The following is a 139,900-nucleotide window of genomic DNA, read 5'->3' on the forward strand; positions in this document are numbered from 1 at the left end:
GTATTGGTCATAAGTCTTTCGATCTTCGGGTCTCGTGCTCCGAGGACTTCAACCCACACTCCTGGCATGCTCCCTGACACGTTTTCCGGAGGTATAGGTCAGGAAGCGAGCTCGTTGGAGGGAGAACTGTGGTGCGACCCAAAACGGTCCAAAAGATGGCCGAAGCTTCCAACGAGTGGCGAACGCTCGTCCGGTGTCAGAAACCACTGGAAATGCACTTGCAGCGAAGGAAACGGGCTGAGCTCGAGGACTTCCGGTGCTCGTCCCAAGAAAACGCGAGCGGGAATGCCCCGGACTCAGTTTTCTCGTCCTGGGGTAAAAAGCGGTCCCCCGACGGTTTCTTCCCTTTGCTCCGTATTGGTCATAAGTCTTTCGATCTTCGGGTCTCGTGCTCCGAGGACTTCAACCCACACTCCTGGCATGCTCCCTGACACGTTTTCCGGAGGTATAGGTCGGGAAGCGAGCTCGTTGGAGGGAGAACTGTGGTGCGACCCAAAACGGTCCAAAAGATGGCCGAAGCTTCCAACGAGTGGCGAACGCTCGTCCGGTGTCAGAAACCACTGGAAATGCACTTGCAGCGAAGTAAACGGGCTGAGCTCGAGGACTTCCGGTGCTCGTCCCAAGAAAACGCGAGCGGGAATGCCCCGGACTCAGTTTCCTCGTCCTGGGGTAAAAAGCGGTCCCCCGACGGTTTCTTCCCTTTGCTCCGTATTGGTCATAAGTCTTTCGATCTTCGGGTCTCGTGCTCCGAGGACTTCAACCCACACTCCTGGCATGCTCCCTGACACGTTTTCCGGAGGTATAGGTCGGGAAGCGAGCTCGTTGGAGGGAGAACTGTGGTGCGACCCAAAACGGTCCAAAAGATGGCCGAAGCTTCCAACGAGTGGCGAACGCTCGTCCGGTGTCAGAAACCACTGGAAATGCACTTGCAGCGAAGGAAACGGGCTGAGCTCGAGGACTTCCGGTGCTCGTCCCAAGAAAACGCGAGCGGGAATGCCCCGGACTCAGTTTTCTCGTCCTGGGGTAAAAAGCGGTCCCCCGACGGTTTCTTCCCTTTGCTCCGTATTGGTCATAAGTCTTTCGATCATCGGGTCTCGTGCTCCGAGGACTTCAACCCACACTCCTGGCATGCTCCCTGACACGTTTTCCGGAGGTATAGGTCGGGAAGCGACCTCGTTGGAGGGAGAACTGTGGTGCGACCCAAAACGGTCCAAAAGATGGCCGAAGCTTCCAACGAGTGGCGAACGCTCGTCCGGTGTCAGAAACCACTGGAAATGCACTTGCAGCGAAGGAAACGGGCTGAGATCGAGGACTTCCGGTGCTCGTCCCAAGAAAACGCGAGCGGGAATGCCACGGACTCAGTTTCCTCGTCCTGGGGTAAAAAGCGGTCCCCCGACGGTTTCTTCCCTTTGCTCCGTATTGGTCATAAGTCTTTCGATCTTCGGGTCTCGTGCTCCGAGGACTTCAACCCACACTCCTGGCATGCTCCCTGACACGTTTTCCGGAGGTATAGGTCGGGAAGCGAGCTCGTTGGAGGGAGAACTGTGGTGCGACCCAAAACGGTCCAAAAGATGGCCGAAGCTTCCAACGAGTGGCGAACGCTCGTCCGGTGTCAGAAACCACTGGAAATGCACTTGCAGCGAAGGAAACGGGCTGAGCTCGAGGACTTCCGGTGCTCGTCCCTTAGAAAACGCGAGCGGGAATGCCCCGGACTCAGTTTTCTCGTCCTGGGGTAAAAAGCGGTCCCCCGACGGTTTCTTCCCTTTGCTCCGTATTGGTCATAAGTCTTTCGATTTTCGGGTCTCGTGCTCCGAGGACTTCAACCCACACTCCTGGCATGCTCCCTGACACGTTTTCCGGAGGTATAGGTCGGGAAGCGAGCTCGTTGGAGGGAGAACTGTGGTGCGACCCAAAACGGTCCAAAAGATGGCCGAAGCTTCCAACGAGTGGCGAACGCTCGTCCGGTTTCAGAAACCACTGGAAATGCACTTGCAGCGAAGGAAACGGGCTGAGCTCGAGGACTTCCGGTGCTCGTCCCAAGAAAACGCGAGCGGGAATGCCCCGGACTCAGTTTTCTCGTCCTGGGGTAAAAAGCGGTCCCCCGACGGTTTCTTCCCTTTGCTCCGTATTGGTCATAAGTCTTTCGATCTTCGGGTCTCGTGCTCCGAGGACTTCAACCCACACTCCTGGCATGCTCCCTGACACGTTTTCCGGAGGTATAGGTCGGGAAGCGAGCTCGTTGGAGGGAGAACTGTGGTGCGACCCAAAACGGTCCAAAAGATGGCCGAAGCTTCCAACGAGTGGCGAACGCTCGTCCGGTGTCAGAAACCACTGGAAATGCACTTGCAGCGAAGGAAACGGGCTGAGCTCGAGGACTTCCGGTGCTCGTCCCAAGAAAACGCGAGCGGGAATGCCCCGGACTCAGTTTTCTCGTCCTGGGGTAAAAAGCGGTCCCCCGACGGTTTCTTCCCTTTGCTCCGTATTGGTCATAAGTCTTTCGATCTTCGGGTCTCGTGCTCCGAGGACTTCAACCCACACTCCTGGCATGCTCCCTGACACGTTTTCCGGAGGTATAGGTCGGGAAGCGAGCTCGTTGGAGGGAGAACTGTGGTGCGACCCAAAACGGTCCAAAAGATGGCCGAAGCTTCCAACGAGTGGCGAACGCTCGTCCGGTGTCAGAAACCACTGGAAATGCATTTGCAGCGAAGGAAACGGGCTGAGCTCGAGGACTTCCGGTGCTCGTCCCAAGAAAACGCGAGCGGGAATGCCCCGGACTCAGTTTTCTCGTCCTGGGGTAAAAAGCGGTCCCCCGACGGTTTCTTCCCTTTGCTTTGTATTGGTCATAAGTCTTTCGATCTTCGGGTCTCGTGCTCCGAGGACTTCAACCCACACTCCTGGCATGCTCCCTGACACGTTTTCCGGAGGTATAGGTCAGGAAGCGAGCTCGTTGGAGGGAGAACTGTGGTGCGACCCAAAACGGTCCAAAAGATGGCCGAAGCTTCCAACGAGTGGCGAACGCTCGTCCGGTGTCAGAAACCACTGGAAATGCACTTGCAGCGAAGGAAACGGGCTGAGCTCGAGGACTTCCGGTGCTCGTCCCAAGAAAACGCGAGCGGGAATGCCCCGGACTCAGTTTTCTCGTCCTGGGGTAAAAAGCGGTCCCCCGACGGTTTCTTCCCTTTGCTCCGTATTGGTCATAAGTCTTTCGATCTTCGGGTCTCGTGCTCCGAGGACTTCAACCCACACTCCTGGCATGCTCCCTGACACGTTTTCCGGAGGTATAGGTCGGGAAGCGAGCTCGTTGGAGGGAGAACTGTGGTGCGACCCAAAACGGTCCAAAAGATGGCCGAAGCTTCCAACGAGTGGCGAACGCTCGTCCGGTGTCAGAAACCACTGGAAATGCACTTGCAGCGAAGTAAACGGGCTGAGCTCGAGGACTTCCGGTGCTCGTCCCAAGAAAACGCGAGCGGGAATGCCCCGGACTCAGTTTCCTCGTCCTGGGGTAAAAAGCGGTCCCCCGACGGTTTCTTCCCTTTGCTCCGTATTGGTCATAAGTCTTTCGATCTTCGGGTCTCGTGCTCCGAGGACTTCAACCCACACTCCTGGCATGCTCCCTGACACGTTTTCCGGAGGTATAGGTCGGGAAGCGAGCTCGTTGGAGGGAGAACTGTGGTGCGACCCAAAACGGTCCAAAAGATGGCCGAAGCTTCCAACGAGTGGCGAACGCTCGTCCGGTGTCAGAAACCACTGGAAATGCACTTGCAGCGAAGGAAACGGGCTGAGCTCGAGGACTTCCGGTGCTCGTCCCAAGAAAACGCGAGCGGGAATGCCCCGGACTCAGTTTTCTCGTCCTGGGGTAAAAAGCGGTCCCCCGACGGTTTCTTCCCTTTGCTCCGTATTGGTCATAAGTCTTTCGATCATCGGGTCTCGTGCTCCGAGGACTTCAACCCACACTCCTGGCATGCTCCCTGACACGTTTTCCGGAGGTATAGGTCGGGAAGCGACCTCGTTGGAGGGAGAACTGTGGTGCGACCCAAAACGGTCCAAAAGATGGCCGAAGCTTCCAACGAGTGGCGAACGCTCGTCCGGTGTCAGAAACCACTGGAAATGCACTTGCAGCGAAGGAAACGGGCTGAGATCGAGGACTTCCGGTGCTCGTCCCAAGAAAACGCGAGCGGGAATGCCACGGACTCAGTTTCCTCGTCCTGGGGTAAAAAGCGGTCCCCCGACGGTTTCTTCCCTTTGCTCCGTATTGGTCATAAGTCTTTCGATCTTCGGGTCTCGTGCTCCGAGGACTTCAACCCACACTCCTGGCATGCTCCCTGACACGTTTTCCGGAGGTATAGGTCGGGAAGCGAGCTCGTTGGAGGGAGAACTGTGGTGCGACCCAAAACGGTCCAAAAGATGGCCGAAGCTTCCAACGAGTGGCGAACGCTCGTCCGGTGTCAGAAACCACTGGAAATGCACTTGCAGCGAAGGAAACGGGCTGAGCTCGAGGACTTCCGGTGCTCGTCCCTTAGAAAACGCGAGCGGGAATGCCCCGGACTCAGTTTTCTCGTCCTGGGGTAAAAAGCGGTCCCCCGACGGTTTCTTCCCTTTGCTCCGTATTGGTCATAAGTCTTTCGATTTTCGGGTCTCGTGCTCCGAGGACTTCAACCCACACTCCTGGCATGCTCCCTGACACGTTTTCCGGAGGTATAGGTCGGGAAGCGAGCTCGTTGGAGGGAGAACTGTGGTGCGACCCAAAACGGTCCAAAAGATGGCCGAAGCTTCCAACGAGTGGCGAACGCTCGTCCGGTTTCAGAAACCACTGGAAATGCACTTGCAGCGAAGGAAACGGGCTGAGCTCGAGGACTTCCGGTGCTCGTCCCAAGAAAACGCGAGCGGGAATGCCCCGGACTCAGTTTTCTCGTCCTGGGGTAAAAAGCGGTCCCCCGACGGTTTCTTCCCTTTGCTCCGTATTGGTCATAAGTCTTTCGATCTTCGGGTCTCGTGCTCCGAGGACTTCAACCCACACTCCTGGCATGCTCCCTGACACGTTTTCCGGAGGTATAGGTCGGGAAGCGAGCTCGTTGGAGGGAGAACTGTGGTGCGACCCAAAACGGTCCAAAAGATGGCCGAAGCTTCCAACGAGTGGCGAACGCTCGTCCGGTGTCAGAAACCACTGGAAATGCACTTGCAGCGAAGGAAACGGGCTGAGCTCGAGGACTTCCGGTGCTCGTCCCAAGAAAACGCGAGCGGGAATGCCCCGGACTCAGTTTTCTCGTCCTGGGGTAAAAAGCGGTCCCCCGACGGTTTCTTCCCTTTGCTCCGTATTGGTCATAAGTCTTTCGATCTTCGGGTCTCGTGCTCCGAGGACTTCAACCCACACTCCTGGCATGCTCCCTGACACGTTTTCCGGAGGTATAGGTCGGGAAGCGAGCTCGTTGGAGGGAGAACTGTGGTGCGACCCAAAACGGTCCAAAAGATGGCCGAAGCTTCCAACGAGTGGCGAACGCTCGTCCGGTGTCAGAAACCACTGGAAATGCATTTGCAGCGAAGGAAACGGGCTGAGCTCGAGGACTTCCGGTGCTCGTCCCAAGAAAACGCGAGCGGGAATGCCCCGGACTCAGTTTTCTCGTCCTGGGGTAAAAAGCGGTCCCCCGACGGTTTCTTCCCTTTGCTCCGTATTGGTCATAAGTCTTTCGATCTTCGGGTCTCGTGCTCCGAGGACTTCAACCCACACTCCTGGCATGCTCCCTGACACGTTTTCCGGAGGTATAGGTCGGGAAGCGAGCTCGTTGGAGGGAGAACTGTGGTGCGACCCAAAACGGTCCAAAAGATGGCCGAAGCTTCCAACGAGTGGCGAACGCTCGTCCGGTGTCAGAAACCACTGGAAATGCACTTGCAGCGAAGGAAACGGGCTGAGCTCGAGGACTTCCGGTGCTCGTCCCAAGAAAACGCGAGCGGGAATGCCCCGGACTCAGTTTTCTCGTCCTGGGGTAAAAAGCGGTCCCCCGACGGTTTCTTCCCTTTGCTCCGTATTGGTCATAAGTCTTTCGATCTTCGGGTCTCGTGCTCCGAGGACTTCAACCCACACTCCTGGCATGCTCCCTGACACGTTTTCCGGAGGTATAGGTCGGGAAGCGAGCTCGTTGGAGGGAGAACTGTGGTGCGACCCAAAACGGTCCAAAAGATGGCCGAAGCTTCCAACGAGTGGCGAACGCTCGTCCGGTGTCAGAAACCACTGGAAATGCACTTGCAGCGAAGGAAACGGGCTGAGCTCGAGGACTTCCGGTGCTCGTCCCAAGAAAACGCGAGCGGGAATGCCCCGGACTCAGTTTTCTCGTCCTGGGGTAAAAAGCGGTCCCCCGACGGTTTCTTCCCTTTGCTCCGTATTGGTCATAAGTCTTTCGATCTTCGGGTCTCGTGCTCCGAGGACTTCAACCCACACTCCTGGCATGCTCCCTGACACGTTTTCCGGAGGTATAGGTCGGGAAGCGAGCTCGTTGGAGGGAGAACTGTGGTGCGACCCAAAACGGTCAAAAAGATGGCCGAAGCTTCCAACGAGTGGCGAACGCTCGTCCGGTGTCAGAAACCACTGGAAATGCACTTGCAGCGAAGGAAACGGGCTGAGCTCGAGGACTTCCGGTGCTCGTCCCAAGAAAACGCGAGCGGGAATGCCCCGGACTCAGTTTTCTCGTCCTGGGGTAAAAAGCGGTCCCCCGACGGTTTCTTCCCTTTGCTCCGTATTGGTCATAAGTCTTTCGATCATCGGGTCTCGTGCTCCGAGGACTTCAACCCACACTCCTGGCATGCTCCCTGACACGTTTTCCGGAGGTATAGGTCGGGAAGCGAGCTCGTTGGAGGGAGAACTGTGGTGCGACCCAAAACGGTCCAAAAGATGGCCGAAGCTTCCAACGAGTGGCGAACGCTCGTCCGGTGTCAGAAACCACTGGAAATGCACTTGCAGCGAAGGAAACGGGCTGAGCTCGAGGACTTCCGGTGCTCGTCCCAAGAAAACGCGAGCGGGAATGCCCCGGACTCAGTTTTCTCGTCCTGGGGTAAAAAGCGGTCCCCCGACGGTTTCTTCCCTTTGCTCCGTATTGGTCATAAGTCTTTCGATCTTCGGGTCTCGTGCTCCGAGGACTTCAACCCACACTCCTGGCATGCTCCCTGACACGTTTTCCGGAGGTATAGGTCGGGAAGCGAGCTCGTTGGAGGGAGAACTGTGGTGCGACCCAAAACGGTCCAAAAGATGGCCGAAGCTTCCAACGAGTGGCGAACGCTCGTCCGGTGTCAGAAACCACTGGAAATGCACTTGCAGCGAAGGAAACGGGCTGAGCTCGAGGACTTCCGGTGCTCGTCCCAAGAAAACGCGAGCGGGAATGCCCCGGACTCAGTTTTCTCGTCCTGGGGTAAAAAGCGGTCCCCTGACGGTTTCTTCCCTTTGCTCCGTATTGGTCATAAGTCTTTTGATCTTCGGGTCTCGTGCTCCGAGGACTTCAACCCACACTCCTGGCATGCTCCCTGACACGTTTTCCGGAGGTATAGGTCGGGAAGCGAGCTCGTTGGAGGGAGAACTGTGGTGCGACCCAAAACGGTCCAAACGATGGCCGAAGCTTCCAACGAGTGGCGAACGCTCGTCCGGTGTCAGAAACCACTGGAAATGCACTTGCAGCGAAGGAAACGGGCTGAGCTCGAGGACTTCCGGTGCTCGTCCCAAGAAAACGCGAGCGGGAATGCCCCGGACTCAGTTTTCTCGTCCTGGGGTAAAAAGCGGTCCCCCGACGGTTTCTTCCCTTTGCTCCGTATTGGTCATAAGTCTTTCGATCTTCGGGTCTCGTGCTCCGAGGACTTCAACCCACACTCCTGGCATGCTCCCTGACACGTTTTCCGGAGGTATAGGTCGGGAAGCGAGCTCGTTGGAGGGAGAACTGTGGTGCGACCCAAAACGGTCCAAAAGATGGCTGAAGCTTCCAACGAGTGGCGAACGCTCGTCCGGTGTCAGAAACCACTGGAAATGCACTTGCAGCGAAGGAAACGGGCTGAGCTCGAGGACTTCCGGTGCTCGTCCCAAGAAAACGCGAGCGGGAATGCCCCGGACTCAGTTTTCTCGTCCTGGGGTAAAAAGCGGTCCCCCGACGGTTTCTTCCCTTTGCTCCGTATTGGTCATAAGTCTTTCGATCTTCGGGTCTCGTGCTCCGAGGACTTCAACCCACACTCCTGGCATGCTCCCTGACACGTTTTCCGGAGGTATAGGTCGGGAAGCGAGCTCGTTGGAGGGAGAACTGTGGTGCGACCCAAAACGGTCCAAAAGATGGCCGAAGCTTCCAACGAGTGGCGAACGCTCGTCCGGTGTCAGAAACCACTGGAAATGCACTTGCAGCGAAGGAAACGGGCTGAGCTCGAGGACTTCCGGTGCTCGTTCCAAGAAAACGCGAGCGGGAATGCCCCGGACTCAGTTTTCTCGTCCTGGGGTAAAAAGCGGTCCCCCGACGGTTTCTTCCCTTTGCTCCGTATTGGTCATAAGTCTTTCGATCTTCGGGTCTCGTGCTCCGAGGACTTCAACCCACACTCCTGGCATGCTCCCTGACACGTTTTCCGGAGGTATAGGTCGGGAAGCGAGCTCGTTGGAGGGAGAACTGTGGTGCGACCCAAAACGGTCCAAAAGATGGCCGAAGCTTCCAACGAGTGGCGAACGCTCGTCCGGTGTCAGAAACCACTGGAAATGCACTTGCAGCGAAGGAAACGGGCTGAGCTCGAGCACTTTCGGTGCTTGTCCCAAGAAAACGCGAGCGGGAATGCCCCGGACTCAGTTTTCTCGTCCTGGGGTAAAAAGCGGTCCCCCGACGGTTTCTTCCCTTTGCTCCGTATTGGTCATAAGTCTTTCGATCTTCGGGTCTCGTGCTCCGAGGACTTCAACCCACACTCCTGGCATGCTCCCTGACACGTTTTCCGGAGGTATAGGTCGGGAAGCGAGCTCGTTGGAGGGAGAACTGTGGTGCGACCCAAAACGGTCCAAAAGATGGCCGAAGCTTCCAACGAGTGGCGAACGCTCGTCCGGTGTCAGAAACCACTGGAAATGCACTTGCAGCGAAGGAAACGGGCTGAGCTCGAGGACTTCCGGTGCTCGTCCCAAGAAAACGCGAGCGGGAATGCCCCGGACTCAGTTTTCTCGTCCTGGGGTAAAAAGCGGTCCCCCGACGGTTTCTTCCCTTTGCTCCGTATTGGTCATAAGTCTTTCGATCATCGGGTCTTGGCTCCGAGGACTTCAACCCACACTCCTGGCATGCTCCCTGACACGTTTTCCGGAGGTATAGGTCGGGAAGCGAGCTCGTTGGAGGGAGAACTGTGGTGCGACCCAAAACGGTCCAAAAGATGGCCGAAGCTTCCAACGAGTGGCGAACGCTCGTCCGGTGTCAGAAACCACTGGAAATGCACTTGCAGCGAAGGAAACGGGCTGAGCTCGAGGACTTCCGGTGCTCGTCCCAAGAAAACGCGAGCGGGAATGCCCCGGACTCAGTTTTCTCGTCCTGGGGTAAAAAGCGGTCCCCCGACGGTTTCTTCCCTTTGCTCCGTATTGGTCATAAGTCTTTCGATCTTCGGGTCTCGTGCTCCGAGGACTTCAACCCACACTCCTGGCATGCTCCCTGACACGTTTTCCGGAGGTATAGGTCGGGAAGCGAGCTCGTTGGAGGGAGAACTGTGGTGCGACCCAAAACGGTCCAAAAGATGGCCGAAGCTTCCAACGAGTGGCGAACGCTCGTCCGGTGTCAGAAACCACTGGAAATGCACTTGCAGCGAAGGAAACGGGCTGAGCTCGAGGACTTCCGGTGCTCGTCCCAAGAAAACGCGAGCGGGAATGCCCCGGACTCAGTTTTCTCGTCCTGGGGTAAAAAGCGGTCCCCTGACGGTTTCTTCCCTTTGCTCCGTATTGGTCATAAGTCTTTTGATCTTCGGGTCTCGTGCTCCGAGGACTTCAACCCACACTCCTGGCATGCTCCCTGACACGTTTTCCGGAGGTATAGGTCGGGAAGCGAGCTCGTTGGAGGGAGAACTGTGGTGCGACCCAAAACGGTCCAAACGATGGCCGAAGCTTCCAACGAGTGGCGAACGCTCGTCCGGTGTCAGAAACCACTGGAAATGCACTTGCAGCGAAGGAAACGGGCTGAGCTCGAGGACTTCCGGTGCTCGTCCCAAGAAAACGCGAGCGGGAATGCCCCGGACTCAGTTTTCTCGTCCTGGGGTAAAAAGCGGTCCCCCGACGGTTTCTTCCCTTTGCTCCGTATTGGTCATAAGTCTTTCGATCTTCGGGTCTCGTGCTCCGAGGACTTCAACCCACACTCCTGGCATGCTCCCTGACACGTTTTCCGGAGGTATAGGTCGGGAAGCGAGCTCGTTGGAGGGAGAACTGTGGTGCGACCCAAAACGGTCCAAAAGATGGCTGAAGCTTCCAACGAGTGGCGAACGCTCGTCCGGTGTCAGAAACCACTGGAAATGCACTTGCAGCGAAGGAAACGGGCTGAGCTCGAGGACTTCCGGTGCTCGTCCCAAGAAAACGCGAGCGGGAATGCCCCGGACTCAGTTTTCTCGTCCTGGGGTAAAAAGCGGTCCCCCGACGGTTTCTTCCCTTTGCTCCGTATTGGTCATAAGTCTTTCGATCTTCGGGTCTCGTGCTCCGAGGACTTCAACCCACACTCCTGGCATGCTCCCTGACACGTTTTCCGGAGGTATAGGTCGGGAAGCGAGCTCGTTGGAGGGAGAACTGTGGTGCGACCCAAAACGGTCCAAAAGATGGCCGAAGCTTCCAACGAGTGGCGAACGCTCGTCCGGTGTCAGAAACCACTGGAAATGCACTTGCAGCGAAGGAAACGGGCTGAGCTCGAGGACTTCCGGTGCTCGTCCCAAGAAAACGCGAGCGGGAATGCCCCGGACTCAGTTTTCTCGTCCTGGGGTAAAAAGCGGTCCCCCGACGGTTTCTTCCCTTTGCTCCGTATTGGTCATAAGTCTTTCGATCTTCGGGTCTCGTGCTCCGAGGACTTCAACCCACACTCCTGGCATGCTCCCTGACACGTTTTCCGGAGGTATAGGTCGGGAAGCGAGCTCGTTGGAGGGAGAACTGTGGTGCGACCCAAAACGGTCCAAAAGATGGCCGAAGCTTCCAACGAGTGGCGAACGCTCGTCCGGTGTCAGAAACCACTGGAAATGCACTTGCAGCGAAGGAAACGGGCTGAGCTCGAGGACTTCCGGTGCTCGTCCCAAGAAAACGCGAGCGGGAATGCCCCGGACTCAGTTTTCTCGTCCTGGGGTAAAAAGCGGTCCCCCGACGGTTTCTTCCCTTTGCTCCGTATTGGTCATAAGTCTTTCGATCATCGGGTCTCGTGCTCCGAGGACTTCAACCCACACTCCTGGCATGCTCCCTGACACGTTTTCCGGAGGTATAGGTCGGGAAGCGAGCTCGTTGGAGGGAGAACTGTGGTGCGACCCAAAACGGTCCAAAAGATGGCCGAAGCTTCCAACGAGTGGCGAACGCTCGTCCGGTGTCAGAAACCACTGGAAATGCACTTGCAGCGAAGGAAACAGGCTGAGCTCGAGGACTTCCGGTGCTCGTCCCAAGAAAACGCGAGCGGGAATGCCCCGGACTCAGTTTTCTCGTCCTGGGGTAAAAAGCGGTCCCCCGACGGTTTCTTCCCTTTGCTCCGTATTGGTCATAAGTCTTTCGATCTTCGGGTCTCGTGCTCCGAGGACTTCAACCCACACTCCTGGCATGCTCCCTGACACGTTTTCCGGAGGTATAGGTCGGGAAGCGAGCTCGTTGGAGGGAGAACTGTGGTGCGACCCAAAACGGTCCAAAAGATGGCCGAAGCTTCCAACGAGTGGCGAACGCTCGTCCGGTGTCAGAAACCACTGGAAATGCACTTGCAGCGAAGGAAACGGGCCGAGCTCGAGGACTTCCGGTGCTCGTCCCAAGAAAACGCGAGCGGGAATGCCCCGGACTCAGTTTTCTCGTCCTGGGGTAAAAAGCGGTCCCCTGACGGTTTCTTCCCTTTGCTCCGTATTGGTCATAAGTCTTTTGATCTTCGGGTCTCGTGCTCCGAGGACTTCAACCCACACTCCTGGCATGCTCCCTGACACGTTTTCCGGAGGTATAGGTCGGGAAGCGAGCTCGTTGGAGGGAGAACTGTGGTGCGACCCAAAACGGTCCAAACGATGGCCGAAGCTTCCAACGAGTGGCGAACGCTCGTCCGGTGTCAGAAACCACTGGAAATGCACTTGCAGCGAAGGAAACGGGCTGAGCTCGAGCACTTCCGGTGCTCGTCCCAAGAAAACGCGAGCGGGAATGCCCCGGACTCAGTTTTCTCGTCCTGGGGTAAAAAGCGGTCCCCCGACGGTTTCTTCCCTTTGCTCCGTATTGGTCATAAGTCTTTCGATCTTCGGGTCTCGTGCTCCGAGGACTTCAACCCACACTCCTGGCATGCTCCCTGACACGTTTTCCGGAGGTATAGGTCGGGAAGCGAGCTCGTTGGAGGGAGAACTGTGGTGCGACCCAAAACGGTCCAAAAGATGGCCGAAGCTTCCAACGAGTGGCGAACGCTCGTCCGGTGTCAGAAACCACTCGAAATGCACTTGCAGCGAAGGAAACGGGCTGAGCTCGAGGACTTCCGGTGCTCGTCCCAAGAAAACGCGAGCGGGAATGCCCCGGACTCAGTTTTCTCGTCCTGGGGTAAAAAGCGGTCCCCTGACGGTTTCTTCCCTTTGCTCCGTATTGGTCATAAGTCTTTGGATCTTCGGGTCTCGTGCTCCGAGGACTTCAACCCACACTCCTGGCATGCTCCCTGACACGTTTTCCGGAGGTATAGGTCGGGAAGCGAGCTCGTTGGAGGGAGAACTGTGGTGCGACCCAAAACGGTCCAAACGATGGCCGAAGCTTCCAACGAGTGGCGAACGCTCGTCCGGTGTCAGAAACCACTGGAAATGCACTTGCAGCGAAGGAAACGGGCTGAGCTCGAGCACTTTCGGTGCTCGTCCCAAGAAAACGCGAGCGGGAATGCCCCGGACTCAGTTTTCTCGTCCTGGGGTAAAAAGCGGTCCCCCGACGGTTTCTTCCCTTTGCTCCGTATTGGTCATAAGTCTTTCGATCTTCGGGTCTCGTTTTCCGAGGACTTCAACCCACACTCCTGGCATGCTCCCTGACACGTTTTCCGGAGGTATAGGTCGGGAAGCGAGCTCGTTGGAGGGAGAACTGTGGTGCGAACCAAAACGGTCCAAAAGATGGCCGAAGCTTCCAACGAGTGGCGAACGCTCGTCCGGTGTCAGAAACCACTGGAAATGCACTTGCAGCGAAGGAAACGGGCTGAGCTCGAGGACTTCCGGTGCTCGTCCCAAGAAAACGCGAGCGGGAATGCCCCGGACTCAGTTTTCTCGTCCTGGGGTAAAAAGCGGTCCCCCGACGGTTTCTTCCCTTTGCTCCGTATTGGTCATAAGTCTTTCGATCTTCGGGTCTCGTGCTCCGAGGACTTCAACCCACACTCCTGGCATGCTCCCTGACACGTTTTCCGGAGGTATAGGTCGGGAAGCGAGCTCGTTGGAGGGAGAACTGTGGTGCGACCCAAAACGGTCCAAAAGATGGCCGAAGCTTCCAACGAGTGGCGAACGCTCGTCCGGTGTCAGAAACCACTGGAAATGCACTTGCAGCGAAGGAAACGGGCTGAGCTCGAGGACTTCCGGTGCTCGTCCCAAGAAAACGCGAGCGGGAATGCCCCGGACTCAGTTTTCTCGTCCTGGGGTAAAAAGCGGTCCCCCGACGGTTTCTTCCCTTTGCTCCGTATTGGTCATAAGTCTTTCGATCTTCGGGTCTCGTGCTCCGAGGACTTCAACCCACACTCCTAGCATGCTCCCTGACACGTTTTCCGGAGGTATAGGTCGGGAAGCGAGCTCGTTGGAGGGAGAACTGTGGTGCGACCCAAAACGGTCCAAAAGATGGCCGAAGCTTCCAACGAGTGGCGAACGCTCGTCCGGTGTCAGAAACCACTGGAAATGCACTTGCAGCGAAGGAAACGGGCTGAGCTCGAGGACTTTCGGTGCTCGTCCCAAGAAAACGCGAGCGGGAATGCCCCGGACTCAGTTTTCTCGTCCTGGGGTAAAAAGCGGTCCCCCGACGGTTTCTTCCCTTTGCTCCGTATTGGTCATAAGTCTTTCGATCTTCGGGTCTCGTTTTCCGAGGACTTCAACCCACACTCCTGGCATGCTCCCTGACACGTTTTCCGGAGGTATAGGTCGGGAAGCGAGCTCGTTGGAGGGAGAACTGTGGTGCGACCCAAAACGGTCCAAAAGATGGCCGAAGCTTCCAACGAGTGGCGAACGCTCGTCCGGTGTCAGAAACCACTGGAAATGCACTTGCAGCGAAGGAAACGGGCTGAGCTCGAGGACTTCCGGTGCTCGTCCCAAGAAAACGCGAGCGGGAATGCCCCGGACTCAGTTTTCTCGTCCTGGGGTAAAAAGCGGTCCCCCGACGGTTTCTTCCCTTTGCTCCGTATTGGTCATAAGTCTTTCGATCTTCGGGTCTCGTGCTCCGAGGACTTCAACCCACACTCCTAGCATGCTCCCTGACACGTTTTCCGGAGGTATAGGTCGGGAAGCGAGCTCGTTGGAGGGAGAACTGTGGTGCGACCCAAAACGGTCCAAAAGATGGCCGAAGCTTCCAACGAGTGGCGAACGCTCGTCCGGTGTCAGAAACCACTGGAAATGCACTTGCAGCGAAGGAAACGGGCTGAGCTCGAGGACTTTCGGTGCTCGTCCCAAGAAAACGCGAGCGGGAATGCCCCGGACTCAGTTTTCTCGTCCTGGGGTAAAAAGCGGTCCCCCGACGGTTTCTTCCCTTTGCTCCGTATTGGTCATAAGTCTTTCGATCTTCGGGTCTCGTTTTCCGAGGACTTCAACCCACACTCCTGGCATGCTCCCTGACACGTTTTCCGGAGGTATAGGTCGGGAAGCGAGCTCGTTGGAGGGAGAACTGTGGTGCGACCCAAAACGGTCCAAAAGATGGCCGAAGCTTCCAACGAGTGGCGAACGCTCGTCCGGTGTCAGAAACCACTGGAAATGCACTTGCAGCGAAGGAAACGGGCTGAGCTCGAGGACTTCCGGTGCTCGTCCCAAGAAAACGCGAGCGGGAATGCCCCGGACTCAGTTTTCTCGTCCTGGGGTAAAAAGCGGTCCCCCGACGGTTTCTTCCCTTTGCTCCGTATTGGTCATAAGTCTTTCGATCTTCGGGTCTCGTGCTCCGAGGACTTCAACCCACACTCCTGGCATGCTCCCTGACATGTTTTCCGGAGGTATAGGTCGGGAAGCGAGCTCGTTGGAGGGAGAACTGTGGTGCGACCCAAAACGGTCCAAAAGATGGCCGAAGCTGCCAACGAGTGGCGAACGCTCGTCCGGTGTCAGAAACCACTGGAAATGCACTTGCAGCGAAGGAAACGGGCTGAGCTCGAGGACTTCCGGTGCTCGTCCCAAGAAAACGCGAGCGGGAATGCCCCGGACTCAGTTTTCTCGTCCTGGGGTAAAAAGCGGTCCCCCGACGGTTTCTTCCCTTTGCTCCGTATTGGTCATAAGTCTTTCGGTCTTCGGGTCTCGTGCTCTGAGGACTTCAACCCACACTCCTGGCATGCTCCCTGACACGTTTTCCGGAGGTATAGGTCGGGAAGCGAGCTCGTTGGAGGGAGAACTGTGGTGCGACCCAAAACGGTCCAAAAGATGGCCGAAGCTTCCAACGAGTGGCGAACGCTCGTCCGGTGTCAGAAACCACTGGAAATGCACTTGCAGCGAAGGAAACGGGCTGAGCTCGAGGACTTCCGGTGCTCGTCCCAAGAAAACGCGAGCGGGAATGCCCTGGACTCAGTTTTCTCGTCCTGGGGTAAAAAGCGGTCCCCCGACGGTTTCTTCCCTTTGCTCCGTATTGGTCATAAGTCTTTCGATCTTCGGGTCTCGTGCTCCGAGGACTTCAACCCACACTCCTGGCATGCTCCCTGACACGTTTTCCGGAGGTATAGGACGGGAAGCGAGCTCGTTGGAGGGAGAACTGTGGTGCGACACAAAACGGTCCAAAAGATGGCCGAAGCTTCCAACGAGTGGCGAACGCTCGTCCGGTGTCAGAAACCACTGGAAATGCACTTGCAGCAAAGGAAACGGGCTGAGCTCGAGGACTTCCGGTGCTCGTCCCAAGAAAACGCGAGCGGGAATGCCCCGGACTCAGTTTTCTCGTCCTGGGGTAAAAAGCGGTCCCCCGACGGTTTCTTCCCTTTGCTCCGTATTGGTCATAAGTCTGTCGATCTTCGGGTCTCGTGCTCCGAGGACTTCAACCCACACTCCTGGCATGCTCCCTGACACGTTTTCCGGAGGTATAGGTCGGGAAGCGAGCTCGTTGGAGGGAGTACTGTGGTGCGACCCAAAACGGTCCAAAAGATGGCCGAAGATTCCAACGAGTGGCGAACGCTCGTCCGGTGTCAGAAACCACTCGAAATGCACTTGCAGCGAAGGAAACGGGCTGAGCTCGAGGACTTCCGGTGCTCGTCCCAAGAAAACGCGAGCGGGAATGCCCCGGACTCAGTTTTCTCGTCCTGGGGTAAAAAGCGGTCCCCTGACGGTTTCTTCCCTTTGCTCCGTATTGGTCATAAGTCTTTTGATCTTCGGGTCTCGTGCTCCGAGGACTTCAACCCACACTCCTGGCATGCTCCCTGACACGTTTTCCGGAGGTATAGGTCGGGAAGCGAGCTCGTTGGAGGGAGAACTGTGGTGCGACCCAAAACGGTCCAAACGATGGCCGAAGCTTCCAACGAGTGGCGAACGCTCGTCCGGTGTCAGAAACCACTGGAAATGCACTTGCAGCGAAGGAAACGGGCTGAGCTCGAGCACTTCCGGTGCTCGTCCCAAGAAAACGCGAGCGGGAATGCCCCGGACTCAGTTTTCTCGTCCTGGGGTAAAAAGCGGTCCCCCGACGGTTTCTTCCCTTTGCTCCGTATTGGTCATAAGTCTTTCGATCTTCGGGTCTCGTGCTCCGAGGACTTCAACCCACACTCCTGGCATGCTCCCTGACACGTTTTCCGGAGGTATAGGTCGGGAAGCGAGCTCGTTGGAGGGAGAACTGTGGTGCGACCCAAAACGGTCCAAAAGATGGCCGAAGCTTCCAACGAGTGGCGAACGCTCGTCCGGTGTCAGAAACCACTCGAAATGCACTTGCAGCGAAGGAAACGGGCTGAGCTCGAGGACTTCCGGTGCTCGTCCCAAGAAAACGCGAGCGGGAATGCCCCGGACTCAGTTTTCTCGTCCTGGGGTAAAAAGCGGTCCCCTGACGGTTTCTTCCCTTTGCTCCGTATTGGTCATAAGTCTTTGGATCTTCGGGTCTCGTGCTCCGAGGACTTCAACCCACACTCCTGGCATGCTCCCTGACACGTTTTCCGGAGGTATAGGTCGGGAAGCGAGCTCGTTGGAGGGAGAACTGTGGTGCGACCCAAAACGGTCCAAACGATGGCCGAAGCTTCCAACGAGTGGCGAACGCTCGTCCGGTGTCAGAAACCACTGGAAATGCACTTGCAGCGAAGGAAACGGGCTGAGCTCGAGCACTTTCGGTGCTCGTCCCAAGAAAACGCGAGCGGGAATGCCCCGGACTCAGTTTTCTCGTCCTGGGGTAAAAAGCGGTCCCCCGACGGTTTCTTCCCTTTGCTCCGTATTGGTCATAAGTCTTTCGATCTTCGGGTCTCGTTTTCCGAGGACTTCAACCCACACTCCTGGCATGCTCCCTGACACGTTTTCCGGAGGTATAGGTCGGGAAGCGAGCTCGTTGGAGGGAGAACTGTGGTGCGAACCAAAACGGTCCAAAAGATGGCCGAAGCTTCCAACGAGTGGCGAACGCTCGTCCGGTGTCAGAAACCACTGGAAATGCACTTGCAGCGAAGGAAACGGGCTGAGCTCGAGGACTTCCGGTGCTCGTCCCAAGAAAACGCGAGCGGGAATGCCCCGGACTCAGTTTTCTCGTCCTGGGGTAAAAAGCGGTCCCCCGACGGTTTCTTCCCTTTGCTCCGTATTGGTCATAAGTCTTTCGATCTTCGGGTCTCGTGCTCCGAGGACTTCAACCCACACTCCTGGCATGCTCCCTGACACGTTTTCCGGAGGTATAGGTCGGGAAGCGAGCTCGTTGGAGGGAGAACTGTGGTGCGACCCAAAACGGTCCAAAAGATGGCCGAAGCTTCCAACGAGTGGCGAACGCTCGTCCGGTGTCAGAAACCACTGGAAATGCACTTGCAGCGAAGGAAACGGGCTGAGCTCGAGGACTTCCGGTGCTCGTCCCAAGAAAACGCGAGCGGGAATGCCCCGGACTCAGTTTTCTCGTCCTGGGGTAAAAAGCGGTCCCCCCGACGGTTTCTTCCCTTTGCTCCGTATTGGTCATAAGTCTTTCGATCTTCGGGTCTCGTGCTCCGAGGACTTCAACCCACACTCCTAGCATGCTCCCTGACACGTTTTCCGGAGGTATAGGTCGGGAAGCGAGCTCGTTGGAGGGAGAACTGTGGTGCGACCCAAAACGGTCCAAAAGATGGCCGAAGCTTCCAACGAGTGGCGAACGCTCGTCCGGTGTCAGAAACCACTGGAAATGCACTTGCAGCGAAGGAAACGGGCTGAGCTCGAGGACTTTCGGTGCTCGTCCCAAGAAAACGCGAGCGGGAATGCCCCGGACTCAGTTTTCTCGTCCTGGGGTAAAAAGCGGTCCCCCGACGGTTTCTTCCCTTTGCTCCGTATTGGTCATAAGTCTTTCGATCTTCGGGTCTCGTTTTCCGAGGACTTCAACCCACACTCCTGGCATGCTCCCTGACACGTTTTCCGGAGGTATAGGTCGGGAAGCGAGCTCGTTGGAGGGAGAACTGTGGTGCGACCCAAAACGGTCCAAAAGATGGCCGAAGCTTCCAACGAGTGGCGAACGCTCGTCCGGTGTCAGAAACCACTGGAAATGCACTTGCAGCGAAGGAAACGGGCTGAGCTCGAGGACTTCCGGTGCTCGTCCCAAGAAAACGCGAGCGGGAATGCCCCGGACTCAGTTTTCTCGTCCTGGGGTAAAAAGCGGTCCCCCGACGGTTTCTTCCCTTTGCTCCGTATTGGTCATAAGTCTTTCGATCTTCGGGTCTCGTGCTCCGAGGACTTCAACCCACACTCCTAGCATGCTCCCTGACACGTTTTCCGGAGGTATAGGTCGGGAAGCGAGCTCGTTGGAGGGAGAACTGTGGTGCGACCCAAAACGGTCCAAAAGATGGCCGAAGCTTCCAACGAGTGGCGAACGCTCGTCCGGTGTCAGAAACCACTGGAAATGCACTTGCAGCGAAGGAAACGGGCTGAGCTCGAGGACTTTCGGTGCTCGTCCCAAGAAAACGCGAGCGGGAATGCCCCGGACTCAGTTTTCTCGTCCTGGGGTAAAAAGCGGTCCCCCGACGGTTTCTTCCCTTTGCTCCGTATTGGTCATAAGTCTTTCGATCTTCGGGTCTCGTTTTCCGAGGACTTCAACCCACACTCCTGGCATGCTCCCTGACACGTTTTCCGGAGGTATAGGTCGGGAAGCGAGCTCGTTGGAGGGAGAACTGTGGTGCGACCCAAAACGGTCCAAAAGATGGCCGAAGCTTCCAACGAGTGGCGAACGCTCGTCCGGTGTCAGAAACCACTGGAAATGCACTTGCAGCGAAGGAAACGGGCTGAGCTCGAGGACTTCCGGTGCTCGTCCCAAGAAAACGCGAGCGGGAATGCCCCGGACTCAGTTTTCTCGTCCTGGGGTAAAAAGCGGTCCCCCGACGGTTTCTTCCCTTTGCTCCGTATTGGTCATAAGTCTTTCGATCTTCGGGTCTCGTGCTCCGAGGACTTCAACCCACACTCCTGGCATGCTCCCTGACATGTTTTCCGGAGGTATAGGTCGGGAAGCGAGCTCGTTGGAGGGAGAACTGTGGTGCGACCCAAAACGGTCCAAAAGATGGCCGAAGCTGCCAACGAGTGGCGAACGCTCGTCCGGTGTCAGAAACCACTGGAAATGCACTTGCAGCGAAGGAAACGGGCTGAGCTCGAGGACTTCCGGTGCTCGTCCCAAGAAAACGCGAGCGGGAATGCCCCGGACTCAGTTTTCTCGTCCTGGGGTAAAAAGCGGTCCCCCGACGGTTTCTTCCCTTTGCTCCGTATTGGTCATAAGTCTTTCGGTCTTCGGGTCTCGTGCTCTGAGGACTTCAACCCACACTCCTGGCATGCTCCCTGACACGTTTTCCGGAGGTATAGGTCGGGAAGCGAGCTCGTTGGAGGGAGAACTGTGGTGCGACCCAAAACGGTCCAAAAGATGGCCGAAGCTTCCAACGAGTGGCGAACGCTCGTCCGGTGTCAGAAACCACTGGAAATGCACTTGCAGCGAAGGAAACGGGCTGAGCTCGAGGACTTCCGGTGCTCGTCCCAAGAAAACGCGAGCGGGAATGCCCTGGACTCAGTTTTCTCGTCCTGGGGTAAAAAGCGGTCCCCCGACGGTTTCTTCCCTTTGCTCCGTATTGGTCATAAGTCTTTCGATCTTCGGGTCTCGTGCTCCGAGGACTTCAACCCACACTCCTGGCATGCTCCCTGACACGTTTTCCGGAGGTATAGGACGGGAAGCGAGCTCGTTGGAGGGAGAACTGTGGTGCGACACAAAACGGTCCAAAAGATGGCCGAAGCTTCCAACGAGTGGCGAACGCTCGTCCGGTGTCAGAAACCACTGGAAATGCACTTGCAGCAAAGGAAACGGGCTGAGCTCGAGGACTTCCGGTGCTCGTCCCAAGAAAACGCGAGCGGGAATGCCCCGGACTCAGTTTTCTCGTCCTGGGGTAAAAAGCGGTCCCCCGACGGTTTCTTCCCTTTGCTCCGTATTGGTCATAAGTCTGTCGATCTTCGGGTCTCGTGCTCCGAGGACTTCAACCCACACTCCTGGCATGCTCCCTGACACGTTTTCCGGAGGTATAGGTCGGGAAGCGAGCTCGTTGGAGGGAGTACTGTGGTGCGACCCAAAACGGTCCAAAAGATGGCCGAAGATTCCAACGAGTGGCGAACGCTCGTCCGGTGTCAGAAACCACTGGAAATGCACTTGCAGCGAAGGAAACGGGCTGAGCTCGAGGACTTCCGGTGCTCGTCCCAAGAAAACGCGAGCGGGAATGCCCCGGACTCAGTTTTCTCGTCCTGGGGTAAAAAGCGGTCCCCCGACGGTTTCTTCCCTTTGCTCCGTATTGGTCATAAGTCTTTCGATCTTCGGGTCTCGTGCTCCGAGGACTTCAACCCACACTCCTGGCATGCTCCCTGACACGTTTTCCGGAGGTATAGGTCGGGAAGCGAGCTCGTTGGAGGGAGAACTGTGGTGCGACCCAAAACGGTCCAAAAGATGGCCGAAGCTTCCAACGAGTGGCGAACGCTCGTCCGGTGTCAGAAACCACTGGAAATGCACTTGCAGCGAAGGAAACGGGCTGAGCTCGAGGACTTCCGGTGCTCGTCCCAAGAAAACGCGAGCGGGAATGCCCCGGACTCAGTTTTCTCGTCCTGGGGTAAAAAGCGGTCCCCCGACGGTTTCTTCCCTTTGCTCCGTATTGGTCATAAGTCTTTCGGTCTTCGGGTCTCGTGCTCCGAGGACTTCAACCCACACTCCTGGCATGCTCCCTGACACGTTTTCCGGAGGTATAGGTCGGGAAGCGAGCTCGTTGGAGGGAGAACTGTGGTGCGACCCAAAACGGTCCAAAAGATGGCCGAAGCTTCCAACGAGTGGCGAACGCTCGTCCGGTGTCAGAAACCACTGGAAATGCACTTGCAGCGAAGGAAACGGGCTGAGCTCGAGGACTTCCGGTGCTCGTCCCAAGAAAACGCGAGCGGGAATGCCCCGGACTCAGTTTTCTCGTCCTGGGGTAAAAAGCGGTCCCTCGACGGTTTCTTCCCTTTGCTCCGTATTGGTCATAAGTCTTTCGATCTTCGGGTCTCGTGCTCCGAGGACTTCAACCCACACTCCTGGCATGCTCCCTGACACGTTTTCCGGAGGTATAGGTCGGGAAGCGAGCTCGTTGGAGGGAGAACTGTGGTGCGACCCAAAACGGTCCAAAAGATGGCCGAAGCTTCCAACGAGTGGCGAACGCTCGTCCGGTGTCAGAAACCACTGGAAATGCACTTGCAGCGAAGGAAACGGGCTGAGCTCGAGGACTTCCGGTGCTCGTCCCAAGAAAACGCGAGCGGGAATGCCCCGGACTCAGTTTTCTCGTCCTGGGGTAAAAAGCGGTCCCCCGACGGTTTCTTCCCTTTGCTCCGTATTGGTCATAAGTCTTTCGATCTTCGGGTCTCGTGCTCCGAGGACTTCAACCCACACTCCTGGCATGCTCCCTGACACGTTTTCCGGAGGTATAGGTCGGGAAGCGAGCTCGTTGGAGGGAGAACTGTGGTGCGACCCAAAACGGTCCAAAAGATGGCCGAAGCTTCCAACGAGTGGCGAACGCTCGTCCGGTGTCAGAAACCACTGGAAATGCACTTGCAGCGAAGGAAACGGGCTGAGCTCGAGGACTTCCGGTGCTCGTCCCAAGAAAACGCGAGCGGGAATGCCCCGGACTCAGTTTTCTCGTCCTGGGGTAAAAAGCGGTCCCCCGACGGTTTCTTCCCTTTGCTCCGTATTGGTCATAAGTCTGTCGATCTTCGGGTCTCGTGCTCCGAGGACTTCAACCCACACTCTTGGCATGCTCCCTGACACGTTTTCCGGAGGTATAGGTCGGGAAGCGAGCTCGTTGGAGGGAGAACTGTGGTGCGACCCAAAACGGTCCAAAAGATGGCCGAAGCTTCCAACGAGTGGCGAACGCTCGTCCGGTGTCAGAAACCACTGGAAATGCACTTGCAGCGAAGGAAACGGGCTGAGCTCGAGGACTTCCGGTGCTCGTCCCAAGAAAACGCGAGCGGGAATGCCCCGGACTCAGTTTTCTCGTCCTGGGGTAAAAAGCGGTCCCCCGACGGTTTCTTCCCTTTGCTCCGTATTGGTCATAAGTCTTTCGATCTTCGGGTCTCGTGCTCCGAGGACTTCAACCCACACTCCTGGCATGCTCCCTGACACGTTTTCCGGAGGTATAGGTCGGGAAGCGAGCTCGTTGGAGGGAGAACTGTGGTGCGACCCAAAACGGTCCAAAAGATGGCCGAAGCTTCCAACGAGTGGCGAACGCTCGTCCGGAGTCAGAAACCACTGGAAATGCACTTGCAGCGAAGGAAACGGGCTGAGCTCGAGGACTTCCGGTGCTCGTCTCAAGAAAACGCGAGCGGGAATGCCCCGGACTCAGTTTTCTCGTCCTGGGGTAAAAAGCGGTCCCCCGACGGTTTCTTCCCTTTGCTCCGTATTGGTCATAAGTCTGTCGATCTTCGGGTCTCGTGCTCCGAGGACTTCAACCCACACTCCTGGCATGCTCCCTGACACGTTTTCCGGAGGTATAGGTCGGGAAGCGAGCTCGTTGGAGGGAGAACTGTGGTGCGACCCAAAACGGTCCAAAAGATGGCCGAAGCTTCCAACGAGTGGCGAACGCTCGTCCGGTGTCAGAAACCACTGGAAATGCACTTGCAGCGAAGGAAACGGGCTGAGCTCGAGGACTTCCGGTGCTCGTCCCAAGAAAACGCGAGCGGGAATGCCCCGGACTCAGTTTTCTCGTCCTGGGGTAAAAAGCGGTCCCCCGACGGTTTCTTCCCTTTGCTCCGTATTGGTCATAAGTCTTTCGATCTTCGGGTCTCGTGCTCCGAGGACTTCAACCCACACTCCTGGCATGCTCCCTGACATGTTTTCCGGAGGTATAGGTCGGGAAGCGAGCTCGTTGGAGGGAGAACTGTGGTGCGACCCAAAACGGTCCAAAAGATGGCCGAAGCTGCCAACGAGTGGCGAACGCTCGTCCGGTGTCAGAAACCACTGGAAATGCACTTGCAGCGAAGGAAACGGGCTGAGCTCGAGGACTTCCGGTGCTCGTCCCAAGAAAACGCGAGCGGGAATGCCCCGGACTCAGTTTTCTCGTCCTGGGGTAAAAAGCGGTCCCCCGACGGTTTCTTCCCTTTGCTCCGTATTGGTCATAAGTCTTTCGATCTTCGAGTCTCGTGCTCCGAGGACTTCAACCCACACTCCTGGCATGCTCCCTGACATGTTTTCCGGAGGTATAGGTCGGGAAGCGAGCTCGTTGGAGGGAGAACTGTGGTGCGACCCAAAACGGTCCAAAAGATGGCCGAAGCTTCCAACGAGTGGCGAACGCTCGTCCGGTGTCAGAAACCACTGGAAATGCACTTGCAGCGAAGGAAACGGGCTGAGCTCGAGGACTTCCGGTGCTCGTCCCAAGAAAACGCGAGCGGGAATGCCCCGGACTCAGTTTTCTCGTCCTGGGGTAAAAAGCGGTCCCCCGACGGTTTCTTCCCTTTGCTCCGTATTGGTCATAAGTCTTTCGATCTTCGAGTCTCGTGCTCCGAGGACTTCAACCCACAGTCCTGGCATGCTCCCTGACATGTTTTCCGGAGGTATAGGTCGGGAAGCGAGCTCGTTGGAGGGAGAACTGTGGTGCGACCCAAAACGGTCCAAAAGATGGCCGAAGCTGCCAACGAGTGGCGAACGCTCGTCCGGTGTCAGAAACCACTGGAAATGCACTTGCAGCGAAGGAAACGGGCTGAGCTCGACGACTTCCGGTGCTCGTCCCAAGAAAACGCGAGCGGGAATGCCCCGGACTCAGTTTTCTCTTCCTGGGGTAAAAAGCGGTCCCCCGACGGTTTCTTCCCTTTGCTCCGTATTGGTCATAAGTCTTTCGATCTTCGGGTCTCGTGCTCCGAGGACTTCAACCCACACTCCTGGCATGCTCCCTGACACGTTTTCCGGAGGTATAGGTCGGGAAGCGAGCTCGTTGGAGGGAGAACTGTGGTGCGACCCAAAACGGTCCAAAAGATGGCCGAAGCTTCCAACGAGTGGCGAACGCTCGTCCGGTGTCAGAAACCACTGGAAATGCACTTGCAGCGAAGGAAACGGGCTGAGCTCGAGGACTTCCGGTGCTCGTCCCAAGAAAACGCGAGCGGGAATGCCCCGGACTCAGTTTTCTCGTCCTGGGGTAAAAAGCGGTCCCCCGACGGTTTCTTCCCTTTGCTCCGTATTGGTCATAAGTCTGTCGATCTTCGGGTCTCGTGCTCCGAGGACTTCAACCCACACTCCTGGCATGCTCCCTGACACGTTTTCCGGAGGTATAGGTCGGGAAGCGAGCTCGTTGGAGGGAGAACTGTGGTGCGACCCAAAACGGTCCAAAAGATGGCCGAAGCTTCCAACGAGTGGCGAACGCTCGTCCGGTGTCAGAAACCACTGGAAATGCACTTGCAGCGAAGGAAACGGGCTGAGCTCGAGGACTTCCGGTGCTCGTCCCAAGAAAACGCGAGCGGGAATGCCCCGGACTCAGTTTTCTCGTCCTGGGGTAAAAAGCGGTCCCCCGACGGTTTCTTCCCTTTGCTCCGTATTGGTCATAAGTCTTTCGATCTTCGGGTCTCGTGCTCCGAGGACTTCAACCCACACTCCTGGCATGCTCCCTGACACGTTTTCCGGAGGTATAGGTCGGGAAGCGAGCTCGTTGGAGGGAGAACTGTGGTGCGACCCAAAACGGTCCAAAAGATGGCCGAAGCTTCCAACGAGTGGCGAACGCTCGTCCGGTGTCAGAAACCACTGGAAATGCACTTGCAGCGAAGGAAACGGGCTGAGCTCGAGGACTTCCGGTGCTCGTCCCAAGAAAACGCGAGCGGGAATGCCCCGGACTCAGTTTTCTCGTCCTGGGGTAAAAAGCGGTCCCCCGACGGTTTCTTCCCTTTGCTCCGTATTGGTCATAAGTCTGTCGATCTTCGGGTCTCGTGCTCCGAGGACTTCAACCCACACTCCTGGCATGCTCCCTGACACGTTTTCCGGAGGTATAGGTCGGGAAGCGAGCTCGTTGGAGGGAGAACTGTGGTGCGACCCAAAACGGTCCAAAAGATGGCCGAAGCTTCCAACGAGTGGCGAACGCTCGTCCGGTGTCAGAAACCACTGGAAATGCACTTGCAGCGAAGGAAACGGGCTGAGCTCGAGGACTTCCGGTGCTCGTCCCAAGAAAACGCGAGCGGGAATGCCCCGGACTCAGTTTTCTCGTCCTGGGGTAAAAAGCGGTCCCCCGACGGTTTCTTCCCTTTGCTCCGTATTGGTCATAAGTCTTTCGATCTTCGGGTCTCGTGCTCCGAGGACTTCAACCCACACTCCTGGCATGCTCCCTGACATGTTTTCCGGAGGTATAGGTCGGGAAGCGAGCTCGTTGGAGGGAGAACTGTGGTGCGACCCAAAACGGTCCAAAAGATGGCCGAAGCTGCCAACGAGTGGCGAACGCTCGTCCGGTGTCAGAAACCACTGGAAATGCACTTGCAGCGAAGGAAACGGGCTGAGCTCGAGGACTTCCGGTGCTCGTCCCAAGAAAACGCGAGCGGGAATGCCCCGGACTCAGTTTTCTCGTCCTGGGGTAAAAAGCGGTCCCCCGACGGTTTCTTCCCTTTGCTCCGTATTGGTCATAAGTCTTTCGATCTTCGAGTCTCGTGCTCCGAGGACTTCAACCCACACTCCTGGCATGCTCCCTGACACGTTTTCCGGAGGTATAGGTCGGGAAGCGAGCTCGTTGGAGGGAGAACTGTGGTGCGACCCAAAACGGTCCAAAAGATGGCCGAAGCTTCCAACGAGTGGCGAACGCTCGTCCGGTGTCAGAAACCACTGGAAATGCACTTGCAGCGAAGGAAACGGGCTGAGCTCGAGGACTTCCGGTGCTCGTCCCAAGAAAACGCGAGCGGGAATGCCCCGGACTCAGTTTTCTCGTCCTGGGGTAAAAAGCGGTCCCCCGACGGTTTCTTCCCTTTGCTCCGTATTGGTCATAAGTCTTTCGATCTTCGGGTCTCGTGCTCCGAGGACTTCAACCCACACTCTTGGCATGCTCCCTGACACGTTTTCCGGAGGTATAGGTCGGGAAGCGAGCTCGTTGGAGGGAGAACTGTGGTGCGACCCAAAACGGTCCAAAAGATGGCCGAAGCTTCCAACGAGTGGCGAACGCTCGTCCGGTGTCAGAAACCACTGGAAATGCACTTGCAGCGAAGGAAACGGGCTGAGCTCGAGGACTTCCGGTGCTCGTCCCAAGAAAACGCGAGCGGGAATGCCCCGGACTCAGTTTTCTCGTCCTGGGGTAAAAAGCGGTCCCCCGACGGTTTCTTCCCTTTGCTCCGTATTGGTCATAAGTCTTTCGATCTTCGGGTCTCGTGCTCCGAGGACTTCAACCCACACTCCTGGCATGCTCCCTGACACGTTTTCCGGAGGTATAGGTCGGGAAGCGAGCTCGTTGGAGGGAGAACTGTGGTGCGACCCAAAACGGTCCAAAAGATGGCCGAAGCTTCCAACGAGTGGCGAACGCTCGTCCGGTGTCAGAAACCACTGGAAATGCACTTGCAGCGAAGGAAACGGGCTGAGCTCGAGGACTTCTGGTGCTCGTCCCAAGAAAACGCGAGCGGGAATGCCCCGGACTCAGTTTTCTCGTCCTGGGGTAAAAATCGGTCCCCCGACGGTTTCTTCCCTTTGCTCCGTATTGGTCATAAGTCTTTCGATCTTCGGGTCTCGTGCTCCGAGGACTTCAACCCACACTCCTGGCATGCTCCCTGACACGTTTTCCGGAGGTATAGGTCGGGAAGCGAGCTCGTTGGAGGGAGAACTGTGGTGCGACCCAAAACGGTCCAAAAGATGGCCGAAGCTTCCAACGAGTGGCGAACGCTCGTCCGGTGTCAGAAACCACTGGAAATGCACTTGCAGCGAAGGAAACGGGCTGAGCTCGAGGACTTCCGGTGCTCGTCCCAAGAAAACGCGAGCGGGAATGCCCCGGACTCAGTTTTCTCGTCCTGGGGTAAAAAGCGGTCCCCCGACGGTTTCTTCCCTTTGCTCCGTATTGGTCATAAGTCTTTCGATCTTCGGGTCTCGTGCTCCGAGGACTTCAACCCACACTCCTGGCATGCTCCCTGACACGTTTTCCGGAGGTATAGGTCGGGAAGCGAGCTCGTTGGAGGGAGAACTGTGGTGCGACCCAAAACGGTCCAAAAGATGGCCGAAGCTTCCAACGAGTGGCGAACGCTCGTCCGGTGTCAGAAACCACTGGAAATGCACTTGCAGCGAAGGAAACGGGCTGAGCTCGAGGACTTCCGGTGCTCGTCCCAAGAAAACGCGAGCGGGAATGCCCCGGACTCAGTTTTCTCGTCCTGGGGTAAAAAGCGGTCCCCCGACGGTTTCTTCCCTTTGCTCCGTATTGGTCATAAGTCTTTCGATCTTCGGGTCTCGTGCTCCGAGGACTTCAACCCACACTCCTGGCATGCTCCCTGACACGTTTTCCGGAGGTATAGGTCGGGAAGCGAGCTCGTTGGAGGGAGAACTGTGGTGCGACCCAAAACGGTCCAAAAGATGGCCGAAGCTTCCAACGAGTGGCGAACGCTCGTCCGGTGTCAGAAACCACTGGAAATGCACTTGCAGCGAAGGAAACGGGCTGAGCTCGAGGACTTCCGGTGCTCGTCCCAACAAAACGCGAGCGGGAATGCCCCGGACTCAGTTTTCTCGTCCTGGGGTAAAAAGCGGTCCCCCGACGGTTTCTTCCCTTTGCTCCGTATTGGTCATAAGTCTTTCGATCTTCGGGTCTCGTGCTCCGAGGACTTCAACCCACACTCCTGGCATGCTCCCTGACACGTTTTCCGGAGGTATAGGTCGGGAAGCGAGCTCGTTGGAGGGAGAACTGTGGTGCGACCCAAAACGGTCCAAAAGATGGCCGAAGCTTCCAACGAGTGGCGAACGCTCGTCCGGTGTCAGAAACCACTGGAAATGCACTTGCAGCGAAGGAAACGGGCTGAGCTCGAGGACTTCCGGTGCTCGTCCCAAGAAAACGCGAGCGGGAATGCCCCGGACTCAGTTTTCTCGTCCTGGGGTAAAAAGCGGTCCCCCGACGGTTTCTTCCCTTTGCTCCGTATTGGTCATAAGTCTTTCGATCTTCGGGTCTCGTGCTCCGAGGACTTCAACCCACACTCCTGGCATGCTCCCTGACACGTTTTCCGGAGGTATAGGTCGGGAAGCGAGCTCGTTGGAGGGAGAACTGTGGTGCGACCCAAAACGGTCCAAAAGATGGCCGAAGCTTCCAACGAGTGGCGAACGCTCGTCCGGTGTCAGAAACCACTGGAAATGCACTTGCAGCGAAGGAAACGGGCTGAGCTCGAGGACTTCCGGTGCTCGTCCCAAGAAAACGCGAGCGGGAATGCCCCGGACTCAGTTTTCTCGTCCTGGGGTAAAAAGCGGTCCCCCGACGGTTTCTTCCCTTTGCTCCGTATTGGTCATAAGTCTTTCGATCTTCGGGTCTCGTGCTCCGAGGACTTCAACCCACACTCCTGGCATGCTCCCTGACACGTTTTCCGGAGGTATAGGTCGGGAAGCGAGCTCGTTGGAGGGAGAACTGTGGTGCGACCCAAAACGGTCCAAAAGATGGCCGAAGCTTCCAACGAGTGGCGAACGCTCGTCCGGTGTCAGAAACCACTGGAAATGCACTTGCAGCGAAGGAAACGGGCTGAGCTCGAGGACTTCCGGTGCTCGTCCCAAGAAAACGCGAGCGGGAATGCCCCGGACTCAGTTTTCTCGTCCTGGGGTAAAAAGCGGTCCCCCGACGGTTTCTTCCCTTTGCTCCGTATTGGTCATAAGTCTTTCGATCTTCGGGTCTCGTGCTCCGAGGACTTCAACCCACACTCCTGGCATGCTCCCTGACACGTTTTCCGGAGGTATAGGTCGGGAAGCGAGCTCGTTGGAGGGAGAACTGTGGTGCGACCCAAAACGGTCCAAAAGATGGCCGAAGCTTCCAACGAGTGGCGAACGCTCGTCCGGTGTCAGAAACCACTGGAAATGCACTTGCAGCGAAGGAAACGGGCTGAGCTCGAGGACTTCCGGTGCTCGTCCCAAGAAAACGCGAGCGGGAATGCCCCGGACTCAGTTTTCTCGTCCTGGGGTAAAAAGCGGTCCCCCGACGGTTTCTTCCCTTTGCTCCGTATTGGTCATAAGTCTTTCGATCTTCGGGTCTCGTGCTCCGAGGACTTCAACCCACACTCCTGGCATGCTCCCTGACACGTTTTCCGGAGGTATAGGTCGGGAAGCGAGCTCGTTGGAGGGAGAACTGTGGTGCGACCCAAAACGGTCCAAAAGATGGCCGAAGCTTCCAACGAGTGGCGAACGCTCGTCCGGTGTCAGAAACCACTGGAAATGCACTTGCAGCGAAGGAAACGGGCTGAGCTCGAGGACTTCCGGTGCTCGTCCCAAGAAAACGCGAGCTGGAATGCCCCGGACTCAGTTTTCTCGTCCTGGGGTAAAAAGCGGTCCCCCGACGGTTTCTTCCCTTTGCTCCGTATTGGTCATAAGTCTTTCGATCTTCGGGTCTCGTGCTCCGAGGACTTCAACCCACACTCCTGGCATGCTCCCTGACACGTTTTCCGGAGGTATAGGTCGGGAAGCGAGCTCGTTGGAGGGAGAACTGTGGTGCGACCCAAAACGGTCCAAAAGATGGCCGAAGCTTCCAACGAGTGGCGAACGCTCGTCCGGTGTCAGAAACCACTGGAAATGCACTTGCAGCGAAGGAAACGGGCTGAGCTCGAGGACTTCCGGTGCTCGTCCCAAGAAAACGCGAGCGGGAATGCCCCGGACTCAGTTTTCTCGTCCTGGGGTAAAAAGCGGTCCCCCGACGGTTTCTTCCCTTTGCTCCGTATTGGTCATAAGTCTTTCGATCTTCGGGTCTCGTGCTCCGAGGACTTCAACCCACACTCCTGGCATGCTCCCTGACACGTTTTCCGGAGGTATAGGTCGGGAAGCGAGCTCGTTGGAGGGAGAACTGTGGTGCGACCCAAAACGGTCCAAAAGATGGCCGAAGCTTCCAACGAGTGGCGAACGCTCGTCCGGTGTCAGAAACCACTGGAAATGCACTTGCAGCGAAGGAAACGGGCTGAGCTCGAGGACTTCCGGTGCTCGTCCCAAGAAAACGCGAGCGGGAATGCCCCGGACTCAGTTTTCTCGTCCTGGGGTAAAAAGCGGTCCCCCGACGGTTTCTTCCCTTTGCTCCGTATTGGTCATAAGTCTTTCGATCTTCGGGTCTCGTGCTCCGAGGACTTCAACCCACACTCCTGGCATGCTCCCTGACACGTTTTCCGGAGGTATAGGTCGGGAAGCGAGCTCGTTGGAGGGAGAACTGTGGTGCGACCCAAAACGGTCCAAAAGATGGCCGAAGCTTCCAACGAGTGGCGAACGCTCGTTCGGTGTCAGAAACCACTGGAAATGCACTTGCAGCGAAGGAAACGGGCTGAGCTCGAGGACTTCCGGTGCTCGTCCCAAGAAAACGCGAGCGGGAATGCCCCGGACTCAGTTTTCTCGTCCTGGGGTAAAAAGCGGTCCCCCGACGGTTTCTTCCCTTTGCTCCGTATTGGTCATAAGTCTTTCGATCTTCGGGTCTCGTGCTCCGAGGACTTCAACCCACACTCCTGGCATGCTCCCTGACACGTTTTCCGGAGGTATAGGTCGGGAAGCGAGCTCGTTGGAGGGAGAACTGTGGTGCGACCCAAAACGGTCCAAAAGATGGCCGAAGCTTCCAACGAGTGGCGAACGCTCGTTCGGTGTCAGAAACCACTGGAAATGCACTTGCAGCGAAGGAAACGGGCTGAGCTCGAGGACTTCCGGTGCTCGTCCCAAGAAAACGCGAGCGGGAATGCCCCGGACTCAGTTTTCTCGTCCTGGGGTAAAAAGCGGTCCCCCGACGGTTTCTTCCCTTTGCTCCGTATTGGTCATAAGTCTTTCGATCTTCGGGTCTCGTGCTCCGAGGACTTCAACCCACACTCCTGGCATGCTCCCTGACACGTTTTCCGGAGGTATAGGTCGGGAAGCGAGCTCGTTGGAGGGAGAACTGTGGTGCGACCCAAAACGGTCCAAAAGATGGCCGAAGCTTCCAACGAGTGGCGAACGCTCGTCCGGTGTCAGAAACCACTGGAAATGCACTTGCAGCGAAGGAAACGGGCTGAGCTCGAGGACTTCCGGTGCTCGTCCCAAGAAAACGCGAGCGGGAATGCCCCGGACTCAGTTTTCTCGTCCTGGGGTAAAAAGCGGTCCCCCGACGGTTTCCTCCCTTTGCTCCGTATTGGTCATAAGTCTGTCGATCTTCGGGTCTCGTGCTCCGAGGACTTCAACCCACACTCCTGGCATGCTCCCTGACACGTTTTCCGGAGGTATAGGTCGGGAAGCGAGCTCGTTGGAGGGAGAACTGTGGTGCGACCCAAAACGGTCCAAAAGATGGCCGAAGCTTCCAACGAGTGGCGAACGCTCGTCCGGTGTCAGAAACCACTGGAAATGCACTTGCAGCGAAGGAAACGGGCTGAGCTCGAGGACTTCCGGTGCTCGTCCCAAGAAAACGCGAGCGGGAATGCCCCGGACTCAGTTTTCTCGTCCTGGGGTAAAAAGCGGTCCCCCGACGGTTTCTTCCCTTTGCTCCGTATTGGTCATAAGTCTTTCGATCTTCGGGTCTCGTGCTCCGAGGACTTCAACCCACACTCCTGGCATGCTCCCTGACACGTTTTCCGGAGGTATAGGTCGGGAAGCGAGCTCGTTGGAGGGAGAACTGTGGTGCGACCCAAAACGGTCCAAAAGATGGCCGAAGCTTCCAACGAGTGGCGAACGCTCGTCCGGTGTCAGAGACCACTGGAAATGCACTTGCAGCGAAGGAAACGGGCTGAGCTCGAGGACTTCCGGTGCTCGTCCCAAGAAAACGCGAGCGGGAATGCCCCGGACTCAGTTTTCTCGTCCTGGGGTAAAAAGCGGTCCCCCGACGGTTTCTTCCCTTTGCTCCGTATTGGTCATAAGTCTTTCGATCTTCGGGTCTCGTGCTCCGAGGACTTCAACCCACACTCCTGGCATGCTCCCTGACACGTTTTTCGGAGGTATAGGTCGGGAAGCGAGCTCGTTGGAGGGAGAACTGTGGTGCGACCCAAAACGGTCCAAAAGATGGCCGAAGCTTCCAACGAGTGGCGAACGCTCGTTCGGTGTCAGAAACCACTGGAAATGCACTTGCAGCGAAGGAAACGGGCTGAGCTCGAGGACTTCCGGTGCTCGTCCCAAGAAAACGCGAGCGGGAATGCCCCGGACTCAGTTTTCTCGTCCTGGGGTAAAAAGCGGTCCCCCGACGGTTTCTTCCCTTTGCTCCGTATTGGTCATAAGTCTTTCGATCTTCGGGTCTCGTGCTCCGAGGACTTCAACCCACACTCCTGGCATGCTCCCTGACACGTTTTCCGGAGGTATAGGTCGGGAAGCGAGCTCGTTGGAGGGAGAACTGTGGTGCGACCCAAAACGGTCCAAAAGATGGCCGAAGCTTCCAACGAGTGGCGAACGCTCGTTCGGTGTCAGAAACCACTGGAAATGCACTTGCAGCGAAGGAAACGGGCTGAGCTCGAGGACTTCCGGTGCTCGTCCCAAGAAAACGCGAGCGGGAATGCCCCGGACTCAGTTTTCTCGTCCTGGGGTAAAAAGCGGTCCCCCGACGGTTTCTTCCCTTTGCTCCGTATTGGTCATAAGTCTTTCGATCTTCGGGTCTCGTGCTCCGAGGACTTCAACCCACACTCCTGGCATGCTCCCTGACACGTTTTCCGGAGGTATAGGTCGGGAAGCGAGCTCGTTGGAGGGAGAACTGTGGTGCGACCCAAAACGGTCCAAAAGATGGCCGAAGCTTCCAACGAGTGGCGAACGCTCGTCCGGTGTCAGAAACCACTGGAAATGCACTTGCAGCGAAGGAAACGGGCTGAGCTCGAGGACTTCCGGTGCTCGTCCCAAGAAAACGCGAGCGGGAATGCCCCGGACTCAGTTTTCTCGTCCTGGGGTAAAAAGCGGTCCCCCGACGGTTTCTTCCCTTTGCTCCGTATTGGTCATAAGTCTTTCGATCTTCGGGTCTCGTGCTCCGAGGACTTCAACCCACACTCCTGGCATGCTCCCTGACACGTTTTCCGGAGGTATAGGTCGGGAAGCGAGCTCGTTGGAGGGAGAACTGTGGTGCGACCCAAAACGGTCCAAAAGATGGCCGAAGCTTCCAACGAGTGGCGAACGCTCGTCCGGTGTCAGAAACCACTGGAAATGCACTTGCAGCGAAGGAAACGGGCTGAGCTCGAGGACTTCCGGTGCTCGTCCCAAGAAAACGCGAGCGGGAATGCCCCGGACTCAGTTTTCTCGTCCTGGGGTAAAAAGCGGTCCCCCGACGGTTTCTTCCCTTTGCTCCGTATTGGTCATAAGTCTTTCGATCTTCGGGTCTCGTGCTCCGAGGACTTCAACCCACACTCCTGGCATGCTCCCTGACACGTTTTCCGGAGGTATAGGTCGGGAAGCGAGCTCGTTGGAGGGAGAACTGTGGTGCGACCCAAAACGGTCCAAAAGATGGCCGAAGCTTCCAACGAGTGGCGAACGCTCGTCCGGTGTCAGAAACCACTGGAAATGCACTTGCAGCGAAGGAAACGGGCTGAGCTCGAGGACTTCCGGTGCTCGTCCCAAGAAAACGCGAGCTGGAATGCCCCGGACTCAGTTTTCTCGTCCTGGGGTAAAAAGCGGTCCCCCGACGGTTTCTTCCCTTTGCTCCGTATTGGTCATAAGTCTTTCGATCTTCGGGTCTCGTGCTCCGAGGACTTCAACCCACACTCCTGGCATGCTCCCTGACACGTTTTCCGGAGGTATAGGTCGGGAAGCGAGCTCGTTGGAGGGAGAACTGTGGTGCGACCCAAAACGGTCCAAAAGATGGCCGAAGCTTCCAACGAGTGGCGAACGCTCGTCCGGTGTCAGAAACCACTGGAAATGCACTTGCAGCGAAGGAAACGGGCTGAGCTCGAGGACTTCCGGTGCTCGTCCCAAGAAAACGCGAGCGGGAATGCCCCGGACTCAGTTTTCTCGTCCTGGGGTAAAAAGCGGTCCCCCGACGGTTTCTTCCCTTTGCTCCGTATTGGTCATAAGTCTTTCGATCTTCGGGTCTCGTGCTCCGAGGACTTCAACCCACACTCCTGGCATGCTCCCTGACACGTTTTCCGGAGGTATAGGTCGGGAAGCGAGCTCGTTGGAGGGAGAACTGTGGTGCGACCCAAAACGGTCCAAAAGATGGCCGAAGCTTCCAACGAGTGGCGAACGCTCGTCCGGTGTCAGAAACCACTGGAAATGCACTTGCAGCGAAGGAAACGGGCTGAGCTCGAGGACTTCCGGTGCTCGTCCCAAGAAAACGCGAGCGGGAATGCCCCGGACTCAGTTTTCTCGTCCTGGGGTAAAAAGCGGTCCCCCGACGGTTTCTTCCCTTTGCTCCGTATTGGTCATAAGTCTTTCGATCTTCGGGTCTCGTGCTCCGAGGACTTCAACCCACACTCCTGGCATGCTCCCTGACACGTTTTCCGGAGGTATAGGTCGGGAAGCGAGCTCGTTGGAGGGAGAACTGTGGTGCGACCCAAAACGGTCCAAAAGATGGCCGAAGCTTCCAACGAGTGGCGAACGCTCGTTCGGTGTCAGAAACCACTGGAAATGCACTTGCAGCGAAGGAAACGGGCTGAGCTCGAGGACTTCCGGTGCTCGTCCCAAGAAAACGCGAGCGGGAATGCCCCGGACTCAGTTTTCTCGTCCTGGGGTAAAAAGCGGTCCCCCGACGGTTTCTTCCCTTTGCTCCGTATTGGTCATAAGTCTTTCGATCTTCGGGTCTCGTGCTCCGAGGACTTCAACCCACACTCCTGGCATGCTCCCTGACACGTTTTCCGGAGGTATAGGTCGGGAAGCGAGCTCGTTGGAGGGAGAACTGTGGTGCGACCCAAAACGGTCCAAAAGATGGCCGAAGCTTCCAACGAGTGGCGAACGCTCGTCCGGTGTCAGAAACCACTGGAAATGCACTTGCAGCGAAGGAAACGGGCTGAGCTCGAGGACTTCCGGTGCTCGTCCCAAGAAAACGCGAGCGGGAATGCCCCGGACTCAGTTTTCTCGTCCTGGGGTAAAAAGCGGTCCCCCGACGGTTTCTTCCCTTTGCTCCGTATTGGTCATAAGTCTTTCGATCTTCGGGTCTCGTGCTCCGAGGACTTCAACCCACACTCCTGGCATGCTCCCTGACACGTTTTCCGGAGGTATAGGTCGGGAAGCGAGCTCGTTGGAGGGAGAACTGTGGTGCGACCCAAAACGGTCCAAAAGATGGCCGAAGCTTCCAACGAGTGGCGAACGCTCGTCCGGTGTCAGAAACCACTGGAAATGCACTTGCAGCGAAGGAAACGGGCTGAGCTCGAGGACTTCCGGTGCTCGTCCCAAGAAAACGCGAGCGGGAATGCCCCGGACTCAGTTTTCTCGTCCTGGGGTAAAAAGCGGTCCCCCGACGGTTTCTTCCCTTTGCTCCGTATTGGTCATAAGTCTTTCGATCTTCGGGTCTCGTGCTCCGAGGACTTCAACCCACACTCCTGGCATGCTCCCTGACACGTTTTCCGGAGGTATAGGTCGGGAAGCGAGCTCGTTGGAGGGAGAACTGTGGTGCGACCCAAAACGGTCCAAAAGATGGCCGAAGCTTCCAACGAGTGGCGAACGCTCGTCCGGTGTCAGAAACCACTGGAAATGCACTTGCAGCGAAGGAAACGGGCTGAGCTCGAGGACTTCCGGTGCTCGTCCCAAGAAAACGCGAGCTGGAATGCCCCGGACTCAGTTTTCTCGTCCTGGGGTAAAAAGCGGTCCCCCGACGGTTTCTTCCCTTTGCTCCGTATTGGTCATAAGTCTTTCGATCTTCGGGTCTCGTGCTCCGAGGACTTCAACCCACACTCCTGGCATGCTCCCTGACACGTTTTCCGGAGGTATAGGTCGGGAAGCGAGCTCGTTGGAGGGAGAACTGTGGTGCGACCCAAAACGGTCCAAAAGATGGCCGAAGCTTCCAACGAGTGGCGAACGCTCGTCCGGTGTCAGAAACCACTGGAAATGCACTTGCAGCGAAGGAAACGGGCTGAGCTCGAGGACTTCCGGTGCTCGTCCCAAGAAAACGCGAGCGGGAATGCCCCGGACTCAGTTTTCTCGTCCTGGGGTAAAAAGCGGTCCCCCGACGGTTTCTTCCCTTTGCTCCGTAATTGTCATAAGTCTTTCGATCTTCGGGTCTCGTGCTCCGAGGACTTCAACCCACACTCCTGGCATGCTCCCTGACACGTTTTCCGGAGGTATAGGTCGGGAAGCGAGCTCGTTGGAGGGAGAACTGTGGTGCGACCTAAAACGGTCCAAAAGATGGCCGAAGCTTCCAACGAGTGGCGAACGCTCGTCCGGTGTCAGAGACCACTGGAAATGCACTTGCAGCGAAGGAAACGGGCTGAGCTCGAGGACTTCCGATGCTCGTCCCAAGAAAACGCGAGCGGGAATGCCCCGGACTCAGTTTTCTCGTCCTGGGGTAAAAAGCGGTCCCCCGACGGTTTCTTCCCTTTGCTCCGTATTGGTCATAAGTCTTTCGATCTTCGGGTCTCGTGCTCCGAGGACTTCAACCCACACTCCTGGCATGCTCCCTGACACGTTTTCCGGAGGTATAGGTCGGGAAGCGAGCTCGTTGGAGGGAGAACTGTGGTGCGACCCAAAACGGTCCAAAAGATGGCCGAAGCTTCCAACGAGTGGCGAACGCTCGTCCGGTGTCAGAGACCACTGGAAATGCACTTGCAGCGAAGGAAACGGGCTGAGCTCGAGGACTTCCGGTGCTCGTCCCAAGAAAACGCGAGCGGGAATGCCCCGGACTCAGTTTTCTCGTCCTGGGGTAAAAAGCGGTCCCCCGACGGTTTCTTCCCTTTGCTCCGTATTGGTCATAAGTCTTTCGATCTTCTTGTCTCGTGCTCCGAGGACTTCAACCCACACTCCTGGCATGCTCCCTGACACGTTTTCCGGAGGTATAGGTCGGGAAGCGAGCTCGTTGGAGGGAGAACTGTGGTGCGACCCAAAACGGTCCAAAAGATGGCCGAAGCTTCCAACGAGTGGCGAACGCTCGTCCGGTGTCAGAAACCACTGGAAATGCACTTGCAGCGAAGGAAACGGGCTGAGCTCGAGGACTTCCGGTGCTCGTCCCAAGAAAACGCGAGCTGGAATGCCCCGGACTCAGTTTTCTCGTCTTGGGGTAAAAAGCGGTCCCCCGACGGTTTCTTCCCTTTGCTCCGTATTGGTCATAAGTCTTTCGATCTTCGGGTCTCGTGCTCCGAGGACTTCAACCCACACTCCTGGCATGCTCCCTGACACGTTTTCCGGAGGTATAGGTCGGGAAGCGAGCTCGTTGGAGGGAGAACTGTGGTGCGACCCAAAACGGTCCAAAAGATGGCCGAAGCTTCCAACGAGTGGCGAACGCTCGTCCGGTGTCAGAAACCACTGGAAATGCACTTGCAGCGAAGGAAACGGGCTGAGCTCGAGGACTTCCGGTGCTCGTCCCAAGAAAACGCGAGCGGGAATGCCCCGGACTCAGTTTTCTCGTCCTGGGGTAAAAAGCGGTCCCCCGACGGTTTCTTCCCTTTGCTCCGTATTGGTCATAAGTCTTTCGATCTTCGGGTCTCGTGCTCCGAGGACTTCAACCCACACTCCTGGCATGCTCCCTGACACGTTTTCCGGAGGTATAGGTCGGGAAGCGAGCTCGTTGGAGGGAGAACTGTGGTGCGACCCAAAACGGTCCAAAAGATGGCCGAAGCTTCCAACGAGTGGCGAACGCTCGTCCGGTGTCAGAAACAACTGGAAATGCACTTGCAGCGAAGGAAACGGGCTGAGCTCGAGGACTTCCGGTGCTCGTCCCAAGAAAACGCGAGCAGGAATGCCCCGGACTCAGTTTTCTCGTCCTGGGGTAAAAAGCGGTCCCCCGACGGTTTCTTCCCTTTGCTCCGTATTGGTCATAAGTCTTTCGATCTTCGGGTCTCGTGCTCCGAGGACTTCAACCCACACTCCTGGCATGCTCCCTGACACGTTTTCCGGAGGTATAGGTCGGGAAGCGAGCTCGTTGGAGGGAGAACTGTGGTGCGACCCAAAACGGTCCAAAAGATGGCCGAAGCTTCCAACGAGTGGCGAACGCTCGTCCGGTGTCAGAGACCACTGGAAATGCACTTGCAGCGAAGGAAACGGGCTGAGCTCGAGGACTTCCGGTGCTCGTCCCAAGAAAACGCGAGCGGGAATGCCCCGGACTCAGTTTTCTCGTCCTGGGGTAAAAAGCGGTCCCCCGACGGTTTCTTCCCTTTGCTCCGTATTGGTCATAAGTCTTTCGATCTTCTTGTCTCGTGCTCCGAGGACTTCAACCCACACTCCTGGCATGCTCCCTGACACGTTTTCCGGAGGTATAGGTCGGGAAGCGAGCTCGTTGGAGGGAGAACTGTGGTGCAACCCAAAACGGTCCAAAAGATGGCCGAAGCTTCCAACGAGTGGCGAACGCTCGTCAGGTGTCAGAAACCACTGGAAATGCACTTGCAGCGAAGGAAACGGGCTGAGCTCGAGGACTTCCGGTGCTCGTCCCAAGAAAACGCGAGCGGGAATTCCCCGGACTCAGTTTTCTCGTCCTGGGGTAAAAAGCGGTCCCCCGACGGTTTCTTCCCTTTGCTCCGTAATTGTCATAAGTCTTTCGATCTTCGGGTCTCGTGCTCCGAGGACTTCAACCCACAGTCCTGGCATGCTCCCTGACACGTTTTCCGGAGGTATAGGTCGGGAAGCGAGCTCGTTGGAGGGAGAACTGTGGTGCGACCCAAAACGGTCCAAAAGATGGCCGAAGCTTCCAACGAGTGGCGAACGCTCGTCCGGTGTCAGAAACCACTGGAAATGCACTTGCAGCGAAGGAAACGGGCTGAGCTCGAGGACTTCCGGTGCTCGTCCCAAGAAAACGCGAGCGGGAATGCCCCGGACTCAGTTTTTTCGTCCTGGGGTAAAAAGCGGTCCCCCGACGGTTTCTTCCCTTTGCTCCGTATTGGTCATAAGTCTTTCGATCTTCGGGTCTCGTGCTCCGAGGACTTCAACCCACACTCCTGGCATGCTCCCTGACACGTTTTCCGGAGGTATAGGTCGGGAAGCGAGCTCGTTGGAGGGAGAACTGTGGTGCGACCCAAAACGGTCCAAAAGATGGCCGAAGCTTCCAACGAGTGGCGAACGCTCGTCCGGTGTCAGAGACCACTGGAAATGCACTTGCAGCGAAGGAAACGGGCTGAGCTCGAGGACTTCCGGTGCTCGTCCCAAGAAAACGCGAGCGGGAATGCCCCGGACTCAGTTTTCTCGTCCTGGGGTAAAAAGCGGTCCCCCGACGGTTTCTTCCCTTTGCTCCGTATTGGTCATAAGTCTTTCGATCTTCGGGTCTCGTGCTCCGAGGACTTCAACCCACACTCCTGGCATGCTCCCTGACACGTTTTCCGGAGGTATAGGTCGGGAAGCGAGCTCGTTGGAGGGAGAACTGTGGTGCGACCCAAAACGGTCCAAAAGATGGCCGAAGCTTCCAACGAGTGGCGAACGCTCGTTCGGTGTCAGAAACCACTGGAAATGCACTTGCAGCGAAGGAAACGGGCTGAGCTCGAGGACTTCCGGTGCTCGTCCCAAGAAAACGCGAGCGGGAATGCCCCGGACTCAGTTTTCTCGTCCTGGGGTAAAAAGCGGTCCCCCGACGGTTTCTTCCCTTTGCTCCGTATTGGTCATAAGTCTTTCGATCTTCGGGTCTCGTGCTCCGAGGACTTCAACCCACACTCCTGGCATGCTCCCTGACACGTTTTCCGGAGGTATAGGTCGGGAAGCGAGCTCGTTGGAGGGAGAACTGTGGTGCGACCCAAAACGGTCCAAAAGATGGCCGAAGCTTCCAACGAGCGGCGAACGCTCGTCCGGTGTCAGAAACCACTGAAAATGCACTTGCAGCGAAGGAAACGGGCTGAGCTCGAGGACTTCCGGTGCTCGTCCCAAGAAAACGCGAGCGGGAATGCCCCGGACTCAGTTTTCTCGTCCTGGGGTAAAAAGCGGTCCCCCGACGGTTTCTTCCCTTTGCTCCGTATTGGTCATAAGTCTTTCGATCTTCGGGTCTCGTGCTCCGAGGACTTCAACCCACACTCCTGGCATGCTCCCTGACACGTTTTCCGGAGGTATAGGTCGGGAAGCGAGCTCGTTGGAGGGAGAACTGTGGTGCGACCCAAAACGGTCCAAAAGATGGCCGAAGCTTCCAACGAGTGGCGAACGCTCGTCCGGTGTCAGAGACCACTGGAAATGCACTTGCAGCGAAGGAAACGGGCTGAGCTCGAGGACTTCCGGTGCTCGTCCCAAGAAAACGCGAGCGGGAATGCCCCGGACTCAGTTTTCTCGTCCTGGGGTAAAAAGCGGTCCCCCGACGGTTTCTTCCCTTTGCTCCGTATTGGTCATAAGTCTTTCGATCTTCGGGTCTCGTGCTCCGAGGACTTCAACCCACACTCCTGGCATGCTCCCTGACACGTTTTCCGGAGGTATAGGTCGGGAAGCGAGCTCGTTGGAGGGAGAACTGTGGTGCGACCCAAAACGGTCCAAAAGATGGCCGAAGCTTCCAACGAGTGGCGAACGCTCGTCCGGTGTCAGAGACCACTGGAAATGCACTTGCAGCGAAGGAAACGGGCTGAGCTCGAGGACTTCCGGTGCTCGTCCCAAGAAAACGCGAGCGGGAATGCCCCGGACTCAGTTTTCTCGTTCTGGGGTAAAAAGCGGTCCCCCGACGGTTTCTTCCCTTTGCTCCGTATTGGTCATAAGTCTTTCGATCTTCGGGTCTCGTGCTCCGAGGACTTCAACCCACACTCCTGGCATGCTCCCTGACACGTTTTCCGGAGGTATAGGTCGGGAAGCGAGCTCGTTGGAGGGAGAACTGTGGTGCGACCCAAAACGGTCCAAAAGATGGCCGAAGCTTCCAACGAGTGGCGAACGCTCGTCCGGTGTCAGAGACCACTGGAAATGCACTTGCAGCGAAGGAAACGGGCTGAGCTCGAGGACTTCCGGTGCTCGTCCCAAGAAAACGCGAGCGGGAATGCCCCGGACTCAGTTTTCTCGTCCTGGGGTAAAAAGCGGTCCCCCGACGGTTTCTTCCCTTTGCTCCGTATTGGTCATAAGTCTTTCGATCTTCGGGTCTCGTGCTCCGAGGACTTCAACCCACACTCCTGGCATGCTCCCTGACACGTTTTCCGGAGGTATAGGTCGGGAAGCGAGCTCGTTGGAGGGAGAACTGTGGTGCGACCCAAAACGGTCCAAAAGATGGCCGAAGCTTCCAACGAGTGGCGAACGCTCGTCCGGTGTCAGAGACCACTGGAAATGCACTTGCAGCGAAGGAAACGGGCTGAGCTCGAGGACTTCCGGTGCTCGTCCCAAGAAAACGCGAGCGGGAATGCCCCGGACTCAGTTTTCTCGTCCTGGGGTAAAAAGCGGTCCCCCGACGGTTTCTTCCCTTTGCTCCGTATTGGTCATAAGTCTTTCGATCTTCGGGTCTCGTGCTCCGAGGACTTCAACCCACACTCCTGGCATGCTCCCTGACACGTTTTCCGGAGGTATAGGTCGGGAAGCGAGCTCGTTGGAGGGAGAACTGTGGTGCGACCCAAAACGGTCCAAAAGATGGCCGAAGCTTCCAACGAGTGGCGAACGCTCGTCCGGTGTCAGAGACCACTGGAAATGCACTTGCAGCGAAGGAAACGGGCTGAGCTCGAGGACTTCCGGTGCTCGTCCCAAGAAAACGCGAGCGGGAATGCCCCGAACTCAGTTTTCTCGTCCTGGGGTAAAAAGCGGTCCCCCGACGGTTTCTTCCCTTTGCTCCGTATTGGTCATAAGTCTTTCGATCTTCGGGTCTCGTGCTCCGAGGACTTCAACCCACACTCCTGGCATGCTCCCTGACACGTTTTCCGGAGGTATAGGTCGGGAAGCGAGCTCGTTGGAGGGAGAACTGTGGTGCGACCTAAAACGGTCCAAAAGATGGCCGAAGCTTCCAACGAGTGGCGAACGCTCGTCCGGTGTCAGAGACCACTGGAAATGCACTTCCAGCGAAGGAAACGGGCTGAGCTCGAGGACTTCCGGTGCTCGTCCCAAGAAAACGCGAGCGGGAATGCCCCGGACTCAGTTTTCTCGTCCTGGGGTAAAAAGCGGTCCCCCGACGGTTTCTTCCCTTTGCTCCGTATTGGTCATAAGTCTTTCGATCTTCGGGTCTCCTGCTCCGAGGACTTCAACCCACACTCCTGGCATGCTCCCTGACACGTTTTCCGGAGGTATAGGTCGGGAAGCGAGCTCGTTGGAGGGAGAACTGTGGTGCGACCCAAAACGGTCCAAAAGATGGCCGAAGCTTCCAACGAGTGGCGAACGCTCGTCCGGTGTCAGAAACCACTGGAAATGCACTTGCAGCGAAGGAAACGGGCTGAGCTCGAGGACTTCCGGTGCTCGTCCCAAGAAAACGCGAGCGGGAATGCCCCGGACTCAGTTTTCTCGTCCTGGGGTAAAAAGCGGTCCCCCGACGGTTTCTTCCCTTTGCTCCGTATTGGTCATAAGTCTTTCGATCTTCGGGTCTCGTGCTCCGAGGACTTCAACCCACACTCCTGGCATGCTCCCTGACACGTTTTCCGGAGGTATAGGTCGGGAAGCGAGCTCGTTGGAGGGAGAACTGTGGTGCGACCCAAAACGGTCCAAAAGATGGCCGAAGCTTCCAACGAGTGGCGAACGCTCGTCCGGTGTCAGAAACCACTGGAAATGCACTTGCAGCGAAGGAAACGGGCTGAGCTCGAGGACTTCCGGTGCTCGTCCCAAGAAAACGCGAGCGGGAATGCCCCGGACTCAGTTTTCTCGTCCTGGGGTAAAAAGCGGTCCCCCGACGGTTTCTTCCCTTTGCTCCGTATTGGTCATAAGTCTTTCGATCTTCGGGTCTCGTGCTCCGAGGACTTCAACCCACACTCCTGGCATGCTCCCTGACACGTTTTCCGGAGGTATAGGTCGGGAAGCGAGCTCGTTGGAGGGAGAACTGTGGTGCGACCCAAAACGGTCCAAAAGATGGCCGAAGCTTCCAACGAGTGGCGAACGCTCGTCCGGTGTCAGAAACCACTGGAAATGCACTTGCAGCGAAGGAAACGGGCTGAGCTCGAGGACTTCCGGTGCTCGTCCCAAGAAAACGCGAGCGGGAATGCCCCGGACTCAGTTTTCTCGTCCTGGGGTAAAAAGCGGTCCCCCGACGGTTTCTTCCCTTTGCTCCGTATTGGTCATAAGTCTTTCGATCTTCGGGTCTCGTGCTCCGAGGACTTCAACCCACACTCCTGGCATGCTCCCTGACACGTTTTCCGGAGGTATAGGTCGGGAAGCGAGCTCGTTGGAGGGAGAACTGTGGTGCGACCCAAAACGGTCCAAAAGATGGCCGAAGCTTCCAACGAGTGGCGAACGCTCGTCCGGTGTCAGAAACCACTGGAAATGCACTTGCAGCGAAGGAAACGGGCTGAGCTCGAGGACTTCCGGTGCTCGTCCCAAGAAAACGCGAGCGGGAATGCCCCGGACTCAGTTTTCTCGTCCTGGGGTAAAAAGCGGTCCCCCGACGGTTTCTTCCCTTTGCTCCGTATTGGTCATAAGTCTTTCGATCTTCGGGTCTCGTGCTCCGAGGACTTCAACCCACACTCCTGGCATGCTCCCTGACACGTTTTCCGGAGGTATAGGTCGGGAAGCGAGCTCGTTGGAGGGAGAACTGTGGTGCGACCCAAAACGGTCCAAAAGATGGCCGAAGCTTCCAACGAGTGGCGAACGCTCGTCCGGTGTCAGAAACCACTGGAAATGCACTTGCAGCGAAGGAAAGGGCTGAGCTCGAGGACTTCCGGTGCTCGTCCCAAGAAAACGCGAGCGGGAATGCCCCGGACTCAGTTTTCTCGTCCTGGGGTAAAAAGCGGTCCCCCGACGGTTTCTTCCCTTTGCTCCGTATTGGTCATAAGTCTTTCGATCTTCGGGTCTCGTGCTCCGAGGACTTCAACCCACACTCCTGGCATGCTCCCTGACACGTTTTCCGGAGGTATAGGTCGGGAAGCGAGCTCGTTGGAGGGTGAACTATGGTGCGACCCAAAACGGTCCAAAAGATGGCCGAAGCTTCCAACGAGTGGCGAACGCTCGTCCGGTGTCAGAAACCACTGGAAATGCACTTGCAGCGAAGGAAACGGGCTGAGCTCGAGGACTTCCGGTGCTCGTCCCAAGAAAACGCGAGCGGGAATGCCCCGGACTCAGTTTTCTCGTCCTGGGGTAAAAAGCGGTCCCCCGACGGTTTCTTCCCTTTGCTCCGTATTGGTCATAAGTCTTTCGATCTTCGGGTCTCGTGCTCCGAGGACTTCAACCCACACTCCTGGCATGCTCCCTGACACGTTTTCCGGAGGTATAGGTCGGGAAGCGAGCTCGTTGGAGGGAGAACTGTGGTGCGACCCAAAACGGTCCAAAAGATGGCCGAAGCTTCCAACGAGTGGCGAACGCTCGTCCGGTGTCAGAAACCACTGGAAATGCACTTGCAGCGAAGGAAACGGGCTGAGCTCGAGGACTTCCGGTGCTCGTCCCAAGAAAACGCGAGCGGGAATGCCCCGGACTCAGTTTTCTCGTCCTGGGGTAAAAAGCGGTCCCCCGACGGTTTCTTCCCTTTGCTCCGTATTGGTCATAAGTCTTTCGATCTTCGGGTCTTGTGCTCCGCGGACTTCAACCCACACTCCTGGCATGCTCCCTGACACGTTTTGCGGAGGTATAGGTCGGGAAGCGAGCTCGTTGGAGGGAGAACTGTGGCGCGACCCAAAACGGTCCAAAAGATGGCCGAAGCTTCCAACGAGTGGCGAACGCTCGTCCGGTGTCAGAAACCACTGGAAATGCACTTGCAGCGAAGGAAACGGGCTGAGCTCGAGGACTTCCGGTGCTCGTCTCGAGAAAACGCGAGCGGGAATGCCCCGGACTCAGTTTTCTCGTCCTGGGGTAAAAAGCGGTCCCCCGACGGTTTCTTCCCTTTGCTCCGTATTGGTCATAAGTCTTTCGATCTTCGGGTCTCGTGCTCCGAGGACTTCAACCCACACTCCTGGCATGCTCCCTGACACGTTTTCCGGAGGTATAGGTCGGGAAGCTAGCTCGTTGGAGGGAGAACTGTGGCGCGACCCAAAACGGTCCAAAAGATGGCCGAAGCTTCCAACGAGTGGCGAACGCTCGTCCGGTGTCAGAAACCACTGGAAATGCACTTGCAGCGAAGGAAACGGGCGGAGCTCGAGGACTTCCGGTGCTCGTCCCAAGAAAACGCGAGCGGGAATGCCCCGGACTCAGTTTTCTCGTCCTGGGGTAAAAAGCGGTCCCCCGACGGTTTCTTCCCTTTGCTCCGTATTGGTCATAAGTCTTTCGATCTTCGGGTCTCGTGCTCCGAGGACTTCAACCCACACTCCTGGCATGCTCCCTGACACGTTTTCCGGAGGTATAGGTCGGGAAGCGAGCTCGTTGGAGGGAGAACTGTGGTGCGACCCAAAACGGTCCAAAAGATGGCCGAAGCTTCCAACGAGTGGCGAACGCTCGTCCGGTGTCAGAAACCACTGGAAATGCACTTGCAGCGAAGGAAACGGGCTGAGCTCGAGGACTTCCGGTGCTCGTCCCAAGAAAACGCGAGCTGGAATGCCCCGGACTCAGTTTTCTCGTCCTGGGGTAAAAAGCGGTCCCCCGACGGCTTCTTCCATTTGCTCCGTATTGGTCATAAGTCTTTCGATCTTCGGGTCTCGTGCTCCGAGGACTTCAACCCACACTCCTGGCATGCTCCCTGACACAATTTCCGGAGGTATAGGTCGGGAAGCGAGCTCGTTGGAGGGAGAACTGTGGTGCGACCCAAAACGGTCCAAAAGATGGCCGAAGCTTCCAACGAGTGGCGAACGCTCGTCCGGTGTCAGAAACCACTGGAAATGCACTTGCAGCGAAGGAAACGGGCTGAGCTCGAGGACTTCTGGTGCACGTCCCAAGAAAACGCGAGCGGGAATGCCCCGGACTCAATTTTCTCGTCCTGGGGTAAAAAGCGGTCCCCCGACGGTTTCTTCCCTTTGCTCCGTATTGGTCATAAGTCTTTCGATCTTCGGGTCTCGTGCTCCGAGGACTTCAACCCACACTCCTGGCATGCTCCCTGACACGTTTTCCGGAGGTATAGGTCGGGAAGCGAGCTCGTTGGAGGGAGAACTGTGGTGCGACCCAAAACGGTCCAAAAGATGGCCGAAGCTTCCAACGAGTGGCGAACGCTCGTCCGGTGTCAGAAACCACTGGAAATGCACTTGCAGCGAAGGAAACGGGCTGAGCTCGAGGACATCCGGTGCTCGTCCCAAGAAAACGCGAGCGGGAATGCCCCGGACTTAGTTTTCTCGTCCTGGGGTAAAAAGCGGTCCCCCGACGGTTTCTTCCCTTTGCTCAGTATTGGTCATAAGTCTTTCGATCTTCGGGTCTCGTGCTCCGAGGACTTCAACCCACACTCCTGGCATGCTCCCTGACACGTTTTCCGGAGGTATAGGTCGGGAAGCGAGCTCGTTGGAGGGAGAACTGTGGTGCGACCCAAAACGGTCCAAAAGATGGCCGAAGCTTCCAACGAGTGGCGAACGCTCGTCCGGTGTCAGAAACCACTGGAAATGCACTTGCAGCGAAGGAAACGGGCTGAGCTCGAGGACTTCCGGTGCTCGTCCCAAGAAAACGCGAGCGGGAATGCCCCGGACTCAGTTTTCTCGTCCTGGGGTAAAAAGCGGTCCCCCGACGGTTTCTTCCCTTTGCTCCGTATTGGTCATAAGTCTTTCGATCTTCGGGTCTCGTGCTCCGAGGACTTCAACCCACACTCCTGGCATGCTCCCTGACACGTTTTCCGGAGGTATAGGTCGGGAAGCTAGCTCGTTGGAGGGAGAACTGTGGCGCGACCCAAAACGGTCCAAAAGATGGCCGAAGCTTCCAACGAGTGGCGAACGCTCGTCCGGTGTCAGAAACCACTGGAAATGCACTTGCAGCGAAGGAAACGGGCGGAGCTCGAGGACTTCCGGTGCTCGTCCCAAGAAAACGCGAGCGGGAATGCCCCGGACTCAGTTTTCTCGTCCTGGGGTAAAAAGCGGTCCCCCGACGGTTTCTTCCCTTTGCCCCGTATTGGTCATAAGTCTTTCGATCTTCGGGTCTCGTGCTCCGAGGACTTCAACCCACACTCCTGGCATGCTCCCTGACACGTTTTCCGGAGGTATAGGTCGGGAAGCGAGCTCGTTGGAGGGAGAACTGTGGTGCGACCCAAAACGGTCCAAAAGATGGCCGAAGCTTCCAACGAGTGGCGAACGCTCGTCCGGTGTCAGAAACCACTGGAAATGCACTTGCAGCGAAGGAAACGGGCTGAGCTCGAGGACTTCCGGTGCTCGTCCCAAGAAAACGCGAGCGGGAATGCCCCGGACTCAGTTTTCTCGTCCTGGGGTAAAAAGCGGTCCCCCGACGGTTTCTTCCCTTTGCCCCGTATTGGTCATAAGTCTTTCGATCTTTGGGTCTCGTGCTCCGAGGACTTCAACCCACACTCCTGGCATGCTCCCTGACACGTTTTCCGGAGGTATAGGTCGGGAAGCGAGCTCGTTGGAGGGAGAACTGTGGTGCGACCCAAAACGGTCCAAAAGATGGCCGAAGCTTCCAACGAGTGGCGAATGCTCGTCCGGTGTCAGAAACCACTGGAAATGCACTTGCAGCGAAGGAAACGGGCTGAGCTCGAGGACTTCCGGTGCTCGTCCCAAGAAAACGCGAGCGGGAATGCCCCGGACTCAGTTTTCTCGTCCTGGGGTAAAAAGCGGTCCCCCGACGGTTTCTTCCCTTTGCCCCGTATTGGTCATAAGTCTTTCGATCTTCGGGTCTCGTGCTCCGAGGACTTCAACCCACACTCCTGGCATGCTCCCTGACACGTTTTCCAGAGGTATAGGTCGGGAAGCGAGCTCGTTGGAGGGAGAACTGTGGTGCGACCCAAAACGGTCCAAAAGATGGCCGAAGCTTCCAACGAGTGGCGAACGCTCGTCCGGTGTCAGAAACCACTGGAAATGCACTTGCAGCGAAGGAAACGGGCTGAGCTCGAGGACTTCCGGTGCTCGTCCCAAGAAAACGCGAGCGGGAATGCCCCGGACTCAGTTTTCTCGTCCTGGGGTAAAAAGCGGTCCCCCGACGGTTTCTTCCCTTTGCTCCGTATTGGTCATAAGTCTTTCGATCTTCGGGTCTCGTGCTCCGAGGACTTCAACCCACACTCCTGGCATGCTCCCTGACACGTTTTCCGGAGGTATAGGTCGGGAAGCGAGCTCGTTGGAGGGAGAACTGTGGTGCGACCCAAAACGGTCCAAAAGATGGCCGAAGCTTCCAACGAGTGGCGAACGCTCGTCCGGTGTCAGAAACCACTGGAAATGCACTTGCAGCGAAGGAAACGGGCTGAGCTCGAGGACTTCTGGTGCTCGTCCCAAGAAAACGCGAGCGGGAATGCCTCGGACTCAGTTTTCTCGTCCTGGGGTAAAAAGCGGTCCCCCGACGGTTTCTTCCCTTTGCCCCGTATTGGTCATAAGTCTTTCGATCTTCGGGTCTCGTGCTCCGAGGACTTCAACCCACACTCCTGGCATGCTCCCTGACACGTTTTCCGGAGGTATAGGTCGGGAAGCGAGCTCGTTGGAGGGAGAACTGTGGTGCGACCCAAAACGGTCCAAAAGATGGCCGAAGCTTCCAACGAGTGGCGAACGCTCGTCCGGTGTCAGAAACCACTGGAAATGCACTTGCAGCGAAGGAAACGGGCTGAGCTCGAGGACTTCCGGTGCTCGTCCCAAGAAAACGCGAGCGGGAATGCCCCGGACTCAGTTTTCTCGTCCTGGGGTAAAAAGCGGTCCCCCGACGGTTTCTTCCCTTTGCTCCGTATTGGTCATAAGTCTTTCGATCTTCGGGTCTCGTGCTCCGAGGACTTCAACCCACACTCCTGGCATGCTCCCTGACACGTTTTCCGGAGGTATAGGTCGGGAAGCGAGCTCGTTGGAGGGAGAACTGTGGTGCGACCCAAAACGGTCCAAAAGATGGCCGAAGCTTCCAACGAGTGGCGAAGGCTCGTCCGGTGTCAGAAACCACTGGAAATGCACTTGCAGCGAAGGAAACGGGCTGAGCTCGAGGACTTCCGGTGCTCGTCCCAAGAAAACGCGAGCGGGAATGCCCCGGACTCAGTTTTCTCGTCCTGGGGTAAAAAGCGGTCCCCCGACGGTTTCTTCCCTTTGCCCCGTATTGGTCATAAGTCTTTCGATCTTCGGGTCTCGTGCTCCGAGGACTTCAATCCACACTCCTGGCATGCTCCCTGACACGTTTTCCGGAGGTATAGGTCGGGAAGCGAGCTCGTTGGAGGGAGAACTGTGGTGCGACCCAAAACGGTCCAAAAGATGGCCGAAGCTTCCAACGAGTGGCGAACGCTCGTCCGGTGTCAGAAACCACTGGAAATGCACTTGCAGCGAAGGAAACGGGCTGAGCTCGAGGACTTCCGGTGCTCGTCCCAAGAAAACGCGAGCGGGAATGCCCCGGACTCAGTTTTCTCGTCCTGGGGTAAAAAGCGGTCCCCCGACGGTTTCTTCCCTTTGCCCCGTATTGGTCATAAGTCTTTCGATCTTCGGGTCTCGTGCTCCGAGGACTTCAACCCAAACTCCTGGCATGCTCCCTGACACGTTTTCCGGAGGTATAGGTCGGGAAGCGAGCTCGTTGGAGGGAGAACTGTGGTGCGACCCAAAACGGTCCAAAAGATGGCCGAAGCTTCCAACGAGTGGCGAACGCTCGTCCGGTGTCAGAAACCACTGGAAATGCACTTGCAGCGAAGGAAACGGGCTGAGCTCGAGGACTTCCGGTGCTCGTCCCAAGAAAACGCGAGCGGGAATGCCCCGGACTCAGTTTTCTCGTCCTGGGGTAAAAAGCGGTCCCCCGACGGTTTCTTCCCTTTGCTCCGTATTGGTCATAAGTCTTTCGATCTTCGGGTCTCGTGCTCCGAGGACTTCAACCCACACTCCTGGCATGCTCCCTGACACGTTTTCCGGAGGTCTAGGTCGGGAAGCGAGCTCGTTGGAGGGAGAACTGTGGTGCGACCCAAAACGGTCCAAAAGATGGCCGAAGCTTCCAACGAGTGGCGAATGCTCGTCCGGTGTCAGAAACCACTGGAAATGCACTTGCAGCGAAGGAAACGGGCTGAGCTCGAGGACTTCCGGTGCTCGTCCCAAGAAAACGCGAGCGGGAATGCCCCGGACTCAGTTTTCTCGTCCTGGGGTAAAAAGCGGTCCCCCGACGGTTTCTTCCCTTTGCCCCGTATTGGTCATAAGTCTTTCGATCTTCGGGTCTCGTGCTCCGAGGACTTCAACCCACACTCCTGGCATGCTCCCTGACACGTTTTCCGGAGGTATAGGTCGGGAAGCGAGCTCGTTGGAGGGAGAACTGTGGTGCGACCCAAAACGGTCCAAAAGATGGCCGAAGCTTCCAACGAGTGGCGAACGCTCGTCCGGTGTCAGAAACCACTGGAAATGCACTTGCAGCGAAGGAAACGGGCTGAGCTCGAGGACTTCCGGTGCTCGTCCCAAGAAAACGCGAGCGGGAATGCCCCGGACTCAGTTTTCTCGTCCTGGGGTAAAAAGCGGTCCCCCGACGGTTTCTTCCCTTTGCCCCGTATTGGTCATAAGTCTTTCGATCTTCGGGTCTCGTGCTCCGAGGACTTCAACCCACACTCCTGGCATGCTCCCTGACACGTTTTCCGGAGGTATAGGTCGGGAAGCGAGCTCGTTGGAGGGAGAACTGTGGTGCGACCCAAAACGGTCCAAAAGATGGCCGAAGCTTCCAACGAGTGGCGAACGCTCGTCCGGTGTCAGAAACCACTGGAAATGCACTTGCAGCGAAGGAAACGGGCTGAGCTCGAGGACTTCCGGTGCTCGTCCCAAGAAAACGCGAGCGGGAATGCCCCGGACTCAGTTTTCTCGTCCTGGGGTAAAAAGCGGTCCCCCGACGGTTTCTTCCCTTTGCTCCGTATTGGTCATAAGTCTTTCGATCTTCGGGTCTCGTGCTCCGAGGACTTCAACCCACACTCCTGGCATGCTCCCTGACACGTTTTCCGGAGGTATAGGTCGGGAAGCGAGCTCGTTGGAGGGAGAACTGTGGTGCGACCCAAAACGGTCCAAAAGATGGCCGAAGCTTCCAACGAGTGGCGAACGCTCGTCCGGTGTCAGAAACCACTGGAAATGCACTTGCAGCGAAGGAAACGGGCTGAGCTCGAGGACTTCCGGTGCTCGTCCCAAGAAAACGCGAGCGGGAATGCCCCGGACTCAGTTTTCTCGTCCTGGGGTAAAAAGCGGTCCCCCGACGGTTTCTTCCCTTTGCTCCGTATTGGTCATAAGTCTTTCGATCTTCGGGTCTCGTGCTCCGAGGACTTCAACCCACACTCCTGGCATGCTCCCTGACACGTTTTCCGGAGGTATAGGTCGGGAAGCGAGCTCGTTGGAGGGAGAACTGTGGTGCGACCCAAAACGGTCCAAAAGATGGCCGAAGCTTCCAACGAGTGGCGAACGCTCGTCCGGTGTCAGAAACCACTGGAAATGCACTTGCAGCGAAGGAAACGGGCTGAGCTCGAGGACTTCCGGTGCTCGTCCCAAGAAAACGCGAGCGGGAATGCCCCGGACTCAGTTTTCTCGTCCTGGGGTAAAAAGCGGTCCCCCGACGGTTTCTTCCCTTTGCTCCGTATTGGTCATAAGTCTTTCGATCTTCGGGTCTTGTGCTCCGCGGACTTCAACCCACACTCCTGGCATGCTCCCTGACACGTTTTGCGGAGGTATAGGTCGGGAAGCGAGCTCGTTGGAGGGAGAACTGTGGCGCGACCCAAAACGGTCCAAAAGATGGCCGAAGCTTCCAACGAGTGGCGAACGCTCGTCCGGTGTCAGAAACCACTGGAAATGCACTTGCAGCGAAGGAAACGGGCTGAGCTCGAGGACTTCCGGTGCTCGTCTCGAGAAAACGCGAGCGGGAATGCCCCGGACTCAGTTTTCTCGTCCTGGGGTAAAAAGCGGTCCCCCGACGGTTTCTTCCCTTTGCTCCGTATTGGTCATAAGTCTTTCGATCTTCGGGTCTCGTGCTCCGAGGACTTCAACCCACACTCCTGGCATGCTCCCTGACACGTTTTCCGGAGGTATAGGTCGGGAAGCTAGCTCGTTGGAGGGAGAACTGTGGCGCGACCCAAAACGGTCCAAAAGATGGCCGAAGCTTCCAACGAGTGGCGAACGCTCGTCCGGTGTCAGAAACCACTGGAAATGCACTTGCAGCGAAGGAAACGGGCGGAGCTCGAGGACTTCCGGTGCTCGTCCCAAGAAAACGCGAGCGGGAATGCCCCGGACTCAGTTTTCTCGTCCTGGGGTAAAAAGCGGTCCCCCGACGGTTTCTTCCCTTTGCTCCGTATTGGTCATAAGTCTTTCGATCTTCGGGTCTCGTGCTCCGAGGACTTCAACCCACACTCCTGGCATGCTCCCTGACACGTTTTCCGGAGGTATAGGTCGGGAAGCGAGCTCGTTGGAGGGAGAACTGTGGTGCGACCCAAAACGGTCCAAAAGATGGCCGAAGCTTCCAACGAGTGGCGAACGCTCGTCCGGTGTCAGAAACCACTGGAAATGCACTTGCAGCGAAGGAAACGGGCTGAGCTCGAGGACTTCCGGTGCTCGTCCCAAGAAAACGCGAGCGGGAATGCCCCGGACTCAGTTTTCTCGTCCTGGGGTAAAAAGCGGTCCCCCGACGGTTTCTTCCCTTTGCTCCGTATTGGTCATAAGTCTTTCGATCTTCGGGTCTCGTGCTCCGAGGACTTCAACCCACACTCCTGGCATGCTCCCTGACACGTTTTTCGGAGGTATAGGTCGGGAAGCGAGCTCGTTAGAGGGAGAACTGTGGTGCGACCCAAAACGGTCCAAAAGATGGCCGAAGCTTCCAACGAGTGGCGAACGCTCGTCCGGTGTCAGAAACCACTGGAAATGCACTTGCAGCGAAGGAAACGGGCTGAGCTCGAGGACTTCCGGTGCTCGTCCCAAGAAAACGCGAGCGGGAATGCCCCGGACTCAGTTTTCTCGTCCTGGGGTAAAAAGCGGTCCCCCGACGGTTTCTTCCCTTTGCCCCGTATTGGTCATAAGTCTTTCGATCTTCGGGTCTCGTGCTCCGAGGACTTCAACCCACACTCCTGGCATGCTCCCTGACACGTTTTCCGGAGGTATAGGTCGGGAAGCGATCTCGTTGGAGGGAGAACTGTGGTGCGACCAATAACGATCCAAAAGATGGCCGAAGCTTCCAACGAGTGGCGAACGCTCGTCCGGTGTCAGAAACCACTGGAAATGCAGTTGCAGCGAAGGAAACGGGCTGAGCTCGAGGACTTCCGGTGCTCGTCCCAAGAAAACGCGAGCGGGAATGCCCCGGACTCAGTATTCTCGTCCTGGGGTAAAAAGCGGTCCCCCGACGGTTTCTTCCCTTTGCTCCGTATTGGTCATAAGTCTTTCGATCTTCGGGTCTCGTGCTCCGAGGACTTCAACCCACACTCCTGGCATGCTCCCTGACACGTTTTCCGGAGGTATAGGTCGGGAAGCGAGCTCGTTGGAGGGAGAACTGTGGTGCGACCCAAAACGGTCCAAAAGATGGCCGAAGCTTCCAACGAGCGGCGAACGCTCGTCCGGTGTCAGAAACCACTGGAAATGCACTTGCAGCGAAGGAAACGGGCTGAGCTCGAGGACTTCCGGTGCTCGTCCCAAGAAAACGCGAGCGGGAATGCCCCGGACTCAGTTTTCTCGTCCTGGGGTAAAAAGCGGTCCCCCGACGGTTTCTTCCCTTTGCCCCGTATTGGTCATAAGTCTTTCGATCTTCGGGTCTCGTGCTCCGAGGACTTCAACCCACACTCCTGGCATGCTCCCTGACACGTTTTCCGGAGGTATAGGTCGGGAAGCGAGCTCGTTGGAGGGAGAACTGTGGTGCGACCCAAAACGGTCCAAAAGATGGCCGAAGCTTCCAACGAGTGGCGAACGCTCGTCCGGTGTCAGAAACCACTGGAAATGCACTTGCAGCGAAGGAAACGGGCTGAGCTCGAGGACTTCCGGTGCTCGTCCCAAGAAAACGCGAGCGGGAATGCCCCGGACTCAGTTTTCTCGTCCTGGGGTAAAAAGCGGTCCCCCGACGGTTTCTTCCCTTTGCTCCGTATTGGTCATAAGTCTTTCGATCTTCGGGTCTCGTGCTCCGAGGACTTCAACCCACACTCCTGGCATGCTCCCTGACACGTTTTCCGGAGGTATAGGTCGGGAAGCGAGCTCGTTGGAGGGAGAACTGTGGTGCGACCCAAAACGGTCCAAAAGATGGCCGAAGCTTCCAACGAGTGGCGAACGCTCGTCCGGTGTCAGAAACCACTGGAAATGCAGTTGCAGCGAAGGAAACGGGCTGAGCTCGAGGACTTCCGGTGCTCGTCCCAAGAAAACGCGAGCGGGAATGCCCCGGACTCAGTATTCTCGTCCTAGGGTAAAAAGCGGTCCCCCGACGGTTTCTTCCCTTTGCTCCGTATTGGTCATAAGTCTTTCGATCTTCGGGTCTCGTGCTCCGAGGACTTCAACCCACACTCCTGGCATGCTCCCTGACACGTTTTCCGGAGGTATAGGTCGGGAAGCGAGCTCGTTGGAGGGAGAACTGTGGTGCGACCCAAAACGGTCCAAAAGATGGCCGAAGCTTCCAACGAGTGGCGAACGCTCGTCCGGTGTCAGAAACCACTGGAAATGCAGTTGCAGCGAAGGAAACGGGCTGAGCTCGAGGACTTCCGGTGCTCGTCCCAAGAAAACGCGAGCGGGAATGCCCCGGACTCAGTTTTCTCGTCCTGGGGTAAAAAGCGGTCCCCCGACGGTTTCTTCCCTTTGCCCCGTATTGGTCATAAGTCTTTCGATCTTCGGGTCTCGTGCTCCGAGGACTTCAACCCACACTCCTGGCATGCTCCCTGACACGTTTTCCGGAGGTATAGGTCGGGAAGCGAGCTCGTTGGAGGGAGAACTGTGGTGCGACCCAAAACGGTCCAAAAGATGGCCGAAGCTTCCAACGAGTGGCGAACGCTCGTCCGGTGTCAGAAACCACTGGAAATGCACTTGCAGCGAAGGAAACGGGCTGAGCTCGAGGACTTCCGGTGCTCGTCCCAAGAAAACGCGAGCGGGAATGCCCCGGACTCAGTTTTCTCGTCCTGGGGTAAAAAGGGGTCCCCCGACGGTTTCTTCCCTTTGCCCCGTATTGGTCATAAGTCTTTCGATCTTCGGGTCTCGTGCTCCGAGGACTTCAACCCACACTCCTGGCATGCTCCCTGACACGTTTTCCAGAGGTATAGGTCGGGAAGCGAGCTCGTTGGAGGGAGAACTGTGGTGCGACCCAAAACGGTCCAAAAGATGGCCGAAGCTTCCAACGAGTGGCGAACGCTCGTCCGGTGTCAGAAACCACTGGAAATGCACTTGCAGCGAAGGAAACGGGCTGAGCTCGAGGACTTCCGGTGCTCGTCCGAAGAAAACGCGAGCGGGAATGCCCCGGACTCAGTTTTCTCGTCCTGGGGTAAAAAGCGGTCCCCCGACGGTTTCTTCCCTTTGCCCCGTATTGGTCATAAGTCTTTCGATCTTCGGGTCTCGTGCTCCGAGGACTTCAACCCACACTTCTGGCATGCTCCCTGACACGTTTTCCGGAGGTATAGGTCGGGAAGCGAGCTCGTTGGAGGGAGAACTGTGGTGCGACCCAAAACGGTCCAAAAGATGGCCGAAGCTTCCAACGAGTGGCGAACGCTCGTCCGGTGTCAGAAACCACTGGAAATGCACTTGCAGCGAAGGAAACGGGCTGAGCTCGAGGACTTCCGGTGCTCGTCCCAAGAAAACGCGAGCGGGAATGCCCCGGACACAGTTTTCTCGTCCTAGAGTAAAAAGCGGATTCCCGACGGTTTCTTCCCTTTGCTCCGTATTGGTCATAAGTCTTTCGATCTTCGGGTCTCGTGCTCCGAGGACTTCAACCCACACTCCTGGCATGCTCCCTGACACGTTTTCCGGAGGTATAGGTCGGGAAGCGAGCTCGTTGGAGGGAGAACTGTGGTGCGACCCAAAACGGTCCAAAAGATGGCCGAAGCTTCCAACGAGTGGCGAACGCTCGTCCGGTGTCAGAAACCACTGGAAATGCACTTGCAGCGAAGGAAACGGGCTGAGCTCGAGGACTTTCGGTGCTCGTCCCAAGAAAACGCGAGCGGGAATGCCCCGGACTCAGTTTTCTCGTCCTGGGGTAAAAAGCGGTCCCCCGACGGTTTCTTCCCTTTGCTCCGTATTGGTCATAAGTCTTTCGATCTTCGGGTCTCGTGCTCCGAGGACTTCAACCCACACTCCTGGCATGCTCCCTGACACGTTTTCCGGAGGTATAGGTCGGGAAGCGAGCTCGTTGGAAGGAGAACTGTGGTGCGACCCAAAACGGTCCAAAAGATGGCCGAAGCTTCCAACGAGTGGCGAACGCTCGTCCGGTGTCAGAAACCACTGAAAATGCACTTGAAGCGAAGGAAACGGGCTGAGCTCGAGGACTTCCGGTGCTCGTCCCGAGAAAACGCGAGCGGGAATGCCCCGGACTCAGTTTTCTCGTCCTGGGGTAAAAAGCGGTCCCCCGACGGTTTCTTCCCTTTGCTCCGTATTGGTCATAAGTCTTTCGATCTTCGGGTCTCGTGCTCCGAGGACTTCAACCCACACTCCTGGCATGCTCCCTGACACGTTTTCCGGAGGTATAGGTCGGGAAGCGAGCTCGTTGGAGGGAGAACTGTGGTGCGACCCAAAACGGTCCAAAAGATGGCCGAAGCTTCCAACGAGTGGCGAACGCTCGTCCGGTGTCAGAAACCACTGGAAATGCACTTGCAGCGAAGGAAACGGGCTGAGCTCGAGGACTTCCGGTGCTCGTCCCAAGAAAACGCGAGCGGGAATGCCCCGGACTCAGTTTTCTCGTCCTGGGGTAAAAAGCGGTCCCCCGACGGTTTCTTCCCTTTGCTCCGTATTGGTCATAAGTCTTTCGATCTTCGGGTCTCGTGCTCCGAGGACTTCAACCCACACTCCTGGCATGCTCCCTGACACGTTTTCCGGAGGTATAGGTCGGGAAGCGAGCTCGTTGGAGGGAGAACTGTGGTGCGACCCAAAACGGTCCAAAAGATGGCCGAAGCTTCCAACGAGTGGCGAACGCTCGTCCGGTGTCAGAAACCACTGGAAATGCACTTGCAGCGAAGGAAACGGGCTGAGCTCGAGGACTTCCGGTGCTCGTCCCAAGAAAACGCGAGCGGGAATGCCCCGGACTCAGTTTTCTCGTCCTGGGGTAAAAAGGGGTCCCCCGACGGTTTCTTCCCTTTGCCCCGTATTGGTCATAAGTCTTTCGATCTTCGGGTCTCGTGCTCCGAGGACTTCAACCCACACTCCTGGCATGCTCCCTGACACGTTTTCCGGAGGTATAGGTCGGGAAGCGAGCTCGTTGGAGGGAGAACTGTGGTGCGACCCAAAACGGTCCAAAAGATGGCCGAAGCTTCCAACGAGTGGCGAACGCTCGTCCGGTGTCAGAAACCACTGGAAATGCACTTGCAGCGAAGGAAACGGGCTGAGCTCGAGGACTTCCGGTGCTCGTCCGAAGAAAACGCGAGCGGGAATGCCCCGGACTCAGTTTTCTCGTCCTGGGGTAAAAAGCGGTCCCCCGACGGTTTCTTCCCTTTGCCCCGTATTGGTCATAAGTCTTTCGATCTTCGGGTCTCGTGCTCCGAGGACTTCAACCCACACTCCTGGCATGCTCCCTGACACGTTTTCCGGAGGTATAGGTCGGGAATCGAGCTCGTTGGAGGGAGAACTGTGGTGCGACCCAAAACGGTCCAAAAGATGGCCGAAGCTTCCAACGAGTGGCGAACGCTCGTCCGGTGTCAGAAACCACTGGAAATGCACTTGCAGCGAAGGAAACGGGCTGAGCTCGAGGACTTCCGGTGCTCGTCCCAAGAAAACGCGAGCGGGAATGCCCCGAACTCAGTTTTCTCGTCCTAGAGTAAAAAGCGGATTCCCGACGGTTTCTTCCCTTTGCTCCGTATTGGTCATAAGTCTTTCGATCTTCGGGTCTCGTGCTCCGAGGACTTCAACCCACACTCCTGGCATGCTCCCTGACACGTTTTCCGGAGGTATAGGTCGGGAAGCGAGCTCGTTGGAGGGAGAACTGTGGTGCGACCCAAAACGGTCCAAAAGATGGCCGAAGCTTCCAACGAGTGGCGAACGCTCGTCCGGTGTCAGAAACCACTGGAAATGCACTTGCAGCGAAGGAAACGGGCTGAGCTCGAGGACTTCCGGTGCTCGTCCCAAGAAAACGCGAGCGGGAATGCCCCGGACTCAGTTTTCTCGTCCTGGGGTAAAAAGCGGTCCCCCGACGGTTTCTTCCCTTTGCTCCGTATTGGTCATAAGTCTTTCGATCTTCGGGTCTCGTGCTCCGAGGACTTCAACCCACACTCCTGGCATGCTCCCTGACACGTTTTCCGGAGGTATAGGTCGGGAAGCGAGCTCGTTGGAGGGAGAACTGTGGTGCGACCCAAAACGGTCCAAAAGATGGCCGAAGCTTCCAACGAGTGGCGAACGCTCGTCCGGTGTCAGAAACCACTGGAAATGCACTTGCAGCGAAGGAAACGGGCTGAGCTCGAGGACTTCCGGTGCTCGTCCCAAGAAAACGCGAGCGGGAATGCCCCGGACTCAGTTTTCTCGTCCTGGGGTAAAAAGCGGTCCCCCGACGGTTTCTTCCCTTTGCTCCGTATTGGTCATAAGTCTTTCGATCTTCGGGTCTCGTGCTCCGAGGACTTCAACCCACACTCCTGGCATGCTCCCTGACACGTTTTCCGGAGGTATAGGTCGGGAAGCGAGCTCGTTGGAAGGAGAACTGTGGTGCGACCCAAAACGGTCCAAAAGATGGCCGAAGCTTCCAACGAGTGGCGAACGCTCGTCCGGTGTCAGAAACCACTGGAAATGCACTTGCAGCGAAGGAAACGGGCTGAGCTCGAGGACTTCCGGTGCTCGTCCCAAGAAAACGCGAGCGGGAATGCCCCGGACTCAGTTTTCTCGTCCTGGGGTAAAAAGCGGTCCCCCGACGGTTTCTTCCCTTTGCTCCGTATTGGTCATAAGTCTTTCGATCTTCGGGTCTCGTGCTCCGAGCACTCAACCCACACTCCTGGCATGCTCCCTGACACGTTTTCCGGAGGTATAGGTCGGGAAGCGAGCTCGTTGGAGGGAGAACTGTGGTGCGACCCAAAACGGTAAAAAAGATGGCCGAAGCTTCCAACGAGTGGCGAACGCTCGTCCGGTGTCAGAAACCACTGGAAATGCACTTGCAGCGAAGGAAACGGGCTGAGCTCGAGGACTTCCGGTGCTCGTCCCAAGAAAACGCGAGCGGGAATGCCCCGGACTCAGTTTTCTCGTCCTGGGGTAAAAAGCGGTCCCCCGACGGTTTCTTCCCTTTGCTCCGTATTGGTCATAAGTCTTTCGATCTTCGGGTCTCGTGCTCCGAGGACTTCAACCCACACTCCTGGCATGCTCCCTGACACGTTTTCCGGAGGTATAGGTCGGGAAGCGAGCTCGTTGGAGGGAGAACTGTGGTGCGACCCAAAACGGTCCAAAAGATGGCCGAAGCTTCCAACGAGTGGCGAACGCTCGTCCGGTGTCAGAAACCACTGGAAATGCACTTGCAGCGAAGGAAACGGGCTGAGCTCGAGGACTTCCGGTGCTCGTCCCAAGAAAACGCGAGCGGGAATGCCCCGGACTCAGTTTTCTCGTCCTGGGGTAAAAAGCGGTCCCCCGACGGTTTCTTCCCTTTGCTCCGTATTGGTCATAAGTCTTTCGATCTTCGGGTCTCGTGCTCCGAGGACTTCAACCCACACTCCGGCATGCTCCCTGACACGTTTTCTGGAGGTATAGGTCGGGAAGCGAGCTCGTTGGAGGGAGAACTGTGGTGCGACCCAAAACGGTCCAAAAGATGGCCGAAGCTTCCAACGAGTGGCGAACGCTCGTCCGGTGTCAGAAACCACTGGAAATGCACTTGCAGCGAAGGAAACGGGCTGAGCTCGAGGACTTCCGGTGCTCGTCCGAAGAAAACGCGAGCGGGAATGCCCCGGACTCAGTTTTCTCGTCCTGGGGTAAAAAGCGGTCCCCCGACGGTTTCTTCCCTTTGCCCCGTATTGGTCATAAGTCTTTCGATCTTCGGGTCTCGTGCTCCGAGGACTTCAACCCACACTCCTGGCATGCTCCCTGACACGTTTTCCGGAGGTATAGGTCGGGAATCGAGCTCGTTGGAGGGAGAACTGTGGTGCGACCCAAAACGGTCCAAAAGATGGCCGAAGCTTCCAACGAGTGGCGAACGCTCGTCCGGTGTCAGAAACCACTGGAAATGCACTTGCAGCGAAGGAAACGGGCTGAGCTCGAGGACTTCCGGTGCTCGTCCCAAGAAAACGCGAGCGGGAATGCCCCGAACTCAGTTTTCTCGTCCTAGAGTAAAAAGCGGATTCCCGACGGTTTCTTCCCTTTGCTCCGTATTGGTCATAAGTCTTTCGATCTTCGGGTCTCGTGCTCCGAGGACTTCAACCCACACTCCTGGCATGCTCCCTGACACGTTTTCCGGAGGTATAGGTCGGGAAGCGAGCTCGTTGGAGGGAGAACTGTGGTGCGACCCAAAACGGTCCAAAAGATGGCCGAAGCTTCCAACGAGTGGCGAACGCTCGTCCGGTGTCAGAAACCACTGGAAATGCACTTGCAGCGAAGGAAACGGGCTGAGCTCGAGGACTTCCGGTGCTCGTCCCAAGAAAACGCGAGCGGGAATGCCCCGGACTCAGTTTTCTCGTCCTGGGGTAAAAAGCGGTCCCCCGACGGTTTCTTCCCTTTGCTCCGTATTGGTCATAAGTCTTTCGATCTTCGGGTCTCGTGCTCCGAGGACTTCAACCCACACTCCTGGCATGCTCCCTGACACGTTTTCCGGAGGTATAGGTCGGGAAGCGAGCTCGTTGGAGGGAGAACTGTGGTGCGACCCAAAACGGTCCAAAAGATGGCCGAAGCTTCCAACGAGTGGCGAACGCTCGTCCGGTGTCAGAAACCACTGGAAATGCACTTGCAGCGAAGGAAACGGGCTGAGCTCGAGGACTTCCGGTGCTCGTCCCAAGAAAACGCGAGCGGGAATGCCCCGGACTCAGTTTTCTCGTCCTGGGGTAAAAAGCGGTCCCCCGACGGTTTCTTCCCTTTGCTCCGTATTGGTCATAAGTCTTTCGATCTTCGGGTCTCGTGCTCCGAGGACTTCAACCCACACTCCTGGCATGCTCCCTGACACGTTTTCCGGAGGTATAGGTCGGGAAGCGAGCTCGTTGGAAGGAGAACTGTGGTGCGACCCAAAACGGTCCAAAAGATGGCCGAAGCTTCCAACGAGTGGCGAACGCTCGTCCGGTGTCAGAAACCACTGGAAATGCACTTGCAGCGAAGGAAACGGGCTGAGCTCGAGGACTTCCGGTGCTCGTCCCAAGAAAACGCGAGCGGGAATGCCCCGGACTCAGTTTTCTCGTCCTGGGGTAAAAAGCGGTCCCCCGACGGTTTCTTCCCTTTGCTCCGTATTGGTCATAAGTCTTTCGATCTTCGGGTCTCGTGCTCCGAGCACTCAACCCACACTCCTGGCATGCTCCCTGACACGTTTTCCGGAGGTATAGGTCGGGAAGCGAGCTCGTTGGAGGGAGAACTGTGGTGCGACCCAAAACGGTAAAAAAGATGGCCGAAGCTTCCAACGAGTGGCGAACGCTCGTCCGGTGTCAGAAACCACTGGAAATGCACTTGCAGCGAAGGAAACGGGCTGAGCTCGAGGACTTCCGGTGCTCGTCCCAAGAAAACGCGAGCGGGAATGCCCCGGACTCAGTTTTCTCGTCCTGGGGTAAAAAGCGGTCCCCCGACGGTTTCTTCCCTTTGCTCCGTATTGGTCATAAGTCTTTCGATCTTCGGGTCTCGTGCTCCGAGGACTTCAACCCACACTCCTGGCATGCTCCCTGACACGTTTTCCGGAGGTATAGGTCGGGAAGCGAGCTCGTTGGAGGGAGAACTGTGGTGCGACCCAAAACGGTCCAAAAGATGGCCGAAGCTTCCAACGAGTGGCGAACGCTCGTCCGGTGTCAGAAACCACTGGAAATGCACTTGCAGCGAAGGAAACGGGCTGAGCTCGAGGACTTCCGGTGCTCGTCCCAAGAAAACGCGAGCGGGAATGCCCCGGACTCAGTTTTCTCGTCCTGGGGTAAAAAGCGGTCCCCCGACGGTTTCTTCCCTTTGCTCCGTATTGGTCATAAGTCTTTCGATCTTCGGGTCTCGTGCTCCGAGGACTTCAACCCACACTCCGGCATGCTCCCTGACACGTTTTCTGGAGGTATAGGTCGGGAAGCGAGCTCGTTGGAGGGAGAACTGTGGTGCGACCCAAAACGGTCCAAAAGATGGCCGAAGCTTCCAACGAGTGGCGAACGCTCGTCCGGTGTCAGAAACCACTGGAAATGCACTTGCAGCGAAGGAAACGGGCTGAGCTCGAGGACTTCTGGTGCTCGTCCCAAGAAAACGCGAGCGGCAATGCCCCGTACTCAGTTTTCTCGTCCTGGGGTAAAAAGCGGTCCCCCGACGGTTTCTTCCCTTTGCTCCGTATTGGTCATAAGTCTTTCGATCTTCGGGTCTCGTGCTCCGAGGACTTCAACCCACACTCCTTGCATGCTCCCTGACACGTTTTCCGGAGGTATAGGTCGGGAAGCGAGCTCGTTGAAGGGATAACTGTGGTGCGACCCAAAACGGTCCAAAAGATGGCCGAAGCTTCCAACGAGTGGCGAACGCTCGTCCGATGTCAGAAACCACTGGAAATGCACTTGGGGCGAAGGAAACGGGCTGAGCTCAAGGACTTCCGGTGCTCGTCCCAAGAAAACGCGAGCGGGAATGCCCCGGACTCAGTTTTCTCGTCCTGGGGTAAAAAGCGGTCCCCCGACGGTTTCTTCCCTTTGCTCCGTATTGGTCATAAGTCTTTCGATCTTCGGGTCTCGTGCTCCGAGGACTTCAACCCACACTCCTGGAATGCTCCCTGACACGTTTTCCGGAGGTATAGGTCGGGAAGCGAGCTCGTTGGAGGGAGAACTGTGGTGCGACCCAAAACGGTCCAAAAGATGGCCGAAGCTTCCAACGAGTGGCGAACGCTCGTCCGGTGTCAGAAACCACTGGAAATGCACTTGCAGCGAAGGAAACGGGCCGAGCTCGAGGACTTCCGGTGCTTGTCCCAAGAAAACGCGAGCGGGAATGCCCCGGACTCAGTTTACTCGTCCTGGGGTAAAAAGCGGTCCCCCGACGGTTTCTTCCCTTTGCTCCGTATTGGTCATAAGTCTTTCGATCTTCGGGTCTCGTGCTCCGAGGACTTCAACCCACACTCCTGGCATGCTCCCTGACACGTTTTCTGGAGGTATAGGTCGGGAAGCGAGCTCGCTGGAGGGATAACTGTGGTGCGACCCAAAACGGTCCAAAAGATGGCCGAAGCTTCCAACGAGTGGCGAACGCTCGTCCGGTGTCAGAAACCACTGGAAATGCACTTGGGGCGAAGGAAACGGGCTGAGCTCGAGGACTTCCGGTGCTCGTCCCAAGAAAACGCGAGCGGGAATGCCCCGGACTCAGTTTACTCGTCCTGGGGTAAAAAGCGGTCCCCCGACGGTTTCTTCCCTTTGCTCCGTATTGGTCATAAGTCTTTCAATCTTCGGGTCTCGTGCTCCGAGGACTTCAACCCACACTCCTGGCATGCTCCCTGATACGTTTTCCGGAGGTATAGGTCGGGAAGCGAGCTCGTTGGAGGGAGAACTGTGGCGCGACCCAAAACGGTCCAAAAGATGGCCGAAGCTTCCAACGAGTGGCGAACGCTCGTCCGGTGTCAGAAACCACTGGAAATGCACTTGCAGCGAAGGAAACGGGCTAAGCTCGAGGACTTCCGGTGCTTGTCCCAAGAAAACGCGAGCGGGAATGCCCCGGACTCAGTTTTCTCGTCCTGGGGTAAAAAGCGGTCCCCCGACGGTTTCTTTCCTTTGCACCGTATTGGTCATAAGTCTTTCGATCTTCGGGTCTCGTGCTCCGAGGACTTCAACCCACACTCCTGGCATGCTCCCTGACACGTTTTCCGGAGGTATAGATCGGGAAGCGAGCTCGTTGGAGGGAGAATTGTGGCGCGACCCAAAACGGTCGAAAAGATGGCCGAAGCTTCCAACGAGTGGCGAACGCTCGTCCGGTGTCAGAAACCACTGGAAATGCACTTGCAGCGAAGGAAACGGGCTGAGCTCGAGGACTTCCGGTGCTCGTCCCAAGAAAACGCGAGCGGGAATGCCCCGGACTCAGTTTTCTCGTCCTGGGGTAAAAAGCGGTCCCCTGACGGTTTCTTCCCTTTGCTCCGTATTGGTCATAAGTGTTTCGATCTTCGGGTCTCGTGCTCCGAGGACTTCAACCCACACTCCTGGCATGCTCTCTGACACGTTTTCCGGAGGTATAGGTCGGGAAGCGAGCTCGTTGGAGGGAGAACTGTGGTGCGACCCAAAACGGTCCAAAAGATGGCCGAAGCTTCCAACGAGTGGCGAACGCTCGTCCGGTGTCAGAAACCACCGGAAATGCACTTGGAGCGAAGGAAACGGGCTGAGCTCGAGGACTTCCGGTGCTCGTCCCAAGAAAACGCGAGAGGGAATTCCCCAGATTCAGTTTTCTCGTCCTGGGGTAAAAAGCGGTCCCTCGACGGTTTCTTCCCTTTGCTCCGTATTGGTCATAAGTCTTTCGATCTTCGGGTCTCGTGCTCGAGGACTTCAACCCACACTCCTGGCATGCTCACTGACACGTTTTCCGGAGGTATAGGTCGGGAAGCGAGCTCGTTGGACGGAGAACTGTGGTGCGACCCTAAACGGTCCAAAAGATGGCCGAAGCTTCCAACGAGTGGCGAACGCTCGTCCGGTGTCAGAAACCACTGGAAATGCACTTGCAGCGAAGGAAACGGGCTGAGCTCGAGGACTTCCGGTGCTCGTCCCAAGAAAACGCGAGCGGGAATGCCCCGAACTCCGTTTTCTCATCCTGGGGTAAAAAGCGGTCCTCGACGGTTTCTTCCCTTTGCTTCGTATTGGTCATAAGTCTTTCGATCTTCGGGTCTCGTGCTCCGAGGACTTCAACCCACACTCCTGGCATGCTCCCTGACACGTTTTCCGGAGGTATAGGTCGGGAAGCGAGCTCGTTGGAGGGAGAACTGTGGTGCGACCCAAAACGGTCCAAAAGATGGCCGAAGCTTCCAACGAGTGGCGAACGCTCGTCCGGTGTCAGAAACCACTGGAAATGCACTTGGAGCGAAGGAAACGGGTTGAGCTCGAGGACTTCCGGTGCTCGTCCCAAGAAAACGCGAGCGGGAATTCCCCGGACTCAGTTTTCTCGTCCTGGGGTAAAAAGCGGTCCCCCGACGGTTTCTTCCCTTTGCTCCGTATTGGTCATAAGTCTTTCGATCTTCGGGTCTCGTGCTCCGAGGAGTTCAACCCACACTCCTGGCATGCTCCCTGACACGTTTTCCGGAGGTATAGGTCGGGAAGCGAGCTCGTTGGAGGGAGAACTGTGGCGCGACCCAAAACGGTCCAAAAGATGGCCGAAGCTTCCAACGAGTGGCGAACGCTCGTCCGGTGTCAGAAACCACTGGAAATGCACTTGCAGCGAAGGAAACGGGCTGAGCTCGAGGACTTCCGGTGCTCGTCCCAAGAAAACGCGAGCGGGAATGCCCCGGACTCAGTTTTCTCGTCCTGGGGTAAAAAGCGGTCCCCCGACGGTTTCTTCCCTTTGCTCCGTATTGGTCATAAGTCTTTCGATCTTCGGGTCTCGTGCTCCGAGGACTTCAACCCACACTCCTGGCATGCTCCCTGAAACGTTTTCCGGAGGTATAGGTCGGAAAGCGAGCTCGTTGGAGGGAGAACTGTGGTGCGACCCAAAACGGTCCAAAAGATGGCCGAAGCTTCCAACGAGTGGCGAACGCTCGTCCGGTGTCAGAAACCACTGGAAATGCACTTGGGGCGAAGGAAACGGGCTGAGCTCGAGGACTTCCGGTGCTCGTCCCAAGAAAACGCGAGCGGGAATGCCCCGGACTCAGTTTTCTCGTCCTGGGGCAAAAAGCGGTCCCCCGACGGTTTCTTCCCTTTGCTCCGTATTGGTCATAAGTCTTTCGATCTTCGGGTCTCGTGCTCCGAGGACTTCAACCCACACTCCTGGCATGCTCCCTGACACGTTTTCCGGAGGTATAGGTGGGGAAGCGAGCTCGTTGGAGGGAGAACTGTGGTGCGACCCAAAACGGTCCAAAAGATGGCCGAAGCTTCCAACGAGTGGCGAACGCTCGTCCGTTGTCAGAAACCACTGGAAATGCACTTGGAGCGAAGGAAACGGGCTGAGCTCGAGGACTTCCGGTGCTCGTCCCAAGAAAACGCGAGCGGGAATGCCCCGGACTCAGTTTTCTCGTCCTGGGGTAAAAAGCGGTCCCCCGACGGTTTCTTCCCTTTGCTCCGTATTGGTCATAAGTCTTTCGATCTTCGGGTCTCGTGCTCCGAGGACTTCAACCCCCACCCCTGGCATGCTCCCTGACACGTTTTCCGGAGGTATAGGTCGGGAAGCGAGCTCGTTGGATGGAGAACTGTGGTGCGACCCAAAACGGTCCAAAAGATGGCCGAAGCTTCCAACGAGTGGCGAACGCTCGTCCGTTGTCAGAAACCACTGGAAATGCACTTGGAGCGAAGGAAACGGGCTGAGCTCGAGGACTTCCGGTGCTCGTCCCAAGAAAACGCGAGCGGGAATGCCCCGGACTCAGTTTTCTCGTCCTGGGGTAAAAAGCGGTCCCCCGACGGTTTCTTCCCTTTGCTCCGTATTGGTCATAAGTCTTTCGATCTTCGGGTCTCGTGCTCCGAGGACTTCAACCCCCACCCCTGGCATGCTCCCTGACACGTTTTCCGGAGGTATAGGTCGGGAAGCGAGCTCGTTGGATGGAGAACTGTGGTGCGACCCAAAACGGTCCAAAAGATGGCCGAAGCTTCCAACGAGTGGCGAACGCTCGTCCGGTGTCAGAAACCACTGGAAATGCACTTGCAGCGAAGGAAACGGGCTGAGCTCGAGGACTTCCGGTGCTCGTCCCAAGAAAACGCGAGCGGGAATGCCGAGGACTCAGTTTTCTCGTCCTGGGGTAAAAAGCGGTCCCCCGACGGTTTCTTCCCTTTGCTCCGTATTGGTCATAAGTCTTTCGATCTTCGGGTCTCGTGCTCCGAGGACTTCAACCCACACTCCTGGCATGCTCCCTGACACGTTTTCCGGAGGTATAGGTCGGGAAGCGAGCTCGTTGGAGGGAGAACTGTGGTGGGACCCAAAACGGTCCGAAAGATGGCCGAAGCTTCCAACGAGTGGCGAACGCTCGTCCGGTGTCAGAAACCACTGGAAATGCACTTGCAGCGAAGGTAACGGGCTGAGCTCGAGGACTTCCGGTGCTCGTCCCAAGAAAACGCGAGCGGGAATGCCCCGGACTCAGTTTTCTCGTCCTGGGGTAAAAAGCGGTCCCCCGACGGTTTCTTCCCTTTGCTCCGTATTGGTCATAAGTCTTTCGATCTTCGGGTCTCGTGCTCCGAGGACTTCAACCCACACTCCTGGCATGGTCCCTGACACGTTTTCCGGAGGTATAGGTCGGGAAGCGAGCTCGTTGGAGGGAGAACTGTGGTGCGACCCAAAACGGTCCAAAAGATGGCCGAAGCTTCCAACGAGTGGCGAACGCTCGTCCGTTGTCAGAAACCACTGGAAATGCACTTGGAGCGAAGGAAACGGGCAGACCTCGAGGACTTCCGGTGCTCGTCCCAAGAAAACGCGAGATTGAATGCCCCGGACTCAGTTTTCTCGTCCTGGGGTAAAAAGCGGTCCCCCGACGGTTTCTTCCCTTTGCTCCGTATTGGTCATAAGTCTTTCGATCTTCGGGTCTCGTGCTCCCAGGACTTCAACCCACACTCCTGGCATGCTCCCTGACACGTTTTCCGGAGGTATAGGTCGGGAAGCGAGCTCGTTGGAGGGAGAACTGTGGCGCGACCCAAAACGGTCCAGAAGATGGCCGAAGCTTCCAACGAGTGGCGAACGCTCGTCCGGTGTCAGAAACCACTGGAAATGCACTTGCAGCGAAGGAAACGGGCTGAGCTCGAGGACTTCCGGTGCTCGTCCCAAGAAAACGCGAGCGGGAATGGCCCGGACTCAGTTTTCTCGTCCTGGGGTAAAAAGCGGTCCCCCGACATTTTCTTCCCTTTGCTCCGTATTGGTCATAAGTCTTTCGATCTTCGGGTCTCGTGCTCCGAGGACTTCAACCCACACTCCCGGCATGCTCCCTCACACGTTTTCCGGAGGTATAGGTCGGGAAGCGAGCTCGTTGGAGGGAGAACTGTGGTGCGACCCAAAACGGTCCAAAAGATGGCCGAAGCTTCCAACGAGTAGCGAACGCTCGTCCGGTGTCAGAAACCACTGGAAATGCACTTGCAGCGAATGAAACGGGCTGAGCTCGAGGATTTCCGGTGCTCGTCCCAAGAAAACGCGAGCGGGAATGCCCCGGACTCAGTTTTCTCGTCCTTGGGTAAAAGGCGGTCCCCCGACGGTTTCTTCCCTTTGCTCCGTATTGGTCATAAGTCTTTCGATCTTCGGGTCTCGTGCTCCGAGGACTTCAACCCACACTCCTGGCATGCTCCCTGACACGTTTTCCGGAGGTATAGGTCGGGAAGCGAGCTCGTTGGAGGGAGAACTGTGGTGCGACCCAAAACGGTCCAAAAGATGGCCGAAGCTTCCAACGAGTGGCGAACGCTCGTCCGGTGTCAGAAACCACTGGAAATGCACTTGCAGCGAAGGAAACGGGCTGAGCTCGAGGACTTCCGGTGCTCGTCCCAAGAAAACGCGAGCGGGAATGCCCCGGACTCAGTTTTCTCGTCCTGGGGTAAAAAGCGGTCCCCCGACGGTTTCTTCCCTTTGCTCCGTATTGGTCAAAAGTCTTTCGATCTTCGGGTCTCGTGCTCCGAGGACTTCAACCCACACTCCTGGCATGCTCCCTGACACGTTTTCCGGAGGTATAGGTCGGGAAGCGAGCTCGTTGGAGGGAGAACTGTGGTGCGATCCAAAACGGTCCAAAAGATGGCCGAAGCTTCCAACGAGTGGCGAACGTTCGTCCGGTGTCAGAAACCACTGGAAATGCACTTGCAGCGAAGGAAACGGGCTGAGCTCGAGGACTTCCGGTGCTCGTCCCAAGAAAACGCGAGCGGGAATGCCCCGAACTCCGTTTTCTCATCCTGGGGTAAAAAGCGGTCCTCGACGGTTTCTTCCCTTTGCTTCGTATTGGTCATAAGTCTTTCGATCTTTGGGTCTCGTGCTCCGAGGACTTCAACCCACACTCCTGGCATGCTCCCTGACACGTTTTCCGGAGGTATAGGTCGGGAAGCGAGCTCGTTGGAGGGAGAACTGTGGTGCGACCCAAAACGGTCCAAAAGATGGCCGAAGCTTCCAACGAGTGGCGAACGCTCGTCCGGTGTCAGAAACCACTGGAAATGCACTTGGAGCGAAGGAAACGGGTTGAGCTCGAGGACTTCCGGTGCTCGTCCCAAGAAAACGCGAGCGGGAATTCCCCGGACTCAGTTTTCTCGTCCTGGGGTAAAAAGCGGTCCCCCGACGGTTTCTTCCCTTTGCTCCGTATTGGTCATAAGTCTTTCGATCTTCGGGTCTCGTGCTCCGAGGAGTTCAACCCACACTCCTGGCATGCTCCCTGACACGTTTTCCGGAGGTATAGGTCGGGAAGCGAGCTCGTTGGAGGGAGAACTGTGGCGCGACCCAAAACGGTCCAAAAGATGGCCGAAGCTTCCAACGAGTGGCGAACGCTCGTCCGGTGTCAGAAACCACTGGAAATGCACTTGCAGCGAAGGAAACGGGCTGAGCTCGAGGACTTCCGGTGCTCGTCCCAAGAAAACGCGAGCGGGAATGCCCCGGACTCAGTTTTCTCGTCCTGGGGTAAAAAGCGGTCCCCCGACGGTTTCTTCCCTTTGCTCCGTATTGGTCATAAGTCTTTCGATCTTCGGGTCTCGTGCTCCGAGGACTTCAACCCACACTCCTGGCATGCTCCCTGAAACGTTTTCCGGAGGTATAGGTCGGAAAGCGAGCTCGTTGGAGGGAGAACTGTGGTGCGACCCAAAACGGTCCAAAAGATGGCCGAAGCTTCCAACGAGTGGCGAACGCTCGTCCGGTGTCAGAAACCACTGGAAATGCACTTGGGGCGAAGGAAACGGGCTGAGCTCGAGGACTTCCGTTGCTCGTCCCAAGAAAACGCGAGCGGGAATGCCCCGGACTCAGTTTTCTCGTCCTGGGGCAAAAAGCGGTCCCCCGACGGTTTCTTCCCTTTGCTCCGTATTGGTCATAAGTCTTTCGATCTTCGGGTCTCGTGCTCCGAGGACTTCAACCCACTCTCCTGGCATGCTCCCTGACACGTTTTCCGGAGGTATAGGTGGGGAAGCGAGCTCGTTGGAGGGAGAACTGTGGTGCGACCCAAAACGGTCCAAAAGATGGCCGAAGCTTCCAACGAGTGGCGAACGCTCGTCCGTTGTCAGAAACCACTGGAAATGCACTTGGAGCGAAGGAAACGGGCTGAGCTCGAGGACTTCCGGTGCTCGTCCCAAGAAAACGCGAGCGGGAATGCCCCGGACTCAGTTTTCTCGTCCTGGGGTAAAAAGCGGTCCCCCGACGGTTTCTTCCCTTTGCTCCGTATTGGTCATAAGTCTTTCGATCTTCGGGTCTCGTGCTCCGAGGACTTCAACCCCCACCCCTGGCATGCTCCCTGACACGTTTTCCGGAGGTATAGGTCGGGAAGCGAGCTCGTTGGATGGAGAACTGTGGTGCGACCCAAAACGGTCCAAAAGATGGCCGAAGCTTCCAACGAGTGGCGAACGCTCGTCCGGTGTCAGAAACCACTGGAAATGCACTTGCAGCGAAGGAAACATGCTGAGCTCGAGGACTTCCGGTGCTCGTCCCAAGAAAACGCGAGCGGGAATGCCGCGGACTCAGTTTTCTCGTCTTGGGGTAAAAAGCGGTCCCCCGACGGTTTCTTCCCTTTGCTCCGTATTGGTCATAAGTCTTTCGATCTTCGGGTCTCGTGCTCCGAGGACTTCAACCCACACTCCTGGCATGCTCCCTGACACGTTTTCCGGAGGTATAGGTCGGGAAGCGAGCTCGTTGGAGGGAGAACTGTGGTGGGACCCAAAACGGTCCGAAAGATGGCCGAAGCTTCCAACGAGTGGCGAACGCTCGTCCGGTGTCAGAAACCACTGGAAATGCACTTGCAGCGAAGGAAACGGGCTGAGCTCGAGGACTTCCGGTGCTCGTCCCAAGAAAACGCGAGCGGGAATGCCCCGGACTCAGTTTTCTCGTCCTGGGGTAAAAAGCGGTCCCCCGACGGTTTCTTCCCTTTGCTCCGTATTGGTCATAAGTCTTTCGATCTTCGGGTCTCGTGCTCCGAGGACTTCAACCCACACTCCTGGCATGGTCCCTGACACGTTTTCCGGAGGTATAGGTCGGGAAGCGAGCTCGTTGGAGGGAGAACTGTGGTGCGACCCAAAACGGTCCAAAAGATGGCCGAAGCTTCCAACGAGTGGCGAACGCTCGTCCGTTGTCAGAAACCACTGGAAATGCACTTGGAGCGAAGGAAACGGGCTGAGCTCGAGGACTTCCGGTGCTCGTCCCAAGAAAACGCGAGATTGAATGCCCCGGACTCAGTTTTCTCGTCCTGGGGTGAAAAGCGGTCCCCCGACGGTTTCTTCCCTTTGCTCCGTATTGGTCATAAGTCTTTCGATCTTCGGGTCTCGTGCTCCAAGGACTTCAACCCACACTCCTGGCATGCTCCCTGACACGTTTTCCGGAGGTATAGGTCGGGAAGCGAGCTCGTTGGAGGGAGAACTGTGGCGCGACCCAAAACGGTCCAGAAGATGGCCGAAGCTTCCAACGAGTGGCGAACGCTCGTCCGGTGTCAGAAACACCTGGAAATGCACTTGCAGCGAAGGAAACGGGCTGAGCTCGAGGACTTCCGGTGCTCGTCCCAAGAAAACGCGAGCGGGAATGCCCCGGACTCAGTTTTCTCGTCCTGGGGTAAAAAGCGGTCCCCCGACATTTTCTTCCCTTTGCTCCGTATTGGTCATAAGTCTTTCGATCTTCGGGTCTCGTGCTCCGAGGACTTCAACCCACACTCCCGGCATGCTCCCTCACACGTTTTCCGGAGGTATAGGTCGGGAAGCGAGCTCGTTGGAGGGAGAACTGTGGTGCGACCCAAAACGGTCCAAAAGATGGCCGAAGCTTCCAACGAGTGGCGAACGCTCGTCCGGTGTCAGAAACCACTGGAAATGCACTTGCAGCGAATGAAACGGGCTGAGCTCGAGGATTTCCGGTGCTCGTCCCAAGAAAACGCGAGCGGGAATGCCCCGGACTCAGTTTTCTCGTCCTTGGGTAAAAGGCGGTCCCCCGACGGTTTCTTCCCTTTGCTCCGTATTGGTCATAAGTCTTTCGATCTTCGGGTCTCGTGCTCCGAGGACTTCAACCCACACTCCTGGCATGCTCCCTGACACGTTTTCCGGAGGTATAGGTCGGGAAGCGAGCTCGTTGGAGGGAGAACTGTGGTGCGACCCAAAACGGTCCAAAAGATGGCCGAAGCTTCCAACGAGTGGCGAACGCTCGTCCGGTGTCAGAAACCACTGGAAATGCACTTGCAGCGAAGGAAACGGGCTGAGCTCGAGGACTTCCGGTGCTCGTTCCAAGAAAACGCGAGCGGGAATGCCCCGGACTCAGTTTTCTCGTCCTGGGGTAAAAAGCGGTCCCCCGACGGTTTCTTCCCTTTGCTCCGTATTGGTCATAAGTCTTTCGATCTTCGGGTCTCGTGCTCCGAGGACTTCAACCCACACTCCTGGCATGCTCCCTGACACGTTTTCCGGAGGTATAGGTCGGGAAGCGAGCTCGTTGGAGGGAGAACTGTGGTGCGATCCAAAACGGTCCAAAAGATGGCCGAAGCTTCCAACGAGTGGCGAACGTTCGTCCGGTGTCAGAAACCACTGAAAATGCACTTGCAGCGAAGGAAACGGGCTGAGCTCGAGGACTTCCGGTGCTCGTCCCGAGAAAACGCGAGCGGGAATGCCCCGGACTCAGTTTTCTCGTCCTGGGGTAAAAAGCGGTCCCCCGACGGTTTCTTCCCTTTGCTCCGTATTGGTCATAAGACTTTCGATCTTCGGGTCTCGTGCTCCGAGGACTTCAACCCACACTCCTGGCATGCTCCCTGACACGTTTTCCGGAGGTATAGGTCGGGAAGCGAGCTCGTTGGACGGAGAACTGTGGTGCGACCCAAAACGGTCCAAAAGATGGCCGAAGCTTCCAACGAGTGGCGAACGCTCGTCCGGTGTCCGAAACCACTGGAAATGCACTTGCAGCGAAGGAAACGGGCTGAGCTCGAGGACTTCCGGTGCTCGTCCCAAGAAAACGCGAGATTGAATGCCCCGGACTCAGTTTTCTCGTCCTGGGGTGAAAAGCGGTCCCCCGACGGTTTCTTCCCTTTGCTCCGTATTGGTCATAAGTCTTTCGATCTTCGGGTCTCGTGCTCCAAGGACTTCAACCCACACTCCTGGCATGCTCCCTGACACGTTTTCCGGAGGTATAGGTCGGGAAGCGAGCTCGTTGGAGGGAGAACTGTGGCGCGACCCAAAACGGTCCAAAAGATGGCCGAAGCTTCCAACGAGTGGCGAACGCTCGTCCGGTGTCAGAAACCACTGGAAATGCACTTGCAGCGAAGGAAACGGGCTGAGCTCGAGGACTTCCGGTGCTCGTCTCGAGAAAACGCGAGCGGGAATGCCCCGGACTCAGTTTTCTCGTCCTGGGGTAAAAAGCGGTCCCCCGACGGTTTCTTCCCTTTGCTCCGTATTGGTCATAAGTCTTTCAATCTTCGGGTCTCGTGCTCCGAGGACTTCAACCCACACTCCTGGCATGCTCCCTGACACGTTTTCCGGAGGTATAGGTCGGGAAGCGAGCTCGTTGGAGGGAGAACTGTGGTGCGACCCAAAACGGTCCAAAAGATGGGCGAAGCTTCCAACGAGTGGCGAACGCTCGTCCGGTGTCAGAAACCACTGGAAATGCACTTGCAGCGAAGGAAACGGGCTGAGCTCGAGGACTTCCGGTGCTCGTCCCAAGAAAACGCGAGCGGGAATGCCCCGGACTCAGTTTTCTCGTCCTGGTGTAAAAAGCGGTCCCCCGACATTTTCTTCCCTTTGCTCCGTATTGGTCATAAGTCTTTCGATCTTCGGGTCTCGTGCTCCGAGGACTTCAACCCACACTCCCGGCATGCTCCCTCACACGTTTTTCGGAGGTATAGGTCGTGAAGCGAGCTCGTTGGAGGGAGAACTGTGGTGCGACCCAAAACGGTCCAAAAGATGGCCGAAGCTTCCAACGAGTGGCGAACGCTCGTCCGGTGTCAGAAACCACTGGAAATGCACTTGCAGCGAAGGAAACGGGCTGAGCTCGAGGATTTCCGGTGCTCGTCCCAAGAAAACGCGAGCGGGAATGCCCCGGACTCAGTTTTCTCGTCCTGGTGTAAAAAGCGGTCCCCCGACATTTTCTTCCCTTTGCTCCGTATTGGTCATAAGTCTTTCGATCTTCGGGTCTCGTGCTCCGAGGACTTCAACCCACACTCCCGGCATGCTCCCTCACACGTTTTTCGGAGGTATAGGTCGGGAAGCGAGCTCGTTGGAGGGAGAACTGTGGTGCGACCCAAAACGGTCCAAAAGATGGCCGAAGCTTCCAACGAGTGGCGAACGCTCGTCCGGTGTCAGAAACCACTGGAAATGCACTTGCAGCGAAGGAAACGGGCTGAGCTCGAGGACTTCCGGTGCTCGTCCCAAGAAAACGCGAGCGGGAATGCCGCGGACTCAGTTTTCTCGTCCTGGGGTAAAAAGCGGTCCCCCGACGGTTTCTTCCCTTTGCTCCGTATTGGTCATAAGTCTTTCGATCTTCGGGTCTCGTGCTCCGAGGACTTCAACCCACACTCCTGGCATGCTCCCTGACACGTTTTCCGGAGGTATAGGTCGGGAAGCGAGCTCGTTGGAGGGAGAACTGTGGTGGGACCCAAAACGGTCCGAAAGATGGCCGAAGCTTCCAACGAGTGGCGAACGCTCGTCCGGTGTCAGAAACCACTGGAAATGCACTTGCAGCGAAGGAAACGGGCTGAGCTCGAGGACTTCCGGTGCTCGTCCCAAGAAAACGCGAGCGGGAATGCCCCGGACTCAGTTTTCTCGTCCTGGTGTAAAAAGCGGTCCCCCGACATTTTCTTCCCTTTGCTCCGTATTGGTCATAAGTCTTTCGATCTTCGGGTCTCGTGCTCCGAGGACTTCAACCCACACTCCCGGCATGCTCCCTCACACGTTTTTCGGAGGTATAGGTCGGGAAGCGAGCTCGTTGGAGGGAGAACTGTGGTGCGACCCAAAACGGTCCAAAAGATGGCCGAAGCTTCCAACGAGTGGCGAACGCTCGTCCGGTGTCAGAAACCACTGGAAATGCACTTGCAGCGAAGGAAACGGGCTGAGCTCGAGGATTTCCGGTGCTCGTCCCAAGAAAACGCGAGCGGGAATGCCCCGGACTCAGTTTTCTCGTCCTGGGGTAAAAAGCGGTCCCCCGACGGTTTCTTCCCTTTGCTCCGTATTGGTCATAAGTCTTTCAATCTTCGGGTCTCGTGCTCCGAGGACTTCAACCCCCACTCCTGGCATGCTCCCTGACACGTTTTCCGGAGGTATAGGTCGGGAAGCGAGCTCGTTGGAGGGAGAACTGTGGTGCGACCCAAAACGGTCCAAAAGATGGGCGAAGCTTCCAACGAGTGGCGAACGCTCGTCCGGTGTCAGAAACCACTGGAAATGCACTTGCAGCGAAGGAAACGGGCTGAGCTCGAGGACTTCCGGTGCTCGTCCCAAGAAAACGCGAGCGGGAATGCCCCGGACTCAGTTTTCTCGTCCTGGTGTAAAAAGCGGTCCCCCGACATTTTCTTCCCTTTGCTCCGTATTGGTCATAAGTCTTTCGATCTTCGGGTCTCGTGCTCCGAGGACTTCAACCCACACTCCCGGCATGCTCCCTCACACGTTTTTCGGAGGTATAGGTCGGGAAGCGAGCTCGTTGGAGGGAGAACTGTGGTGCGACCCAAAACGGTCCAAAAGATGGCCGAAGCTTCCAACGAGTGGCGAACGCTCGTCCGGTGTCAGAAACCACTGGAAATGCACTTGCAGCGAAGGAAACGGGCTGAGCTCGAGGACTTCCGGTGCTCGTCCCAAGAAAACGCGAGCGGGAATGCCCCGGACTCAGTTTTCTCGTCCTGGGGTAAAAAGCGGTCCCCCGACGGTTTCTTCCCTTTGCTCCGTATTGGTCATAAGTCTTTCGATCTTCGGGTCTCGTGCTCCGAGGACTTCAACCCACACTCCTGGCATGCTCCCTGACACGTTTTCCGGAGGTATAGGTCGGGAAGCGAGCTCGTTGGAGGGAGAACTGTGGTGCGACCCAAAACGGTCCAAAAGATGGGCGAAGCTTCCAACGAGTGGCGAACGCTCGTCCGGTGTCAGAAACCACTGGAAATGCACTTGCAGCGAAGGAAACGGGCTGAGCTCGAGGACTTCCGGTGCTCGTCCCAAGAAAACGCGAGCGGGAATGCCCCGGACTCAGTTTTCTCGTCCTGGGGTAAAAAGCGGTCCCCCGACATTTTCTTCCCTTTGCTCCGTATTGGTCATAAGTCTTTCGATCTTCGGGTCTCGTGCTCCGAGGACTTCAACCCACACTCCCGGCATGCTCCCTCACACGTTTTCCGGAGGTATAGGTCGGGAAGCGAGCTCGTTGGAGGGAGAACTGTGGTGCGACCCAAAACGGTCCAAAAGATGGCCGAAGCTTCCAACGAGTGGCGAACGCTCGTCCGGTGTCAGAAACCACTGGAAATGCACTTGCAGCGAAGGAAACGGGCTGAGCTCGAGGATTTCCGGTGCTCGTCCCAAGAAAACGCGAGCGGGAATGCCCCGGACTCAGTTTTCTCGTCCTGGGGTAAAAAGCGGTCCCCCGACGGTTTCTTCCCTTTGCTCCGTATTGGTCATAAGACTTTCGATCTTCGGGTCTCGTGCTCCGAGGACTTCAACCCACACTCCTGGCATGCTCCCTGACACGTTTTCCGGAGGTATAGGTCGGGAAGCGAGCTCGTTGGAGGGAGAACTGTGGTGCGACCCAAAACGGTCCAAAAGATGGCCGAAGCTTCCAACGAGTGACGAACGCTCGTCCGGTGTCCGAAACCACTGGAAATGCACTTGCAGCGAAGGAAACGGGCTGAGCTCGAGGACTTTCGGTGCTCGTCCCAAGAAAACGCGAGATTGAATGCCCCGGACTCAGTTTTCTCGTCCTGGGGTGAAAAGCGGTCCCCCGACGGTTTCTTCCCTTTGCTCCGTATTGGTCATAAGTCTTTCGATCTTCGGGTCTCGTGCTCCAAGGACTTCAACCCACACTCCTGGCATGCTCCCTGACACATTTTCCGGAGGTATAGGTCGGGAAGCGAGCTCGTTGGAGGGAGAACTGTGGCGCGACCCAAAACGGTCCAAAAGATGGCCGAAGCTTCCAACGAGTGGCGAACGCTCGTCCGGTGTCAGAAACCACTGGAAATGCACTTGCAGCGAAGGAAACGGGCTGAGCTCGAGGACTTCCGGTGCTCGTCTCGAGAAAACGCGAGCGGGAATGCCCCGGACTCAGTTTTCTCGTCCTGGGGTAAAAAGCGGTCCCCCGACGGTTTCTTCCCTTTGCTCCGTATTGGTCATAAGTCTTTCAATCTTCGGGTCTCGTGCTCCGAGGACTTCAACCCACACTCCTGGCATGCTCCCTGACACGTTTTCCGGAGGTATAGGTCGGGAAGCGAGCTCGTTGGAGGGAGAACTGTGGTGCGACCCAAAACGGTCCAAAAGATGGGCGAAGCTTCCAACGAGTGGCGAACGCTCGTCCGGTGTCAGAAACCACTGGAAATGCACTTGCAGCGAAGGAAACGGGCTGAGCTTGAGGACTTCCGGTGCTCGTCCCAAGAAAACGCGAGCGGGAATGCCCCGGACTCAGTTTTCTCGTCCTGGTGTAAAAAGCGGTCCCCCGACATTTTCTTCCCTTTGCTCCGTATTGGTCATAAGTCTTTCGATCTTCGGGTCTCGTGCTCCGAGGACTTCAACCCACACTCCCGGCATGCTCCCTCACACGTTTTTCGGAGGTATAGGTCGGGAAGCGAGCTCGTTGGAGGGAGAACTGTGGTGCGACCCAAAACGGTCCAAAAGATGGCCGAAGCTTCCAACGAGTGGCGAACGCTCGTCCGGTGTCAGAAACCACTGGAAATGCACTTGCAGCGAAGGAAACGGGCTGAGCTCGAGGACTTCCGGTGCTCGTCCCAAGAAAACGCGAGCGGGAATGCCTCGGACTCAGTTTTCTCGTCCTGGGGTAAAAAGCGGTCCCCCGACGGTTTCTTCCCTTTGCTCCGTATTGGTCATAAGTCTTTCGATCTTCGGGTCTCGTGCTCCGAGGACTTCAACCCACACTCCTGGCATGCTCCCTGACACGTTTTCCGGAGGTATAGGTCGGGAAGCGAGCTCGTTGGAGGGAGAACTGTGGTGCGACCCAAAACGGTCCAAAAGATGGGCGAAGCTTCTAACGAGTGGCGAACGCTCGTCCGGTGTCAGAAACCACTGGAAATGCACTTGCAGCGAAGGAAACGGGCTGAGCTCGAGGACTTCCGGTGCTCGTCCCAAGAAAACGCGAGCGGGAATGCCCCGGACTCAGTTTTCTCGTCCTGGGGTAAAAAGCGGTCCCCCGACATTTTCTTCCCTTTGCTCCGTATTGGTCATAAGTCTTTCGATCTTCGGGTCTCGTGCTCCGAGGACTTCAACCCACACTCCCGGCATGCTCCCTCACACGTTTTCCGGAGGTATAGGTCGGGAAGCGAGCTCGTTGGAGGGAGAACTGTGGTGCGACCCAAAACGGTCCAAAAGATGGCCGAAGCTTCCAACGAGTGGCGAACGCTCGTCCGGTGTCAGAAACCACTGGAAATGCACTTGCAGCGAAGGAAACGGGCTGAGCTCGAGGATTTCCGGTGCTCGTCCCAAGAAAACGCGAGCGGGAATGCCCCGGACTCAGTTTTCTCGTCCTGGGGTAAAAAGCGGTCCCCCGACGGTTTCTTCCCTTTGCTCCGTATTGGTCATAAGTCTTTCGATCTTCGGGTCTCGTGCTCCGAGGACTTCAACCCACACTCCTGGCATGCTCCCTGACACGTTTTCCGGAGGTATAGGTCGGGAAGCGAGCTCGTTGGAGGGAGAACTGTGGTGCGATCCAAAACGGTCCAAAAGATGGCCGAAGCTTCCAACGAGTGGCGAACGCTCGTCCGGTGTCAGAAACCACTGGAAATGCACTTGCAGCGAAGGAAACGGGCTGAGCTCGAGGACTTCCGGTGCTCGTCCCGAGAAAACGCGAGCGGGAATGCCCCGGACTCAGTTTTCTCGTCCTGGGGTAAAAAGCGGTCCCCCGACGGTTTCTTCCCTTTGCTCCGTATTGGTCATAAGTCTTTCGATCTTCGGGTCTCGTGCTCCGAGGACTTCAACCCACACTCCTGGCATGCTCCCTGACACGTTTTCCGGAGGTATAGGTCGGGAAGCGAGCTCGTTGGAGGGAGAACTGTGGCGCGACCCAAAACGGTCCAAAAGATGGCCGAAGCTTCCAACGAGTGGCGAACGCTCGTCCGGTGTCAGAAACCACTGGAAATGCACTTGCAGCGAAGGAAACAGGCTGAGCTCGAGGACTTCCGGTGCTCGTCCCAGGAAAACGCGAGCGGGAATGCCCCGGACTCAGTTTTCTCGTCCTGGGGTAAAAAGCGGTCCCCCGACGGTTTCTTCCCTTTGCTCCGTATTGGTCATAAGTCTTTCGATCTTCGGGTCTCGTGCTCCGAGGACTTCAACCCACACTCCTGGCATGCTCCCTGACACGTTTTCCGGAGGTATAGGTCGGGAAGCGAGCTCGTTGGAGGGAGAACTGTGGTGCGACCCAAAACGGTCCAAAAGATGGCCGAAGCTTCCAACGAGTGGCGAACGCTCGTCCGGTGTCAGAAACCACTGGAAATGCACTTGCAGCGAAGGAAACGGGCTGAGCTCGAGGACTTCCGGTGCTCGTCCCAAGAAAACGCGAGATTGAATGCCCCGGACTCAGTTTTCTCGTCCTGGGGTGAAAAGCGGTCCCCCGACGGTTTCTTCCCTTTGCTCCGTATTGGTCATAAGTCTTTCGATCTTCGGGTCTCGTGCTCCAAGGACTATAACCCACACTCCTGGCATGCTCCCTGACACGTTTTCCGGAGGTATAGGTCGGGAAGCGAGCTCGTTGGAGGGAGAACTGTGGCGCGACCCAAAACGGTCCAAAAGATGGCCGAAGCTTCCAACGAGTGGCGAACGCTCGTCCGGTGTCAGAAACCACTGGAAATGCACTTGCAGCGAAGGAAACGGGCTGAGCTCGAGGACTTCCGGTGCTCGTCCCGAGAAAACGCGAGCGGGAATGCCCCGGACTCAGTTTTCTCGTCCTGGGGTAAAAAGCGGTCCCCCGACAGTTTCTTCCCTTTGCTCCGTATTGGTCATAAGTCTTTCGATCTTCGGGTCTCGTGCTCCGAGGACTTCAACCCACACTCCTGGCATGCTCCCTGACACGTTTTCCGGAGGTATAGGTCGGGAAGCGAGCTCGTTGGAGGGAGAACTGTGGTGCGATCCAAAACGGTCCAAAAGATGGCCGAAGCTTCCAACGAGTGGCGAACGCTCGTCCGGTGTCAGAAACCACTGGAAATGCACTTGCAGCGAAGGAAACGGGCTGAGCTCGAGGACTTCTGGTGCTCGTCCCGAGAAAACGCGAGCGGGAATGCCCCGGACTCAGTTTTCTCGTCCTGGGGTAAAAAGCGGTCCCCCGACGGTTTCTTCCCTTTGCTCCGTATTGGTCATAAGTCTTTCGATCTTCGGGTCTCGTGCTCCGGGGACTTCAACCCACACTCCTGGCATGCTCCCTGCCACGTTTTCCGGAGGTATAGGTCGGGAAGCGAGCTCGTTGGAGGGAGAACTGTGGTGCGACCCAAAACGGTCCAAAAGATGGCCGAAGCTTCCAACGAGTGGCGAACGCTCGTCCGGTGTCAGAAACCACTGGAAATGCACTTGCAGCGAAGGAAACGGGCTGAGCTCGAGGACTTCCGGTGCTCGTCCCAAGAAAACGCGAGCGGGAATGCCCCGGACTCAGTTTTCTCGTCCTGGGGTAAAAAGCGGTCCCCCGACGGTTTCTTCCCTTTGCTCCGTATTGGTCATAAGTCTTTCGATCTTCGGGTCTCGTGCTCCGAGGACTTCAACCCACACTCCTGGCATGCTCCCTGACACGTTTTCCGGAGGTATAGGTCGGGAAGCGAGCTCGTTGGAGGGAGAACTGTGGTGCGACCCAAAACGGTCCAAAAGATGGCCGAAGCTTCCAACGAGTGGCGAACGCTCGTCCGGTGTCAGAAACCACTGGAAATGCACTTGCAGCGAAGGAAACGGGCTGAGCTCGAGGACTTCCGGTGCTCGTCCCAAGAAAACGCGAGATTGAATGCCCCGGACTCAGTTTTCTCGTCCTGGGGTGAAAAGCGGTCCCCCGACGGTTTCTTCCCTTTGCTCCGTATTGGTCATAAGTCTTTCGATCTTCGGGTCTCGTGCTCCAAGGACTTTAACCCACACTCCTGGCATGCTCCCTGACACGTTTTCCGGAGGTATAGGTCGGGAAGCGAGCTCGTTGGAGGGAGAACTGTGGCGCGACCCAAAACGGTCCAAAAGATGGCCGAAGCTTCCAACGAGTGGCGAACGCTCGTCCGGTGTCAGAAACCACTGGAAATGCACTTGCAGCGAAGGAAACGGGCTGAGCTCGAGGACTTCCGGTGCTCGTCCCGAGAAAACGCGAGCGGGAATGCCCCGGACTCAGTTTTCTCGTCCTGGGGTAAAAAGCGGTCCCCCGACGGTTTCTTCCCTTTGCTCCGTATTGGTCATAAGTCTTTCGATCTTCGGGTCTCGTGCTCCGAGGACTTCAACCCACACTCCTGGCATGCTCCCTGACACGTTTTCCGGAGGTATAGGTCGGGAAGCGAGCTCGTTGGAGGGAGAACTGTGGTGCGATCCAAAACGGTCCAAAAGATGGCCGAAGCTTCCAACGAGTGGCGAACGCTCGTCCGGTGTCAGAAACCACTGGAAATGCACTTGCAGCGAAGGAAACGGGCTGAGCTCGAGGACTTCCGGTGCTCGTCCCGAGAAAACGCGAGCGGGAATGCCCCGGACTCAGTTTTCTCGTCCTGGGGTAAAAAGCGGTCCCCCGACGGTTTCTTCCCTTTGCTCCGTATTGGTCATAAGTCTTTCGATCTTCGGGTCTCGTGCTCCGGGGACTTCAACCCACACTCCTGGCATGCTCCCTGCCACGTTTTCCGGAGGTATAGGTCGGGAAGCGAACTCGTTGGAGGGAGAACTGTGGTGCGACCCAAAACGGTCCAAAAGATGGCCGAAGCTTCCAACGAGTGGCGAACGCTCGTCCGGTGTCAGAAACCACTGGAAATGCACTTGCAGCGAAGGAAACGGGCTGAGCTCGAGGACTTCCGGTGCTCGTCCCAAGAAAACGCGAGCGGGAATGCCCCGGACTCAGTTTTCTCGTCCTGGGGTAAAAAGCGGTCCCCCGACGGTTTCTTCCCTTTGCTCCGTATTGGTAATAAGTCTTTCGATCTTCGGGTCTCGTGCTCCGAGGACTTCAACCCACACTCCTGGCATGCTCCCTGACACGTTTTCCGGAGGTATAGGTCGGGAAGCGAGCTCGTTGGAGGGAGAACTGTGGTGCGACCCAAAACGGTCCAAAAGATGGCCGAAGCTTCCAACGAGTGGCGAACGCTCGTCCGGTGTCAGAAACCACTGGAAATGCACTTGCAGCGAAGGAAACGGGCTGAGCTCGAGGACTTCCGGTGCTCGTCCCAAGAAAACGCGAGATTGAATGCCCCGGACTCAGTTTTCTCGTCCTGGGGTGAAAAGCGGTCCCCCGACGGTTTCTTCCCTTTGCTCCGTATTGGTCATAAGTCTTTCGATCTTCGGGTCTCGTGCTCCAAGGACTTTAACCCACACTCCTGGCATGCTCCCTGACACGTTTTCCGGAGGTATAGGTCGGGAAGCGAGCTCGTTGGAGGGAGAACTGTGGCGCGACCCAAAACGGTCCAAAAGATGGCCGAAGCTTCCAACGAGTGGCGAACGCTCGTCCGGTGTCAGAAACCACTGGAAATGCACTTGCAGCGAAGGAAACGGGCTGAGCTCGAGGACTTCCGGTGCTCGTCCCGAGAAAACGCGAGCGGGAATGCCCCGGACTCAGTTTTCTCGTCCTGGGGTAAAAAGCGGTCCCCCGACGGTTTCTTCCCTTTGCTCCGTATTGGTCATAAGTCTTTCGATCTTCGGGTCTCGTGCTCCGAGGACTTCAACCCACACTCCTGGCATGCTCCCTGACACGTTTTCCGGAGGTATAGGTCGGGAAGCGAGCTCGTTGGAGGGAGAACTGTGGTGCGATCCAAAACGGTCCAAAAGATGGCCGAAGCTTCCAACGAGTGGCGAACGCTCGTCCGGTGTCAGAAACCACTGGAAATGCACTTGCAGCGAAGGAAACGGGCTGAGCTCGAGGACTTCCGGTGCTCGTCCCGAGAAAACGCGAGCGGGAATGCCCCGGACTCAGTTTTCTCGTCCTGGGGTAAAAAGCGGTCCCCCGACGGTTTCTTCCCTTTGCTCCGTATTGGTCATAAGTCTTTCGATCTTCGGGTCTCGTGCTCCGGGGACTTCAACCCACACTCCTGGCATGCTCCCTGACACGTTTTCCGGAGGTATAGGTCGGGAAGCGAGCTCGTTGGAGGGAGAACTGTGGTGCGACCCAAAACGGTCCAAAAGATGGCCGAAGCTTCCAACGAGTGGCGAACGCTCGTCCGGTGTCAGAAACCACTGGAAATGCACTTGCAGCGAAGGAAACGGGCTGAGCTCGAGGACTTCCGGTGCTCGTCCCAAGAAAACGCGAGCGGGAATGCCCCGGACTCAGTTTTCTCGTCCTGGGGTAAAAAGCGGTCCCCCGACGGTTTCTTCCCTTTGCTCCGTATTGGTCATAAGTCTTTCGATCTTCGGGTCTCGTGCTCCGAGGACTTCAACCCACACTCCTGGCATGCTCCCTGACACGTTTTCCGGAGGTATAGGTCGGTAAGTGAGCTCGTTGGAGGGAGAACTGTGGTGCGATCCAAAACGGTCCAAAAGATGGCCGAAGCTTCCAACGAGTGGCGAACGCTCGTCCGGTGTCAGAAACCACTGGAAATGCACTTGCAGCGAAGGAAACGGGCTGAGCTCGAGGACTTCCGGTGCTCGTCCCAAGAAAACGCGAGCGGGAATGCCCCGGACTCAGTTTTCTCGTCCTGGGTAAAAAGCGGTCCCCCGACGGTTTCTTCCCTTTGCTCCGTATTGGTCATAAGTCTTTCGATCTTCGGGTCTCGTGCTCCGAGGACTTCAACCCACACTCCTGGCATGCTCCCTGACACGTTTTCCGGAGGTATAGGTCGGGAAGCGAGCTCGCTGGAGGGAGAACTGTGGTGCGACCCAAAACGGTCCAAAAGATGGCCGAAGCTTCCAACGAGTGGCGAACGCTCGTCCGGTGTCAGAAACCACTGGAAATGCACTTGCAGCGAAGGAAACGGGCTGAGCTCGAGGACTTTCGGTGCTCGTCCCAAGAAAACGCGAGCGGGAATGCCCCGGACTCAGTTTTCTCGTCCTGGGGTAAAAAGCGGTCCCCCGACGGTTTCTTCCCTTTGCTCCGTATTGGTCATAAGTCTTTCGATCTTCGGGTCTCGTGCTCCGAGGACTTCAACCCACACTCCTGGCATGCTCCCTGGCACGTTTTCCGGAGGTATAGGTCGGGAAGCGAGCTCGTTTGAGGGAGAACTGTGGTGCGACCCAAAACGGTCCAAAAGATGGCCGAAGCTTCCAACGAGTGGCGAACGCTCGTCCGGTGTCAGAAACCACTGGAAATGCACTTGCAGCGAAGGAAACGGGCTGAGCTCGAAGACTTCCGGTGCTCGTCCCAAGAAAACGCGAGCGGGAATGCCCCGGACTCAGTTTTCTCGTCCTGGGGTAAAAAGCGGTCCCCCGACGGTTTCTTCCCTTTGCTCCGTATTGGTCATAAGTCTTTCGATCTTCGGGTCTCGTGCTCCGAGGACTTCAACCCACACTCCTGGCATGCTCCCTGACACGTTTTCCGGAGGTATAGGTCGGGAAGCGAGCTCGCTGGAGGGAGAACTGTGGTGCGACCCAAAACGGTCCAAAAGATGGCCGAAGCTTCCAACGAGTGGCGAACGCTCGTCCGGTGTCAGAAACCACTGGAAATGCACTTGCAGCGAAGGAAACGGGCTGAGCTCGAGGACTTCCGGTGCTCATCCCAAGAAAACGCAAGCGGGAATGCCCCGGACTCAGTTTTCTCGTCCTGGGGTAAAAAGCGGTCCCCCGACGGTTTCTTCCCTTTGCTCCGTATTGGTCATAAGTCTTTCGATCTTCGGGTCTCGTGCTCCGAGGACTTCAACCCACACTCCTGGCATGCTCCCTGACACGTTTTCCGGAGGTATAGGTCGGGAAGCGAGCTTGTTGGAGGGAGAACTGTGGTGCGACCCAAAACGGTCCAAAAGATGGTCGAAGCTTCCAACGAGTGGCGAACGCTCGTCCGGTGTCAGAAACCACTGGAAATGCACTTGCAGCGAAGGAAACGGGCTGAGCTCGAGGACTTCCGGTGCTCGTCCCAAGAAAACGCGAGCGGGAATGCCCCGGACTCAGTTTTCTCGTCCTGGGTAAAAAGCGGTCCCCCGACGGTTTCTTCCCTTTGCTCCGTATTGGTCATAAGTCTTTCGATCTTCGGGTCTCGTGCTCCGAGGACTTCAACCCACACTCCTGGCATGCTCCCTGACACGTTTTCCGGAGATATAGGTCGGGAAGCGAGCTCGCTGGAGGGAGAACTCTGGTGCGTCCCAAAACGGTCCAAAAGATGGCCGAAGCTTCCAACGAGTGGCGAACGCTCGTCCGGTGTCAGAAACCACTGGAAATGCACTTGCAGGGAAGGAAACGGGCTGAGCTCGAGGACTTCCGGTGCTCGTTTCAAGAAAACGCGAGCGGGAATGCCCCGGACTCAGTTTTCTCGTCCTGGGGTAAAAAGCGGTCCCCCGACGGTTTCTTCCCTTTGCTCCGTATTGGTCATAAGTCTTTCGATCTTCGGGTCTCGTGCTCCGAGGACTTCAACCCACACTCCTGGCATGCTCCCTGACACGTTTTCCGGAGGTATAGGTCGGGAAGCGAGCTCGTTGGAGGGAGAACTGTGGTGCGACCCAAAACGGTCCAAAAGATGGCCGAAGCTTCCAACGAGTGGCGAACGCTCGTCCGGTGTCAGAAACCACTGGAAATGCACTTGCAGCGAAGGAAACGGGCTGAGCTCGAGGACTTCCGGTGCTCGTCCCAAGAAAAGGCGAGCGGGAATGCCCCGGACTCAGTTTTCTCGTCCTGGGGTAAAAAGCGGTCCCCCGACGGTTTCTTCCCTTTGCTCCGTATTGGTCATAAGTCTTTCGATCTTCGGGTCTCGTGCTCCGAGGACTTCAACCCACACTCCTGGCATGCTCCCTGACACGTTTTCCGGAGGTATAGGTCGGGAAGCGAGCTCGTTGGAGGGAGAACTGTGGTGCGACCCAAAACGGTCCAAAAGATGGCCGAAGCTTCCAACGAGTGGCGAACGCTCGTCCGGTGTCAGAAACCACTGAAAATGCACTTGCAGCGAAGGAAACGGGCTGAGCTCGAGGACTTCCGGTGCTCGTCCCGAGAAAACGCGAGCGGGAATGCCCCGGACTCAGTTATCTCGTCCTGGGGTAAAAAGCGGTCCCCCGACGGTTTCTTCCCTTTGCTCCGTATTGGTCATAAGTCTTTCGATCTTCGGGTCTCGTGCTCCGAGGACTTCAACCCACACTCCTGGCATGCTCCCTGACACGTTTTCCGGAGGTATAGGTCGGGAAGCGAGCTCGTTGGAGGGAGAACTGTGGTGCGACCCAAAACGGTCCAAAAGATGGCCGAAGCTTCCAACGAGTGGCGAACGCTCGTCCGGTGTCAGAAACCACTGGAAATGCACTTGCAGCGAAGGAAACGGGCTGAGCTCGAGGACTTCCGGTGCTCGTCCCAAGAAAACGCGAGCGGGAATGCCCCGGACTCAGTTTTCTCGTCCTGGGGTAAAAAGCGGTCCCCCGACGGTTTCTTCCCTTTGCTCCGTATTGGTCATAAGTCTTTCGATCTTCGGGTCTCGTGCTCCGAGGACTTCAACCCACACTCCTGGCATGCTCCCTGACACGTTTTCCGGAGGTATAGGTCGGGAAGCGAGCTCGTTGGAGGGAGAACTGTGGGGCGACCCAAAACGGTCCAAAAGATGGCCGAAGCTTCCAACGAGTGGCGAACGCTCGTCCGGTGTCAGAAACCACTGGAAATGCACTTGCAGCGAAGGAAACGGGCTGAGCTCGAGGACTTCCGGTGCTCGTCCCAAGAAAACGCGAGCGGGAATGCCCCGGACTCAGTTTTCTCGTCCTGGGGTAAAAAGCGGTCCCCCGACGGTTTCTTCCCTTTGCTCCGTATTGGTCATAAGTCTTTCGATCTTCGGGTCTCGTGCTCCCAGGACTTCAACCCACACTCCTGGCATGCTCCCTGACACGTTTTCCGGAGGTATAGGTCGGGAAGCGAGCTCGTTGGAGGGAGAACTGTGGTGCGACCCAAAATGGTCCAAAAGATGGCCGAAGCTTCCAACGAGTGGCGAACGCTCGTCCGGTGTCAGAAACCACTGGAAATGCACTTGCAGCGAAGGAAACGGGCTGAGCTCGAGGACTTCCGGTGCTCGTCCCAAGAAAACGCGAGCGGGAATGCCCCGGACTCAGTTTTCTCGTCCTGGGGTAAAAAGCGATCCCCCGACGGTTTCTTCCCTTTGCTCCGTATTGGTCATAAGTCTTTCGATCTTCGGGTCTCGTGCTCCGAGGACTTCAACCCACACTCCTGGCATGCTCCCTGACACGTTTTCCGGAGGTATAGGTCGGGAAGCGAGCTCGTTGGAGGGAGAACTGTGGTGCGACCCAAAACGGTCCAAAAGATGGCCGAAGCTTCCAACGAGTGGCGAACGCTCGTCCGGTGTCAGAAACCACTGGAAATGCACTTGCAGCGAAGGAAACGGGCTGAGCTCGAGGACTTCCGGTGCTCGTCCCAAGAAAACGCGAGCGGGAATGCCCCGGACTCAGTTTTCTCGTCCTGGGGTAAAAAGCGGTCCCCCGACGGTTTCTTCCCTTTGCTCCGTATTGGTCATAAGTCTTTCGATCTTCGGGTCTCGTGCTCCGAGGACTTCAACCCACACTCCTGGCATGCTCCCTGACACGTTTTCCGGAGGTATAGGTCGGGAAGCGAGCTCGTTGGAGGGAGAACTGTGGTGCGACCCAAAACGGTCCAAAAGATGGCCGAAGCTTCCAACGAGTGGCGAACGCTCGTCCGGTGTCAGAAACCACTGGAAATGCACTTGCAGCGAAGGAAACGGGCTGAGCTCGAGGACTTCCGGTGCTCGTCCCAAGAAAACGCGAGCGGGAATGCCCCGGACTCAGTTTTCTCGTCCTGGGGTAAAAAGCGGTCCCCCGACGGTTTCTTCCCTTTGCTCCGTATTGGTCATAAGTCTTTCGATCTTCGGGTCTCGTGCTCCGAGGACTTCAACCCACACTCCTGGCATGCTCCCTGACACGTTTTCCGGAGGTATAGGTCGGGAAGCGAGCTCGTTGGAGGGAGAACTGTGGTGCGACCCAAAACGGTCAAAAAGATGGCCGAAGCTTCCAACGAGTGGCGAACGCTCGTCCGGTGTCAGAAACCACTGGAAATGCACTTGCAGCGAAGGAAACGGGTTGAGCTCGAGGACTTCGGGTGCTCGTCCCAAGAAAACACGAGCGGGAATGCCCCGGACTCAGTTTTCTCGTCCTGGGGTAAAAAGCGGTCCCCCGACGGTTTCTTCCCTTTGCTCCGTATTGGTCATAAGTCTTTCGATCTTCGGGTCTCGTGCTCCGAGGACTTCAACCCACACTCCTGGCATGCTCCCTGACACGTTTTCCGGAGGTATAGGTCGGGAAGCGAGCTCGTTGGAGAGAGAACTGTGGTGCGACCCAAAACGGTCCAAAAGATGGCCGAAGCTTCCAACGAGTGGCGAACGCTCGTCCGGTGTCAGAAACCACTGGAAATGCACTTGCAGCGAAGGAAACGGGCTGAGCTCGAGGACTTCCGGTGCTCGTCCCAAGAAAACGCGAGCGGGAATGCCCCGGACTCAGTTTTCTCGTCCTGGGGTAAAAAGCGGTCCCCCCACGGTTTCTTCCCTTTGCTCCGTATTGGTCATAAGTCTTTCGATCTTCGGGTCTCGTGCTCCGAGGACTTCAACCCACACTCCTGGCATGCTCCCTGGCACGTTTTCCGGAGGTATAGGTCGGGAAGCGAGCTCGTTGGAGGGAGAACTGTGGTGCGACCCAAAACGGTCCAAAAGATGGCCGAAGCTTCCAACGAGTGGCGAACGCTCGTCCGGTGTCAGAAACCACTGGAAATGCACTTGCAGCGAAGGAAACGGGCTGAGCTCGAGGACTTCCGGTGCTCGTCCCAAGAAAACGCGAGCGGGAATGCCCCGGACTCAGTTTTCTCGTCCTGGGGTAAAAAGCGGTCCCCCGACGGTTTCTTCCCTTTGCTCCGTATTGGTCATAAGTCTTTCGATCTTCGGGTCTCGTGCTCCGAGGACTTCAACCCACACTCCTGGCATGCTCCCTGACACGTTTTCCGGAGGTATAGGTCGGGAAGCGAGCTCGTTGGAGGGAGAACTGTGGTGCGACCCAAAACGGTCCAAAAGATGGCCGAAGCTTCCAACGAGTGGCGAACGCTCGTCCGGTGTCCGAAACCACTGGAAATGCACTTGCAGCGAAGGAAACGGGCTGAGCTCGAGGACTTCCGGTGCTCGTCCCAAGAAAACGCGAGCGGGAATGCCCCGGACTCAGTTTTCTCGTCCTGGGGTAAAAAGCGGTCCCCCGACGGTTTCTTCCCTTTGCTCCGTATTGGTCATAAGTCTTTCGATCTTCGGGTCTCGTGCTCCGAGGACTTCAACCCACACTCCTGGCATGCTCCCTGACACGTTTTCCGGAGGTATACGTCGGGAAGCGAGCTCGTTGGAGGGAGAACTGTGGTGCGACCCAAAACGGTCCAAAAGATGGCCGAAGCTTCCAACGAGTGGCGAACGCTCGTCCGGTGTCAGAAACCACTGGAAATGCACTTGCAGCGAAGGAAACGGGCTGAGCTCGAGGACTTCGGGTGCTCGTCCCAAGAAAACACGAGCGGGAATGCCCCGGACTCCGTTTTCTCGTCCTGGGGTAAAAAGCGGTCCCCCGACGGTTTCTTCCCTTTGCTCCGTATTGGTCATAAGTCTTTCGATCTTCGGGTCTCGTGCTCCGAGGACTTCAACCCACACTCCTGGCATGCTCCCTGACACGTTTTCCGGAGGTATAGGTCGGGAAGCGAGCTCGTTGGAGAGAGAACTGTGGTGCGACCCAAAACGGTCCAAAAGATGGCCGAAGCTTCCAACGAGTGGCGAACGCTCGTCCGGTGTCAGAAACCACTGGAAATGCACTTGCAGCGAAGGAAACGGGCTGAGCTCGAGGACTTCCGGTGCTCGTCCCAAGAAAACGCGAGCGGGAATGCCCCGGACTCAGTTTTCTCGTCCTGGGGTAAAAAGCGGTCCCCCGACGGTTTCTTCCCTTTGCTCCGTATTGGTCATAAGTCTTTCGATCTTCGGGTCTCGTGCTCCGAGGACTTCAACCCACACTCCTGGCATGCTCCCTGACACGTTTTCCGGAGGTATAGGTCGGGAAGCGAGCTCGTTGGAGGGAGAACTGTGGTGCGACCCAAAACGGTCCAAAAGATGGCCGAAGCTTCCAACGAGTGGCGAACGCTCGTCCGGTGTCAGAAACCACTGGAAATGCACTTGCAGCGAAGAAAACGGGCTGAGCTCGAGGACTTCCGGTGCTCGTCCCAAGAAAACGCGAGCGGGAATGCCCCGGACTCAGTTTTCTCGTCCTGGGGTAAAAAGCGGTCCCCCGACGGTTTCTTCCCTTTGCTCCGTATTGGTCATAAGTCTTTCGATCTTCGGGTCTCGTGCTCCGAGGACTTCAACCCACACTCCTGGCATGCTCCCTGACACGTTTTCCGGAGGTATAGGTCGGGAAGCGAGCTCGTTGGAGGGAGAACTGTGGTGCGACCCAAAACGGTCGAAAAGATGGCCGAAGCTTCGAACGAGTGGCGAACGCTCGTCCGGTGTCAGAAACCACTGGAAATGCACTTGCAGCGAAGGAAACGGGCTGAGCTCGAGGACTTCCGGTGCTCGTCCCAAGAAAACGCGAGCGGGAATGCCCCGGACTCAGTTTTCTCGTCCTGGGGTAAAAAGCGGTCCCCGACGGTTTCTTCCCTTTGCTCCGTATTAGTCATAAGTCTTTCGATCTTCGGGTCTCGTGCTCCGAGGACTTCAACCCACACTCCTGGCATGCTCCCTGACACGTTTTCCGGAGGTATAGGTCGGGAAGCGAGCTCGTTGGAGGGAGAACTTTGGTGCGATCCAAAACGGTCCAAAAGATGGCCGAAGCTTCCAACGAGTGGCGAACGCTCGTCCGGTGTCAGAAACCACTGGAAATGCACTTGCAGCGAAGGAAACGGGCTGAGCTCGAAGACTTACGGTGCTCGTCCCAAGAAAACGCGAGCGGGAATGCCCCGGACTCAGTTTTCTCGTCCTGGGGTAAAAAGCGGTCCCCCGACGGTTTCTTCCCTTTGCTCCGTATTGGTCATAAGTCTTTCGATCTTCGGGTCTCGTGCTCCGAGGACTTCAACCCACACTCCTGGCATGCTCCCTGACACGTTTTCCGGAGGTATAGGTCGGGAAGCGAGCTCGTTGGAGGGAGAACTGTGGTGCGACCCAAAACGGTCCAAAAGATGGCCGAAGCTTCCAACGAGTGGCGAACGCTCGTCCGGTGTCAGAAACCACTGGAAATGCACTTGCAGCGTAGGAAACGGGCTGAGCTCGAGGACTTCCGGTGCTCGTCCCAAGAAAACGCGAGCGGGAATGCCCCGGACTCAGTTTTCTCGTCCTGGGGTAAAAAGCGGTCCCCCGACGGTTTCTTCCCTTTGCTCCGTATTGGTCATAAGTCTTTCGATCTTCGGGTCTCGTGCTCCGAGGACTTCAACCCACACTCCTGGCATGCTCCCTGACACGTTTTCCGGAGGTATAGGTCGGGAAGCGAGCTCGTTGGAGGGAGAACTGTGGTGCGACCCAAAACGGTCCAAAAGATGGCCGAAGCTTCCAACGAGTGGCGAACGCTCGTCCGGTGTCAGAAACCACTGGAAATGCACTTGCAGCGAAGAAAACGGGCTGAGCTCGAGGACTTCCGGTGCTCGTCCCAAGAAAACGCGAGCGGGAATGCCCCGGACTCAGTTTTCTCGTCCTGGGGTAAAAAGCGGTCCCCCGACGGTTTCTTCCCTTTGCTCCGTATTGGTCATAAGTCTTTCGATCTTCGGGTCTCGTGCTCCGAGGACTTCAACCCACACTCCTGGCATGCTCCCTGACACGTTTTCCGGAGGTATAGGTCGGGAAGCGAGCTCGTTGGAGGGAGAACTGTGGTGCGACCCAAAACGGTCCAAAAGATGGCCGAAGCTTCCAACGAGTGGCGAACGCTCGTCCGGTGTCAGAAACCACTGGAAATGCACTTGCAGCGAAGGAAACGGGCTGAGCTCGAGGACTTCCGGTGCTCGTCCCAAGAAAACGCGAGCGAGAATGCCCCGGACTCAGTTTTCTCGTCCTGGGGTAAAAAGCGGTCCCCCGACGGTTTCTTCCCTTTGCTCCGTATTGGTCATAAGTCTTTCGATCTTCGGGTCTCGTGCTCCGAGGACTTCAACCCACACTCCTGGCATGCTCCCTGACACGTTTTCCGGAGGTATAGGTCGGGAAGCGAGCTCGTTGGAGGGAGAACTGTGGTGCGACCCAAAACGGTCCAAAAGATGGCCGAAGCTTCCAACGAGTGGCGAACGCTCGTCCGGTGTCAGAAACCACTCGAAATGCACTTGCAGCGAAGGAAACGGGCTGAGCTCGAGGACTTCCGGTGCTCGTCCCAAGAAAACGCGAGCGGGAATGCCCCGGACTCAGTTTTCTCGTCCTGGGGTAAAAAGCGGTCCCCCGACGGTTTCTTCCCTTTGCTCCGTATTGGTCATAAGTCTTTCGATCTTCGGGTCTCGTGCTCCGAGGACTTCAACCCACACTCCTGGCATGCTCCCTGACACGTTTTCCGGAGGTATAGGTCGGGAAGCGAGCTCGTTGGAGGGAGAACTGTGGTGCGACCCAAAACGGTCCAAAAGATGGCCGAAGCTTCCAACGAGTGGCGAACGCTCGTCCGGTGTCAGAAACCACTGGAAATGCACTTGCAGCGAAGGAAACGGGCTGAGCTCGAGGACTTCCGGTGCTCGTCCCAAGAAAACGCGAGCGGGAATGCCCCGGACTCAGTTTTCTCGTCCTGGGGTAAAAAGCGGTCCCCCGACGGTTTCTTCCCTTTGCTCCGTATTGGTCATAAGTCTTTCGATCTTCGGGTCTCGTGCTCCGAGGACTTCAACCCACACTCCTGGCATGCTCCCTGACACGTTTTCCGGAGGTATAGGTCGGGAAGCGAGCTCGTTGGAGGGAGAACTGTGGTGCGACCCAAAACGGTCCAAAAGATGGCCGAAGCTTCCAACGAGTGGCGAACGCTCGTCCGGTGTCAGAAACCACTGGAAATGCACTTGCAGCGAAGGAAACGGGCTGAGCTCGAGGACTTCCGGTGCTCGTCCCAAGAAAACGCGAGCGGGAATGCCCCGGACTCAGTTTTCTCGTCCTGGGGTAAAAAGCGGTCCCCGACGGTTTCTTCCCTTTGCTCCGTATTAGTCATAAGTCTTTCGATCTTCGGGTCTCGTGCTCCGAGGACTTCAACCCACACTCCTGGCATGCTCCCTGACACGTTTTCCGGAGGTATAGGTCGGGAAGCGAGCTCGTTGGAGGGAGAACTTTGGTGCGATCCAAAACGGTCCAAAAGATGGCCGAAGCTTCCAACGAGTGGCGAACGCTCGTCCGGTGTCAGAAACCACTGGAAATGCACTTGCAGCGAAGGAAACGGGCTGAGCTCGAAGACTTACGGTGCTCGTCCCAAGAAAACGCGAGCGGGAATGCCCCGGACTCAGTTTTCTCGTCCTGGGGTAAAAAGCGGTCCCCCGACGGTTTCTTCCCTTTGCTCCGTATTGGTCATAAGTCTTTCGATCTTCGGGTCTCGTGCTCCGAGGACTTCAACCCACACTCCTGGCATGCTCCCTGACACGTTTTCCGGAGGTATAGGTCGGGAAGCGAGCTCGTTGGAGGGAGAACTGTGGTGCGACCCAAAACGGTCCAAAAGATGGCCGAAGCTTCCAACGAGTGGCGAACGCTCGTCCGGTGTCAGAAACCACTGGAAATGCACTTGCAGCGTAGGAAACGGGCTGAGCTCGAGGACTTCCGGTGCTCGTCCCAAGAAAACGCGAGCGGGAATGCCCCGGACTCAGTTTTCTCGTCCTGGGGTAAAAAGCGGTCCCCCGACGGTTTCTTCCCTTTGCTCCGTATTGGTCATAAGTCTTTCGATCTTCGGGTCTCGTGCTCCGAGGACTTCAACCCACACTCCTGGCATGCTCCCTGACACGTTTTCCGGAGGTATAGGTCGGGAAGCGAGCTCGTTGGAGGGAGAACTGTGGTGCGACCCAAAACGGTCCAAAAGATGGCCGAAGCTTCCAACGAGTGGCGAACGCTCGTCCGGTGTCAGAAACCACTGGAAATGCACTTGCAGCGAAGGAAACGGGCTGAGCTCGAGGACTTCCGGTGCTCGTCCAAAGAAAACGCGAGCGGGAATGCCCCGGACTCAGTTTTCTCGTCCTGGGGTAAAAAGCGGTCCCCCGACGGTTTCTTCCCTTTGCTCCGTATTGGTCATAAGTCTTTCGATCTTCGGGTCTCGTGCTCCGAGGACTTCAACCCACACTCCTGGCATGCTCCCTGACACGTTTTCCGGAGGTATAGGTCGGGAAGCGAGCTCGTTGGAGGGAGAACTGTGGTGCGACCCAAAACGGTCCAAAAGATGGCCGAAGCTTCCAACGAGTGGCGAACGCTCGTCCGGTGTCAGAAACCACTCGAAATGCACTTGCAGCGAAGGAAACGGGCTGAGCTCGAGGACTTCCGGTGCTCGTCCCAAGAAAACGCGAGCGGGAATGCCCCGGACTCAGTTTTCTCGTCCTGGGGTAAAAAGCGGTCCCCCGACGGTTTCTTCCCTTTGCTCCGTATTGGTCATAAGTCTTTCGATCTTCGGGTCTCGTGCTCCGAGGACTTCAACCCACACTCCTGGCATGCTCCCTGACACGTTTTCCGGAGGTATAGGTCGGGAAGCGAGCTCGTTGGAGGGAGAACTGTGGTGCGACCCAAAACGGTCCAAAAGATGGCCGAAGCTTCCAACGAGTGGCGAACGCTCGTCCGGTGTCAGAAACCACTGGAAATGCACTTGCAGCGAAGGAAACGGGCTGAGCTCGAGGACTTCCGGTGCTCGTCCCAAGAAAACGCGAGCGGGAATGCCCCGAACTCAGTTTTCTCGTCCTGGGGTAAAAAGCGGTCCCCCGACGGTTTCTTCCCTTTGCTCCGTATTGGTCATAAGTCTTTCGATCTTCGGGTCTCGTGCTCCGAGGACTTCAACCCACACTCCTGGCATGCTCCCTGACACGTTTTCCGGAGGTATAGGTCGGGAAGCGAGCTCGTTGGAGGGAGAACTGTGGTGCGACCCAAAACGGTCCAAAAGATGGCCGAAGCTTCCAACGAGTGGCGAACGCTCGTCCGGTGTCAGAAACCACTGGAAATGCACTTGCAGCGAAGAAAACGGGCTGAGCTCGAGGACTTCCGGTGCTCGTCCCAAGAAAACGCGAGCGGGAATGCCCCGGACTCAGTTTTCTCGTCCTGGGGTAAAAAGCGGTCCCCCGACGGTTTCTTCCCTTTGCTCCGTATTGGTCATAAGTCTTTCGATCTTCGGGTCTCGTGCTCCGAGGACTTCAACCCACACTCCTGGCATGCTCCCTGACACGTTTTCCGGAGGTATAAGTCGGGAAGCGAGCTCGTTGGAGGGAGAACTGTGGTGCGACCCAAAACGGTCCAAAAGATGGCCGAAGCTTCCAACGAGTGGCGAACGCTCGTCCGGTGTCAGAAACCACTGGAAATGCACTTGCAGCGAAGGAAACGGGCTGAGCTCGAGGACTTCCGGTGCTCGTCCCAAGAAAACGCGAGCGGGAATGCCCCGGACTCAGTTTTCTCGTCCTGGGGTAAAAAGCGGTCCCCCGACGGTTTCTTCCCTTTGCTCCGTATTGGTCATAAGTCTTTCGATCTTCGGGTCTCGTGCTCCGAGGACTTCAACCCACACTCCTGGCATGCTCCCTGACACGTTTTCCGGAGGTATAGGTCGGGAAGCGAGCTCGTTGGAGGGAGAACTGTGGTGCGACCCAAAACGGTCCAAAAGATGGCCGAAGCTTCCAACGAATGGCGAACGCTCGTCCGGTGTCAGAAACCACTGGAAATGCACTTGCAGCGAAGGAAACGGGCTGAGCTCGAGGACTTCCGGTGCTCGTCCCAAGAAAACGGGAGCGGGAATGCCCCGGACTCAGTTTTCTCGTCCTGGGGTAAAAAGCGGTCCCCCGACGGTTTCTTCCCTTTGCTCCGTATTGGTCATAAGTCTTTCGATCTTCGGGTCTCGTGCTCCGAGGACTTCAACCCACACTCCTGGCATGCTCCCTGACACGTTTTCCGGAGGTATAGGTCGGGAAGCGAGCTCGTTGGAGGGAGAACTGTGGTGCGACCCAAAACGGTCCAAAAGATGGCCGAAGCTTCCAACGAGTGGCGAACGCTCGTCCGGTGTCAGAAACCACTGGAAATGCACTTGCAGCGAAGGAAACGGGCTGAGCTCGAGGACTTCCGGTGCTCGTCCCAAGAAAACGCGAGCGGGAATGCCCCGGACTCAGTTTTCTCGTCCTGGGGTAAAAAGCGGTCCCCCGACGGTTTCTTCCCTTTGCTCCGTATTGGTCATAAGTCTTTCGATCTTCGGGTCTCGTGCTCCGAGGACTTCAACCCACACTCCTGGCATGCTCCCTGACACGTTTTCCGGAGGTATAGGTCGGGAAGCGAGCTCGTTGGGGGGAGAACTGTGGTGCGACCCAAAACGGTCCAAAAGATGGCCGAAGCTTCCAACGAGTGGCGAACGCTCGTCCGGTGTCAGAAACCACTGGAAATGACCTTGCAGCGAAGGAAACGGGCTGAGCTCGAGGACTTCCGGTGCTCGTCCCAAGAAAACGCGAGCGGGAATGCCCCGGACTCAGTTTTCTCGTCCTGGGGTAAAAAGCGGTCCCCCGACGGTTTCTTCCCTTTGCTCCGTATTGGTCATAAGTCTTTCGATCTTCGGGTCTCGTGCTCCGAGGACTTCAACCCACACTCCTGGCATGCTCCCTGACACGTTTTCCGGAGGTATAGGTCGGGAAGCGAGCTCGTTGGAGGGAGAACTGTGGTGCGACCCAAAACGGTCCAAAAGATGGCCGAAGCTTCCAACGAGTGGCGAACGCTCGTCCGGTGTCAGAAACCACTGGAAATGCACTTGCAGAGAAGGAAACGGGCTGAGCTCGAGGACTTTCGGTGCTCGTCCCAAGAAAACGCGAGCGGGAATGCCCCGGACTCAGTTTTCTCGTCCTGGGGTAAAAAGCGGTCCCCCGACGGTTTCTTCCCTTTGCTCCGTATTGGTCATAAGTCTTTCGATCTTCGGGTCTCGTGCTCCGAGGAGTTCAACCCACACTCCTGGCATGCTCCCTGACACGTTTTCCGGAGGTATAGGTCGGGAAGCGAGCTCGTTGGAGGGAGAACTGTGGTGCGACCCAAAACGGTCCAAAAGATGGCCGAAGCTTCCAACGAGTGGCGAACGCTCGTCCGGTGTCAGAAACCACTGGAAATGCACTTGCAGCGAAGGAAACGGGCTGAGCTCGAGGACTTCCGGTGCTCGTCCCAAGAAAACGCGAGCGGGAATGCCCCGGACTCAGTTTTCTCGTCCTCTGGTAAAAAGCGGTCCTCCGACGGTTTCTTCCCTTTGCTCCGTATTGGTCATAAGTCTTTCGATCTTCGGGTCTCGTGCTCCGAGGACTTCAATCCACACTCCTGGCATGCTCCCTGACACGTTTTCTGGAGGTATAGGTCGGGAAGCGAGCTCGTTGGAGGGAGAACTGTGGTGCGACCCAAAACGGTCCAAAAGATGGCCGAAGCTTCCAACGAGTGGCGAACGCTCGTCCGGTGTCAGAAACCACTGGAAATGCACTTGCAGCGAAGGAAACGGGCTGAGCTCGAGGACTTCCGGTGCTCGTCCCAAGAAAACGCGAGCGGGAATGCCCCGGACACAGTTTTCTCGTCCTGGGGTAAAAAGCGGTCCCCCGACGGTTTCTTCCCTTTGCTCCGTATTGGTCATAAGTCTTTCGATCTTCGGGTCTCGTGCTCCGAGGACTTCAACCCACGCTCCTGGCATGCTCCCTGACACGTTTTCCGGAGGTATAGGTCGGGAAGCGAGCTCGTTGGAGGGAGAACTGTGGTGCCACCCAAAACGGTCGAAAAGATGGCCGAAGCTTCCAACGAGTGGCGAACGCTCGTCCGGTGTCAGAAACCACTGGAAATGCACTTGCAGTGAAGGAAACGGGCTGAGCTTGAGGACTTCCGGTGCTCAACCCAAGAAATCGCGAGCGGGAATGCCCCGGACTCAGTTTTCTCGTCCTGGGGTAAAAAGCGGTCCCCCGACGGTTTCTTCCCTTTGCTCCGTATTGGTCATAAGTCTTTCGATCTTCGGGTCTCGTGCTCCGAGGACTTCAACCCACACTCCTGGCATGCTCCCTGACACGTTTTCCGGAGGTATAGGTCGGGAAGCGAGCTCGTTGGAGGGAGAACTGTGGTGCGACCCAAAACGGTCCAAAAGATGGCCGAAGCTTCCAACGAGTGGCGAACGCTCGTCCGGTGTCTGAAACCACTGGAAATGCACTTGCAGCGAAGGAAACGGGCTGAGCTCGAGGACTTTCGGTGCTCGTCCCAAGAAAACGCGAGCGGGAATGCCCCGGACTCAGTTTTCTCGTCCTGGGGTAAAAAGCGGTCCCCCGACGGTTTCTTCCCTTTGCTCCGTATTGGTCATAAGTCTTTCGATCTTCGGGTCTCGTGCTCCGAGGAGTTCAACCCACACTCCTGGCATGCTCCCTGACACGTTTTCCGGAGGTATAGGTCGGGAAGCGAGCTCGTTGGAGGGAGAACTGTGGTGCGACCCAAAACGGTCCAAAAGATGGCCGAAGCTTCCAACGAGTGGCGAACGCTCGTCCGGTGTCAGAAACCACTGGAAATGCACTTGCAGCGAAGGAAACGGGCTGAGCTCGAGGACTTCCGGTGCTCGTCCCAAGAAAACGCGAGCGGAAATGCCCCGGACTCAGTTTTCTCGTCCTTTGGTAAAAAGCGGTCCCCCGACGGTTTCTTCCCTTTGCTCCGTATTGGTCATAAGTCTTTCGATCTTCGGGTCTCGTGCTCCGAGGACTTCAATCCACACTCCTGGCATGCTCCCTGACACGTTTTCCGGAGGTATAGGTCGGGAAGCGAGCTCGTTGGAGGGAGAACTGTGGTGCGACCCAAAACGGTCCAAAAGATGGCCGAAGCTTCCAACGAGTGGCGAACGCTCGTCCGGTGTCAGAAACCACTGGAAATGCACTTGCAGCGAAGGAAACGGGCTGAGCTCGAGGACTTCCGGTGCTCGTCCCAAGAAAACGCGAGCGGGAATGCCCCGGACACAGTTTTCTCGTCCTGGGGTAAAAAGCGGTCCCCCGACGGTTTCTTCCCTTTGCTCCGTATTGGTCATAAGTCTTTCGATCTTCGGGTCTCGTGCTCCGAGGACTTCAACCCACGCTCCTGGCATGCTCCCTGACACGTTTTCCGGAGGTATAGGTCGGGAAGCGAGCTCGTTGGAGGGAGAACTGTGGTGCCACCCAAAACGGTCCAAAAGATGGCCGAAGCTTCCAACGAGTGGCGAACGCTCGTCCGGTGTCAGAAACCACTGGAAATGCACTTGCAGTGAAGGAAACGGGCTGAGCTCGAGGACTTCCGGTGCTCAACCCAAGAAATCGCGAGCGGGAATGCCCCGGACTCAGTTTTCTCGTCCTGGGGTAAAAAGCGGTCCCCCGACGGTTTCTTCCCTTTGCTCCGTATTGGTCATAAGTCTTTCGATCTTCGGGTCTCGTGCTCCGAGGACTTCAACCCACACTCCTGGCATGCTCCCTGACACGTTTTCCGGAGGTATAGGTCGGGAAGCGAGCTCGTTGGAGGGAGAACTGTGGTGCGACCCAAAACGGTCCAAAAGATGGCCGAAGCTTCCAACGAGTGGCGAACGCTCGTCCGGTGTCAGAAACCACTGGAAATGCACTTGCAGCGAAGGAAACGGGCTGAGCTCGAGGACTTCCGGTGCTCGTCCCAAGAAAACGCGAGCGGGAATGCCCCGGACTCCGTTTTCTCGTCCTGGGGTAAAAAGCGGTCCCCCGACGGTTTCTTCCCTTTGCTCCGTATTGGTCATAAGTCTTTCGATCTTCGGGTCTCATGCTCCGAGGACTTCAACCCACACTCCTGGCATGCTCCCTGACACGTTTTCCGGAGGTATAGGTCGGGAAGCGAGCTCGTTGGAGGGAGAACTGTGGTGCGACTCAAAACGGTCCAAAAGATGGCCGAAGCTTCCAACGAGTGGCGAACGCTCGTCTGGTGTCAGAAACCACTGGAAATGCACTTGCACCGAAGGAAACGGGCTGAGCTCGAGGACTTCCGGTGCTCGTCCCAAGAAAACGCGAGCGGGAATGCCCCGGACACAGTTTTCTCGTCCTGGGGTAAAAAGCGGTCCCCCGACGGTTTCTTCCCTTTGCTCCGTATTGGTCATAAGTCTTTCGATCTTCGGGTCTCGTGCTCCGAGGACTTCAACCCACGCTCCTGGCATGCTCCCTGACACGTTTTCCGGAGGTATAGGTCGGGAAGCGAGCTCGTTGGAGGGAGAACTGTGGTGCGACCCAAAACGGTCCAAAAGATGGCCGAAGCTTCCAACGAGTGGCGAACGCTCGTCCGGTGTCAGAAACCACTGGAAATGCACTTGCAGCGAAGGAAACGGGCTGAGCTCGAGGACTTCCGGTGCTCGTCCCAAGAAAACGCGAGCGGGAATGCCCCGGACTCAGTTTTCTCGTCCTCTGGTAAAAAGCGGTCCCCCGACGGTTTCTTCCCTTTGCTCCGTATTGGTCGTAAGTCTTTCGATCTTTGGGTCTCGTGCTCCGAGGACTTCAACCCACACTCCTGGCATGCTCCCTGACACGTTTTCCGGAGGTATAGGTCGGGAAGCGAGCTCGTTGGAGGGAGAACTGTGGTGCGACCCAAAACGGTCCAAAAGATGGCCGAAGCTTCCAACGAGTGGCGAACGCTCGTCCGGTGTCAGAAACCACTGGAAATGCACTTGCAGCGAAGGAAACGGGCTGAGCTCGAGGACTTCCGGTGCTCGTCCCAAGAAAACGCGAGCGGGAATGCCCCGGACTCAGTTTTCTCGTCCTGGGGTAAAAAGGGGTCCCCCGACGGTTTCTTCCCTTTGCTCCGTATTGGTCATAAGTCTTTCGATCTTCGGGTCTCGTGCTCCGAGGACTTCAACCCAAACTCCTGGCATGCTCCCTGACACGTTTTCCGGAGGTATAGGTCGGGAAGCGAGCTCGTTGGAGGGAGAACTGTGGTGCGACCCAAAACGGTCCAAAAGATGGCCGAAGCTTCCAACGAGTGGCGAACGCCCGTCCGGTGTCAGAAACCACTGGAAATGCACTTGCAGCGAAGGAAACGGGCGGAGCTCGAGGACTTCCGGTGCTCGTCCCAAGAAAACGCGAGCGGGAATGCCCCGGACTCAGTTTTCTCGTCCTGGGGTAAAAAGCGGTCCCCCGACGGTTTCTTCCCTTTGCTCCGTATTGGTCATAAGTCTTTCGATCTTCGGGTCTCGTGCTCCGAAGACTTCAACCCACACTCCTGGCATGCTCCCTGACACGTTTTCCGGAGGTATAGGTCGGGAAGCGAGCTCGTTGGAGGGAGAACTGTGGTGCGACCCAAAACGGTCCAAAAGATGGCCGAAGCTTCCAACGAGTGGCGAACGCTCGTCCGGTGTCAGAAACCACTGGAAATGCACTTGCAGCGAAGGAAACGGGCTGAGCTCGAGGACTTCCGGTGCTCGTCCCAAGAAAACGCGAGCGGGAATGCCCCGGACTCCGTTTTCTCGTCCTGGGGTAAAAAGCGGTCCCCCGACGGTTTCTTCCCTTTGCTCCGTATTGGTCATAAGTCTTTCGATCTTCGGGTCTCGTGCTCCGAGGACTTCAACCCAAACTCCTGGCATGCTCCCTGACACGTTTTCCGGAGGTATAGGTCGGGAAGCGAGCTCGTTGGAGGGAGAACTGTGGTGCGACCCAAAACGGTCCAAAAGATGGCCGAAGCTTCCAACGAGTGGCGAACGCCCGTCCGGTGTCAGAAACCACTGGAAATGCACTTGCAGCGAAGGAAACGGGCTGAGCTCGAGGACTTCCGGTGCTCGTCCCAAGAAAACGCGAGCGGGAATGCCCCGGACTCAGTTTTCTCGTCCTGGGGTAAAAAGCGGTCCCCCGACGGTTTCTTCCCTTTGCTCCGTATTGGTCATAAGTCTTTCGATCTTCGGGTCTCGTGCTCCGAGGACTTCAACCCACACTCCTGGCATGCTCCCTGACACGTTTTCCGGAGGTATAGGTCGGGAAGCGAGCTCGTTGGAGGGAGAACTGTGGTGCGACCCAAAACGGTCCAAAAGTTGGCTGAAGCTTCCAACGAGTGGCGAACGCTCGTCCGGTGTCAGAAACCACTGGAAATGCACTTGCAGCGAAGGAAACGGGCTGAGCTCGAGGACTTCCGGTGCTCGTCCCAAGAAAACGCGAGCGGGAATGCCCCGGACTCAGTTTTCTCGTCCTGGGGTAAAAAGCGGTCCCCCGACGGTTTCTTCCCTTTGCTCCGTATTGGTCATAAGTCTTTCGATCTTCGGGTCTCGTGCTCCGAGGACTTCAACCCACACTCCTGGCATGCTCCCTGACACGTTTTCCGGAGGTATAGGTCGGGAAGCGAGCTCGTTGGAGGGAGAACTGTGGTGCGACCCAAAACGGTCCAAAAGATGGCCGAAGCTTCCAACGAGTGGCGAACGCTCGTCCGGTGTCAGAAACCACTGGAAATGCACTTGCAGCGAAGGAAACGGGCTGAGCTCGAGGACTTCCGGTGCTCGTCCCAAGAAAACGCGAGCGGGAATGCCCCGGACTCCGTTTTCTCGTCCTGGGGTAAAAAGCGGTCCCCCGACGGTTTCTTCCCTTTGCTCCGTATTGGTCATAAGTCTTTCGATCTTCGGGTCTCGTGCTCCGAGGACTTCAACCCAAACTCCTGGCATGCTCCCTGACACGTTTTCCGGAGGTATAGGTCGGGAAGCGAGCTCGTTGGAGGGAGAACTGTGGTGCGACCCAAAACGGTCCAAAAGATGGCCGAAGCTTCCAACGAGTGGCGAACGCCCGTCCGGTGTCAGAAACCACTGGAAATGCACTTGCAGCGAAGGAAACGGGCTGAGCTCGAGGACTTCCGGTGCTCGTCCCAAGAAAACGCGAGCGGGAATGCCCCGGACTCAGTTTTCTCGTCCTGGGGTAAAAAGCGGTCCCCCCGACGGTTTCTTCCCTTTGCTCCGTATTGGTCATAAGTCTTTCGATCTTCGGGTCTCGTGCTCCGAGGACTTCAACCCACACTCCTGGCATGCTCCCTGACACGTTTTCCGGAGGTATAGGTCGGGAAGCGAGCTCGTTGGAGGGAGAACTGTGGTGCGACCCAAAACGGTCCAAAAGTTGGCTGAAGCCTCCAACGAGTGGCGAACGCTCGTCCGGTGTCAGAAACCACTGGAAATGCACTTGCAGCGAAGGAAACGGGCTGAGCTCGAGGACTTCCGGTGCTCGTCCCAAGAAAACGCGAGCGGGAATGCCCCGGACTCAGTTTTCTCGTCCTGGGGTAAAAAGCGGTCCCCCCGACGGTTTCTTCCCTTTGCTCCGTATTGGTCATAAGTCTTTCGATCTTCGGGTCTCGTGCTCCGAGGACTTCAACCCACACTCCTGGCATGCTCCCTGACACGTTTTCCGGAGGTATAGGTCGGGAAGCGAGCTCGTTGGAGGGAGAACTGTGGTGCGACCCAAAACGGTCCAAAAGATGGCCGAAGCTTCCAACGAGTGGCGAACGCTCGTCCGGTGTCAGAAACCACTGGAAATGCACTTGCAGCGAAGGAAACGGGCTGAGCTCGAGGACTTCCGGTGCTCGTCCCAAGAAAACGCGAGCGGGAATGCCCCGGACTCCGTTTTCTCGTCCTGGGGTAAAAAGCGGTCCCCCGACGGTTTCTTCCCTTTGCTCCGTATTGGTCATAAGTCTTTCGATCTTCGGGTCTCGTGCTCCGAGGACTTCAACCCACACTCCTGGCATGCTCCCTGACACGTTTTCCGGAGGTATAGGTCGGGAAGCGAGCTCGTTGGAGGGAGAACTGTGGTGCGACCCAAAACGGTCCAAAAGATGGCCGAAGCTTCCAACGAGTGGCGAACGCTCGTCCGGTGTCAGAAACCACTGGAAATGCACTTGCAGCGAAGGAAACGGGCTGAGCTCGAGGACTTCCGGTGCTCGTCCCAAGAAAACGCGAGCGGGAATGCCCCGGACTCAATTTTCTCGTCCTGGGGTAAAAAGCGGTCCCCCGACGGTTTCTTCCCTTTGCTCCGTATTGGTCATAAGTCTTTCGATCTTCGGGTCTCGTGTTCGGAGGACTTCAACCCACACTCCTGGCATGCTCTCTGACACGTTTTCCGGAGGTATAGGTCGGGAAGCGAGCTCGTTGGAGGGAGAACTGTGGTGCGACCCAAAACGGTCCAAAAGATGGCCGAAGCTTCCAACGAGTGGCGAACGCCCGTCCGGTGTCAGAAACCACTGGAAATGCACTTGCAGCGAAGGAAACGGGCTGAGCTCGAGGACTTCCGGTGCTCGTCCCAAGAAAACGCGAGCGGGAATGCCCCGGACTCAGTTTTCTCGTCCTGGGGTAAAAAGCGGTCCCCCGACGGTTTCTTCCCTTTGCTCCGTATTGGTCGTAAGTCTTTCGATCTTTGGGTCTCGTGCTCCGAGGACTTCAACCCACACTCCTGGCATGCTCCCTGACACGTTTTCCGGAGGTATAGGTCGGGAAGCGAGCTCGTTGGAGGGAGAACTGTGGTGCGACCCAAAACGGTCCAAAAGATGGCCGAAGCTTCCAACGAGTGGCGAACGCTCGTCCGGTGTCAGAAACCACTGGAAATGCACTTGCAGCGAAGGAAACGGGCTGAGCTCGAGGACTTCCGGTGCTCGTCCCAAGAAAACGCGAGCGGGAATGCCCCGGACTCAGTTTTCTCGTCCTGGGGTAAAAAGCGGTCCCCCGACGGTTTCTTCCCTTTGCTCCGTATTGGTCATAAGTCTTTCGATCTTCGGGTCTCGTGCTCCGAGGACTTCAACCCACACTCCTGGCATGCTCCCTGACACGTTTTCCGGAGGTATAGGTCGGGAAGCGAGCTCGTTGGAGGGAGAACTGTGGTGCGACCCAAAACGGTCCAAAAGATGGCCGAAGCTTCCAACGAGTGGCGAACGCTCGTCCGGTGTCAGAAACCACTGGAAATGCACTTGCAGCGAAGGAAACGGGCTGAGCTCGAGGACTTCCGGTGCTCGTCCCAAGAAAACGCGAGCGGGAATGCCCCGGACTCAGTTTTCTCGTCCTGGGGTAAAAAGCGGTCCCCCGACGGTTTCTTCCCTTTGCTCCGTATTGGTCATAAGTCTTTCGATCTTCGGGTCTCGTGCTCCGAGGACTTCAACCCACACTCCTGGCATGCTCCCTGACACGTTTTCCGGAGGTATAGGTCGGGAAGCGAGCTCGTTGGAGGGAGAACTGTGGTGCGACCCAAAACGGTCCAAAAGATGGCCGAAGCTTCCAACGAGTGGCGAACGCTCGTCCGGTGTCAGAAACCACTGGAAATGCACTTGCAGCGAAGGAAACGGGCTGAGCTCGAGGACTTTCGGTGCTCGTCCCAAGAAAACGCGAGCGGGAATGCCCCGGACTCAGTTTTCTCGTCCTGAGGTAACAAGCGGTCCCCCGACGGTTTCTTCCCTTTGCTCCGTATTGGTCATAAGTCTTTCGATCTTCGGGTCTCGTGCTCCGAGGACTTCAACCCACACTCCTGGCATGCTCCCTGACACGTTTTCCGGAGGTATAGGTCGGGAAGCGAGCTCGTTGGAGGGAGAACTGTGGTGCGACCCAAAACGTTCCAAAAGATGGCCGAAGCTTCCAACGAGTGGCGAACGCTCGTCCGGTGTCAGAAACCACTGGAAATGCACTTGCAGCGAAGGAAACGGGCTGAGCTCGAGGACTTCCGGTGCTCGTCCCAAGAAAACGCGAGCGGGAATGTCCCGGACTCAGTTTTCTCGTCCTGGGGTAAAAAGCGGTCCCCCGACGGTTTCTTCCCTTGCTCCGTATTGGTCATAAGTCTTTCGATCTTCGGGTCTCGTGCTCCGAGGACTTCAACCCACACTCCTGGCATGCTCCCGGACACGTTTTCCGGAGGTATAGGTCGGGAAGCGAGCTCGTTGGAGGGAGAACTTTGGTGCGACCCAAAACGGTCCAAAAGATGGCCGAAGCTTCCAACGAGTGGCGAACGCTCGTCCGGTGTCAGAAACCACTGGAAATGCACTTGCAGCGAAGGAAACGGGCTGAGCTCGAGGACTTCCGGTGCTCGTCCCAAGAAAACGCGAGCAGGAATGCCCCGGACTCAGTTTTCTCGTCCTGGGGTAAAAAGCGGTCCCCCGACGGTTTCTTCCCTTTGCTCCGTATTGGTCATAAGTCTTTCGATCTTCGGGTCTCGTGCTCCGAGGACTTCAACCCACACTCCTGGCATGCTCCCTGACACGTTTTCCGGAGGTATAGGTCGGGAAGCGAGCTCGTTGGAGGGAGAACTTTGGTGCGACCCAAAACGGTCCAAAAGATGGCCGAAGCTTCCAACGAGTGGCGAACGCTCGTCCGGTGTCAGAAACCACTGGAAATGCACTTGCAGCGAAGGAAATGGGCTGAGCTCGAGGACTTCCGGTGCTCGTCCCAAGAAAACGCGAGCGGGAATGCCCCGGACTCAGTTTTCTCGTCCTGGGGTAAAAAGCGGTCCCCCGACGGTTTCTTCCCTTTGCTCCGTATTGGTCATAAGTCTTTCGATCTTCGGGTCTCGTGCTCCGAGGACTTCAACCCACACTCCTGGCATGCTCCCTGACACGTTTTCCGGAGGTATAGGTCGGGAAGCGAGCTCGTTGGAGGGAGAACTGTGGTGCGACCCAAAACGGTCCAAAAGATGGCCGAAGCTTCCAACGAGTGGCGAACGCTCGTCCGGTGTCAGAAACCACTGGAAATGCACTTGCAGCGAAGGAAACGGGCTGAGCTCGAGGACTTCCGGTGCTCGTCCCAAGAAAACGCGAGCGGGAATGCCCCGGACTCAGTTTTCTCGTCCTGGGGTAAAAAGCGGTGCCCCGACGGTTTCTTCCCTTTGCTCCGTATTGGTCATAAGTCTTTCGATCTTCGGGTCTCGTGCTCCGAGGACTTCAACCCACACTCCTGGCATGCTCCCTGACACGTTTTCCGGAGGTATAGGTCGGGAAGCGAGCTCGTTGGAGGGAGAACTGTGGTGCGACCCAAAACGGTCCAAAAGATGGCCGAAGCTTCCAACGAGTGGCGAACGCTCGTCCGGTGTCAGAAATCACTGAAAATGCACTTGCAGCGAAGGAAACGGGCTGAGCTCGAGGACTTCCGGTGCTCGTCCCAAGAAAACGCGAGCGGGAATGCCCCGGACTCAGTTTTCTCGTCCTGGGGTAAAAAGCGGTCCCCCGACGGTTTCTTCCCTTTGCTCCGTATTGGTCATAAGTCTTTCGATCTTCGGGTCTCGTGCTCCGAGGACTTCAACCCACACTCCTGGCATGCTCCCTGACACGTTTTCCGGAGGTATAGGTCGAGAAGCGAGCTCGTTGGACGGAGAACTGTGGTGCGACCCAAAACGGTCCAAAAGATGGCCGAAGCTTCCAACGAGTGGCGAACGCTCGTCCGGTGTCAGAAACCACTGGAAATGCACTTGCAGCGAAGGAAACGGGCTGAGCTCGAGGACTTCCGGTGCTCGTCCCAAGAAAACGCGAGCGGGAATGCCCCGGACTCAGTTTTCTCGTCCTGGGGTAAAAAGCGGTCCCCCGACGGTTTCTTCCCTTTGCTCCGTATTGGTCATAAGTCTTTCGATCTTCGGGTCTCGTGCTCCGAGGACTTCAACCCACACTCCTGGCATGCTCCCTGACACGTTTTCCGGAGGTATAGGTCGGGAAGCGAGCTCGTTGGAGGGAGAACTGTGGTGCGACCCAAAACGGTCCAAAAGATGGCCGAAGCTTCCAACGAGTGGCGAACGCTCGTCCGGTGTCAGAAACCACTGGAAATGCACTTGCAGCGAAGGAAACGGGCTGAGCTCGAGGACTTCCGGTGCTCGTCCCAAGAAAACGCGAGCGGGAATGCCCCGGACTCAGTTTTCTCGTCCTGGGGTAAAAAGCGGTCCCCCGACGGTTTCTTCCCTTTGCTCCGTATTGGTCATAAGTCTTTCGATCTTCGGGTCTCGTGCTCCGAGGACTTCAACCCACACTCCTGGCATGCTCCCTGACACGTTTTCCGGAGGTATAGGTCGGGAAGCGAGCTCGTTGGAGGGAGAACTGTGGTGCGACCCAAAACGGTCCAAATGATGGCCGAAGCTTCCAACGAGTGGCGAACGCTCGTCCGGTGTCAAAAACCACTGGAAATGCACTTGCAGCGAAGGAAACGGGCTGAGCTCGAGGACTTCCGGTGCTCGTCCCAAGAAAACGCGAGCGGGAATGCCCCGGACTCAGTTTTCTCGTCCTGGGGTAAAAAGCGGTCCCCCGACGGTTTCTTCCCTTTGCTCCGTATTGGTCATAAGTCTTTCGATCTTCGGGTCTCGTGCTCCGAGGACTTCAACCCACACTCCTGGCATGCTCCCTGACACGTTTTCCGGAGGTATAGGTCGGGAAGCGAGTTCGTTGGAGGGAGAACTGTGGTGCGACCCAAAACGGTCCAAAAGATGGCCGAAGCTTCCAACGAGTGGCGAACGCTCGTCCGGTGTCAGAAACCACTGGAAATGCACTTGCAGCGAAGGAAACGGGCTGAGCTCGAGGACTTCCGGTGCTCGTCCCAAGAAAACGCGAACGGGAATGCCCCGGACACAGTTTTCTCGTCCTGGGGTAAAAAGCGGTCCCCCGACGGTTTCTTCCCTTTGCTCCGTATTGGTCATAAGTCTTTCGATCTTCGGGTCTCGTGCTCCGAGGACTTCAACCCACACTCCTGGCATGCTCCCTGACACGTTTTCCGGAGGTATAGGTCGGGAAGCGAGCTCGTTGGAGGGAGAACTGTGGTGCGACCCAAAACGGTCCAAAAGATGGCCGAAGCTTCCAACGAGTGGCGAACGCTCGTCCGGTGTCAGAAACCACTGGAAATGCACTTGCAGCGAAGGAAACGGGCTGAGCTCGAGGACTTCCGGTGCTCGTCCCAAGAAAACGAGAGCGGGAATGCCCCGGACTCAGTTTTCTCGTCCTGGGGTAAAAAGCGATCCCCCGACGGTTTCTTCCCTTTGCTCCGTATTGGTCATAAGTCTTTCGATCTTTGGGTCTCGTGCTCCGAGGACTTCAACCCACACTCCTGGCATGCTCCCTGACACGTTTTCCGGAGGTATAGGTCGGGAAGCGAGCTCGTTGGAGGGAGAACTGTGGTGCGACCCAAAACGGTCCAAAAGATGGCCGAAGCTTCCAACGAGTGGCGAACGCTCGTCCGGTGTCAGAAACCACTGGAAATGCACTTGCAGCGAAGGAAACGGGCTGAGCTCGAGGACTTCCGGTGCTCGTCCCAAGAAAACGCGAGCGGGAATGCCCCGGACTCAGTTTTCTCGTCCTGGGGTAAAAAGCGGTCCCCTGACGGTTTCTTCCCTTTGCTCCGTATTGGTCATAAGTCTTTCGATCTTCGGGTCTCGTGCTCCGAGGACTTCAACCCACACTCCTGGCATGCTCTCTGACACGTTTTCCGGAGGTATAGGTCGGGAAGCGAGCTCGTTAGAGGGAGAACTGTGGTGCGACCCAAAACGGTCCAAAAGATGGCCGAAGCTTCCAAAGAGTGGCGAACGCTCGTCCGGTGTCAGAAACCACTGGAAATGCACTTGCAGCGAAGGAAACGGGCTGAGCTCGAGGACTTCCGGTGCTCGTCCCAAGAAAACGCGAGCGGGAATGCCCCGGACTCAGTTTTCTCGTCCTGGGGTAAAAAGCGGTCACCCGACGGTTTCTTCCCTTTGCTCCGTATTGGTCATAAGTCTTTCGATCTTCGGGTCTCGTGCTCCGAGGACTTCAACCCACACTCCTGGCATGCTCCCTGACACGTTTTCCGGAGGTATAGGTCGGGAAGCGAGCTCGTTGGAGGGAGAACTGTGGTGCGACCCAAAACGGTCCAAAAGATGGCCGAAGCTTCCAACGAGTGGCGAACGCTCGTCCGGTGTCAGAAACCACTGGAAATGCACTTGCAGCGAAGGAAACGGGCTGAGCTGGAGGACTTCCGGTGCTCGTCCCAAGAAAACGCGAGCGGGAATGCCCCGGACTCAGTTTTCTCGTCCTAGGGTAAAAAGCGGTCCCCCGACGGTTTCTTCCCTTTGCTCCGTATTGGTCATAAGTCTTTCGATCTTCGGGTCTCGTGCTCCGAGGACTTCAACCCACACTCCTGGCATGCTCCCTGACACGTTTTCCGGAGGTATAGGTCGGGAAGCGAGCTCGTTGGAGGGAGAACTATGGTGCGACCCAAAACGGTCCAAAAGATGGCCGAAGCTTCCAACGAGTGGCGAACGCTCGTCCGGTGTCAGAAACCACTGGAAATGCACTTGAAGCGAAGGAAACGGGCTGAGCTCGAGGACTTCCGGTGCTCGTCCCAAGAAAACGCGAGCGGGAATGCCCCGGACTCAGTTTTCTCGTCCTGGGGTAAAAAGCGGTCCCCCGACGGTTTCTTCCCTTTGCTCCGTATTGGTCATAAGTCTTTCGATCTTCGGGTCTCGTGCTCCGAGGACTTCAACCCACACTCCTGGCATGCTCCCTGACACGTTTTCCGGAGGTATAGGTCGGGAAGCGAGCTCGTTGGAGGGAGAACTGTGGTGCGACCCAAAACGGTCCAAAAGATGGCCGAAGCTTCCAACGAGTGGCGAACGCTCGTCCGGTGTCAGAAACCACTGGAAATGCACTTGCAGCGAAGGAAACGGGCTGAGCTCGAGGACTTCCGGTGCTCGTCCCAAGAAAACGCGAGCGGGAATGCCCCGGACTCAGTTTTCTCGTCCTGGGGTAAGAAGCGGTCCCCCGACGGTTTCTTCCCTTTGCTCCGTATTGGTCATAAGTCTTTCGATCTTCGGGTCTCGTGCTCCGAGGACTTCAACCCACACTCCTGGCATGCTCCCTGACACGTTTTCTGGAGGTATAGGTCGGGAAGCGAGCTCGTTGGAGGGAGAACTGTGGTGCGACCCAAAACGGTCCAAAAGATGGCCGAAGCTTCCAACGAGTGGCGAACGCTCGTCCGTTGTCAGAAACCACTGGAAATGCACTTGCAGCGAAGGAAACGGGCTGAGCTCGAGGACTTCCGGTGCTCGTCCCAAGAAAACGCGAGCGGGAATGCCCCGGACTCAGTTTTCTCTTCCTGGGGTAAAAATCGGTCCCCCGACGGTTTCTTCCCTTTGCTCCGTATTGGTCATAAGTCTTTCGATCTTCGGGTCTCGTGCTCCGAGGACTTCAACCCACACTCCTGGCATGCTCCCTGACACGTTTTCCGGAGGTATAGGTCGGGAAGCGAGCTCGTTGGAGGGAGAACTGTGGTGCGACCCAAAACGGTCCAAAAGATGGCCGAAGCTTCCCAACGAGTGGCGAACGCTCGTCCGGTGTCAGAAACCACTGGAAATGCACTTGCAGCGAAGGAAACGGGCTGAGCTCGAGGACTTCCGGTGCTCGTCCCAAGAAAACGCGAGCGGGAATGCCCCGGACTCAGTTTTCTCGTCCTGGGGTAAAAAGCGGTCCCCCGAGGGTTTCTTCCCTTTGCTCCGTATTGGTCATAAGTCTTTCGATCTTCGGGTCTCGTGCTCCGAGGACTTCAACCCACACTCCTGGCATGCTCCCTGACACGTTTTCCGGAGGTATAGGTCGGGAAGCGAGCTCGTTGGAGGGAGAACTGTGGTGCGACCCAAAACGGTCCAAAAGATGGCCGAAGCTTCCAACGAGTGCGCGAACGCTCGTCCGGTGTCAGAAACCACTGGAAATGCACTTGCAGCGAAGGAAACGGGCTGAGCTCGAGGACTTCCGGTGCTCGTCCCAAGAAAACGCGAGCGGGAATGCCCCGGACTCAGTTTTCTCGTCCTGGGGTAAAAAGCGATCCCCCGACGGTTTCTTCCCTTTGCTCCGTATTGGTCATAAGTCTTTCGATCTTCGGGTCTCGTGCTCCGAGGACTTCAACCCACACTCCTGGCATGCTCCCTGACACGTTTTCCGGAGGTATAGGTCGGGAAGCGAGCTCGTTGGAGGGAGAACTGTGGTGCGACCCAAAACGGTCCAAAAGATGGCCGAAGCTTCCAACGAGTGGCGAACGCTCGTCCGGTGTCAGAAACCACTGGAAATGCACTTGCAGCGAAGGAAACGGGCTGAGCTCGAGGACTTCCGGTGCTCGTCCCAAGAAAACGCGAGCGGGAATGCCCCGGACTCAGTTTTCTCGTTCTGGGGTAAAAGGCGGTCCCCCCGATGGTTTCTTCCCTTTGCTCCGTATTGGTCATAAGTCTTTCGATCTTCGGGTCTCGTGCTCCGAGGACTTCAACCCACACTCCTGGCATGCTCGCTGACACGTTTTCCGGAGGTAGAGGTCGGGAAGCGAGCTCGTTGGAGGGAGAACTGTGGTGCGACCCAAAACGGTCCAAAAGATGGCCGAAGCTTCCAACGAGTGGCGAACGCTCGTCCGGTGTCAGAAACCACTGGAAATGCACTTGCAGCGAAGGAAACGGGCTGAGCTCGAGGACTTCCGGTGCTCGTCCCAAGAAAACGCGAGCGGGAATGCCCCGGACTCAGTTTTCTCGTCCTGGGGTAAAAAGCGGTCCCCCGACGGTTTCTTCCCTTTGCTCCGTATTGGTCATAAGTCTTTCGATCTTCGGGTCTCGTGCTCCGAGGACTTCAACCCACACTCCTGGCATGCTCCCTGACACGTTTTCCGGAGGTATAGGTCGGGAATCGAGCTCGTTGGAGGGAGAACTGTGGTGCGACCCAAAACGGTCCAAAAGATGGCCGAAGCTTCCAACGAGTGGCGAACGCTCGTCCGGTGTCAGAAACAACTGGAAATGCACTTGCAGCGAAGGAAACGGGCTGAGCTCGAGGACTTCCGGTGCTCGTCCCAAGAAAACGCGAGCGGGAATTCCCCGGACTCAGTTTTCTCGTCCTGGGGTAAAAAGCGGTCCCCCGACGGTTTCTTCCCTTTGCTCCGTATTGGTCATAAGTCTTTCGATCTTCGCGTCTCGTGCTCCGAGGACTCCAACCCACACTCCTGGCATGCTCCATGACACGTTTTCCGGAGGTATAGGTCGGGAAGCGAGCTCGTTGGAGGGAGAACTTTGGTGCGACCCAAAACGGTCCAAAAGATGGCCGAAGCTTCCAACGAGTGGCGAACGCTCGTCCGGTGTCAGAAACCACTGGAAATGCACTTGCAGCGAAGGAAACGGGCTGAGCTCGAGGACTTCCGGTGCTCGTCCCAAGAAAACGCGAGCAGGAATGCCCCGGACTCAGTTTTCTCGTCCTGGGGTAAAAAGCGGTCCCCCGACGGTTTCTTCCCTTTGCTCCGTATTGGTTATAAGTCTTTCGATCTTCGGGTCTCGTGCTCCGAGGACTTCAACCCACACTCCTGGCATGCTCCATGACACGTTTTCCGGAGGTATAGGTCGGGAAGCGAGCTCGTTGGAGGGAGAACTTTGGTGCGACCCAAAACGGTCCAAAAGATGGCCGAAGCTTCCAACGAGTGGCGAACGCTCGTCCGGTGTCAGAAACCACTGGAAATGCACTTGCAGCGAAGGAAACGGGCTGAGCTCGAGGACTTCCGGTGCTCGTCCCAAGAAAACGCGAGCGGGAATGCCCCGGACTCAGTTTTCTCGTCCTGGGGTAAAAAGCGGTCCCCCGACGGTTTCTTCCCTTTGCTCCGTATTGGTCATAAGTCTTTCGATCTTCGGGTCTCGTGCTCCGAGGACTTCAACCCACACTCCTGGCATGCTCCCTGACACGTTTTCCGGAGGTATAGGTCGGGAAGCGAGCTCGTTGGAGGGAGAACTGTGGTGCGACCCAAAACGGTCCAAAAGATGGCCGAAGCTTCCAACGAGTGGAGAACGCTCGTCCGGTGTCAGAAACCACTGGAAATGCACTTGCAGCGAAGGAAACGGGCTGAGCTCGAGGACTTCCGGTGCTCGTCCCAAGAAAACGCGAGCGGGAATGCCCCGGACTCAGTTTTCTCGTCCTGGGGTAAAAAGCGGTCCCTCGACGGTTTCTTCCCTTTGCTCCGTATTGGTCATAAGTCTTTCGATCTTCGGGTCTCGTGCTCCGAGGACTTCAACCCACACTCCTGGCATGCTCCCTGACACGTTTTCCGGAGGTATAGGTCGGGAAGCGAGCTCGTTGGAGGGAGAACTTTGGTGCGACCCAAAACGGTCCAAAAGATGGCCGAAGCTTCCAACGAGTGGCGAACGCTCGTCCGGTGTCAGAAACCACTGGAAATGCACTTGCAGCGAAGGAAAGGGGCTGAGCTCGAGGACTTCCGGTGCTCGTCCCAAGAAAACGCGAGCGGGAATGCCCCGGACTCAGTTTTCTCGTCCTGGGGTAAAAAGCGGTCCCCCGACGGTTTTTTCCCTTTGCTCCGTATTGGTCATAAGTCTTTCGATCTTCGGGTCTCGTGCTCCGAGGACTTCAACCCACACTCCTGGCATGCTCCCTGACACGTTTTCCGGAGGTATAGGTCGGGAAGCGAGCTCGTTGGAGGGAGAACTGTGGTGCGACCCAAAACGGTCCAAAAGATGGCCGAAGCTTCCAACGAGTGGCGAACGCTCGTCCGGTGTCAGAAACCACTGGAAATGCACTTGCAGCGAAGGAAACGGGCTGAGCTCGAGGACTTCCGGTGCTCGTCCCAAGAAAACGCGAGCGGGAATGCCCCGGACTCAGTTTTCTCGTCCTGGGGTAAAAAGCGGTCCCCCGACGGTTTCTTCCCTTTGCTCCGTATTGGTCATAAGTCTTTCGATCTTCGGGTCTCGTGCTCCGAGGACTTCAACCCACACTCCTGGCATGCTCCCTGACACGTTTTCCGGAGGTATAGGTCGGGAAGCGAGCTCGTTGGAGGGAGAACTTTGGTGCGACCCAAAACGGTCCAAAAGATGGCCGAAGCTTCCAACGAGTGGCGAACGCTCGTCCGGTGTCAGAAACCACTGGAAATGCACTTGCAGCGAAGGAAACCGGCTGAGCTCGAGGACTTCCGGTGCTCGTCCCAAGAAAACGCGAGCGGGAATGCCCCGGACTCAGTTTTCTCGTCCTGGGGTAAAAAGCGGTCCCCCGACGGTTTCTTCCCTTTGCTCCGTATTGGTCATAAGTCTTTCGATCTTCGGGTCTCGTGCTCCGAGGACTTCAACCCACACTCCTGGCATGCTCCCTGACACGTTTTCCGGAGGTATAGGTCGGGAAGCGAGCTCGTTGGAGGGAGAACTGTGGTGCGACCCAAAACGGTCCAAAAGATGGCCGAAGCTTCCAACGAGTGGCGAACGCTCGTCCGGTGTCAGAAACCACTGGAAATGCACTTGCAGCGAAGGAAACGGGCTGAGCTCGAGGACTTCCGGTGCTCGTCCCAAGAAAACGCGAGCGGGAATGCCCCGGACTCAGTTTTCTCGTCCTGGGGTAAAAAGCGGTCCCCCGACGGTTTCTTCCCTTTGCTCCGTATTGGTCATAAGTCTTTCGATCTTCGGGTCTCGTGCTCCGAGGACTTAACCCCACACTCCTGGCATGCTCCCTGACACGTTTTCCGGAGGTATAGGTCGGGAAGCGAGCTCGTTGGAGGGAGAACTGTGGTGCGACCCAAAACGGTCGAAAAGATGGCCGAAGCTTCCAACGAGTGGCGAACGCTCGTCCGGTGTCAGAAACCACTGGAAATGCACTTGCAGCGAAGGAAACGGGCTGAGCTCGAGGACTTCCGGTGCTCGTCCCAAGAAAATGCGAGCGGGAATGCCCCGGACTCAGTTTTCTCGTCCTGGGGTAAAAAGCGGTCCCCCGACGGTTTCTTCCCTTTGCTCCGTATTGGTCATAAGTCTTTCGATCTTCGGGTCTCGTGCTCCGAGGACTTCAACCCACACTCCTGGCATGCTCCCTGACACGTTTTCCGGAGGTATAGGTCGGGAAGCGAGCTCGTTGGAGGGAGAACTTTGGTGCGACCCAAAACGGTCCAAAAGATGGCCGAAGCTTCCAACGAGTGGCGAACGCTCGTCCGGTGTCAGAAACCACTGGAAATGCACTTGCAGCGAAGGAAACGGGCTGAGCTCGAGGACTTCCGGTGCTCGTCCCAAGAAAACGCGAGCGGGAATGCCCCGGACTCAGTTTTCTCGTCCTGGGGTAAAAAGCGGTCCCCTGACGGTTTCTTCCCTTTGCTCCGTATTGGTCATAAGTCTTTTGATCTTCGGGTCTCGTGCTCCGAGGACTTCAACCCACACTCCTGGCATGCTCCCTGACACGTTTTCCGGAGGTATAGGTCGGGAAGCGAGCTCGTTGGAGGGAGAACTGTGGTGCGACCCAAAACGGTCCAAACGATGGCCGAAGCTTCCAACGAGTGGCGAACGCTCGTCCGGTGTCAGAAACCACTGGAAATGCACTTGCAGCGAAGGAAACGGGCTGAGCTCGAGGACTTCCGGTGCTCGTCCCAAGAAAACGCGAGCGGGAATGCCCCGGACTCAGTTTTCTCGTCCTGGGGTAAAAAGCGGTCCCCCGACGGTTTCTTCCCTTTGCTCCGTATTGGTCATAAGTCTTTCGATCTTCGGGTCTCGTGCTCCGAGGACTTCAACCCACACTCCTGGCATGCTCCCTGACACGTTTTCCGGAGGTATAGGTCGGGAAGCGAGCTCGTTGGAGGGAGAACTGTGGTGCGACCCAAAACGGTCCAAAAGATGGCTGAAGCTTCCAACGAGTGGCGAACGCTCGTCCGGTGTCAGAAACCACTGGAAATGCACTTGCAGCGAAGGAAACGGGCTGAGCTCGAGGACTTCCGGTGCTCGTCCCAAGAAAACGCGAGCGGGAATGCCCCGGACTCAGTTTTCTCGTCCTGGGGTAAAAAGCGGTCCCCCGACGGTTTCTTCCCTTTGCTCCGTATTGGTCATAAGTCTTTCGATCTTCGGGTCTCGTGCTCCGAGGACTTCAACCCACACTCCTGGCATGCTCCCTGACACGTTTTCCGGAGGTATAGGTCGGGAAGCGAGCTCGTTGGAGGGAGAACTTTGGTGCGACCCAAAACGGTCCAAAAGATGGCCGAAGCTTCCAACGAGTGGCGAACGCTCGTCCGGTGTCAGAAACCACTGGAAATGCACTTGCAGCGAAGGAAACGGGCTGAGCTCGAGGACTTCCGGTGCTCGTCCCAAGAAAACGCGAGCGGGAATGCCCCGGACTCAGTTTTCTCGTCCTGGGGTAAAAAGCGGTCCCCTGACGGTTTCTTCCCTTTGCTCCGTATTGGTCATAAGTCTTTTGATCTTCGGGTCTCGTGCTCCGAGGACTTCAACCCACACTCCTGGCATGCTCCCTGACACGTTTTCCGGAGGTATAGGTCGGGAAGCGAGCTCGTTGGAGGGAGAACTGTGGTGCGACCCAAAACGGTCCAAACGATGGCCGAAGCTTCCAACGAGTGGCGAACGCTCGTCCGGTGTCAGAAACCACTGGAAATGCACTTGCAGCGAAGGAAACGGGCTGAGCTCGAGGACTTCCGGTGCTCGTACCAAGAAAACGCGAGCGGGAATGCCCCGGACTCAGTTTTCTCGTCCTGGGGTAAAAAGCGGTCCCCCGACGGTTTCTTCCCTTTGCTCCGTATTGGTCATAAGTCTTTCGATCTTCGGGTCTCGTGCTCCGAGGACTTCAACCCACACTCCTGGCATGCTCCCTGACACGTTTTCCGGAGGTATAGGTCGGGAAGCGAGCTCGTTGGAGGGAGAACTGTGGTGCGACCCAAAACGGTCCAAAAGATGGCTGAAGCTTCCAACGAGTGGCGAACGCTCGTCCGGTGTCAGAAACCACTGGAAATGCACTTGCAGCGAAGGAAACGGGCTGAGCTCGAGGACTTCCGGTGCTCGTCCCAAGAAAACGCGAGCGGAAATGCCCCGGACTCAGTTTTCTCGTCCTGGGGTAAAAAGCGGTCCCCCGACGGTTTCTTCCCTTTGCTCCGTATTGGTCATAAGTCTTTCGATCTTCGGGTCTCGTGCTCCGAGGACTTCAACCCACACTCCTGGCATGCTCCCTGACACGTTTTCCGGAGGTATAGGTCGGGAAGCGAGCTCGTTGGAGGGAGAACTGTGGTGCGACCCAAAACGGTCCAAAAGATGGCCGAAGCTTCCAACGAGTGGCGAACGCTCGTCCGGTGTCAGAAACCACTGGAAATGCACTTGCAGCGAAGGAAACGGGCTGAGCTCGAGGACTTCCGGTGCTCGTTCCAAGAAAACGCGAGCGGGAATGCCCCGGACTCAGTTTTCTCGTCCTGGGGTAAAAAGCGGTCCCCCGACGGTTTCTTCCCTTTGCTCCGTATTGGTCATAAGTCTTTCGATCTTCGGGTCTCGTGCTCCGAGGACTTCAACCCACACTCCTGGCATGCTCCCTGACACGTTTTCCGGAGGTATAGGTCGGGAAGCGAGCTCGTTGGAGGGAGAACTGTGGTGCGACCCAAAACGGTCCAAAAGATGGCCGAAGCTTCCAACGAGTGGCGAACGCTCGTCCGGTGTCAGAAACCACTGGAAATGCACTTGCAGCGAAGGAAACGGGCTGAGCTCGAGCACTTTCGGTGCTGGTCCCAAGAAAACGCGAGCGGGAATGCCCCGGACTCAGTTTTCTCGTCCTGGGGTAAAAAGCGGTCCCCCGACGGTTTCTTCCCTTTGCTCCGTATTGGTCATAAGTCTTTCGATCTTCGGGTCTCGTGCTCCGAGGACTTCAACCCACACTCCTGGCATGCTCCCTGACACGTTTTCCGGAGGTATAGGTCGGGAAGCGAGCTCGTTGGAGGGAGAACTGTGGTGCGACCCAAAACGGTCCAAAAGATGGCCGAAGCTTCCAACGAGTGGCGAACGCTCGTCCGGTGTCAGAAACCACTGGAAATGCACTTGCAGCGAAGGAAACGGGCTGAGCTCGAGGACTTCCGGTGCTCGTCCCAAGAAAACGCGAGCGGGAATGCCCCGGACTCAGTTTTCTCGTCCTGGGGTAAAAAGCGGTCCCCCGACGGTTTCTTCCCTTTGCTCCGTATTGGTCATAAGTCTTTCGATCATCGGGTCTCGTGCTCCGAGGACTTCAACCCACACTCCTGGCATGCTCCCTGACACGTTTTCCGGAGGTATAGGTCGGGAAGCGAGCTCGTTGGAGGGAGAACTGTGGTGCGACCCAAAACGGTCCAAAAGATGGCCGAAGCTTCCAACGAGTGGCGAACGCTCGTCCGGTGTCAGAAACCACTGGAAATGCACTTGCAGCGAAGGAAACGGGCTGAGCTCGAGGACTTCCGGTGCTCGTCCCAAGAAAACGCGAGCGGGAATGCCCCGGACTCAGTTTTCTCGTCCTGGGGTAAAAAGCGGTCCCCCGACGGTTTCTTCCCTTTGCTCCGTATTGGTCATAAGTCTTTCGATCTTCGGGTCTCGTGCTCCGAGGACTTCAACCCACACTCCTGGCATGCTCCCTGACACGTTTTCCGGAGGTATAGGTCGGGAAGCGAGCTCGTTGGAGGGAGAACTGTGGTGCGACCCAAAACGGTCCAAAAGATGGCCGAAGCTTCCAACGAGTGGCGAACGCTCGTCCGGTGTCAGAAACCACTGGAAATGCACTTGCAGCGAAGGAAACGGGCTGAGCTCGAGGACTTCCGGTGCTCGTCCCAAGAAAACGCGAGCGGGAATGCCCCGGACTCAGTTTTCTCGTCCTGGGGTAAAAAGCGGTCCCCTGACGGTTTCTTCCCTTTGCTCCGTATTGGTCATAAGTCTTTTGATCTTTGGGTCTCGTGCTCCGAGGACTTCAACCCACACTCCTGGCATGCTCCCTGACACGTTTTCCGGAGGTATAGGTCGGGAAGCGAGCTCGTTGGAGGGAGAACTGTGGTGCGACCCAAAACGGTCCAAACGATGGCCGAAGCTTCCAACGAGTGGCGAACGCTCGTCCGGTGTCAGAAACCACTGGAAATGCACTTGCAGCGAAGGAAACGGGCTGAGCTCGAGGACTTCCGGTGCTCGTCCCAAGAAAACGCGAGCGGGAATGCCCCGGACTCAGTTTTCTCGTCCTGGGGTAAAAAGCGGTCCCCCGACGGTTTCTTCCCTTTGCTCCGTATTGGTCATAAGTCTTTCGATCTTCGGGTCTCGTGCTCCGAGGACTTCAACCCACACTCCTGGCATGCTCCCTGACACGTTTTCCGGAGGTATAGGTCGGGAAGCGAGCTCGTTGGAGGGAGAACTGTGGTGCGACCCAAAACGGTCCAAAAGATGGCTGAAGCTTCCAACGAGTGGCGAACGCTCGTCCGGTGTCAGAAACCACTGGAAATGCACTTGCAGCGAAGGAAACGGGCTGAGCTCGAGGACTTCCGGTGCTCGTCCCAAGAAAACGCGAGCGGGAATGCCCCGGACTCAGTTTTCTCGTCCTGGGGTAAAAAGCGGTCCCCCGACGGTTTCTTCCCTTTGCTCCGTATTGGTCATAAGTCTTTCGATCTTCGGGTCTCGTGCTCCGAGGACTTCAACCCACACTCCTGGCATGCTCCCTGACACGTTTTCCGGAGGTATAGGTCGGGAAGCGAGCTCGTTGGAGGGAGAACTGTGGTGCGACCCAAAACGGTCCAAAAGATGGCCGAAGCTTCCAACGAGTGGCGAACGCTCGTCCGGTGTCAGAAACCACTGGAAATGCACTTGCAGCGAAGGAAACGGGCTGAGCTCGAGGACTTCCGGTGCTCGTCCCAAGAAAACGCGAGCGGGAATGCCCCGGACTCAGTTTTCTCGTCCTGGGGTAAAAAGCGGTCCCCCGACGGTTTCTTCCCTTTGCTCCGTATTGGTCATAAGTCTTTCGATCTTCGGGTCTCGTGCTCCGAGGACTTCAACCCACACTCCTGGCATGCTCCCTGACACGTTTTCCGGAGGTATAGGTCGGGAAGCGAGCTCGTTGGAGGGAGAACTGTGGTGCGACCCAAAACGGTCCAAAAGATGGCCGAAGCTTCCAACGAGTGGCGAACGCTCGTCCGGTGTCAGAAACCACTGGAAATGCACTTGCAGCGAAGGAAACGGGCTGAGCTCGAGCACTTTCGGTGCTTGTCCCAAGAAAACGCGAGCGGGAATGCCCCGGACTCAGTTTTCTCGTCCTGGGGTAAAAAGCGGTCCCCCGACGGTTTCTTCCCTTTGCTCCGTATTGGTCATAAGTCTTTCGATCTTCGGGTCTCGTGCTCCGAGGACTTCAACCCACACTCCTGGCATGCTCCCTGACACGTTTTCCGGAGGTATAGGTCGGGAAGCGAGCTCGTTGGAGGGAGAACTGTGGTGCGACCCAAAACGGTCCAAAAGATGGCCGAAGCTTCCAACGAGTGGCGAACGCTCGTCCGGTGTCAGAAACCACTGGAAATGCACTTGCAGCGAAGGAAACGGGCTGAGCTCGAGGACTTCCGGTGCTCGTCCCAAGAAAACGCGAGCGGGAATGCCCCGGACTCAGTTTTCTCATCCTGGGGTAAAAAGCGGTCCCCCGACGGTTTCTTCCCTTTGCTCCGTATTGGTCATAAGTCTTTCGATCATCGGGTCTCGTGCTCCGAGGACTTCAACCCACACTCCTGGCATGCTCCCTGACACGTTTTCCGGAGGTATAGGTCGGGAAGCGAGCTCGTTGGAGGGAGAACTGTGGTGCGACCCAAAACGGTCCAAAAGATGGCCGAAGCTTCCAACGAGTGGCGAACGCTCGTCCGGTGTCAGAAACCACTGGAAATGCACTTGCAGCGAAGGAAACAGGCTGAGCTCGAGGACTTCCGGTGCTCGTCCCAAGAAAACGCGAGCGGGAATGCCCCGGACTCAGTTTTCTCGTCCTGGGGTAAAAAGCGGTCCCCCGACGGTTTCTTCCCTTTGCTCCGTATTGGTCATAAGTCTTTCGATCTTCGGGTCTCGTGCTCCGAGGACTTCAACCCACACTCCTGGCATGCTCCCTGACACGTTTTCCGGAGGTATAGGTCGGGAAGCGAGCTCGTTGGAGGGAGAACTGTGGTGCGACCCAAAACGGTCCAAAAGATGGCCGAAGCTTCCAACGAGTGGCGAACGCTCGTCCGGTGTCAGAAACCACTGGAAATGCACTTGCAGCGAAGGAAACGGGCCGAGCTCGAGGACTTCCGGTGCTCGTCCCAAGAAAACGCGAGCGGGAATGCCCCGGACTCAGTTTTCTCGTCCTGGGGTAAAAAGCGGTCCCCTGACGGTTTCTTCCCTTTGCTCCGTATTGGTCATAAGTCTTTTGATCTTCGGGTCTCGTGCTCCGAGGACTTCAACCCACACTCCTGGCATGCTCCCTGACACGTTTTCCGGAGGTATAGGTCGGGAAGCGAGCTCGTTGGAGGGAGAACTGTGGTGCGACCCAAAACGGTCCAAACGATGGCCGAAGCTTCCAACGAGTGGCGAACGCTCGTCCGGTGTCATAAACCACTGAAAATGCACTTGCAGCGAAGGAAACGGGCTGAGCTCGAGCACTTTCGGTGCTCGTCCCAAGAAAACGCGAGCGGGAATGCCCCGGACTCAGTTTTCTCGTCCTGGGGTAAAAAGCGGTCCCCCGACGGTTTCTTCCCTTTGCTCCGTATTGGTCATAAGTCTTTCGATCTTCGGGTCTCGTGCTCCGAGGACTTCAACCCACACTCCTGGCATGCTCCCTGACACGTTTTCCGGAGGTATAGGTCGGGAAGCGAGCTCGTTGGAGGGAGAACTGTGGTGCGACCCAAAACGGTCCAAAAGATGGCCGAAGCTTCCAACGAGTGGCGAACGCTCGTCCGGTGTCAGAAACCACTGGAAATGCACTTGCAGCGAAGGAAACGGGCTGAGCTCGAGGACTTCCGGTGCTCGTCCCAAGAAAACGCGAGCGGGAATGCCCCGGACTCAGTTTTCTCGTCCTGGGGTAAAAAGCGGTCCCCTGACGGTTTCTTCCCTTTGCTCCGTATTGGTCATAAGTCTTTCGATCTTCGGGTCTCGTGCTCCGAGGACTTCAACCCACACTCCTGGCATGCTCCCTGACACGTTTTCCGGAGGTATAGGTCGGGAAGCGAGATCGTTGGAGGGAGAACTGTGGTGCGACCCAAAACGGTCCAAACGATGGCCGAAGCTTCCAACGAGTGGCGAACGCTCGTCCGGTGTCAGAAACCACTGGAAATGCACTTGCAGCGAAGGAAACGGGCTGAGCTCGAGCACTTTCGGTGCTCGTCCCAAGAAAACGCGAGCGGGAATGCCCCGGACTCAGTTTTCTCGTCCTGGGGTAAAAAGCGGTCCCCCGACGGTTTCTTCCCTTTGCTCCGTATTGGTCATAAGTCTTTCGATCTTCGGGTCTCGTTTTCCGAGGACTTCAACCCACACTCCTGGCATGCTCCCTGACACGTTTTCCGGAGGTATAGGTCGGGAAGCGAGCTCGTTGGAGGGAGAACTGTGGTGCGAACCAAAACGGTCCAAAAGATGGCCGAAGCTTCCAACGAGTGGCGAACGCTCGTCCGGTGTCAGAAACCACTGGAAATGCACTTGCAGCGAAGGAAACGGGCTGAGCTCGAGGACTTCCGGTGCTCGTCCCAAGAAAACGCGAGCGGGAATGCCCCGGACTCAGTTTTCTCGTCCTGGGGTAAAAAGCGGTCCCCCGACGGTTTCTTCCCTTTGCTCCGTATTGGTCATAAGTCTTTCGATCTTCGGGTCTCGTGCTCCGAGGACTTCAACCCACACTCCTGGCATGCTCCCTGACACGTTTTCCGGAGGTATAGGTCGGGAAGCGAGCTCGTTGGAGGGAGAACTTTGGTGCGACCCAAAACGGTCCAAAAGATGGCCGAAGCTTCCAACGAGTGGCGAACGCTCGTCCGGTGTCAGAAACCACTGGAAATGCACTTGCAGCGAAGGAAACGGGCTGAGCTCGAGGACTTCCGGTGCTCGTCCCAAGAAAACGCGAGCGGGAATGCCCCGGACTCAGTTTTCTCGTCCTGGGGTAAAAAGCGGTCCCCCGACGGTTTCTTCCCTTTGCTCCGTATTGGTCATAAGTCTTTCGATCTTCGGGTCTCGTGCTCCGAGGACTTCAACCCACACTCCTGGCATGCTCCCTGACACGTTTTCCGGAGGTATAGGTCGGGAAGCGAGCTCGTTGGAGGGAGAACTTTGGTGCGACCCAAAACGGTCCAAAAGATGGCCGAAGCTTCCAACGAGTGGCGAACGCTCGTCCGGTGTCAGAAACCACTGGAAATGCACTTGCAGCGAAGGAAACGGGCTGAGCTCGAGGACTTCCGGTGCTCGTCCCAAGAAAACGCGAGCGGGAATGCCCCGGACTCAGTTTTCTCGTCCTGGGGTAAAAAGCGGTCCCCCGACGGTTTCTTCCCTTTGCTCCGTATTGGTCATAAGTCTTTCGATCTTCGGGTCTCGTGCTCCGAGGACTTCAACCCACACTCCTCGCATGCTCCCTGACACGTTTTCCGGAGGTATAGGTCGGGAAGCGAGCTCGTTGGAGGGAGAACTGTGGTGCGACCCAAAACGGTCCAAAAGATGGCCGAAGCTTCCAACGAGTGGCGAACGCTCGTCCGGTGTCAGAAACCACTGGAAATGCACTTGCAGCGAAGGAAACGGGCTGAGCTCGAGGACTTTCGGTGCTCGTCCCAAGAAAACGCGAGCGGGAATGCCCCGGACTCAGTTTTCTCGTCCTGGGGTAAAAAGCGGTCCCCCGACGGTTTCTTCCCTTTGCTCCGTATTGGTCATAAGTCTTTCGATCTTCGGGTCTCGTTTTCCGAGGACTTCAACCCACACTCCTGGCATGCTCCCTGACACGTTTTCCGGAGGTATAGGTCGGGAAGCGAGCTCGTTGGAGGGAGAACTGTGGTGCGACCCAAAACGGTCCAAAAGATGGCCGAAGCTTCCAACGAGTGGCGAACGCTCGTCCGGTGTCAGAAACCACTGGAAATGCACTTGCAGCGAAGGAAACGGGCTGAGCTCGAGGACTTCCGGTGCTCGTCCCAAGAAAACGCGAGCGGGAATGCCCCGGACTCAGTTTTCTCGTCCTGGGGTAAAAAGCGGTCCCCCGACGGTTTCTTCCCTTTGCTCCGTATTGGTCATAAGTCTTTCGGTCTTCGGGTCTCGTGCTCCGAGGACTTCAACCCACACTCCTGGCATGCTCCCTGACACGTTTTCCGGAGGTATAGGTCGGGAAGCGAGCTCGTTGGAGGGAGAACTGTGGTGCGACCCAAAACGGTCCAAAAGATGGCCGAAGCTTCCAACGAGTGGCGAACGCTCGTCCGGTGTCAGAAACCACTGGAAATGCACTTGCAGCGAAGGAAACGGGCTGAGCTCGAGGACTTCCGGTGCTCGTCCCAAGAAAACGCGAGCGGGAATGCCCTGGACTCAGTTTTCTCGTCCTGGGGTAAAAAGCGGTCCCCCGACGGTTTCTTCCCTTTGCTCCGTATTGGTCATAAGTCTTTCGATCTTCGGGTCTCGTGCTCCGAGGACTTCAACCCACACTCCTGGCATGCTCCCTGACACGTTTTCCGGAGGTATAGGACGGGAAGCGAGCTCGTTGGAGGGAGAACTGTGGTGCGACACAAAACGGTCCAAAAGATGGCCGAAGCTTCCAACGAGTGGCGAACGCTCGTCCGGTGTCAGAAACCACTGGAAATGCACTTGCAGCAAAGGAAACGGGCTGAGCTCGAGGACTTCCGGTGCTCGTCCCAAGAAAACGCGAGCGGGAATGCCCCGGACTCAGTTTTCTCGTCCTGGGGTAAAAAGCGGTCCCCCGACGGTTTCTTCCCTTTGCTCCGTATTGGTCATAAGTCTGTCGATCTTCGGGTCTCGTGCTCCGAGGACTTCAACCCACACTCCTGGCATGCTCCCTGACACGTTTTCCGGAGGTATAGGTCGGGAAGCGAGCTCGTTGGAGGGAGTACTGTGGTGCGACCCAAAACGGTCCAAAAGATGGCCGAAGCTTCCAACGAGTGGCGAACGCTCGTCCGGTGTCAGAAACCACTGGAAATGCACTTGCAGCGAAGGAAACGGGCTGAGCTCGAGGACTTCCGGTGCTCGTCCCAAGAAAACGCGAGCGGGAATGCCCCGGACTCAGTTTTCTCGTCCTGGGGTAAAAAGCGGTCCCCCGACGGTTTCTTCCCTTTGCTCCGTATTGGTCATAAGTCTTTCGATCTTCGGGTCTCGTGCTCCGAGGACTTCAACCCACACTCCTGGCATGCTCCCTGACACGTTTTCTGGAGGTATAGGTCGGGAAGCGAGCTCGTTGGAGGGAGAACTGTGGTGCGACCCAAAACGGTCCAAAAGATGGCCGAAGCTTCCAACGAGTGGCGAACGCTCGTCCGGTGTCAGAAACCACTGGAAATGCACTTGCAGCGAAGGAAACGGGCTGAGCTCGAGGACTTCCGGTGCTCGTCCCAAGAAAACGCGAGCGGGAATGCCCCGGACTCAGTTTTCTCGTCCTGGGGTAAAAAGCGGTCCCCCGACGGTTTCTTCCCTTTGCTCCGTATTGGTCATAAGTCTTTCGGTCTTCGGGTCTCGTGCTCCGAGGACTTCAACCCACACTCCTGGCATGCTCCCTGACACGTTTTCCGGAGGTATAGGTCGGGAAGCGAGCTCGTTGGAGGGAGAACTGTGGTGCGACCCAAAACGGTCCAAAAGATGGCCGAAGCTTCCAACGAGTGGCGAACGCTCGTCCGGTGTCAGAAACCACTGGAAATGCACTTGCAGCGAAGGAAACGGGCTGAGCTCGAGGACTTCCGGTGCTCGTCCCAAGAAAACGCGAGCGGGAATGCCCCGGACTCAGTTTTCTCGTCCTGGGGTAAAAAGCGGTCCCTCGACGGTTTCTTCCCTTTGCTCCGTATTGGTCATAAGTCTTTCGATCTTCGGGTCTCGTGCTCCGAGGACTTGAACCCACACTCCTGGCATGCTCCCTGACACGTTTTCCGGAGGTATAGGTCGGGAAGCGAGCTCGTTGGAGGGAGAACTGTGGTGCGACCCAAAACGGTCCAAAAGATGGCCGAAGCTTCCAACGAGTGGCGAACGCTCGTCCGGTGTCAGAAACCACTGGAAATGCACTTGCAGCGAAGGAAACGGGCTGAGCTCGAGGACTTCCGGTGCTCGTCCCAAGAAAACGCGAGCGGGAATGCCCCGGACTCAGTTTTCTCGTCCTGGGGTAAAAAGCGGTCCCCCGACGGTTTCTTCCCTTTGCTCCGTATTGGTCATAAGTCTTTCGATCTTCGGGTCTCGTGCTCCGAGGACTTCAACCCACACTCCTGGCATGCTCCCTGACACGTTTTCCGGAGGTATAGGTCGGGAAGCGAGCTCGTTGGAGGGAGAACTGTGGTGCGACCCAAAACGGTCCAAAAGATGGCCGAAGCTTCCAACGAGTGGCGAACGCTCGTCCGGTGTCAGAAACCACTGGAAATGCACTTGCAGCGAAGGAAACGGGCTGAGCTCGAGGACTTCCGGTGCTCGTCCCAAGAAAACGCGAGCGGGAATGCCCCGGACTCAGTTTTCTCGTCCTGGGGTAAAAAGCGGTCCCCCGACGGTTTCTTCCCTTTGCTCCGTATTGGTCATAAGTCTGTCGATCTTCGGGTCTCGTGCTCCGAGGACTTCAACCCACACTCCTGGCATGCTCCCTGACACGTTTTCCGGAGGTATAGGTCGGGAAGCGAGCTCGTTGGAGGGAGAACTGTGGTGCGACCCAAAACGGTCCAAAAGATGGCCGAAGCTTCCAACGAGTGGCGAACGCTCGTCCGGTGTCAGAAACCACTGGAAATGCACTTGCAGCGAAGGAAACGGGCTGAGCTCGAGGACTTCCGGTGCTCGTCCCAAGAAAACGCGAGCGGGAATGCCCCGGACTCAGTTTTCTCGTTCTGGGGTAAAAAGCGGTCCCCCGACGGTTTCTTCCCTTTGCTCCGTATTGGTCATAAGTCTTTCGATCTTCGGGTCTCGTGCTCCGAGGACTTCAACCCACACTCCTGGCATGCTCCCTGACACGTTTTCCGGAGGTATAGGTCGGGAAGCGAGCTCGTTGGAGGGAGAACTGTGGTGCGACCCAAAACGGTCCAAAAGATGGCCGAAGCTTCCAACGAGTGGCGAACGCTCGTCCGGAGTCAGAAACCACTGGAAATGCACTTGCAGCGAAGGAAACGGGCTGAGCTCGAGGACTTCCGGTGCTCGTCCCAAGAAAACGCGAGCGGGAATGCCCCGGACTCAGTTTTCTCGTCCTGGGGTAAAAAGCGGTCCCCCGACGGTTTCTTCCCTTTGCTCCGTATTGGTCATAAGTCTGTCGATCTTCGGGTCTCGTGCTCCGAGGACTTCAACCCACACTCCTGGCATGCTCCCTGACACGTTTTCCGGAGGTATAGGTCGGGAAGCGAGCTCGTTGGAGGGAGAACTGTGGTGCGACCCAAAACGGTCCAAAAGATGGCCGAAGCTTCCAACGAGTGGCGAACGCTCGTCCGGTGTCAGAAACCACTGGAAATGCACTTGCAGCGAAGGAAACGGGCTGAGCTCGAGGACTTCCGGTGCTCGTCCCAAGAAAACGCGAGCGGGAATGCCCCGGACTCAGTTTTCTCGTCCTGGGGTAAAAAGCGGTCCCCCGACGGTTTCTTCCCTTTGCTCCGTATTGGTCATAAGTCTTTCGATCTTCGGGTCTCGTGCTCCGAGGACTTCAACCCACACTCCTGGCATGCTCCCTGACATGTTTTCCGGAGGTATAGGTCGGGAAGCGAGCTCGTTGGAGGGAGAACTGTGGTGCGACCCAAAACGGTCCAAAAGATGGCCGAAGCTGCCAACGAGTGGCGAACGCTCGTCCGGTGTCAGAAACCACTGGAAATGCACTTGCAGCGAAGGAAACGGGCTGAGCTCGAGGACTTCCGGTGCTCGTCCCAAGAAAACGCGAGCGGGAATGCCCCGGACTCAGTTTTCTCGTCCTGGGGTAAAAAGCGGTCCCCCGACGGTTTCTTCCCTTTGCTCCGTATTGGTCATAAGTCTTTCGATCTTCGAGTCTCGTGCTCCGAGGACTTCAACCCACACTCCTGGCATGCTCCCTGACATGTTTTCCGGAGGTATAGGTCGGGAAGCGAGCTCGTTGGAGGGAGAACTGTGGTGCGACCCAAAACGGTCCAAAAGATGGCCGAAGCTTCCAACGAGTGGCGAACGCTCGTCCGGTGTCAGAAACCACTGGAAATGCACTTGCAGCGAAGGAAACGGGCTGAGCTCGAGGACTTCCGGTGCTCGTCCCAAGAAAACGCGAGCGGGAATGCCCCGGACTCAGTTTTCTCGTCCTGGGGTAAAAAGCGGTCCCCCGACGGTTTCTTCCCTTTGCTCCGTATTGGTCATAAGTCTTTCGATCTTCGAGTCTCGTGCTCCGAGGACTTCAACCCACAGTCCTGGCATGCTCCCTGACATGTTTTCCGGAGGTATAGGTCGGGAAGCGAGCTCGTTGGAGGGAGAACTGTGGTGCGACCCAAAACGGTCCAAAAGATGGCCGAAGCTGCCAACGAGTGGCGAACGCTCGTCCGGTGTCAGAAACCACTGGAAATGCACTTGCAGCGAAGGAAACGGGCTGAGCTCGAGGACTTCCGGTGCTCGTCCCAAGAAAACGCGAGCGGGAATGCCCCGGACTCAGTTTTCTCTTCCTGGGGTAAAAAGCGGTCCCCCGACGGTTTCTTCCCTTTGCTCCGTATTGGTCATAAGTCTTTCGATCTTCGGGTCTCGTGCTCCGAGGACTTCAACCCACACTCCTGGCATGCTCCCTGACACGTTTTCCGGAGGTATAGGTCGGGAAGCGAGCTCGTTGGAGGGAGAACTGTGGTGCGACCCAAAACGGTCCAAAAGATGGCCGAAGCTTCCAACGAGTGGCGAACGCTCGTCCGGTGTCAGAAACCACTGGAAATGCACTTGCAGCGAAGGAAACGGGCTGAGCTCGAGGACTTCCGGTGCTCGTCCCAAGAAAACGCGAGCGGGAATGCCCCGGACTCAGTTTTCTCGTCCTGGGGTAAAAAGCGGTCCCCCGACGGTTTCTTCCCTTTGCTCCGTATTGGTCATAAGTCTGTCGATCTTCGGGTCTCGTGCTCCGAGGACTTCAACCCACACTCCTGGCATGCTCCCTGACACGTTTTCCGGAGGTATAGGTCGGGAAGCGAGCTCGTTGGAGGGAGAACTGTGGTGCGACCCAAAACGGTCCAAAAGATGGCCGAAGCTTCCAACGAGTGGCGAACGCTCGTCCGGTGTCAGAAACCACTGGAAATGCACTTGCAGCGAAGGAAACGGGCTGAGCTCGAGGACTTCCGGTGCTCGTCCCAAGAAAACGCGAGCGGGAATGCCCCGGACTCAGTTTTCTCGTCCTGGGGTAAAAAGCGGTCCCCCGACGGTTTCTTCCCTTTGCTCCGTATTGGTCATAAGTCTTTCGATCTTCGGGTCTCGTGCTCCGAGGACTTCAACCCACACTCCTGGCATGCTCCCTGACACGTTTTCCAGAGGTATAGGTCGGGAAGCGAGCTCGTTGGAGGGAGAACTGTGGTGCGACCCAAAACGGTCCAAAAGATGGCCGAAGCTTCCAACGAGTGGCGAACGCTCGTCCGGTGTCAGAAACCACTGGAAATGCACTTGCAGCGAAGGAAACGGGCTGAGCTCGAGGACTTCCGGTGCTCGTCCTAAGAAAACGCGAGCGGGAATGCCCCGGACTCAGTTTTCTCGTCCTGGGGTAAAAAGCGGTCCCCCGACGGTTTCTTCCCTTTGCTCCGTATTGGTCATAAGTCTGTCGATCTTCGGGTCTCGTGCTCCGAGGACTTCAACCCACACTCCTGGCATGCTCCCTGACACGTTTTCCGGAGGTATAGGTCGGGAAGCGAGCTCGTTGGAGGGAGAACTGTGGTGCGACCCAAAACAGTCCAAAAGATGGCCGAAGCTTCCAACGAGTGGCGAACGCTCGTCCGGTGTCAGAAACCACTGGAAATGCACTTGCAGCGAAGGAAACGGGCTGAGCTCGAGGACTTCCGGTGCTCGTCCCAAGAAAACGCGAGCGGGAATGCCCCGGACTCAGTTTTCTCGTCCTGCGGTAAAAAGCGGTCCCCCGACGGTTTCTTCCCTTTGCTCCGTATTGGTCATAAGTCTTTCGATCTTCGGGTCTCGTGCTCCGAGGACTTCAACCCACACTCCTGGCATGCTCCCTGACATGTTTTCCGGAGGTATAGGTCGGGAAGCGAGCTCGTTGGAGGGAGAACTGTGGTGCGACCCAAAACGGTCCAAAAGATGGCCGAAGCTGCCAACGAGTGGCAACGCTCGTCCGGTGTCAGAAACCACTGGAAATGCACTTGCAGCGAAGGAAACGGGCTGAGCTCGAGGACTTCCGGTGCTCGTCCCAAGAAAACGCGAGCGGGAATGCCCCGGACTCAGTTTTCTCGTCCTGGGGTAAAAAGCGGTCCCCCGACGGTTTCTTCCCTTTGCTCCGTATTGGTCATAAGTCTTTCGATCTTCGAGTCTCGTGCTCCGAGGACTTCAACCCACACTCCTGGCATGCTCCCTGACACGTTTTCCGGAGGTATAGGTCGGGAAGCGAGCTCGTTGGAGGGAGAACTGTGGTGCGACCCAAAACGGTCCAAAAGATGGCCGAAGCTTCCAACGAGTGGCGAACGCTCGTCCGGTGTCAGAAACCACTGGAAATGCACTTGCAGCGAAGGAAACGGGCTGAGCTCGAGGACTTCCGGTGCTCGTCCCAAGAAAACGCGAGCGGGAATGCCCCGGACTCAGTTTTCTCGTCCTGGGGTAAAAAGCGGTCCCCCGACGGTTTCTTCCCTTTGCTCCGTATTGGTCATAAGTCTTTCGATCTTCGGGTCTCGTGCTCCGAGGACTTCAACCCACACTCTTGGCATGCTCCCTGACACGTTTTCCGGAGGTATAGGTCGGGAAGCGAGCTCGTTGGAGGGAGAACTGTGGTGCGACCCAAAACGGTCCAAAAGATGGCCGAAGCTTCTAACGAGTGGCGAACGCTCGTCCGGTGTCAGAAACCACTGGAAATGCACTTGCAGCGAAGGAAACGGGCTGAGCTCGAGGACTTCCGGTGCTCGTCCCAAGAAAACGCGAGCGGGAATGCCCCGGACTCAGTTTTCTCGTCCTGGGGTAAAAAGCGGTCCCCCGACGGTTTCTTCCCTTTGCTCCGTATTGGTCATAAGTCTTTCGATCTTCGGGTCTCGTGCTCCGAGGACTTCAACCCACACTCCTGGCATGCTCCCTGACACGTTTTCCGGAGGTATAGGTCGGGAAGCGAGCTCGTTGGAGGGAGAACTGTGGTGCGACCCAAAACGGTCCAAAAGATGGCCGAAGCTTCCAACGAGTGGCGAACGCTCGTCCGGTGTCAGAAACCACTGGAAATGCACTTGCAGCGAAGGAAACGGGCTGAGCTCGAGGACTTCTGGTGCTCGTCCCAAGAAAACGCGAGCGGGAATGCCCCGGACTCAGTTTTCTCGTCCTGGGGTAAAAATCGGTCCCCCGACGGTTTCTTCCCTTTGCTCCGTATTGGTCATAAGTCTTTCGATCTTCGGGTCTCGTGCTCCGAGGACTTCAACCCACACTCCTGGCATGCTCCCTGACACGTTTTCCGGAGGTATAGGTCGGGAAGCGAGCTCGTTGGAGGGAGAACTGTGGTGCGACCCAAAACGGTCCAAAAGATGGCCGAAGCTTCCAACGAGTGGCGAACGCTCGTCCGGTGTCAGAAACCACTGGAAATGCACTTGCAGCGAAGGAAACGGGCTGAGCTCGAGGACTTCCGGTGCTCGTCCCAAGAAAACGCGAGCGGGAATGCCCCGGACTCAGTTTTCTCGTCCTGGGGTAAAAAGCGGTCCCCCGACGGTTTCTTCCCTTTGCTCCGTATTGGTCATAAGTCTTTCGATCTTCGGGTCTCGTGCTCCGAGGACTTCAACCCACACTCCTGGCATGCTCCCTGACACGTTTTCCGGAGGTATAGGTCGGGAAGCGAGCTCGTTGGAGGGAGAACTGTGGTGCGACCCAAAACGGTCCAAAAGATGGCCGAAGCTTCCAACGAGTGGCGAACGCTCGTCCGGTGTCAGAAACCACTGGAAATGCACTTGCAGCGAAGGAAACGGGCTGAGCTCGAGGACTTCCGGTGCTCGTCCCAAGAAAACGCGAGCGGGAATGCCCCGGACTCAGTTTTCTCGTCCTGGGGTAAAAAGCGGTCCCCCGACGGTTTCTTCCCTTTGCTCCGTATTGGTCATAAGTCTTTCGATCTTCGGGTCTCGTGCTCCGAGGACTTCAACCCACACTCCTGGCATGCTCCCTGACACGTTTTCCGGAGGTATAGGTCGGGAAGCGAGCTCGTTGGAGGGAGAACTGTGGTGCGACCCAAAACGGTCCAAAAGATGGCCGAAGCTTCCAACGAGTGGCGAACGCTCGTCCGGTGTCAGAAACCACTGGAAATGCACTTGCAGCGAAGGAAACGGGCTGAGCTCGAGGACTTCCGGTGCTCGTCCCAACAAAACGCGAGCGGGAATGCCCCGGACTCAGTTTTCTCGTCCTGGGGTAAAAAGCGGTCCCCCGACGGTTTCTTCCCTTTGCTCCGTATTGGTCATAAGTCTTTCGATCTTCGGGTCTCGTGCTCCGAGGACTTCAACCCACACTCCTGGCATGCTCCCTGACACGTTTTCCGGAGGTATAGGTCGGGAAGCGAGCTCGTTGGAGGGAGAACTGTGGTGCGACCCAAAACGGTCCAAAAGATGGCCGAAGCTTCCAACGAGTGGCGAACGCTCGTCCGGTGTCAGAAACCACTGGAAATGCACTTGCAGCGAAGGAAACGGGCTGAGCTCGAGGACTTCCGGTGCTCGTCCCAAGAAAACGCGAGCGGGAATGCCCCGGACTCAGTTTTCTCGTCCTGGGGTAAAAAGCGGTCCCCCGACGGTTTCTTCCCTTTGCTCCGTATTGGTCATAAGTCTTTCGATCTTCGGGTCTCGTGCTCCGAGGACTTCAACCCACACTCCTGGCATGCTCCCTGACACGTTTTCCGGAGGTATAGGTCGGGAAGCGAGCTCGTTGGAGGGAGAACTGTGGTGCGACCCAAAACGGTCCAAAAGATGGCCGAAGCTTCCAACGAGTGGCGAACGCTCGTCCGGTGTCAGAAACCACTGGAAATGCACTTGCAGCGAAGGAAACGGGCTGAGCTCGAGGACTTCCGGTGCTCGTCCCAAGAAAACGCGAGCGGGAATGCCCCGGACTCAGTTTTCTCGTCCTGGGGTAAAAAGCGGTCCCCCGACGGTTTCTTCCCTTTGCTCCGTATTGGTCATAAGTCTTTCGATCTTCGGGTCTCGTGCTCCGAGGACTTCAACCCACACTCCTGGCATGCTCCCTGACACGTTTTCCGGAGGTATAGGTCGGGAAGCGAGCTCGTTGGAGGGAGAACTGTGGTGCGACCCAAAACGGTCCAAAAGATGGCCGAAGCTTCCAACGAGTGGCGAACGCTCGTCCGGTGTCAGAAACCACTGGAAATGCACTTGCAGCGAAGGAAACGGGCTGAGCTCGAGGACTTCCGGTGCTCGTCCCAAGAAAACGCGAGCGGGAATGCCCCGGACTCAGTTTTCTCGTCCTGGGGTAAAAAGCGGTCCCCCGACGGTTTCTTCCCTTTGCTCCGTATTGGTCATAAGTCTTTCGATCTTCGGGTCTCGTGCTCCGAGGACTTCAACCCACACTCCTGGCATGCTCCCTGACACGTTTTCCGGAGGTATAGGTAGGGAAGCGAGCTCGTTGGAGGGAGAACTGTGGTGCGACCCAAAACGGTCCAAAAGATGGCCGAAGCTTCCAACGAGTGGCGAACGCTTGTCCGGTGTCAGAAACCACTGGAAATGCACTTGCAGCGAAGGAAACGGGCTGAGCTCGAGGACTTCCGGTGCTCGTCCCAAGAAAACGCGAGCGGGAATGCCCCGGACTCAGTTTTCTCGTCCTGGGGTAAAAAGCGGTCCCCCGACGGTTTCTTCCCTTTGCTCCGTATTGGTCATAAGTCTTTCGATCTTCGGGTCTCGTGCTCCGAGGACTTCAACCCACACTCCTGGCATGCTCCCTGACACGTTTTCCGGAGGTATAGGTCGGGAAGCGAGCTCGTTGGAGGGAGAACTGTGGTGCGACCCAAAACGGTCCAAAAGATGGCCGAAGCTTCCAACGAGTGGCGAACGCTCGTCCGGTGTCAGAAACCACTGGAAATGCACTTGCAGCGAAGGAAACGGGCTGAGCTCGAGGACTTCCGGTGCTCGTCCCAAGAAAACGCGAGCGGGAATGCCCCGGACTCAGTTTTCTCGTCCTGGGGTAAAAAGCGGTCCCCCGACGGTTTCTTCCCTTTGCTCCGTATTGGTCATAAGTCTTTCGATCTTCGGGTCTCGTGCTCCGAGGACTTCAACCCACACTCCTGGCATGCTCCCTGACACGTTTTCCGGAGGTATAGGTCGGGAAGCGAGCTCGTTGGAGGGAGAACTGTGGTGCGACCCAAAACGGTCCAAAAGATGGCCGAAGCTTCCAACGAGTGGCGAACGCTCGTCCGGTGTCAGAAACCACTGGAAATGCACTTGCAGCGAAGGAAACGGGCTGAGCTCGAGGACTTCCGGTGCTCGTCCCAAGAAAACGCGAGCGGGAATGCCCCGGACTCAGTTTTCTCGTCCTGGGGTAAAAAGCGGTCCCCCGACGGTTTCTTCCCTTTGCTCCGTATTGGTCATAAGTCTTTCGATCTTCGGGTCTCGTGCTCCGAGGACTTCAACCCACACTCCTGGCATGCTCCCTGACACGTTTTCCGGAGGTATAGGTCGGGAAGCGAGCTCGTTGGAGGGAGAACTGTGGTGCGACCCAAAACGGTCCAAAAGATGGCCGAAGCTTCCAACGAGTGGCGAACGCTCGTCCGGTGTCAGAAACCACTGGAAATGCACTTGCAGCGAAGGAAACGGGCTGAGCTCGAGGACTTCCGGTGCTCGTCCCAAGAAAACGCGAGCGGGAATGCCCCGGACTCAGTTTTCTCGTCCTGGGGTAAAAAGCGGTCCCCCGACGGTTTCTTCCCTTTGCTCCGTATTGGTCATAAGTCTTTCGATCTTCGGGTCTCGTGCTCCGAGGACTTCAACCCACACTCCTGGCATGCTCCCTGACACGTTTTCCGGAGGTATAGGTCGGGAAGCGAGCTCGTTGGAGGGAGAACTGTGGTGCGACCCAAAACGGTCCAAAAGATGGCCGAAGCTTCCAACGAGTGGCGAACGCTCGTCCGGTGTCAGAAACCACTGGAAATGCACTTGCAGCGAAGGAAACGGGCTGAGCTCGAGGACTTCCGGTGCTCGTCCCAAGAAAACGCGAGCGGGAATGCCCCGGACTCAGTTTTCTCGTCCTGGGGTAAAAAGCGGTCCCCTGACGGTTTCTTCCCTTTGCTCCGTATTGGTCATAAGTCTTTCGATCTTCGGGTCTCGTGCTCCGAGGACTTCAACCCACACTCCTGGCATGCTCCCTGACACGTTTTCCGGAGGTATAGGTCGGGAAGCGAGCTCGTTGGAGGGAGAACTGTGGTGCGACCCAAAACGGTCCAAACGATGGCCGAACCTTCCAACGAGTGGCGAACGCTCGTCCGGTGTCAGAAACCACTGGAAATGCACTTGCAGCGAAGGAAACGGGCTGAGCTCGAGCACTTCCGGTGCTCGTCCCAAGAAAACGCGAGCGGGAATGCCCCGGACTCAGTTTTCTCGTCCTGGGGTAAAAAGCGGTCCCCCGACGGTTTCTTCCCTTTGCTCCGTATTGGTCATAAGTCTTTCGATCTTCGGGTCTCGTGCTCCGAGGACTTCAACCCACACTCCTGGCATGCTCCCTGACACGTTTTCCGGAGGTATAGGTCGGGAAGCGAGCTCGTTGGAGGGAGAACTGTGGTGCGACCCAAAACGGTCCAAAAGATGGCCGAAGCTTCCAACGAGTGGCGAACGCTTGTCCGGTGTCAGAAACCACTGGAAATGCACTTGCAGCGAAGGAAACGGGCTGAGCTCGAGGACTTCCGGTGCTCGTCCCAAGAAAACGCGAGCGGGAATGCCCCGGACTCAGTTTTCTCGTCCTGGGGTAAAAAGCGGTCCCCCGACGGTTTCTTCCCTTTGCTCCGTATTGGTCATAAGTCTTTCGATCTTCGGGTCTCGTGCTCCGAGGACTTCAACCCACACTCCTGGCATGCTCCCTGACACGTTTTCCGGAGGTATAGGTCGGGAAGCGAGCTCGTTGGAGGGAGAACTGTGGTGCGACCCAAAACGGTCCAAAAGATGGCCGAAGCTTCCAACGAGTGGCGAACGCTCGTCCGGTGTCAGAAACCACTGGAAATGCACTTGCAGCGAAGGAAACGGGCTGAGCTCGAGGACTTCCGGTGCTCGTCCCAAGAAAACGCGAGCGGGAATGCCCCGGACTCAGTTTTCTCGTCCTGGGGTAAAAAGCGGTCCCCCGACGGTTTCTTCCCTTTGCTCCGTATTGGTCATAAGTCTTTCGATCTTCGGGTCTCGTGCTCCGAGGACTTCAACCCACACTCCTGGCATGCTCCCTGACACGTTTTCCGGAGGTATAGGTCGGGAAGCGAGCTCGTTGGAGGGAGAACTGTGGTGCGACCCAAAACGGTCCAAAAGATGGCCGAAGCTTCCAACGAGTGGCGAACGCTCGTCCGGTGTCAGAAACCACTGGAAATGCACTTGCAGCGAAGGAAACGGGCTGAGCTCGAGGACTTCCGGTGCTCGTCCCAAGAAAACGCGAGCGGGAATGCCCCGGACTCAGTTTTCTCGTCCTGGGGTAAAAAGCGGTCCCCCGACGGTTTCTTCCCTTTGCTCCGTATTGGTCATAAGTCTTTCGATCTTCGGGTCTCGTGCTCCGAGGACTTCAACCCACACTCCTGGCATGCTCCCTGA

Source organism: Cucumis melo, chromosome 7, assembly GCF_025177605.1.
Source record: "Cucumis melo cultivar AY chromosome 7, USDA_Cmelo_AY_1.0, whole genome shotgun sequence".
Lineage (NCBI taxonomy): Eukaryota > Viridiplantae > Streptophyta > Magnoliopsida > Cucurbitales > Cucurbitaceae > Cucumis > Cucumis melo.